General features: G+C 38.8%; 1 pseudogene; it reads right to left on the bottom strand.

The window, feature by feature from the left end:
* Positions 1–41,472: 41,472 nt before the first annotated feature.
* LOC136327697 (U2 spliceosomal RNA) lies at positions 41,473–41,565 on the bottom strand (annotated as a pseudogene).
* Between the last annotated feature and the right edge of the window lie 102,614 nt (positions 41,566–144,179).

Below are 144,179 nucleotides of genomic sequence, written 5' to 3'. Positions count from 1 at the left end.
GAAAGCTTGAGTGTAGGTTGATAATCCAAACTGAGTCAAGCAGGAGAAGAACAAAAATACCAGTAGTGGCTGTGGAGTCCTAACCAAACTCCTCTTATGGTATGACTTTGGCTGCAGTTCTAGCAACCTGCCTTCTATTTGTAGTTTGGTTCTCCAAGCTTTCCATCTGTCCGTGAGCCAGATAACATCTCCCTACAAATTCTGTACTGCTTAAGCTACCCAAAGTCAAATTTTGCTGTTTGCAATAAAGAATCAATTAGTTGATTAGTCACATACATTCATTCTCATACAAACACAAACATGCACTCACACATACATATACACATACACTCAGAAAAGGTTAGCACAGTTATGGAGTAAATGTAAAGACAGACCAAAAGTAAATAAATGGCTTAACTGGCTTTTCAACAAATCTTTACTGTTGTTCAGTAATTGGAGTGGCTAAATCTGAGAGGTATTGTTTAAAAAGGAACTGTGGAAATAGAAAATTATCAGCCCTCAATTTTATATTCAGCAATCAGTGCAAACCATTTGCACTGAAACTATTGACTGCAAGTCAAAATTATAGTTAGTAAGTTATCTTTAGAAGACAAGAAAATGGATAACACAAGTACCTTTGAGAATGTACAGCACAAGTCTGTAAATATCCTGATAAAGGCACATATAAACATTACCTCTATCTTGGCATTATGAGATTGAATTAATAGGCAGTTGGGGTTTGTTTGTTTTTTTTGCCAAGAATGACCAGAGCCTCTTCTGTGACATTCTGTTTTTTAAGTACATGTTTTATTGTTATTTCCTATAGAATATAATCCTTAACCTTGAGGCTACAATTACTGCAAAAATGTTTTATATATATATTTGTTATTGGATATTGTATTTACTCTCTATGTTGTTAGAGGAAATTATATTTGTTTGAATGTTTGTTGTAGCAAATTGAATTTAGTCATCTAAGTTGTAATGTGCACATCAATTCTGGGATGATTTTCTCATTATAAATGCTTGTGCTAACTGTGTGTTCCACGCTCATATAAATGTCTTCAAGTTACTCCCTAGTCAAAGAATATTATGACCCTGTCTCAGCTTTATTCTTGCATTTCAGTTAAAAAAAACACTGGTAATTCTAAAAGACTTATTTACAAAGTCAGTGAAAAACTTCTTTCAGCCACAGAAGAAAATAGAAGTCATTGTCCTCTAAGTATAAACAGTGAAAAGTTAAACTTATACATATAATTAAAGAAATCTGTAACTGGATACCAATATTTCTGAAAACTTATATGTATCTATTGTTATTCTAGAGAAAAGAACAAAATCCAGTTTTGGAAGCATATGGTTTTTGAACTGGTACTCTGTTGGACTTTTAAGTTATCAAATGTAAAGTCAAACTCCTATTCCAAATGCATGATGACTGGAATCCTATAAAAGGTTGTCTTCTTTGTGAAGAGAGTTGTTACCTCTATAAAGTACAGTAGTACCTTGAGGTACAAACAGACCAACATACGAATGTTTTAAGAAATGAGCTGTGACTTAGTCCGTACTTTTGTTCGAGATCTGAGCGAAATTCCGAGATACGAGTCGTGATTTGGGAAGCTGCCGCTAATTGGCACATTGGCGCACGGGTCCAGTGTCAGCAGTTTGATATACGAGTTAACTGACTTACGAGCTCAGTTAAAGAATAAATTAAATTTGTATCCTACGGTACCACTGTATTGTATTGCCTTATAGCAACTGCCTACTGGCTATACAGTCAGCTTTTTTTTCCCTTTGAAACTGTTACTTGCTCACCAAGTCTACTTCCTTTCCTTCCTGGGCATATACTTAGACTAAGTCTGTCAGATTCCTTTGCACGTAGGTGTGGCCATGTGACTGAATTCTAGCCAATGGTACTACTGCATGAAGAATGCCTATATTTGAACCTCTATTCCATTTCTTTCCTCTAGCTCAGTGCAGATAAGCATATTATCTTTGGAAGTCATATATGATGAAGATGTCAGAGTCTCTAGGTAGAAGAGACTGGGTCCCTAAATTACTGCTCACAGAAGAACTCAACTGTAAAAATTGACTTTGAATTTAATGTCAGGGGTAAATAAATGTCCACCACAGTTAAGTCATTACACATTCCTGGTTCAGCCTGTAAGGTTGGCTGGGTTTTGCAATGCAGTGTATGGTAGAGACTGAAGAGAGTCATGGATTGAAGTAACCATGAAGGAGCATGGATTAGGGATTGTAGGTACAGTTGTATGTAGCATCCAGTGAAAAGTGTTTTTCTTCTGCTTTGTAATTCTGTATTGTTAAATATTATCAACTGGTCTTAGATATATTTTAGAGAAATAAAAGAAGGATCAGTTTACACTGTGTCTGCATTTGGGATCGATGGCAGAAGGAACCTTCAAGAAATGATAGTCATCTAGAGTAAGTGGTTGTGAGAGAGAAAAAAGGTGTTTGTAAAAAATGGTAGAATTCTCTGGCAAATGCTTATAAACACAAAGGGAAGAAAACACAATAAACGCTGCAGCCACATGACGTGGTTCTTTATAACTTATGTAAGTAAAAGGAGAGTGTCCCCTGAAGGCTGGAGAAATTAGAATCTCAGTTATAGAGCTGTACACATGGGGGGAAATAATACTTCAGAGTATGCCCTACCATGCTTATGTAGCCTGACTCGCCTTAGCTTCAGAGCCCCGCCCACCTGGCAAACAGGGAAAGGAGCCTCTCTGCAGTAGAGACAGAGACGCCACTTTCTAAGCTTCCAAATTCAAAAAGCATGGAGAGGGTGTGAATTAGAAGTGATTTGTTCAGTGATACCAGTAGGAAAATTTTTCTTTTTCCCTAGAGGAGCTAAAGGATCCTTTAGCTGTGAGGTAGAAATGCATAGTGCATAAGAGGAGAGGAAGAAGTTGTACAGGAATGTGTCTGCCCAGCACCCCTTTTCTGTATAAATAGGAGGACTTGAGGAGAATAGTAGAGTGTTGTTGCAGGGGGATTCAATAGGCAGTGTCAAGGAAGCCCTGAAAATTTTCAGGCATTCTCTCCTAAAACTCTGGGAGACCTCAGCAATGTAGCAGCATAGGAGTGCTGGGGTGGAGGAGGAGAGGGATCCCTTCTTTAAAGCTCTTCAAACCCCCTCCCCAAAATGACAAGGTGACAGAGGCAGTGTCAGTCTGATCAGAACTATGTAGCCAGAGAGCACACTAGGCAAGAGGTTTTGTCCAAAAAAAAGAGTCCTTGTTCTCAACAACCATCTTTTTTGTTCCCTTAAAACCCATGAGATGTCACCATGAGGTTATACTGAGTCTCCTATTTAAGTATTTTTAATCAGAATTCTTTTCTTGTGGACATCTTAGAACATCTACTCTAGTAACAGCTTACCCTTAACATCTTAAAATGCTGAGACACCTATAACTGATTGGAAACCTGAAGGGGAGAGGAGCAATGTAAGCATGCAGTTTTTCTTAATTCCAAATTTATTGATCCCAAGAATCCATATTTCCCCAGAACTCCAATCAACCTCTTGTGGAAATCTAGAGCTCCAAGGCATATAGCTTTGAAAATATTGATAAGTACCAAACTCCCAAGGGAAAGAATAAATCTAAAAACTTGACTGCAGCATTTCCCAAAGAATTTGAATTCCTAGTATTTGACTCATGCACAGTATTCCTCTGCAAAAGCCTTCCATGCTTAAATAGGTTGGGGGAAACTGCCCTTGTTAGATGCTATTTGGCTTTTTGTCCACCTAAATACCCATAGATTAATATCTTTTTATCTCATTGCTTTGTGTTTGCAATGTAATAGCATGTTTCTGCTGGCTGTAGGCAGTTTCATGTATGAGCTATCCCTGTAGCTTCATATCCTTAATAACACTTTGAACACAGAAGGGAATGTTTGTTGAATAAAGAACAAAGGATAATATGGCAGCTACAGCTGAGTACAGAATATAGACCTGGGCAAAAGAGAGGTTCTTACCCCTACTTCTCCCCTAATGATAGGCCCATTGTAGTCAACAGAGATGTACCCTCGTTGACTATGCCCAAACCTTTTTAAAACCACAATATGGTCTGCCACTCCCTCTGGGGTTTCCATTCTGCATATACTTGGGGAAAAAGAGTAAAACCCTTTGACTGAGATTAAATGGTGTCCAGAGGCTAAAACCTAACTTCTGGGATGTTGTCCAAGGCTGGCCTAGCACACAGCATTTTTGCCTTGAGGACTGGCAGCTCTATCTCCTCTGTGGAGATAATTGATCCCTAGCTCAGTGAGCAGATGTTACCAGAAGGATAATATTATGCGTAGTGAAGGAGTGCCCCAGGCCTTTGATAGCTTCCACGGTGGTTTCAACAGGAAGCTAAATAAGCTGGCACTGACGGGCAACCATCACCTGTTCGCCTGCATCATCTTTAGGCTAAGCAAGCTACCTTACTTAATGAGATAAACTTCTAAAAGTAAAACTCCCTCCATGTCATTTTGTCATTCCACTGTTCAACCATGGCTGCAAAAGAAGTAAAGAACAGTTCTCTTGGTTGTGATTACTTTGCTCAGGAGCAAAAATTATCCCAACATACCTGATGTCTGGCATTTCTAGCTATAAAGTTGTGATGAAAAGGAAAGGAAAGGATTGCCCTGGCTGTATAGCTCAGTTGGTTAAAGCATTGTCCCCATGCACTGAGGTTGCTGGTTCAGTCCCCAGTCAAGGCACATACAGAGGCAGATTGTTATTTTTCATTCTCTCTCTCTTCCCCCTCCTCTCTCTCTAAAAGCAATGATATTTTTTTAATTTCATAAGTAGACCACAATTTCAAAAAAAAATAAAAGAAAGGAAAGAATTGAGCAAGTCTTTCATAAATGCATTCATTTGTTCATTCAGCGAAGTTACTTTGTCTTAAGAATTGCTAAGTTGACTCCCTAACATAAACCTGGCTGGCTCACACACCTTGGACATGTACAATGGTGCTTCAGTTTCACCTCTGGTAGTTACATAGGTTTCTTCCAACCACACTCTTTGCTCTTCCTGTTCCTTGGCTTTCTAGTTTCTTATTCCCATATTTACTCTATCCCTAAGTTTTTATTTTCTTTCAAATTAATTGGGCTGCATGTCCGTAGGCTTCTTCAGACCAACAGAACAGAATCAAAAGAAGATATATATAAATAAAACTTACTGCAAGGAATTAACTCCTGACTGTAGGGAATGACAAGCCTGAAATCCGACAAGGAGGCCAGAAACTCAGGCAGATTTGATGTTGTAGTCTTGATGTCAAAATTGGTAGGGCAGGACAGGAGGTTGGAAAACCAGGCTGGAGCAGATGAGGTTGGGATGGAAGTTGTAGGGGCAGCCCAGCAAGTTGGGACACAGACTGGTTTCTATGGCACTATCTTGAAGCAAAGTTACTTCTTCAGGAAATCGGTTTTTGCTCTTAAGGCTTTCGAGTGACCAGGGAAGTCCCACAGACACACTCAAGGGCAATCACCTTTACTTAAAGTCAATTCATAATAGATGTTAATCACAACTCTACAGCATGTTCACCACATTTTGACTAGTGTTTGACCACACACCTGAGTACCATAGCCTTATCAAGTTTGACACATAAAATTTAACCATCACAGTTTGATATCCTAGATTTTACCTTTTCGCCCTTGGTGGTGAGGTGAGATGTAACTTTCAGTTCCTGCATTCTGGTGCCACATCTTTGAGTTACCGTGTATATCATGTATGAGAGTGGGGAGGTATGAGAGATGGAAATGTATGTAAAAGATATTCAAACCCAACCCTCAAGGAACTTCTGATGTAAAGACGCATTACTTAGAATAACTTTAATTATAAGCCTAAGTCTCTACAATGAAAAGGCACAGGCATACCTCATTTCATTGTGCTCTGCTTCATTGAGCATCGCAGGTGTTGCATTTTTACAAATTGGCGTCCAGACTCTCCACCAGCGAAAAGACTAGGACTCACTTTATCACGGTGGTCTGGAACCGGCTCGGCACACCTCCGAGGTGTGCCTGTACGTGCAAAACGTTTCAGTGGCAAAGTGAGAGAAGGGATTTGTTCCGTCTATGGAGTGGGGACGAAAGGTAGAGAAATGGCCTAAAAGCATTGTGGGCAGGGGAAATGGAATAAAGGCATGAGTGGAGTGCTATGGAGGTCCATTTGCTCATTCATCTGGAGAGGAGGAAGAACAGGTCAAACGGTCAGAGAGAAAGTGAGAAAAGACCAGAACAGACTGAGAAGGACTTTAGATGCCATAGTTAGTGGGTGTCACATTACCCTATAGACAATAAGAAGGCGAAAATATCACACAAAATAAGGACAGATTCTGAAGGCTCCCAGATATAAGGTTTGAGAAAATGTGGGGTGGGGAAAGAGGCAGCCTCGCCAGGGGGCTGCCCCGTCCAGTTTTCTGGCTTGAACTTCATCACTGAATTGTTGATCAGACATTAGTATCTGCTGGCACCTTCTCACAGGAGCCCTGTTCTCCTTCACCTGGAGGCCAGAGGCGGCTCACCCAATTTGTAGCTTGTCATCTGCTGGGATTTGCAGCTTCACCTGATCCACAGCCTCATTAACTTTATGTGCAAATGCCTTGGGATTTGTATGGCTGGGTAACCTCTCTGACTGCCCAGGAGCTGAGCTTGAGTTTGCGACTTGCCCCTGACTGGCCCACCCCCTATGATAGCTTAGGTTATTAAGTCAATTTGTCAAAATAAAGGTGACTTTTCTCTTTATAATTAAAAAAAATTTTGAGTTAAGTGATGGGGGAGGGGATGAAGAGGAGGGCTTCATTCGCTATCAAACCTGGTGCTGATCTAGCTTAGAAATTAAATGTGATTTTTCTTAGAAACATGAGGTTATATAATGCAAGCAAAAATTAAAAACTGTTTCCTTAGATGTAGTAATGCCTGGAGGCTAGAATCAAAGCTAATATCCAGTGAGGTTTCATGTTGTCTGTCTCAGGTGTCAGCGCAGAGCATGTCTGATCCTGTGAGCTTCAGAAAATGGACCTTGGAGGCCAAAGTATGAGTAGAGCAGTATAACTGGGGAAGGAGGGGCCACTCTTGTCTAGCCTGTTCTTTTGTTCTGGTTGTCCAGAGTACGGACCAGGCTCCTTGTTCAGAAGCTTCTAAACTGTGTATGGAAGAGTTTGAGTCAATCAGGTGCTTTAAGACCTTAATGTCATTTCTCCACTTTTTTCAAAAAACCTGAGTGGAGGGATTATTATTCTGTTCCCACCCAACACAGAATCAATCAACCAATCAATCTTAACTTTTTCAGTCTCTCTCTCTCTCTCTCTCTCTCTCTCTTTCTCTCTCTCCTCTCCCTTGTTTTGGGCAAAGAAAATCATTTAAAAACATAAATATGAATACTTCCAAATGTATAATAACTCTGTGTGGTCACCACAATGTTCATAGCACAGAATTCAACTAGAGATTCTGTATCTTCACATCTTTAAATGGGGTCCAAAGGGTGTGTGAAAAGAATCAAGACTCCCTCTACAGCAAATTTCACTTACTTCCATGTAATTTCCCCACCCTTCCAAGGAAATGATTTTAGAGAAGGAGGAGCAATTGATCTAATTTCCTACCAAACAATAACACGGGGCCCTCCCTCCCCTCCCACCTTCACTTCTTCTGATAGCAGATCTCTGCTAAGTTTCTGCCCTCCTTCTTTTTTGTGGGATAGTCTTACAGGTGACTTTCTGAAGGTAGAGTTGCCCACAGGATGTAGTTAACATTTAAAAAGTACCAATTTGCCTGACCAGGCGGTGGCGCAGTGGATAGAGCGTCGGATTGGGATGTGGAGAACCCAGGTTCGAGATCCCGAGGTCGCCAGCTTGAGCATGAACTCTCTGGTTTGAGCAAAGCTGACCAGCTTGGACCCAAGTTCACTGGCTCGAGCAAGGTGTTACTCAGTCTGCTGAAGGCCCACAGTCAAGGCACATATGAGAAAGCAATCAATGAACAACTAAGGTGTCACAACAAAAAACTGATGATTGATGCTTCTCATCTCTCTCTGTTTCTGTCTGTCCCTATCTATCCCTCTCTTTGACTCTCTCTCTATCTCTGTAAAAAAATAGAAATAATAATAATAATAAGTACCAATTTAACTCAGTGTTTCCAAAAACTTCAGCTGACCCTTCTTGTTCCATTTTGTGCTCAAAGGTGAGAAAAAACTTAGATTTTAGCACACTGTAGAACAAATCAACCTCCCAATGCATGCTTGAAAAATGGAATCAAATTTACATTCAAGATTGCTCTGAGGATAAAGCATCAGAAATGCTGGTGAGCCCCATACTTTAATAGTGTGTGCGCTGTTCAGCAGTCAGATCTTAATTAGTCTGGTGCAGGGCTCAGTGCTTGGATTAGCCACAGCACACGTTTAATTCCCTGTTACCAAAATGCTTCTGGGACTTTGCCCTGAATGGGGATCAGTTGGGAAAGGAAAAGTAATTTTAGTAATTAGCCCATGCAGAACATAATCAAAAAGGTTAATTTTTTACTCCCAAAAGCGCACAATGCAGACAGAAGTGATTTTTAGGGTCCTCACCCTTTTCTCTCCTTGCATTAGTGTAAATAATTGAAAGTTTCCTACAAAAATTACAATTATTATTTAGTTGAGGAAAATGCTAGAAGTGATGATTGCTAGGTGGTAAAGATTGGAGGCAATTTTTATTTTTTCAGTTTTGTTTATATGTATTTTCTATTTTTTAAATAAAAAAGTTCTCTTTATATGACAAAGTTTCCACCTTCCCCCTACCTACATAATCAGTGTTTAATTGTGTTAGAATAAATTTCATGGTGCTCATAAAAATTCCAGAATAAATTAACTAAAATTAAATATACCATTGTGTGATCTTGGTTAAGTTATTTAGCTTCTCTGATTCTCAATTTTCTCATCTCTGAAGTGGAAATAAAATCATTAACTTAAATCTTGGCATGAGAAATAAATAGGACATACCACAACACATAGTTCATGCTCTTAAAATGTTTTCATTTCCTTAAAAAACAAACAAACTGAGTTTCAGTGATTGTGAAGAGCACATACTTCCTCAGAGAAAAATTCATGCTTGTCAGCCATGAAATTGACAATAAAGATCCTCATATGCTATATTTAAACTGCAGCATTGCACAGTCTCTCTCTGAGGTGTTCTTAATAAAAGTAGTGTCCCAATATATAGTGTATGAGACCCAAGGTTATTGTTAGAGATTCCGATTCTTTACAAAATAAAGAACATGTTTTCAAAGTAATTTCAAAAAAAGAAAAAGAAAAAACATCTTGTCACATATTCATTCTGCTTATCCTATTCTTGCTTTCTCTTTTTAAACCAATTTAATGAGGTATGGTTGAAATACAAAAAGTTGTACATATTTAATGTATACAATTTGAGGTTAAGATAAATATATATCCATGAAACCATCACCACAGTCTATGACATAAACAGATCCATCACTGCCAAAAGTTCCCTTCCATCCTTTTTATGTTTTCTGAAGGGAATGGAAAGTAGTTCTACAAGGGTTGTAGATTTGGAGTACTATAGAGAAGAGCAATTGACCTGTAAGGGGACTAATAATAAAATAGAGACAGTGAGAAAATATCCCAAATTGAAGAAGTTGATTTATGTATTGAAAGAGTGCTGAAGGCATTCAACAAAAGAAAGTCAGAAAATTTCATCAGAAAATAGCAGCTTCCAACAATAATGGTGGTAATGAAGATCAACATCCATCCTGACCATTTGTTGAATGATCACCATGTGCCATGCACTAAGTCAAGCATTCTACATGTAATATTTTATAAGAGCCCAAGGAAGTATCTACTATCATGTCCTGCTGAAGATTAAAATATTTAAGTTTTCAAAGGTTAAATGGTGTCTGTAAGATCGTACAATATATAAATGTCAGTGTCAGATCTGTTTGATTCAGGAACCTGAGCATATACCATTAGGTCTTAGCGTAGAACTGCATTGACCTTGCATACCTCATAAATATTACTGGCCCTGGCCAGTTGGCTCAATGATAGAGTGTCAGCCAGGTGTGTGGATGTCCTGGATTCAATTCCCAGTCAGGGCACACAGGAGAAGCACTCATCTACTTCTCACCCCTCTCCTTTTCCCTCTTCCTCTTCCTCTCTCTCTCTCTCTCTCTCTCTCTCTCCTTCCTGCAGCCATGGTTCAATTGGAGTGAGTTGGCACGGGCACTGAGGATTGCTTCATGGACTCTGCCTCAGGTGCTAAGAAGAGTTTGGTTGCTGAGCAATGAAGGAACGTCTCAGATGGAAAGAGCATCACCCCTTAGTTGGCTTGCCAGGTGGATCCCGGTCAGGGTGCATGCAGGAGTCTGTCTCTCTGCCTCCCCTCCTCTCACTGAACAAACAAACAAACACCTATTCCTTGCTTTGAATATAAGAATGAGTCCACAGAAAAGGCAGAATGGGTTCCATAATGAAGGGGGGAGATAATGCTTTTTATATACTTTGTCATGCAACAGATTTCTAATAACAATGCATGATCAGGATATATATTTTCTGGAGGAAGTTAAAAAGACCATGAAAGTCTCTTACAGGAAGAAATTATGGTAGATGTGACTGGGGTTGGGGAGCAATCTGGTTGGTATAGATTTAAGGAATTTTGTGGGGGAGCTATAATTAGACAATGTGTTTATGTTTAGTTTGTTTATTAGAAGTGGCTTGAAAATAGTATTACTTTTCCAGGACAAAATATCACAGAATGGATGAATTAATCAACAAAAAATTATTTTCTCACAATTCTGAAGGCTGGAAGTCCATGATTGAGGTGTCAGCAGGATTGCATTTATCTGAGGGCTGTAATGGAATTATCAGTTCTAGGCCTTTCCTCTTGGCTTATGGATGACCACCTCCTCCTTGCTTTGTCCCACACATCTCTTTTTGCCCCTGGTGTCTCTTCTTCTATTTATAAAACACCAGTCATATTGAATTAGAACCCACTCTAAAGGTCTCATTTTAACTTAATCATCTTTTAAAAGACTCTATCTCCAAATACCATTACATTCTTAAGTATCAGTGTTTGAAACTTCAACGTATGAATTTTGAAAGTACAGTTCAGCCCATACATTATCTGATCAATACTTAGGGAAGGGGAACTAGGTCTGTGTGTTCCAGTTGTGCAATACAGCAGCGGTGGGGTATGACTATCCTGTGGGGGTGCCTTCAACTGTGGCCCTGTCAGATCTCATCTGTATTTTGAAAATCTACATTGAGTAGATGCCCTCTGTCAAGTGAAACTCCTTCTGACACTTGGGGCGCATTGTAGGACCCAGCTGTCCAGCAGAAAATAGTGTAGTACTAGATGCAACATAGGGGCTTAGGGCAAAAAATTATAATGCCATCACTTCTCCTTCCCCTTCTTCAAGTTAGCATAGACCTGGTTCATTAAAGGATTGTTTGTGATCAAGAAGTGGAGTGATGTGGCTAGAGAGAATCTCAATCTAACAGAGAAACAGACTGACACTGTTCCAGAGTTGAATAGGCTGGCAATAAATCCTGACTGACAATGCCCCCTATTTTTATTCACACAATGATTTGCTATGTGGTTTGGATTCTGTATCTCCCTTTTCTGATTCTCTCATTCCCTGAGCTGCTTTGAGGTAGGTCTTATGAAGAAATAGCACATCAAAGGAGGTGGAGATCTAAGCAGTGCTAGAAGCAGGTGTCTCAAGTGGGTGACAGTTTACCACCCCTCCACCTTTCCAATATCTGTATTAGAGAGATTAGGGCTAAAGAACCTTCAATAGGATGAGACAGGGACTCATATATTGGCTTTATATTTTAAATTCAGACTTCTACATGCTTGTGTAGAGTACTAGGCAAGGATAGGAAGGACATATGAGAAGACCATTTTTGCCAGAGTCTCCTAAAAAGCCAGATAGAGACTTCATCCAGAGAAAACTGGGGGTTACTGAGGCCAACTCGGTAACTGTGCAGGGACATAAGGCCAGGAGTCATACCAGGTATAATAGAACTCTTTTCAGCCCAGTAGCATCACTTAGAAGGTGTTTGTATTTTGGGGCAAGGACTAGCCTATGTGTGTGTAATCTCAGTAACTCAGTAAACTCAAACACTACATGAGCGAGCAACTCTCACAACTCATAGGCTGCAACTTTCCTCTTCTATTCTTGGATGACCCCCAACAGCCCCCACAACGTGTAAGATTATGTCCAGTGACTGAGGTGATTGGCCAGAATCTGCATGCAGGAATGCCACCTGACCCTGGCAAGGACACACACATTGGTGGCTGCAACACATCTCCAAGTGTCCACCTCGAGCATGTGGCTGGTCTAAAGTCTCTGTGGACGCTTCATGTGGGCATATCACTATGTTCAGGCTTCAAGTTAGCAACATTAAGGTATAATATTTAGGTGATATGATCTTTCACCATTAACTGGTAAGGCCTAAACATATTGGGATCATAATTCTTTTAAATGAAAAGATTTCCCCTTTCTAAGTTGTTTTTTATTTCCCAGTATTTATTTACTTACTTACTTAGTATTTACTTATTTGCTGCTTGGACTTAAGCCTAGTAGGTTCACAATAAGTATGATGGCCAATAGTATAAAGAAAGCCGGAGCCTAGGAACCGGGGGCTTTTGGCAGGACTCCTAGCAACCTAGCAAATGGAAAGAGGAAAAGTATGATTTAACACTTCAGAACACACCACGAGTGTTAGTTCTTGTTAGGGTTGTGCCAAGTGCCCACCTCTTCATCATGCCTTTCCAACCACCATAGCAGCCCAAGACTCAGGACTCTAATAGTTATTAATCCTCAGGATGTTTCCAGCCAAACCTATTATCTTCTACAGTGAAGTTTCTATGTCCTGGTCAGTGGTGAAATCAGGATTTGAACCCAGGAGGAGTGATATTGAAATTAACATGCTTAATCCTTACCCTGGGCTGACCATCCAGCCTTGCTGGCTTCCTGACACCCCCACTTTTCTAAGTCCGCCTTATTCTCTCCTATTTTGGGTTTTCCTTGAGCCTGCAGGATGAATGGGAACTGGACTCCACCTCCTGGAACTCAGCCAGTACAGAGGAGAATATATTAAGTGGCAAACAAATGGTACAGACAAGTTCCTCAGAGAGAGCAAGAAATGTGTTTTTTTAAGGCCACGGTTTTGTTTAGTTTTGTTTTGTTTCCTACAGGAATTCAAAAATGAGTTCTCAGCTCCTCAGGTCTACAGGAGATTTCTTTCATTCTTGAACTTTCCAAGGCTTCTGATGTATAAAGTGTGTTCTCTGAAGATTGTCACAGAACAAGAAACTTGCCTAACTAAACATAATGGAAGCACCAGACCTCTGCTGACATTATTGGGGAGCATCGGCTTGCCTGCTGTGAGGTGTGAACAGTCATCCAGAAAATAAAAATAAAATAATATAAAGGAGCTGGTGACAGATTCCAGAGGGGAGAGCAAACGGTCTTCAACAGCAGTGCTCAGAATGCTTCCTGCCTGGGTGTGCTGGTGCTCCGGCTGCACATTCCAGGGCCAAGCAGAGAAGAAGGGGGTATCTGTGCTGTGTGCCGATGAAGTGGGATTAGATCCTAGCCCTAGTTCTTTCACTAATTACTGTAATGTGGTAGCTTTGAGCAAGACCTTGACCTTTTTTAAGATGCAATTCCCTCATTTCTCAAATTGATATGGTAATATCTGCTATGAAGATCAAAAGATGTAAAAGCATTCTAATTCATTCATGTATTTCAGAAACACGTGTTGAGCTCCAAATACCAGCCAGTCTCTGTGGTCGGCAGGAGGCCCAGCCTCTGGACCAGTGCAAGTCATTGAACCTTGCTCCCTTACTTTTCCTATGTCTAAGATGAACCCAGTAATGCTTACTTCCTGACATTCAGCATGCAAGTACCCTAATTTTAAGGAAGAAAACTGAAAAAAAAAAAAGAAAAATCCTTGTAAGGATATATTAAATTACTAATGTTTTTCTGTATTAGTATATAGTTGAAGTCACTAATACATCCATATCAGTATACATTACAGCCTTGTTGTATATAATACCAACACTTTGCCCAAAGTCGTGCAGGTGGTAGGTAGTAGAATTAGGCTCGAAATTAGGTGGTCTAATGAAAACATCTGAATTCTTAATCACTGTACAGGTAAAACAAAACAAAACAAACAAATAAAAAACCTATTTTTTATTTTTATTTTTATTTTTTTTAAAGATTTTATTTAATTTATTATAGAGAGGGAAAAGAGAGAGAGAGAGAGAGAGAGAGAGAGAGAGAGAGAGAGAGAGAGAGACAGAGAGAGAGAGAAGGGGGGAGGAACAGGAAGCATCAACTCCCATATGTGCCTTGACCAGGCAAACCCAGGGTTTTGAACCGGCAACCTCAGTGTTTCTAGGTTGACACTTTATCCACTGCGCCACCACAGGTCAGGCCTATTTTTATATTTTGTATTTTTCTTAAGTGAGAAGTGGGAGGCAGAGAGACTCCCGCATGTGCCCAACCAGGATCCATCCTGCGAGCCCACCAGAGGGCGATGCTCTGCCCATCTGGGGCCGTTGCTCTGTTGCAACCAGAGCCATTCTAGCGCCTGAGGTGGAGGCCATGGAGGCATCCTCAGCACCTGGGCCAACATTGCCCCTATGGAGCCTTGGCTGTAGGAGGGGAAGAGAGAGAAAGGAAGGAGAGGGGGAAGGGTGGAGAAGCAGATGGGTGCATCTCTTGTGTGCCCTGACCGGGAATTGAACCCAGGACATCCACATGCTGGGCCAGCGCTCTACCATTGAGCCAAACTGCCAGAGCTTAAAATCTCTTCTTGAGTGTTCTTCCCCTTATGGCCTGGTATATCTTAATAGGTTCCTGGGACAGAAATTGCCAGCCTTCTCAGCTAAGTCATCTATGTGGAACTTGGGCTACTGCGGAAGAAGGACAAGGATCTGCCTTGAGTTCCAGCCCAGGGAAGGGGAGGAGAGGGGAGGGGAAGGGCAGCATGCACAGGGCAGCAGTGAGAACAGGATGGGGTATAAGGGCGGCAGCAGCATAGTTTCCATCTGGAGTCAGCTCCTAAAATTCAGGGAGTGATGTCATGCTTAAATGAACTATTTGATAGTGTAGCTGAGCTCTCAAGAGCAAAGAGGTCTCTAAAATAGGTTCTTAATAAAAGGTTATTCAAAGATTTGAAGATCAAGGTGGTTTAATTCTTTTTTTTTTTAAATAAATTTTTATTAATGGTAATGGGATGACATTAATAAATCAGGGTACATATATTCAAAGAAAACATGTCTAGGTTATTTTGTCATTAAATTATGTTGCATACCCCTCACCCAAAATCAGATTGTCCTCCGCCACCCTCTATCTAGTTCTCTGTGCCCCTCCCCCTCCCCCTAACTCTCTCCCTCCCTCCCTCCCATGTCCTCCCTCCCCCCACCCCGGTAACCACCACACTCTTGTCCATGTCTCTTAGTCTCATTTTTATGTTCCACCAATGTATGGAATCATATAGTTCTTGTTTTTTTCTGATTTACTTATTTCACTCCGTATAATGTTATCAAGTTCCCACCATTTTGCTGTAAATGATCTGATGTCATCATTTCTTATGGCTGAGTAGTATTCCATAGTGTATATGTGCCACATCTTCTTTATCCAGTCTTCTATTGAAGGGCTTTTTGGTTGTTTCCATGTCTTGGCCACTGTGAACAGTGCTGCAATGAACATGGGGCTACATGTGTCTTCACGTATCAATGTTTCTGAGGTTTTGGGGTATATACCCAGTAGAGGGATTGCTGGGTCATAAGGTAGTTCTATTTGCAGTTTTTTGAGGAACCACCATACTTTCCTCCATAATGGTTGTACTACTTTACAGTCCCACCAACAGTGAATGAGGGTTCCTTTTTCTCCACAGCCTCTCCAACATTTGCTATTACCCGTCTTGTTGATAATAGCTAATCTAACAGGGGTGAGGTGGTATCTCATTGTAGTTTTGATTTGCATTTCTCTAATAACTAATGAAGCTGAGCATCTTTTCATATATCTGTTGGCCATTTGTATCTCTTCCTGGGAGAAGTGTCTGTTCATGTCCTCTTCCCATTTTTTTATTGGATTGTTTGTTTGTTTGTTGTTGAGTTTTATGAGTTCTTTGTAAATTTTGGATATAAGGCCCTTATCTGAGCTGTTGTTTGAAAATATCATTTCCCATTTAGTTGGCTGTCTGTTTATTTTTATATCAGTTTCTCTTGCTGAGCAAAAACTTTTTATTCTGATGTAGTCCCATTCATTTATCTTTGCCTTCACTTCTCTTGCCATTGGAGTCAAGTTCATAAAATGTTCTTTAAAACCCAGGTCCATGAGTTTAGTACCTATGTCTTCTTCTATGTGCTTTATTGTTTCAGGTCTTATATTTAGGTCTTTGATCCATTTTGAATTAATTTTAGTAGACGGGGACAGGCTGTAGTCGAGTTTCATTCTTTTGCATGTGGCTTTCAAAGTTTTCCCAACACCATTTGTTGAAGAGGCTTTCTTTTCTCCATTGTGTGTTGTTGGCCCCTTTATCAAAGATTATTTGACCATATATATGTGGTTTTATTTCTGGGCTTTCTATTCTGTTCCATTGGTCTGAGTGTCTATTTTTCTGCCAATACCATGCTGTTTTGATTATCGTGGCCCTATAATATAGTTTAAAGTCAGGTATTGTAATGCCCCCAGCTTCATTCTTTTTCCTTAGGATTGTTTTGGCTATTCGGGGTTTTTTATAGTTCCATATAAATCTGATGATTTTTTGTTCCATTTCTTTAAAAAATCTCATAGGAATTTTGATGGGAATTGCATTAAATTTGTATATTGCTTTGGGTAATATGGCCATTTTGATTATATTTATTCTTCCTATCCAAGAACAAGAAATATTTTTCCATCTCATTGTATCTTTTTTGATTTCCCTTAACAATGCTTTGTAATTTTCATTATAAAGGTCGTTTACATTCTTTGTTATGTTTATTCCTAGGTATTTTATTTTTTTTGTTGCAATCGTGAAGGGGATTATTTTTTTGAGTTCGTTTTCTAATATTTCATTGTTGGCATATATAAAGGCTATGGACTTTTGTATGTTAATTTTGTACCCTGCGACCTTACTGTATTGGTTTATTGTTTCTAATAATCTTTTTGTGGAGTCCTTCGGGTTTTCGATGTATAGGATCATATCATCAGCAAAAAGTGATACTTTTACTTCTTCTTTTCCGATATGGATGCCTTTTATTTCTTTGTCTTGTCTGATTGCTCTGGCCAGAACTTCTAGCATTACGTTAAATAAGAGTGGAGAGAGTGGACAACCCTGTCTTGTTCCTGATTTAAGGTAGAAAGTCCTCAGTTTTATGCCGTTTAATAGGATGTTGGCTGATGGTTTATCATATATGGCCTTTATCATGTTGAGATATTTTCCTTCTATACCCATTTTGTTGAGAGTCTTAAACATAAAATTGTGTTGTATTTTATCAAAAGCCTTTTCTGCATCTATTGATAAGATCATGTGGTTTTTGTTCTTTGTTTTGTTGATATGGTGTATTACGTTAACCGTTTTGCGTATGTTGAACCATCCTTGAGATTCTGGGATGAATCCCACTTGATCATGATGTATTATTTTTTTTAATATGTTGCTGTATTCGGTTTGCCAGTATTTTGTTTAGTATTTTAGCATCTGTATTCATTAGAGGTATTGGTCTGTAGTTTTCTTTCTTTGTGCCATCCTTGCCAGGTTTTGGTATGAGGGTTATGTTGGCCTCATAAAATGTGTTTGGAAGTATTGCTTCTTCTTCAATTTTTTGGAAGACTTTGAGTAGAATAGGAACCAAATCTTCTTTGAATGTTTGATAGAATTCACTAGTATAACCGTCTGGGCCTGGACTTTTATTTTTGGGGAGGTTTTTAATAGTTTTTTCTATTTCCTCCCTGCTGATTGGTCTGTTTAGGCTTTCTGCTTCTTCATGACTCAGTCTAGGAAGGTTGTATTGTTCTAGGAATTTATCCATTTCTTCTAGATTGTTGTATTTGGTGGCATATAATTTTTCATAGTATTCTACAATAATTCTTTGTATATCTATGATGTCTGTGGTGATCTCTCCTCTTTCATTTTGGATTTTATTTATTTGAGTCCTATGCCTTTTTTCCTTGGTGAGTCTTGCCAAGGGTTTTTCAATTTTGTTGATCTTTTCAAAGAACCAGCTCCTTGTTTTATTGATTTTTACTATAGTTTTTCTGTTCTCTATTTCATTTATTTCTGCTCTGATTTTTATTATCTCCTTTCTTCGGCTGGTTTTGGGTTGTCTTTGTTCTTCTTTTTCTAGTTCCTTAAGGTGGGAAGTTAAGTGGTTTACTTCGGCTCTCTCTTGTTTGTTCATATAGGCCTGAAGTGATATGAACTTTCCTCTTATTACTGCTTTTGCTGCATCCCAGAGATTCTGATATGTCGTATTTTCATTTTCATTTGTCTGTATATATCTTTTGATCTCTGCGCTTATTTCTTCTTTGACCCATTCATTTTTTAGAAGTATGTTGTTTAGTTTCCACATTTTTGTGGGTTTTTCCCCCTCTTTTTTGCAGTTGAATTCTAGTTTCAAGGCTTTATGATCAGAAAATATGCTTGGTACAATTTCAATTTTTCTAAATTTGCTGATATTGTCTTTGTGGCCCAATATATGGTCAATTCTTGAGAATGTTCCATGTACACTAGAGAAAAATGTATACTCTGTCGCTTTGGGATGAAGTGTCCTGTAGATGTCTATCATATCCAGGTGTTCTAGTATTTCGTTTAAGGCCACTATATCTTTATTGATTCTCTGTTTGGATGACCGATCTAGAGCCGTCAGCGGTGTATTGAGGTCTCCAAGTATGATTGTATTTTTGTTAGTTTTTGTTTTAAGGTCAATAAGTAGCTGTCGTATATATTTTGGTGCTCCTTGGTTTGGTGCATATATATTAAGGATTGTTATGTCTTCTTGATTCAACTTCCCCTTAATCATTATGAAATGACCATTTTTGTCTCTGAGTACTTTTTCTGTCTTGTAGTCAGCATTATTAGATATGAGTATTGCTACACCTGCTTTTTTTTGGGTGTTGTTTGCTTGGAGTATTGTTTTCCAGCCTTTCACTTTGAATTTATTTTTATCCTTGTTGCTTAGATGTGTTTCTTGTAGGCAGCATATAGTTGGATTTTCTTTTTTAATCCATTCTGCTACTCTGTGTCTTTTTATTGGTAACTTTAATCCATTTACATTTAGTGTAGTTATTGACACTTGTGGGTTCCCTACTGCCATTTTATAAATTGCTTTCTGTTAGTTTTGTATCTTGTTTGATTCTTCTCTTTTGTTTTTCTATCATTTGTTTTTGTTTGTGTTCCATACTTCTTTCCTCTGTTGCTACCTTTTTTATGTCAAGTATTTTTGTGGTGGTTTTTTCAAGGGTGGTTACCATTAAGTAATGAAAAGGGTACCTACCATATTCATTGTAGTACCCTATCTTATGAGTATTTCTGCACTTCATCGTCCTTTGCTACTGTTAATCTCCATCCTCTCCCCCCTTTTTTTCCTTTGTTGTCACAGTTTAAGTTTGGTTTTATTGTGTTCTTGGTGGAGCTGTTACTTGTGGTATTGTTTTCTTTTGTTCTTTGAATCTGGTTGGAAAACCCCCTTTAGTATTTCCTGGAGTGGGGGCTTTCTGCTGATAAATTCTCTCATCTTTTCTGTATTTGTGAATGTTTTTATATCTCCTTCATACTTGAAGGATAGCTTTGATGGGTATAGTATTCTTGGCTGAAAGTTCCTCTCTTTCAGGGCTTTAAATATTGGGGTCCACTCTCTTCTAGCTTGTAGAGTTTCTGCTGAGAAATCTGATGATAATCTAATAGGCCTTCCTTTATATGTTGTACTCTTCTTTTCCCTGGCTGCCTTGAGAATTTTTTCTTTGTCGTTGGTTTGTGCCATCTTTATTATGATGTGCCTTGTAGTGGGTTTGTTGCGGTTAAGAAAACTCGGTGTTCTGTTTGCTTCTTGAATTTGAGGCTTTAGTTCTTTCCACAGGCTTGGGAAGTTCTCGTCTATTATTTGTTTGAGTATATTCTCCATTTCATTTTCTTTCTCTTCTCCCTCTGATATACCTATTATTCTTATGTTATTCTTTCTGATGGAGTCAGACAATTCCTGTAGGGCTTTCTCGTTTTTTATTATTTTTAAGTCTCTTTCTTCTTCTCTCTGTTGTGCCTCAAGTTGTTTGTCTTCTATTTCACTAATCCTATCTTCAATCTGGGCTGTTCTGTTAGCTAAGCTTGTTACCTTGTTTTTAAGCTCGTGAATTGAGTTTTTCATTTCTGTTTGATTTGTTTTTATAGTTTCAATTTCCTTGGTAATATATTCTTTGTGTTCATTGAGTTGTTTTCTGATCTCCCTAAATTGCCTTTCTGTGTTTTCTTGTATATCTCTGAGTATTTTTAAGATTTCTATTTTAAATTCTCTGTCATTTAGCTCCAAGGCTTCCAATATGTTAAGTCTTTTCTCCATAGATTTTTCCACATCTATTTGTGTTACCTCTCTTTCTTTTGTATCCATAATATTCGATTTCCTCTTTCTTATTGGCATCTGAGGGTGGTCTTGTTGATAGCACTAATTAGAATTAATAAAAAGTAAAAAGAAAAAAAAAAAGGTAAAACACCCCACAAAAAAAAAACAGTAATAATTTATTATTTCCCCCTTTTTTCTTTCTTCTCTTTCCCTCCTCTCCCCTCCTCAGGGAAATATCGTGATGACCTGTGAATTATATTATGCTAAGTGTAACAAAAACTGCCTATAATGGAGGGCCTGATTTGGGGTGAAGAGTTCAAGGGGCAAAAAAAGGGAGTAGGGACCTACTAAATGCAAAAAAAAAAAAAAAAAAAAAAAAAGGAAGAAAATCTTAGACAAGCATAAGATGATTTGCTTGTAAGTGATGGTTGACTAAGAGATATAATGAGAGGGATAAGAGGGAACCAGAAAAAAGGAGGAAAAAAAAAGAATACTAAAGAAGAAAAAAATAAAAATAATAAGTAAAAATCTGTTGTATTAAGTGGAGCGAATACTAAATACAATGGAGACCTTGGGTTGGGAGGAATGCTAGTGAGTTAAAAAGCAACGTAAAAAGTACCCAAAATGCCACAAAAATAAACAAACAAACAAGAAAAAAACAAAAACAAAAGCAAAAAAGAAAAATAAAGCCAAAAAAAAACCTTGAGTCCCAAATTAACTAATTTGTTCGTGATTGAGGATTAAATGGGAGGAAAGTAAAACGTGAAAAGAAAAAACGAGTAGAAAGGAAAAAATAAGAAAAAGAGAAAAACGAAGGAAGAAAAAAAAAGGAAGAGAAAAAAACAAAATAAAGCAAAACAAAAAAAAAAAACCAAAAGAGGAGAGAGTGAGAGTTAAGTGTTTTGGAGTATAACCTTAAAGGAGGGTGAGGATGAAGAAGAGAAATAAAATGTAACACTCATGGGTAGTGTAGTTCAAGAAAAGGGAAGCATAAGATGGGCAGAGAATAGAAGGACCGAGGTGGAGGAAATAGAAATAATAATAATAAAGGCAATAAGATAGAAGAAACAACAACAACAAAAAATTAATGGAACAAGTTGTAAAGTCTGTGGATTTTTCTTGATTTTGAGAGGTTAACTTCTTCCTTTTTCTTTTCTCTCCCTCTTCCTGGTCGGTGACTCTGTACCCCAGGCTCTGCCCCTGTGTCACACTTAGGTAGGGATTTGCAGTTGATGGGATTCTATGGCAATGTCATATAATTGGCTTTAGTCTTGCTGGTAGTCAAGGCTTGTTGGCATTTGCAGGGTCCAACGATGAGAGAGTTTGCTTTCCTGGAGTCTCTCTCCTAGTCCCCCCTTCCTGAATTAGCAGCCTGGTGATCCAGCTATAAGGCTGCAACTGCTTCTGCCTGGGAAATAAGAGGCTCAAAGAGCTGGGAAATCCCCACTCTATCCCCACTCAGCGCAAGGCTTTGGGAAAGGCTCTGGCAGTCAGAGCCTCCAGTGTAATCAGGCAGGGGTGGGAGTCAATTGTTGTCAAGGTGACTGTTTAGCGCCTAGCATTCAGTTGGACCACTCAACCCAGGCTTTCCACACTTTGTAGCCTGTTTTGGCTGGAAAGAAGAGGCACTAGTTTCTGCTTGCGACTAGTGTAGTATAGATCTTATTATCTGCCAAGTCCCTCTTGTTAGCGTTTATCCCTGAATATGGAGGCTCTATCAATCAGAAGTTGCCCACACCCCTTTAGCGAGAGGCACTAAAAAATATCACGCCTCTTGTCTTGGATCGCTGAACTGAGAGAGATCTTATCAACTAGAACCCGTGGGTGCACAGATTTCATGGGTTAAGCTAATTTCAGTGATTGGGGCCGCAGCTGTGCTCCCGAAGGTATTTCAGGCTGCCTGAGTGCCCCTCCCCCAACGCTTGATTGTTAGCTTGAATGGCTGGGTGAGGTGCCCCGCCCACAGAGAGAATCTCCCAAGTAGGGAAGACCGCCTTGGCACCTCTCCCGCTCGCCCCGCTGCTGGCAGCTGGGGCGCACCGGGCGCAGGATAATGGGGCACCCTGGGTGTGCGGGCCAGTAGGGTGCTCTGGGTGCGTGGATTGCTCAGGGCACGCGCGCGAATGGGGTGCTCCGGGCACCGGTGGCTGGGGTCTCTCACTCGCAGTGCGCGGGCCGCTGGGAATGTTAGCAGTGCTCGCTCTGCAACCGGACCGGGCGCACGCCAGCGGCTCGCCGCTCCCGAGTGTGGGCGGTACTCGCTCTGCAACCGGACTGGGAATGTGCCGGCAGCCGCTCCCGAGTGTGGGCCGACTCACCGCAGGCACACTCCCTCCGGGGCTCCCGAGTGTGGGCGGTACTCGCTCTGCAACAAGACCGGGCGTGTGCCAGCAGCTGCTCACCGCTCCCAAGCGTGGGCTGACTCACCAGCGGCGCACTCCCTCCACGGCTTGAATGAACATCCCTGCGGTAGCTTCCTCTACACCCTCGTTTCTCAGATTCAAGTGATAACAGTCTTTTCGCTTTCAGTTTGTGTGGAACTCCGGAATGCTCCGAGGATAAATTTTTCTGTTTCTAGTTGATAAATTTGTTGTGATTTTGGGGAGATCTGTCGGACGCACTGCTCACGGCGCCATTTTCGTGACGTCACTAAGGTGGTTTAATTCTTAAAGGTGGTTACTTCTCAGAGAAAGGGACCTTTTTTCTCCTGGGGAGACAGATGAAAACAGACATAGGCCAAGTGATTAAGTTTCAGAACAAGTTAAAAGGCAAAAGGTCAATAGATAGCAGAAATGAGAACTAAGATTAAAATTTACTATTATATACCATGGATAAGAGAGTTCCTAATTCAGGGAGGGATATACCTAGGGCAGACAGCACATGAGTCAGAGAGGAAGTGGAGGACTCTTCAGACGTCCCCTTCATTGGACCCTGCTTTTTACTGGCCAGGAGGCGGGCAGGCAGGAGGATGGGCTGCTACTCTCTCCCTCTTTAGCTCAGTCCTTGGCATCTGTTTCGTCTCTACACAAGTGCAGTGTTTCAGATGCAGGAGTCCAAAAGTTAAGTTTATAGTTGTGAGTATGTGAAACAACACAGTTTATTCTTGCACCATTATTTATAAAGTATTATTATTTTTCATACAAAGGACAATAAATCAACTTTTGCCCACCCTGTATGTGTGAGAATGCAGAAAGAGAGTAAACGCAGAGTATTCACTGAGCATCTCAGCGGCTCTAAACAACTGTCATGGAAACTTCCCCTGAACTGGCCAGGCATCCAGCTCCCCTCACCAACTTCTGAGTCACTTATATTTGAAATGGATTGTATTTTACAGTAGTAATAGTTAGCACAGTTAGCATTTGATAGTAGGAGGCTTATACAATTAATTTACCGTCTAAAACCATGATGCTCTTGACAGTGAACAGGTATGCTACAATAGGCATAAACCAAGACAGTCCTGGACAAATAACAAGCCATCGTGTTATTCTATTTATTAAGCATTTACTTTATGCCAGGCACTGAGTTAAATGTTTTGTAGGCTTTATCTCATTTATTCTTGCCAACAGTCCTCTAAGAGAAGTGTTATTAAGAGCCTCATTTTATCAGCAAAAAACCCTGAGATTTGCAAACTTGCCCAACTCTGTCATTCAAACCCAGGTGGCAGTGCTGAGCAAAGGCGGACTGGGAGAGGCCCCCGCCTGGGGCTGCCGGGGCCCCGGGAATCCCCTGAGCTGCCACAGCTTTCTATCAGGCTGTGTGTCACCCTTTCAAACTTAAGTTGACGCCTCCTTTTCCCCCTAGGAAGCCACTTCCCCACCCCTACCACCTAAACCAAATTCAAAAGAAGCCGTAAGTGAAACCTGAGGGACCAAAATTGATATTCCACAAAGCCAAGCAGCCACCTGATTAGGTACCTCTCTTATTCCCCCACAGCCATGGAAAATGAAAGTTTCTCTCCTTTCTCCTGGGACCTGAGAAAGAACGTTTCAGGAATGGTTACACTGCAGCCCAAGGGATGGCAAACATAAAATAGGAGATGGGTAGGTCAGAGGGGAGTCATGTTCTCCCTTGTAAAATTGAAATGTGAACTAGTCCTTAGGAAGGCTCTTAACCTGTGGAAGAGATAGCCTCGTTGTGGTGGCTTCAGAAGGCAGAAAGGAGAATGTGCTGTTAAATGGGAAGAAGGGAGAAAACACCAGAATTCCTTTTCTTCATTCAAACACTGAGGATGAGCGCATGGCTGTGCTCTTCGGCAGCTTTGTGCTCATGGCACGCTAATCTAATTTCCTGAAATTCAATTTTCTCCTCCATATAAATGGAAAGAACATCTACTTTGCAATTTAGTAGATATTATTATCTTCCATAATAGGGTTCAAGGACATGATCTAGATAGAGTACCTGGCTCAATAGACTGTAGCTACAAGTATTTCTCATACTAAGAGAGAAAAAGGCTGCCACCCCATGTTTTAGGGTGAGCAGCTGTCTGTGGCCTCTCAGAACCCAGACATCACAAAGACCAAGTCACTCTGTAAGATTCCCCTGCTCTATGGCAATGACACATGTGAAGCAGAAAGCTCTGCCTGGGCCTACGTTAACCACAGAGCCCAAAGCAGACCTCTGCACATGTGCAAAGCACAAGGCACCCAAGAAAAGGAGACAGAAAACCTGGCAACTCACCAAGAGTTACGAGGCTGCACTTGGGCAAGTATCTTAGAATCAGGTGGATGTAATTTTAAATCCAACCAAGTTTTGCTATGTGTCAGCTATATCTTCCTGAACAATCTTCTCAAACCTTACTTTTCTCATCAGTAAAATGGGATGAACAACGAATAGGAAAATTGTGAAGATGAAAAAGAATGTGTATAATGCTCCTGTAGTTAATTCAGACAATTCTTCAGAAGCACCTTTCATTTCACTCTGGTATACAAGGAGAAAAAAGATTCCTATCAGGATAACTGAAATATTCCCTATAGTAGCAACATATTAAATGATTAGCAAGTGAACTTGAATGGAAGGAACCTCTGAGCTAAAGCCAGCCCTGCAACATATTAAATGAAAAGAGAATAGCTATACAATCATTAGATATCTATAAATAAGCAAAATGTTTTGTTAAAAGTCATAAGTCTTAACTGCTGGTCACTGACAGTCAACCACACTGGTAAAGAGTTACCCTTAAAGTATATAAAATCGTTTAAACATTTTATTGGTTTTTTTTTCCTCCCCCACAACATTGCGAATTAAATTATGCAAAGACTTTCTGCCTCAGATGATGTTACAAACTTTATCTTGCCCTGCTTAGCACAGCACCTGATGTATAGAAACAGGCACTTCAGAGCAGCTATTCCTATGGCGATTAACTGTGTGAGTGGAGACCCACAGTCAAGCACTTAAGCCTCCAAAATAAAACACACTCTTTAAAATATGCAGCAGTAGAGACAAACTCCAGCATAGATAGTGCAAAATAGGGGACACAAAGAGAAAATAAAACAGGATGTGGCTTAAAGTAAAAGCTAAATAAATGTTCTAGCAGCAGAATTCAATAATGAAATCTACGAGATTCAGCCAATATTTAAGTAGGACTGTTCCCTGCGTAGATACCAACTTATGGTGAAGAGTAGAGGGAAGTGGCTTTGGTTTTTGTTTTTCCTTAACATTGAAATAAGAAACCCTATGTAAGTAATCAGTGTTGCTTACAACATCAGAATGTGTAAAAAGACAACAAGCCACCATGTCTTTGACCCTTTACCAACAGGATGGCCAAGAATTAGGTTCTGAACAAACAAGCATTTTGTAGGAAAAAAATATTTTCCAAAAGCCTTTACTTTTATGAAAACTCTTGATTCCCTCCTCCCCCACCCCCACTGCTAAATGCAATATAATTATACCATTCTCCTTGTAGATCCTATCATAGCTCATTTTACTTGGAAAATCTTCAGGAAATGTGGTCAAAGCACCAGATGGATTTTTCTGCCTCATCCCTTCCAGAATGACGAATAGCAATAGCTAAGGTATATTAAATCCACCACATTATTGAACCTGAACTTGAAATGGACAGAATGTTTCAGCCATGTGTACTGTGGATTCCACTGCAAGTTCTTTCATTCATATTTGTGAGTATTAATGAATATACATTAAAAACTTTATTAACTAAATATGTATTTCATAATTTATTATTTTTCCTTTATATGCTTACTGGGGTTGAATTTCACTACTCCAAACCAAGCAGGACCTCACTGGTTGTCAGTTTACTTTAAGTTATGGCTCAGCTTTCAAGTTAAACTGTCTTGTTCTGCACTGTCATCCCAGCACATAGCACAGTGCCTGATGGTGGGTAGGCATTAAATTAATAATTGACAAATGAATGTGCTGAGTAATAGCTAGCCACTTTGAACATGGAAACCAGAGTGTGCGATACATCCCCAAGGCTTCAACTTATCCAGTTCCAGTTCTTACATCATGGCATTTGCTTCAGGCATACAGGAATGGCCTACCCTAAGGTTAAAATACACACCCCTAGAGCCTTCTCTGAAGTGATGGAATGCACCAATGATCAGTCTTTTTGGCTAAGCCTGACTCATTCTCAGGATCCTTCTTAACGCAGGGCCTCGGATACCCACTTACCAAACAGTTGGCACATGAGATAAAGCCAATGTGCTACTGTGATTTAAGGAACATGACATTCTAACACTGTCTAACAAAAGAACTAGAAATCTTTCCAACAGACTTGAAATTTCCGTATCTGTCCCCTGCCACTCTGCATTCCTGTGTACATGAACAAGTACACTTTCATACACGTGTGCATGCATGTGCACACGCGCACACACACACACACACACACACACACAGAATATGTGGCCAGATATCCTGCATGCCTCCCTCCTAAAGTGTACTGGGAGACCAGAGACATGAACCCTGTGGGAAGTCAGCAGCTGCATTTGATAGCTTGGCCCAACTTTGCCAGCTCACGGTGGGCAATTATGTTCTCATTTCCACCCTCAGACTGCAAAAGGAGAAATGTCAGCTAGTCTGGGATCCCTTCTACAGCTGTTACAGATGTTTATGGAAGAATTTGATATACCACATCTTTCCCAGAAGTCAAAAGAAAGAAAGAAAGAAAAGAAAAACTTGTGAATGGGATATTGAAAGCTCTAAATTTGTGGCGGCGAGAGAACAGATTTCTTTGTTAACTGACCCAGAACATTAAATTGATTATATAATTTAACATTACTGCTCTATTTGATAGCTACCCATTAATACTGCACCCTCCTACATTACTGTCAATTGCAAGCTCTAGAAATGGAAGAACATATTTATTTTGCCTGAAATTTGCAATTTTCTGCCACATGAACTATTAGTAATTTGTAATTTCTTTCTCCAAGGGGAGCCTATTACCCTAGGAGAAATGATGATCACCCTTATTTGAAATGGCCAGTCTTTGGCCTTCTTCTCATCTTTTCTCATTCCCTGCTGCAAGTGGATATGGGATTCAAGGAGCTCAAAAATGAACTTATATTTTGAGGTGTGATTTCTAGCTTTGGGTAAAATTGTGCCTTACCCAGACTCTCGGTCCTTGGTCTTAGAAAGACAGGAGGCAAGAGAAGAGGAATTCACAGCAGAGCCACCATCCGCTGTTAAAGACAATGAACTGCAAAGAAGGGACAGATTCACCAAAGATGCTTTGTTAAAAATGTAGATTTCCAGACCCCAATCCAGACCAAGTGAGTCAGAATACCTAACCCAGTGAGATAGTATCTTCAAGGACTCTGTCCACACAGCACATAATCATCTAGAGAAAGTTCATCCTTAGGAAGGCTTGGACATTACTCGTATTTTGAGTTCAATTTAGAAGGCTCTGTGAGAAACTAAGGCATTCCAGGATGCAGAATCACACCCTATCTCAGATCTTTGAATGAAAAACTGTAGTAGTGGTGAGATAATATTAAGAAGGATTCTGCTAAGAATGACACATACCACACAGTTGGCTTACCTGAAAATTCTCTTTTTCCCTGTTAAGGGCTGTGGGACACTGGATGAACAACGGGGATAAGAAGCACGGAGTTATGCATGGACCTAAGAACTAAAAGTAGCTCTATGATAACTATCAAGCTTAGATCTTGGGGATACACTCAAATGACTTAACTGTCGTCACAGGGTCATCAGTATAGGGAAAGCTAGTCTCCACTCTCCCAGTGATGAGGGCTTTTTTGGTGAGAGCAAACATCCTCTATCTTCTATCTTCTGCCACGTGAGCCCAATCAGTTTGTCACAACGATATTGTTTCAATTGTCGCTTTTCATCTCCACAAGCACAATTTCAGCTCTGATTCTCATTAAGTCTTGAATTCTCTTTATATTTCTAACTTGCTGAATAAAATAGCCTTTGCTCTCTCTGCCTCTGGTTCAACCCCCTCTGGTCCACACTGCAGCCAGAGTGATATCTTGTACACAATTCTTATCATGTGCAGCATAAACACCTTGGCTGACTCTCCTGTTATTGAAAGGAAAAAGCCTAAACTCCCTAGACCTTCATCAAGTTCCAAAATACCTTTTCAGACTTATCGCTTAAGATCCTTCTGCGCACCCTATGTTCCTCTGTATCCAGTTTTCAGTCCTTCTAAAAATGCTGCTCCCTTTCATAGGTTCACAGTTCTTTCTTGCATGTCCTTCTCACCCCTGTATGTACTCTGAAATATATTTACTCTTTAAGGTTCAGCTTAACAATCACTTAATGTTACATTTCTCTGATTTTCTTGTGGAGAATTATTTTCTGCTTCCTGCTATTATAATGTAACATCTGTTTTTCCACCTACTTCAATACATCTGATAGCAGATTTAGTTGGCTTTCTATCTGCTATACTGTGAGCTCCTACAGGTTAAGGATGAGCTTACTCATCCATATATAAGTAAAAGTGTCCAGCACAGTACCTTTCCATACAAGAGCTCAATACCTGTTGATTTGTAAAAAATGAATAATTTAGCTTGACCTGTGGTGGTGCAGTGGATAGTGTTGACCTGTGATTCTGAGGTCAACAATTTGAACCCCTAGGTCAAGGTGCATATGAGAAGCAACACTACTTCAAGTTTATGCTTCCTGCTCCTTCCCCACTCTTCTCTCTTCTCTCTAAAAAAAAATCTTAAAAATAATTATAAAAAAATAAATGAATGATTCATGTTCAGAGCAGGCAGCTACTTTCTACCACCTGCATAATTAAGTTGTAATTTTCTGGCCCTGGCCGTTCGCTCAGTGGATAGAGTGTCAGCCCAGCATATGAACACCCCAGGTTTGATTCCTGGTCAGGGCACACAGGTGAAGTGACCCCCTCCCCTTCTTTTTCTCTTCCCCTCCCACAGGTTCCATTGGTTTGAGCATGGCCCCCAATGCTAAGGATAGCTTGGTTGGTCTGAGCACATCAGCCTCAGGTTCTAAAAATAGCTCAGTACTCAAGCATCTGCCCCAGATGGTGTTGCTGGGTATATTCCCATCAGGGCATATGCCAGGACTCTGCCTCATGATCTCCCCTCCTCTCACCTAAAGAAAAAAAAGAGAGAGTAATTTTCACTTCTGCAGAAAGCCTGTAATATAGAGAAGGAAAAGCAAGCTCCAAATGGAATGCAGTGAAACTTTTTGAAAGACACCTGCCCTTCAAGGTCTTTCTTCATTTCTTCCCACATGGCCTATTACACAAAGACGTTCTTTCAGCTTCTAGATGTCTTTAATATTCTTATCTCAGTTGCATATAGCTTTTTGGAGGTGATTTTATTGAATGTTTTTGAGGCAGTTGCTGGTCCATTAGCACCTGCTTGCATTCAGCTGTGCCAGAAAAGTACCGAGAAATTTAAGTTTCTCAGTGAAGAAAAGTTGCAGCTTCAGAGATAACTGAGACACTTCTAGGTCTACCTAGGATGCGGTGACACCATGACAAAAGTGACACAGTTGCTGTGCCTCGGTGAAAGCCTGAGCCAAGGACATTCCTCCTGCAGCCACCAAATCCCCATGGCGGAGTCCATAGCAGGTTCTAGATCCTGGAGATCAACCAGGATTTCACTTTCAAAGCTGAAGTAAAAGAGCAAAAAGTTGAAAGATCCTGGAGCAACATTAGTGCAATAAAGAAATGTCTCTAGTCCTGACCTAAAGAAGGTGGGCAACATTAAGATCAAAACTTGCTGCTTGAAGGGACCCAGGACTGACTTTGGGCAGAAACTGGGAAAGCTCAAAAACTTTGCATAAAAAAAAAAAATTGACAGTTCCTAGATAGCAATCCATAAAGAAAGAAAAGAGAAAAAATGGAAAAGGAACAAAAGAAAGGGAGTTAGAAGGAAGTAGAAGACCAAGTTCTCAGTCATGTGAAAAAGTTCTTATGGAAACTGATGGACATTCAAAATTTCTCATCTCAGGCTGAAAAGAAAATAATTAGAGTTAACAGGTACAGATAAGAGAGACAAAGAGAAGGCAAGGACCTGGAAAAATCTTGTCTCAAAGGCCAAGAACCTTGAATCTTAATCATAAGAAAACCCTTCCTTAATATAAAAAAAAAAAAAAAAAAAAAAAAAGATGGGCCTGATACATCACGCTGGTTTTCTTGAAGCACTCAACAGTATGATGATTTGTCCCTCGCCATATCGCGGTTCACTTTTCGTGGTCTCACTGTCTCGAGAATTTTTAAATTGTATATATCTAATTTTGTATCACAGATTTTTTGCTATATTGTGGGATTTTGTGATATATAACTATTTTTATATATTTATTATTTTAATTACTTTTGTAGTGAAATAAGCAAAATAAGTGTGGGAAAGGTTAATAACAGTGTGGGAAAGATTTATAAGAGTGTGGGGAGGGTTTATAAAGCCTTAAAATACATATAAATAAAATAAATATAAGGTCGCTACTTCACGGATTTTCGCCTATCACGGGGTTCTGGAACCTGACCCCTGAGATAGATGAGGAAACACTGTACCTTACAACAAAGGAAAAGAAGAAAACATGAGATAGCTACAAGTTTATATTTAAGATTTTCTTTGTCCTTAAAATATTGCTCATATTTATCATTTTGTACTACAGTATTTCTCTTGTATAAAAGTAAGTCCACACCTCAAAGAAACAGATAGCTAGAAAAAACTGTGATTGGGTGCCATTGCTGTCAATCATCTCAACTGGCAAATGGAGTTGCTCTCCTTGTTCCCAAGAAGCTCTGATCTTATACTGCAGATGGCTTTGGCACTGAAATCTTTTTATCTGATTCTCCTAATACAAAGGAGATAAGCCTCTATTGTTTGAATGTTGGAAACAAAAGAATCTCACTAGCAGAGGCCTGACTATTCAGGATGGGAAATACCTTTTTACTTGATATTCTCTTGAGTCAAAAATAAAAGAAACTTTGTCAGAAAAACCCTTTGATTGAGTCTATCTCAGAGATCTAAAACATTTTGTTCACAGTTATAAGAATAGAGCCAACTAATTAATTTTGAGCCCGGCAAGAAGAGAGTCTCCCTTGACATTTTGTCATAAATGCTCTTCAAGAGGCCACAGGGCACTGCCCTAGGGACTCACCAAACATTTGTGGAGAGCTTTGCATTCTTCACATCCTGAGACTAAATCAAGCAAGTCTAGAAATGTCTAGGAGAAAAGGCCCCAGCTGATATAAAGAAGGTTAAGGGGGCATGAAGAAGAGGCAATCATGGCAAAATAAGAGAAAATGGGGCAAATTGCAATCATTAGCTAGCAACACAGACAATTTAATGTCATTTAAGAATGTGATAAATAAAGAAGAGTTTCAGAGATAGAAGATAATAAGATTTGGGAAGGGATTTGAAGGTCAAGAATAAGATTTTGACATGTAGCCCTTGTTTCTCCAGACCTGTCTGGCCTTTGGAACATTTGAGTAATTGTGTACAAAACTCCTTCCCAGTTTGGCTGTTTGTAAAGCAGAATCCTATGTCCTCTCACTGTCCTGTCAGCCTGCGACTCCTGAGGCCCCCAAGAAGGTTGTATTTGGTCTTCCTCAAAACTGAAGTCTATCCTTCTCTCTTCTAATCCAGTTTGCATAGATGCTATGGATTTTGCAGCAAATGTAACTTTTTAGGTCCCCATTCATACCTGGGCACTGGAAGTAAGAACCCTGGGAGGAGGGTGCACCGACTATAAAATGCCTCAGCAGACAGCGGAGCTGGTGCCTCTGGCCTACTGATTTTGCTCTTCTGTCTTTGCTGTGACCTGAGAAGCCACCCTTTGGTGACGTATTCTGAAAACCTTGACCATGTCACATTTTTTGGTCTGAAGCTGGACCCCTGGACTTAAGATGGTTAGTGTTCACATAAACTATGCCTCTACACTGGCACAGTGTATGTGTATGCACAGGTGCATGGGTACGCACAGGTGTACTGAACGTACAGGGGCATGTGTACCTACACACCTCACGACTAACACAAAAGTTTCATAGTTCATGCAAGGCGACTGCTCTGGATCCTTTCTGCCCATGCTTTCCACATATTGTTATATTCAAGCACTTAGCCGTTTATTTCCCTTCATCTCTTAGTTCTAGACATCTTCCTTCCTTCTCCTGAATCTGATGATGGCTTTGTCTTCTGGGGTACAGTCCTCAAACGAGTATCCTGTCTGTAGTTCAAATAAGTTTGTAAATATGACCTATATGTTTGCTCACTTTCAGTTTGCATTGGATGTGGGAGATAGGCTATAAGCTGGCAAAGTCATTATAGCCTAAGGCTTAGTTTTAAGACTTTTAATACTAAGATCTTTTCAAAACTGAGCTTTTTCCCACACCCCTGACTGTTGCATGATGTGGGGTGGTGCACTCTTATGAGGAATCCCATTTATGTCTCAGATAAGTGAGTTTGTATCAGAGACTTCCTTACTTGTCTATTGGCTTAAAGGTTTTGATTTGTACACTATAAAATGGGGCAGAGAAGCCCATGCTGGAGGAGAGCAGAGAAAGGCCACATGGAGGAGAGGAGAAGCAGCCAAGATGGTGGAGTGCTGAAGGAAAAGCCAGTTTGTGTAGAGTTTGTGCAGAGAGAAGAAAATGAGGAACAGAGGTGAATAAGGCTGGCGAGGTACAAACCTTTGATTCTAGGAACCTCGGATGAGTTACTGGCTTTGGGAGCCCTGAATGGAAAGGTAAGTGTTTTCCCACTGTGTGTATTTCTTGCCTGCTGGGAGCGAGCTAGGATTAAAGGTAATGGCCCACCAGTTCTTGGCTCCGTTGTTTCATTACCGTCTGTACGAATCAAATGCGAACCTGCATTGGCCAGGCGGCTGTGATGGTGGCACCGGCTACTGGCCTTACACTGTCCAAACCTCAGACTGAACCATGTGGCAGCATTGTAGCCAGGGCTCCAAGTCAGACAGGGAGGGCCCTGGGAGGGGGTTAGGTCATTGCACAGACTTGATAATATTTTGTATTTGGAAGGGTGGTATTACCCCTGTAAATAAAAAAGAACACTGTCTAAAATCATTCACACAATTGAATCAACACAGGGGGAAATAAAAAAAGACAAGTTCCAATATATTGCCAACTATAGATTGCACTGATTCTAGTATCAGTTACTTGTGACCAAACTCAAAAGATGTCTGTAATCTTTGTAAAAGTGACATTTGGAACCTTTTGAATTTCTCTTTCCAAATAGAAAAATGCCATTTCAAAACTACTTCAGAAACGACCAATAAAATAAGTTCATACCCCCAGACTACTAAGATACAGTGACAGTAACATTCTGGGACAAGAATTCTGTGCATGAAGATGACAGAGAAAGTGAGGAGTGGGGGGGGGGGGGTGATACAGTTTGAGCAGACCCCTGAAGGAATATTGACAACTCAAAATTCAAAAACATTGTAAAATGGCAGGATTCCTCTACCTCACCAACTCACCCATCTCGAGAGTGATGTTGTCATCCTGGGGAGAGTTTCACACCCAGTCAGAATCCCAGCTCTGCTACTGACCATCTAGCTAACTGTATGACCCGCAACAAGTTCCTTAGCCCCATCTACCCAATGTCCTCACCTGAAAAATGCAGGCTACCTCTTAGGATTGGGATAAGGATTAGGTAAATTAATATATGTAAATGATATTGTCCTCACCTGCAAAATGGCAAGAATAATAATAAAGGCTATGTAACAGGGTTTAATGATCAGGTGTGTTGATGTATGTAAAATGCTCAGGTAGGTGCCACTTCAGTGTTGGTGAGGAAGGTCAAACTAATGAAGCCGGGGTGAAGGGTGGGGCAGGAACAGAGCCCCTGCAGGGCTGGCTGGACAGGGAAACAGGAAGTGCCCCCAAGACCTGCAGATGTCACTTTCTTCTTTCTCATTCTCTAACCCCTTCCTTGCCAATCCCAACTACTCCACCACCACAGCAGTCCCTGAAAAAGCCTGGGACAGGTTTAAGGACTTGCAGCTTTCACTTAGAAACTCTAGGAAATGTGTCTTGTCTTGCCAAACACCTCCCTGCTATCCCATTCTGGGCAGGCAGGGACCGTTTCTCCCCACACAAAACTGGGGGGCCTAGCCTGTCAGGACTCGGGGGGGGCACTGATAATTCCTCACTGGGGAGCAAACCAGAACACCTAGGGAATCGTCCCCTAGGCTTTGAGATAGAAAGACAAAGAACTTTAGCCATTAGAAAGGGAAAGCGTCAGACAGATGAGGGCCTGCGGCTTCCCTGCTTCAGTCAGACAAGCAGATCTCTACCTGGGCTTTGGGGAATTCATGCTCTGCCTTTTCTGTGCCCTGAGAAAAGTTCCTCTGCATATTGGAGGCATGCATTTCCTTACAAAAAAAAAAAAAGACATAACAGTAGCATCTACTACCGAGCGCAGATATAAAGCTTAGATGAGATCACATGAGAAAAATCCCCACTTCCACATCTGGCTTTAGTTCTGTCTCTTCTCCATCTCCAAAATCTGTCACTGCCCCCGCCCCCTAACCTCCCAGCCACCTTCATTGTCCAGCTCTGTCTTGGTCAACCACTTCTGATTCAGTTTGCAAACTCACCAACTCTTTTCAGGCCCAGGGTAGTGGCCCAGATTGAAGTGGACTTTGGCTCTTGAGAGTCAGTTCCCTGCAAAGTCATCCATGGAGACGTGATCGAGTCCTGGCGAGATAAAGGCCTGAGACTTGAACTGCCTGCGTCCTTATACCACCCCCGACAGTGTTGTAGTAAAATTGTCACTCCAGACCTCCTGCTGCAGGGTTTGCAGCAGCCATTTGCATGGTGAAGTGGGCCCATTTCTTTCTTCCTGTATTAAATATCCACAGGCAATAATCTTCATTATGGGTCAATGGCTTGGAAAATGTTATTATTAAATCAAAGCTATTTGCAATAAGGGGAAAAATTCATCTGCAACTATAAACTCTGTTGCTTATTGCTGGGCATTAAGAAAACAAATGGTGGCCAAGTCCCCTCAAGCCCAGCAATCTAAGCTTCTCCCCTTGACAGTGCCTCCTGAGCCATGTGGGAGAAGGGAGTGGACCCCAGAGGAAAATCCCCGATGGGGATGGTTTCTGGTGCGTGATCGGACTCGGCGACAGTGGGACTGGTCTGTGAGCATGATGGCCTGGCTGTGACTCAGAACACACTGTTGCCCACCCAGTTTGTTTTCTATAAAGGTATTTGGAAGGTTTAATGTGCATAGGGTTGCCATTTCCTGTTCTAACAGACACTTGAGCATGGGCTCCGGAGTCACACACATCTGGATGGTGATTCCAGCTGTACCACTTACTGGACTAAATTTGGTCAAGTGACTCGAAGCCTCCATTTTTACCTCTCAAGACTGTGATGAGGTTATGAAATTGTTGGGTGTAAGTTCAGTAGCCACGGCCATCATCACAGCCGCCTGGACCATGCAGGTTCGCATTTAATTCAGACATGGTAATGAATCAACAGTGCCAATCACTGGTGGGCCATCCTTTATTCCTGCTCACTACCACCGGGCAAGAAAATACACAGCATGAAATCACTTCCCATTCCATTCAGGGCTCCCAAAGCCACTGACTTTCTTTGAATTTTGCTAGAGTCAAAGGCCTCACCAGCCTCACTCAGTCCCCTCTGGAATGCTGATGGCAGGAACTGAATGAGAGAGCCCCCAGACTGCTTTATTTTATAGTGTAGAAAATTAAAGCCTTTAAGCCAATATACAAATAAGGAAGTCTCTGATACAAAGCCACTTATCTGAGGCATAAATGGGATTCCTCATGAGAGTGCACCACCCCCCATCATGCAACAGTATTAGAAGGAAGTTGAAAAGATCTTAGTATTAAAAGGGTGGGAGCCCTGGCCAGGTGGCTCAGCGGTAGAGTGTCGGCCTAGCGTGCGGAGGACCCGGGTTCGATTCCCGGCCAGGGCACACAGGAGAAGCGCCCATTTGCTTCTCCACCCCTCCACCGCGCTTTCCTCTCTGTCTCTCTCTTCCCCTCCCGCAGCCAAGGCTCCATTGGAGCAAAGATGGCCCGGGCGCTGGGGATGGCTCTGTGGCCTCTGCCTCAGGCGCTAGAGTGGCTCTGGTCGCAACATGGCGACGCCCAGGATGGGCAGAGCATCGCCCCATGGTGGGTGTGCCAGGTGGATCCCGGTTGGGTGCATGCGGGAGTCTGTCTGACTGTCTCTACCTGTTTCCAGCTTCAGAAAAATGAAAAAAAAAAAAAAAAAAAAAAAAAAAAAAAAAAAAAAAAAGGGTGGGAAAGGCTTAGTCTTAAAACTAAGCTTTAGGCCAGTGGTTCTCAAAGTGTGCACCAGGGCACAGCAGTGTGTCCTAGAAGATTTCCAGGTGCACCTATGGTATTCCAGAGAAATATGTGCCTGTTAGGGACCAAAAAACCAACAGGGTTTTTGGAGTTTAGATTTTTGGGGGACAGAGGTGTGGGGAATTGGCTGTAAACTGACGGTCTGCCCAACCCCCCACCTCACTTGCCTGATTAGGTTGCAAAAGGCTGTTAAGCTGTGGTGCTGGATTGTTTACACTACCCCCCATGTTCCCCTGAAAGGCTGGAGGCAAGTTTCTTCTATCCTTTGTTTGGTGTAAAGTTAAGATGATACGCATGGTGGGGGTTTTCTGCACTCAATACAATTAAGAGTAAAAAGAGAGGAATTCTTCAATGTATTGATGAGGAAATGAGAGTTTGCCTTTCAAATATATGGCCAAACATTGAAGAAATAGCTAAGACACATCAGGCTCATGTTTCTCATAAACACAAGAATGAAAAAACTTAATATATTCACGCTGGGACCTGATGAATTTACTAAATCTTACTAAGAATGAATTTATATATATAAAAAGATTACTTTTTGTCATTTTTAAAATTTAAACCCCTGCTTTTTACGAATTCTAAAAAGCATAACTCAAAACAGTAACATAAAAATGTTTTTGAATGTCAGAATAAATTTAATTTTGTCATATTTATTTTGTTTAATTACCATAAAAGCACACTTGGACTTTATATTTTTTCTTTAATATTTGACTTAATTATTATAACATATTTGTCAGAATTTGTATATAGTGTGCCTACAATTATTTGTAGGATTTTAAATGCACCCCAATTTCAAAAAGTTTGAGAACCACTGCCTTAGGCTATAAGAAATTTGCCAGCTTACAGCCCATCTCCCACATCTAATGCAAACTATAAGCGAGCAAACATGTACATCATATTTACAAATTTATTTAACCAACATTGGGTCAGACATATTTTATCAGAGTTGAAGCTTGGATAGGTCTTGAATCTCAGAGTCCATGCCTTATCGGGCTGGGCCCCAGGGTTCTGTGTGCTCCTGGGTTTTGTGTCATGGTGGAGGCTGATGAGGGTCATGTGAGACACACTTCTCTCTCTCTCTGTTGCCCAGTGGCCCAGGCTCTGCAGCTGAGACTGATCGCTGCTGAGTTCTGAGGCTCCAACCCTGGCTGCTAATTAGAATCTGGGAACTTAACAGGAATATCATGGAGCTTCCTTGAACCAAGTAATTCAGTGTTTCTGAAATGGAGCCCAAGCGTTTATATATTGTTTAAAACTCTTCTTACTAATCCTTTGGCAATCTTTCAGAGGGTTTATTACCTCAACCCATGGTCCATGGTCTGATAAAGCCTATATATATTTCTATAAAAGTATAACCAAGTAATTGATGTGATGCCCTTTCAATGTGGAAGTGTTTTAAAACACTAAAATTATTTTCATTTAACTAGGTTTCCTCTAGAAAAGAGGGTGGGAAAGACTAGTCATCTCACTTCCATGACAAAAGGGAACTAAGGTATTAGAGTGATCTGGGATTCGTGGACTCTGGGGTGGGCAAGAGGCAGGGTCAAATGGCAAAGTATGATACCTGAGACATTTCTGCATGCAACCAACAATTACTCTCTGCTCAGACATGCTAAACCATGTGCCGGCTGCTGGAGGTTCAATGGTGAACGTGACAAGTTTTTCCTCACTAAAGGAATGTAGCATCTAGTTGGTAGAGAGACAAAACACATAAAATTAAATACATCACTCTTCTCTGATCTGAACTGATCCAAGAGATTATACCTGGGAGAACAGGGTGGGTAGTTCAATTAAGGCATGATCCAAAAAGGCTGACAAAGGAACAGAATCTAGGCTCAGGCCAGTAAGCTAAAGCATGGAGGACAGAAAGCATGAGGAGAGCAGGAATTGTGCCAGATCCCGTTTCAAAAGCCTGCCTCAGGGCGGGACTTGTGGAGGTGACAGCTCCCCTCTGCTGTGCTACAGCACAGGCCCGTGTGCCTCACAGTGAGCAATGGGCAGTGACAGAGAGCAGCAGCTGATGCGTAGGGTTGTGGGCCAGCTCTTCCACCTAGACCTCCGTGTCTGGGTGATCTGTCTGTTGTCAGCCTCTGGGATGTTTTCTGTCTTTCCCATCTCTCTTGGGTGTCCTAAGGAAATGGAGCCATGCAGTGCTGCCTCTTCATCCTTGCTCCTTGAAGCGAGCCAGCTGCTACGCTCCTGCAGGCCTTGGCAGCATGTCTCCACAAGTAGCCACTGTGTTTCCTGTCTCTGTTCTCTTCTAGTTCCCACTCTCCCCCAGATTTGGCTCTGTTTGCCCAGTTTTCACTGTTCCCTGTCCTTCAGGATAGGGAAAAAGTCTAGTTAGATTAAGATCTTTCAAGGCCATGAACACTAAAAAGAGTATGACACTCCATCCACAAGTAATTCAAAATAAAACAAATGTCTTAACTTTTCCCACAAAGACAAAGTGGATACTTTTTTCCCCCTTTAAATATCAAATTCTTTCCGAAAGTCTTTTTCTTGTTATTCCTACAGTACTGTGCCTGGACTTACTTTTTGTGAATCTAGTAGTAAATAATTCTTGTCTCAGTCTTCGAAACCTACACACAGGAATCAATGGGGTAAAAGATATATATATATATATATATATATATATATATATATATATATATATATATATATATATATATATATATATTTGAGTTCAGTAGACAAAGAGAGAAGGAATTGTGTATAACATGGGCCAATTAATCTATCAAAACTCATGGGTGGCTGATGTAGTCACTAGTCTCATGCTTTACCCCTAATTAAATCCCTGATCCAGGGAAAGCTAGAGGGTCAAATGAATTTTCAGGATCTCATTCTCTGATTAGGATGCAGACCAGAGCATACATATCACCTAACTATATTGGGGGGGGGTCCACCCCATTCATACCCTTAGGAATAAGATTGTTATACCTCATTAGGATATTCTACAATATACATTACCTTTTTTTTTTTTTTGTTACTGCTCACAAAAGTTAGGAAATAGTTCAAGATGAATATGAAGCAATAAAATATCCCTATTTTTTGTAAGTAGAATTAGGGGATATTTCAAAATAAATATGAAGTGATAAAATATCCTCTAATTTTTGTGAGCAGTGTATTTAATTACATACTTTGGTGTTTGAAGGATCCAATAACTAGTAATTAGCCCTGAGTCCAAATTAAATGATAAGTAAGACATAAAATAATAGATGAAGATCAAAATATCAGTTTGTACTATTGATAAGGTGATTGGAGATCATGGCTGGAAATCTGTGAACAAAGAGCTTCTTTTTCCCATTTTCTGCCTCTCAATTAAGTCCTAGGGACAGTTTATCCAGAGGAAAATTTGATTCCATAAAACATTACAAGGGCCCTGGCTGGGTAACTCAGTTGGTTAAAGTGTTAATGCGAAGGCTGTATTTCAGTCCCCAGTCAGGACACGTACAAGAATCAACCAATGAATGCATGAAAAAGTGGAACAACAAATCTCTCTCTCCCTCTCTCTCTCTCTCTTCCTTCCTCCCTAAAATCAACAAATAAAAATTAAAAACATTATAAGGATCAATATCTCATATTGGTCCAGGATGTTTAGCAGCCTTAGCTTCTTCCTGGCAACATTATTTAGGGAATATAACTTATCTCTTAATAAATATTGCTTTCCTTTTTCTCATTTGTTTGGTATATAGCTTCTTGTGTGTGTTCAGATGGAAATGATATCTGAATAAAATATATATAATGTATATATTGGAGATTTATATTTGTGTTTATATTTATGTTTATAGGTAGTTGGCTTTCCCAGACCAGTGACCTGCTGGAGTGTGGAAGAACCAAGACAGCTTTGCAAGGAGAGCAAATTTTTTACAACACAAAGCTCTCAACTTCATAATTATCACAAACATAGTCTGATTCCTTCAAATATAATTTTTCTGTGATACTTCAGTGAGTTCTGCCTTCTTTAAAAGAATAGGTCATATGCTTCTCTTTAAAAGAATAGGTCAAGGAGCACGGGCTTCTGCCTCACCTCACTCTTTCCAAACTTCACATCCAGTGGAGACCGAAGAATGTAGCTTTGGCCCCTCAGCACACACTGCCCACCAGCAGGAAATAATATTTTGGAGGAAGTTTCTGAAACCTATTTTGGTGTGTGTGTGTTTTTTTTTCTTACTGACATTTCTCCGCAAATTGCTTCTTCTTACCCTTAGGGTCTTCAGTGCAAAATCAGCTATTTTTGATATTAAACTGATAAGAACAGATACTACACTTGATTTTAGCCAAAAGGCCGAGAAGCAATAAAGTCAGCAAATTTTGGCTACCTTTGAGTCTATCTCTTAATTTTACCAAAAGTAGATTTTTCAGTTAGTATTTTCTATTCTTTTTGCTGCGATTGGCTGGTTTCCAATAGAAGAAAGGGCAAATGCTAAGTCTGTTTAGCCATTCTTTGCTCTTACCATGAACAAATAGCCAAGGATCACACATTTGAGGGAAGTACCTAATACTAAGGACAGAGATGAAACCAAAGAGAGAAATAGAAGTAGCCTTGAGGAAACAGAGATAAAGAGTAGTAAAAAAACTAAAAATATCTATACAGGTAAGAGTGAATGCCACATATGAAATAATACCAGCATCCTATAGGTAGAAATAACCAGAGAACTATAAAAAGATCTTGATACCTAAAAATCAGTGTCACAGATTTAAAAATTCAAATACAACACGTTTACTGTAAAAATATTTCATCTTTACTACCAAATAAAATATTTTTATTTAAAATATGGGAAAAATTCAACACAAAAGCTTAAGTATAAAGTTGAGGAAATTTCCCCAAAGAAGAATAAAGCAAGAAGAAAAAAAAGGAGAAAGACAAGAAAGAATTTAGGGAATCAATTCAGATGATCCAATGGCTAACTCACAGAAGAGAAGCAGGAAGGGAGGAAATGATCACAAAATGAAACAAGGGCAGTGTTACAGAATTAAAGGATATGAACTTCAGATTCTGCGGTTTAGAGGAATCAAACAGCTACTTCAAGGTACCCTGTTCCAAGATTTCAGAACCAGTGATAAAGATACTAGCTTAAGTCTGTGTGAAGAAAACCCCCCCACCATTTTCACAGAATGGATTACAATTTCAAGATGGCATTTTCTCAAGTGCAACATTGGATACTGGAGGATAACAGAACAGTGCCTTCAGAATTCTAAAGGGGAATATTTTTCTATTTAAAAGACTCCGCCCACACAAATTACTCTCAACTCCGAAGACAGAATAAAGATATTTTCAAGCAAAATGTTTTTATTTTTATTTTTAGATGCACCTGCCATGCACCTTTCTGTAGGAAACTGCCGGAGATGCATCCTATCAACAGGGGTCTAAACTAAGAAAGAGGAAGACACGGGGTCACCTGTAAGGGGAGAGAGGCCAGGAACTGCTCAAAGTGAGAGTGAAGGGAAGCTGCCTAATGACAGCCATGGGCCAACAGGAGACGCAGGGCATGGGCAGGATGTGGACCTGGTAGTGGTTTTTGCCTTGTTTGACCCATGGAGGAGTCATTGTACACCCTGGGAGAGACTTTGCCAATGATTTAGTGATAGAAAGAAAGGCAGTATCCCAGCCAATCCCCTTGCCAAAGGAGCGATTAATTCCAGAGAAAACACAGCTTTTAGAAGAAACAAAATCTAATCATAATACATATGGCTGTGTGTAAAATAAATCTACATAATGAAAATAATGTAAACTCTGAAATTTGATTTAAAGAAAAATAATCTTTTTGAAACCATTACTCCTCATCCTTCCTTCCCTAGCCCCATTCCTGCCTGTTTCTTCCCATATCTGTTATCTACCGATAGAGTCTATCTTTGTTGGTTTTTATCTTTTTCATTAGAACTTAGGTCGTATGAGAACAAGGACTTGCTCTGTTTTGGCCACTGTTGTATCCCTACATTGCCAAGAACAATACTGAGTACATAGTGTAATCTCAGTAATTTCTCCTAAATAAATTAATATAAATTTAGGAGGAATGGAAATGTGTGTATGTGTGTGTGTGTGCACATATGCAGGAGGTATTGGAAATTTAAATCTTTATTTGTATCACCCTCAACAGATAATATCTAAAATAAAACAATAAAAAATAAAGTAGTAGACCCTGGCTGGGCAGTTAGGTTGGTTAGAGCAGTAGTCCCCAACCTTTTTTGGGCCACGGACCGGTTTAATGTCAGAAATTATTTTCACGGACCGGCCTTTAGGGTGGGACGGATAAATGTATCACTTGACCAAGACAAGCATCAATAGTGAGTCTTAGACAGATGTAACAGAGGGAATCTGATCATTTTTAAAAAATAAAACATCATTCAGACTTAAATATAAATAAAACAGAAATAATGTAAGTTATTTATTCTTTCTCTGTGGATCTGTACCAAATGGCCCACAGACCGGTACTGGTCTGTGGCCCCGGAGTTGTGGACCACTGGGTTAGAGCATCATCCAGGTATAACCAGGTTGTATGTTCAATTCCCAGTCAGAGCACATACAAGAACCAACCAATGAATGCATAAATAAGTGGAACAACAAATCAAATGTTCCCCTTTCTCTAAAAATCAGTTGATAAATAAAATCATAAGATTAATCTTAAAAAAAGAGAGAGCAGGAAACCATGCCAGACAGCACAGCAGGAGAGCTGTAACAGTTACAAGTGGCTCCTCTGGGGAGCAGAAGTGAGAGAACTGGGACAAAGGCTGCTACATTTTGTTACAAGACGTGCAAATGTATTTGACATCAAAACCTAGCACAAGTATTACTTGGATAAAAACATAAATTTAAACAAAACAACTAGGAGAGATCTAACACTCTCATCTCATATATATCATTGTATAAGACCTATATTTCTTTTAAAAGGGAAGAGCCTAATAGGGAATTTTAGGTTTGCTTTGGTAGAGCAAAATTAATACCTAAGTACATCAGGTCAAATTTCTGACCCGCCAAGAGCAGCCACTTCTTGTGTAATTTTTTTCTAAAGAAATATAAACATCTGTTTACATTCAATAACTGTAAATTGCTTCTTCATGCCTAGTTAGGTTCCTTTGAAAATCAAGTTAGAGAACAATGGCAAGACAGGACTGTGTATACCTCTGACTCTCAACACCTCCAGGGTTCTGAGGTATGAACCATAACAAGTCATTTAGCTTCCTTGAGCCCTCTCAGTTCCTTTATTTATAAAATGGGGATGACAACATGCACCTCATTGGATTACCTTGTTTATCAAGTCAGATGTTGGTGTGAAATCCCAGTATAAGACAGATATTTGACATCTGCTAGTTTTCTTTCCTTCTTTCCTAATTCCAAGGACTGGTTGCGATCATGGCTGAATTACACTAATCAAAATAAAACAAAACTGTTCCCCATGCCAGTGACAGGAGTTAAGCTTCTCTAAGTTTACAAACAAGTTGAGGAGAGTTTGTACATCTTTCCATGTTATTGGATATATTCAGGGGGATGCATGGTCCATATAAGTCAGTGTCTGGGAAGGAACAGTTTATCCACAGGATTGTTATTTATCATGAAGGCTATCATGGGAGAAAGAGGACACTCCTGCCAGGCATCACTCATCTGTACATTCCCCAAAGCACATATAACTTCACCTAACTACTCAGTTAGTGCCCCTGAACTTGGTTTGTGCACTGAGACTGGTCAATATGAACCAGTATAGCTATCCTCTGGTATTCTTGTCCTGGTATCATTTGGGACAGGGGTAGGTTCAATTCAACTATAAATGTCAGAAGATATGTTTTCATCTCAAATAGTGAATTAACCAGCTTGTTTGCCAAAGAGATTATAGAGATTCTTTCTCTGGCCAAACCCTGCATAATGAATTCTCTAATGGATCCGCTAGCTTCTCTACTAAAGGTTAATTTCTTCCTCCATTACAAAACCTTGTGAATGGATCCCCAGGGTACTTCTTGGTAAAGAAAGAGAAGGTCTTGTTAAGTATTAATGATCACAGTGGCAGGTTTACAATAGCACCTCCTCCCTGGGAAGGAAAAGATCACTTCATTGACATTTATCAAAAGAGCTTCCACTGGGGACCAAAGCACAGCTGTCATTACTCTTCACTATGGGCACAGTGGAAACAGCAGATTCTCTTCCATCTGCTATTTGCCACAATTTCCTAATCCAGAAACAATGAAGCTATAAAGACACAACAGGAATGAAGAGGGGAGAAAACCAGAATTTTAATTTAAAAATGAATTATTCTAATTCTACTTCTATAATTTAAGTATTTGCTGATATGATTTGTGATACTACTCTTTATTTCCCATATCTTTGCATGAAAGAGCTCCTTTGAAATCCAGGAGAGTTAAATGGTCCACCTCATATCAATTTGGCATTTCCCCATCAGGCAAATAGACAATCGAGTTTCTTCTACATGGAGCACTAGACAAGAGGCATTTATAAGAATGAGACCGAATAAAGTGAGGACAGTTTGAGACACTAAACCACCCCTGTTGGAAAATAAGAATACAAAATTTTGAAAAAGAATTTGTAAAAACTTTTTTTTGGTGAGCGCTGTCAATGGCAAGGAGTTTGTCTCCTTAAATGATGTAGACAGCATTCTTTTTGACCCTTTAAAAGATTATCCTCTAGATTCATAAAAAGAAAAGTATCATTAGCTCCCCTGGGTCCCAGCCTCTGCACATACTCCCTGCTCTCCTCACCCAGGCTGCAACTAAAGGAGAGTCAGGAGATGGGACTGTCTTGGGGAAGGCTTTCCCTTACCTCGCCTGGTGACAGCCAGACTTCTCATAGTTGTCCCCACACCTTCTCCCAGGTTCCCCCACAGTCACCCCCCAGCATAGTAAGGCACTTCTTATCACAGTGGGTTCTAAGCTGCCCTCTCATCTCCTTGCCCTCTGTAGGGAAGGCCTGACTCAGGCGAATACCTGAGGGCCTAGTAGGGCACCAGAATCACTTTAACTCGTTTGCAGTCCAAGCTCAGCTGCTTTGTCAGCTACTCTCTAGTTGAATTACTTGGGGTACCTCATAGTTTGAGCATCATTTTTATAATCTGAGCTGTTGAAAGATTAATTAGGTTTGCACATATAAAATGTTTAGCCTAGTGTCTGGCACAAAATAAGCATCAAATTAAAATAAAGTATTAACTACTTCTATGTATGATGTGTTTCATGAAATTTTCCTAGTTCATTTAGGTATGGTTTCACTCTCACGGTAGACAAACAAATGCCTACCAATTCCTTAAAAACTGAGTATGCCCTTTTGAAATTTTAGAAAACATAACAAAGTGCTTCTCTCTCTCTCTCTCTCTCTCTCTCTCTCTCTCTCTCTTCCTGTGTACATATGTGTGTGGTGCATTTGGAGTATGACGTGCACTATAATTCCTGGTTAATCTATAATCCTATGATTAACTTTCAATATTTCAAATGTTCTCTTTGTGAAAAAACATTTTGGGGACGAATATTTTCACAGATCTCCATAGAGAAAACATTTGTAATAGTTATAAATTAAAGGAGTCTTAGAAGTAATCAAAGCTGAGACACTAAAGAATCATATATTAGACATTTAGAAAGCAGCATTGTGAGCAAGTGCTTGCATATCGTGAGCAGTGAGTGCTAGGGGGATTCTGTTTTATCCAAAATAAGTTCTTTTCCCTGCACTCTATATTACTTTTTAAAAAATTTTTTAAATTATTATTATTAAATTTAATGCAGTGACATTGATAAATCAGGGTACATATGTTGAGAGAAAACATCTCTAGATTATTTTGACATTTGATTGTGCTGTATACGCCTCCCCCAAAGTCAAATTGTCTTCTGTCATCTTCTATCTGGTTTTCTTTGTGCCTCTCCCCTCCCCCACCCCCTCTCTCCTTCCTCGCCTCATCCCCCCTTCCCCCTCCCCCCAACCCCGTTGTTATCACATTTTTGTTCATGTCTCTGAGTCTCATTTTTATGTCCCATTTATGTATGGATTCATATAGTTCGTAGTTTTTTCTGATTTACTTATTTCACTCCGTATAATGTTATCAAGGTCCATCCATGTTATTGTAAATGATTCAATGTCATCATTTCTTATGGCTGAGTAGTATTCCATAGTATATATGTACCAAAGCTTTTTAATCCACTTGTCCTCTCACGGACACTTGGGCTGTTTCCAGATCTTCGCTATTGTGAACAATGCTGCCACAAACATGAGGGTGCATTTCTCCTTTTGGAGCCGTTCTATGGTGTTCTTGGGGTATATTCCTAAAAGTGGGATAGCTGGGTCAAAAGGCAGTTCGATTTTCAGTTTTTTGAGGAATCTCCACACTGTTTTCCACAGTGGCTGCACCAGTCTGCATTCCCACCAGCAGTGCAGGAGGGTTCCCTTTTCTCCACCTCCTCGCCAGCACTTATTCTGTGTTGTTTTGTTGATGAGCGCCATTCTGACTGGTGTGAGGTGATATCTCATTGTGGTTTTAATTTGCATTTCTCTAATGATTAGTGATGTTGAGCATTTTTTCATATGCCTATTGGTCATCTGTATGTCCTCTTTGGAGAAGTGTCTATTCATCTCTTTTGCCCATTTTTGGATTGGATTGTTTGTCTTCCTGGTGTTGAGATTTACAAGTTCTTTATAAATTTTGGTTATTAACCCCTTATCAGACGTATTGTCAAATATGTTCTCCCATTGTGTAGTTTGTCTTTTTATTCTGTTCTTATTGTCTTTAGCTGTGCAAAAGCTTTTTAGTTTGATATAGTCCCATTTGTTTATCCTGTCTTTTATTTCACTTCCTCGTGGAGATAAATCAGCAAATATATTGCTCCGAGAGATGTCGGAGAACTTACTGCCTATGTTTTCTTCTAAGATGCTTATGTTTTCAAGGCCTACATTTAAGTCTTTTATCCATTTAGAGTTTATTTTTGTGAGTGGTGTAAGCTGGTGATCTAGTTTCATTTTTTTGCAGGTAGCTGTCCAATTTTCCCAACACCATTTGTTAAAGAGGCTGTCTTTACTCCATTGCATTTCCTTACCTCCCTTGTCAAATATCAGTTGTCCATAGAGCTGTGGGTTTATTTCTGGGTTCTCTGTTCCATTGATCTATATGCCTGTTCTTATCCCAGTACCAGGCTGTTTTGAGTACAATGGCCTGGTAGTATAACTTGATATCAGGAAGTGTGATACCTCCCACTTTTTTCTTCTTTTTTAAAATTGCTGAGGCTATTCGTGTTCTTTTTTGGTGCCATATAAATTTTTGGAGTATGTGATCTATATCTTTGAAGTATGTCATTGGTATTTTAATTGATATTGCATTGAATTTATAGATTTCTTTCGGTAATATAGACATTTTAATGATGTTTATTCTTCCTAACCATGAGCACGGTATATGCTTCCACTTGTTTGTATCTTCCTTAATTGCTTTTATCAATGCTTTGTAATTTTCTGAGTACAAGTCTTTAGTCTCCTTGGTTAAGTTTACTCCTAGGTTCTTTAGTTTTTTGGTTGTAATAGTGAAGGGAATTGTTTCCTTAATTTCTCTTTCTGACTGTTCATTGTTGGTGTATAAAAATGCCTCTGATTTCTGAGTATTGATTTTATATCCTGCCACTTTGCTGAATTCATTTCTCAGGTCCAGTAGTTTTTTGACTGAGACTTTAGGGTTTTCTATATACAATATCATATCATCTGCAAATAATGATAGTTTTACTTCTTCTTTTCCAACTTGAATGCCTTTTATTTCTTCTTGTCTGATTGCTCTGGCTAGGACTTCCAGGACTATGTTAAATAAGAGTGGTGAAAGAGGGCACCCCTGACTTGTTCCTGATCTTAAGGGTATTGCTTTTAATTTTTGCCTATTGAGTATGATGTTGGCTGTGGGTTTTTCATAGATGGCTTTTATCATGTTGAGGTATGTCCCTGTATTCCCACTTTGCTGAGAGTTTTGATCATAAATGGGTGCTGGATTTTCTCAAAAGCTTTTTCTGCATCTATTGAAATTATCATATGGTTTTTCTCCTTCTTTTTGTTTATGTAATGAATCACATTGATTGATTTATGAATGTTGTACCAGCCTTGCCTCCCTAGAATAAATCCCACTTGATCATGGTGTATGATTTTTTCCATATATTGTTGGATCCAGTTTGCTAACATTTTGTTGAGAATTTTAGCATCTATATTCATCAGAGATATTGGCCTATAATTTTCTTTCTTTGTGTTGTCTTTGCCTGGTTTTCGAATCAGAATTATGCTCACCTCATAAAAGGAGCTTGGAAGTCTTCCTTCCTCTTGAATTTTTTGAAATAGTTTGAGAAGGATAGGAGTTAGTTCTTCTTTGAATATTTGGTAGAATTCCGTTGTGAAGGCCATCAGGCCCTGGACTTTTCTTTGTTGGGAGTTTTTGATAACTGTTTCGATCTCATTTGGTGTAATCGGTCTGTTTAGGTTTTCTGATTCTTCCAGATTGATTTTTGGAAGATTGTATGTTTCAAGGAATTTTTCCATTTCATCTAGGTTGTCTAGTTTTTTGGCATACAGTTCTTCATAGTATTTTCTTACAATATTTTGTATTTCTGTTGTGTCAGTTGTTATTTCTCCACTCTCATTTCTAATTTTATTTATTTGAGTCCTCTCTCTCTTTTTCTTGGTGATTCTAGTTAAAGGTTCATCAATCTTGTTCACCTTTTCAAAGAACCAGCTCCTAGTTTCATTGATCCTCTGTATTGTTTCTTTAGCTCCTATGTCATTCATTTCTGCTCTGATCTTTATTATTTCCTTCCTTCTACTACATTTGGGCTTTACTTGCTGTTCTTTTTCTAGTTCTTTTAGATGCAGGGTTAAGTTGTTTATTTGAGCTTTTTCTAGCTTCTTAAAGTGTGTCTGTAGTGCTATAAACTTCCCTCTCAGTACTGCTTTTGCTGTGTCCCATAAATTTTGAGTTGTTGTATGCTCATTGACATTCGTTTCTAGGAATTTTTTTATTTCTTCTTTGATTTCATTCTTAATCCATTCGTTATTTAACACCCTGCTATTTAGTTTCCACGTGTTTGTGAATTTTTTATCTTTTCTGTTGTGGTTCATTTCTAGTTTCATGCCGTTGTGATTGGAGAAAGTGTTTGATATGATTTCAATCTTCTTAAATTTGTTGAGACCACTTTTGTGCCCTAACATGTAGTCTATCCTAGAGAATGTACCATGACCACTTGAAAAGAATGTACATTCTGCTGCTTTAGGGTAAAAGGTTCTGAAGATATCTATTAAATTGAGTTGATCTAGTGTTTCCAATAAGTCTGCTGTTTCTTTGTTAATTTTCTTTCTTGAGGATCTATCTAGTGATGTTAGTGGGGTATTGAAATCTCCTACTATTATAGTATTGCTGTTGATCTTGCCCTTTAAATCCATTAAAGTCTGCTTTATATATTTAGGTGCTCCTATATTAGGTGCATAGCTATTTATAATAGTTATATCTTCCTGTTGGATTACTCCCTTTATCATTATGTAGTGACTTTCTTTATCTCTTACTATATCCTTTGTTTTAAAGTCCACTTTGTCTGATATAAGTATTGCTACCCCAGCTTTTTTTTCATTTCCATTTGCATGAAATGTTTTTTTTCCATCCTTATACCTTCAGTCTATGTACATCTTTTGTTTTAAGGTGTGTCTGTTGTAGACAGCATATGTATGGGTCCTGTTTTCTTATCCACGCAGCTACCCTATGTCTTTTGATTGGATCATTTAATCCATTTACATTTAAGGTTATTATTGATATGTAGTTGTTTATTGCCATTTTATTCTTTAAAGGTGTATTCCTTTTGTGCTATATTCTTTTCCCACATTGATCTGTTTATAACAGGCCCTTTAATAATTCTTGTAGCATTGGTTTGGTTATAATGAATTCCTTGAGTTTTTTTTTTTTTTTGTCTAGGAAGCTTTTTATTTTTCCTCCTATTTTAAACAATAGCCAAACTGGATAAAGTAGTCTTGGTTGTAGGTTCTTGTTCTGCATTAATTTGAATATTTCTTGCCATTCCCTTCTGGCCTCAAGTGTTTCTGTTGAGAAGTCGGATGTCATCCTTATGGGGGCTCCTTTGTAGGTGATAGCTTTTTTTTTCTCTTGCAGCTTTTAATATTTTCTCTTTATCGCTTAGCTTTGGTATTTTAATTATGATGTGTCTTGGTGTAGGTTTCTTTGAGTTTTTCTTTAATGGAGTCCTCTGTGCTTCTTGAACTTGTGAGAGTTTCTCCTGCATTAATTTAGGGAAGTTTTCAGCTATGATATGATTGAACAAAATCTCTATCCCTTGTTCTTTTTCTTCTTCTTCAGGAACCCCTATGATGTGGATGTTATTTCTCTTCATGTTGTCACAGAGCTCTCTAAGAGTTTCCTCAGACTTTTTGAGTCTTTTTTCTTTTTTCTTCTTTGCTTTCATGCCTTCATTCCAGTTGTCCTCCAACTTGCTGATTTGATCCTCAGCTCTATCTATCCTGTTTTTAATTCCTTCCATTGTGGTCTTTATTTCTGATATTGTATTTGTCATCTCCATCTGATTCTTTTTTATACTTGCTATTTTTTTATTTAGGTGTTCATAATGACCATCCATTGTTGTTCTAAGATCCCTGAGCATCCTTACAATCATTATTTTGAATTCCACATCTGGAAGTTTGATTATTTCCATATCACTCAGTTCATCTCCTGAAGGTGTCTCTTGTGGTTTCATTTGGATTGCACTTTTTTGTCTTCTCATTATGTCTATGTTTGGGTGTTTTGCTTATAGAGCTGGTTGAGTCTAGGCTTGGTGTTGTCTGCCTCCAGTTTTCAGTTGTGTTATTTCTAGGTCTTCTTGGGTTGGTATCAGCTATTATTTGTAATCCACTTTTGGATTTGGGCAGCTTTGAAGTCTTGATTTGTTTGCTTTCTTAACAAGTGATAGTCTTGTTTACTGATCTCAGCAGGAGGCTTCCTTGAAACTGTATCCAGGAATGCGATGGGTGTAACCTAAGACTCTGAAGGCCTCTTCTACCAACTAATCTCTCTGGGGGCAGGGTGTTTTCTCAGTTTCAGTAGGGGGAGGTGTATTTCAGATCTCCATAGAGACCTGAGTTACTGACCCTCCTCCCCACTTCTTGTTTTCAACTGTGTCTTGTTGTGCTTATTGGAGCTGGAGAGATGTCTGGAGATCTCTGATCTGGAAGCAATTCAGTACTGTTTTGTGGGGAAGGATCAGTCCGTCCCCCAGCTATGGCCGCCTCCAGCACGAATGAGTCAGGTTTTTTTTTAGGTCATCTCTTGCATTCCTTAGCCCCTCACAGTCTGTCCCTCTCTCTTTCCTTTCTACTTGGGAGATAAGCTGGTCTTTTCAACACACCTTGCTCCCTGTTCATCAGGCAAGTGGCTGTGAGCAATATTTTCTGCTCTTTTCCTTGAAGTGAGATCCCCTCTGGGCTCTCAGCCTCACACCCCCCCCCCTTCATTCCTGTAAGCAGGAGAGATTCAGGTGCTCCTTACCAGGTTTGTTGTGGCTTCTTCTTTGCTCCTTGGTTTTTGAGAGCTGTTCTTGTAGTCCAGAGTTGGTTTTTCACGCTGATTTTTCCTAAATTGATTTTTATTCCAGTTTGGTGGTGAGAGCTGGGCATCTGTGCATCAGCATACTCCGCTGCCATCTTCAGGAGACCCTGCACTCTATATTTTTTTCATCATCTTGCCTATTGCCTTGAATAAGCAAGTAGACTAAGAATATAAAAGCAGTTCTATTTCTTAAAATTTTATCCTAAGATTATTGGTATCCCAGTGCCTATATTATACTTGCATTTATTAGGTTTGCATTTATTCATACAATCATTTAAAAAGTAATTTGATTTAGTGAGTATAGCTATGGTGGGGGGAGAGGTAGATAAAGGAAGAAAGAATAGCTATGCATTGACATTAGCTACTACTCTCTAGATATCATATTGTATACTTTCCCTTAACTGTAGTAGCAGTCTATCTGCATTAAGAATGCTCATGATTTCCAGAACTCCAAGAACATTACCCCTGTTGTATATAGGCTTTTTTACATTTACTCAGGTTTTTGCACTTCCTAGTCTCAGTTTCCTCTAAGTTGTCTACCAGTTGGACTATACCTTCCATCTTCTCATCTCTGCTCTTCAGCATTGTTCTCATTCTTAAAGCACAACTCAAATGTCAACTTCTCCTTGATCACTTTCTTGGCTACCCCCACTTTGACTTTCACCAAATATTAGATTTGAGCCATTCCTTAAACTTATTCTGTTTTATCTTGTTTGTTTTTATATGTAATCTTCCTTTGACTTTAAAGCAAGGTGGCTAGAGATAAGTGAGTGTGGGAGGAGGACTGCTGAAAGATACAGTTTGAGAGAACCAAAAGCCACATCATCTAGGGCTTATCCCTGAGGGTAAAACTTTTGTAGTTCTTCCAAGCATGTGAGAATTTTGAGTAATGATAATGCTATTAAATTTCTGGAGGACCTCTTTCACTCTTATGTGGAAAATAGACTGTAGAGATACAAGTATGAGAGAAGAAAGGTAAGTTAAAAGGTTATTACACTAATAAATTTGAACAGTGATGGTGCCTTTGACTTAGAGGTAGCAGTGAGTTGATGGGAAACAGTTGAATTCTAGATACCTATTGATATCTATCAATAAATATTGCTGGTAGAATCAACAAGTGTTGTTAATAAATTAGATATAGGATATGCAAAAAAGTGAGGAATCAAAAATGACTCCAGGCCCTGGCTGGTTGGCTCAGTGGTAAAGCATTGGCCAGACAGGTAGATGTCCTGGGTTTGATTCCCAGTCAGAGCACACAGGAGAAGCTCCCATCTGCTTCTCTACCCCTCCCCTTTTTGCTTCTTTCTCTCTCTCTCTCTCTCTCTCTCTCTCTCTCTCTCTCTCCTGCAGCCATGGCTCAATTTGAGCAAGTTGGCCCTGGGCACTGAGGATGGCTCTATGGCTTTCACCTCAGGTGCTAAGAAGAGCTTGGTTGCTGATCAACAGAGCAACACCCCAGCTGGGCAGAGCATCACCCCCTAGTGGGCTTGGCAAGTTTATCCTGGTCAGGGCACAGGCAGAAGTCTGTCTCTGCCTCCCCTCCTCTCACCTCTCACTGAATTAAAAAAAAATTACTCCGAAATTTTGGCCTAAGCAGTTGATTGAATTTTCTAAGATGTAGAAAGAGGAAGTATTGAAGGTAGAAATCAAGAGATCTCTTTTGGTCATATACATTTGAATAACTGTTAGACTTCTAAAAGGGATGTTGTAAAATTGTACTTATGAATCTAATATATAGAGGAGAAAATACTGAAGTTACAAATTTTGCAGTCTTCTGAATGTAGATGGCATTTAAATATACAGTGGGCGGGGAGACAAGATGGCGCTGGAGTAGGCGGACGTACCAGCATCTACCTCCCAGGACCAAGGTGGATTAAATATACAGTGGGCAATGTAGGTTTACAGGGTAATACAGATAAATAATACAATAGTTAATAAAAATCCAAGAATAAACTCTTTGTTTTGTATAAATACATCATATAGACCTAGAAAAGACAGTAGGTCCACAGGGAAGACAAGAAGCCCTAAGGATTCCAATGGTTAGACATTAGGGTTTTGAAAAGAAAGTGACCAATGAGGTAGGAGAAAACAGAAAAGTATGATGAAATGTAAGCCAAATTAACGTGTTGTTCAAGGAGGAGATGGTGATCTGTTGAATGCTTCTGGTAGTTCAACTATATATAGGACTGGAAATTGGCCATCAATTTCATTTAACTATGAGAAGTCATTCATGAACTTGATATAAACAATTTGTGTAGAATGACGGAGGCTAAAACACCATTGGCATGAGTTAAAGAGACAATGGTTGAAATAGAGAATGACTATATCTGGAAGTTTTACTACAAGATGTATCAGAATGGGAAAAGTAGGTAGGTGGCAGTAATTGAAGGGAATTTGAGACAAGACAGAAAGATATTTGACTGTTTTCAAGATTAAACAAATAATGGCATGTTTATATTTTGTTGAAAATAATCTGGTAGACAAAGTTCCTAATGTTCTTTTGGAGTGATGCTCTTGAGAAGGTGAGAGAAGATGGATATAGAAGAAAAGAAGTATTGGCCTTAGATAAAAACATGTAGAGTTTCTTCCTTGTTTGAATTAATTAACTGATTGATCTAATTATTTTAACTAAATTATTTTAACTTTTCTTAAAAGACTGTTTTAAGAAAAGACCATTATGGCCCTGGCCAGTTGGCTCAGTTGTAGAGCCTTGGCCTGAAATATGGATGTCCCAGTTTTGATTCCTGGTCAAGGCACACAGGAGAAGTGCCCATCTGCTTCTCTACCTCTCCCCTTCTCACATCTCTCTCTTCCCCTCCTGCAGCCATGGCTCAATTGGAGCACGTTGTCCTTGTGCACTGAGGATGGCTCCATGGCCTCTGCCTCAGGCACTAAGAAGAGCTAGGCTGCTGAGCAATGAAACAATGGCTTGCCAGGTGGATCCCTGTCAGGTGCATGCAGGAGTCTGTCTCCACCTCCCCTCCTCTCACTGAAAGAAAAAAAAAAGGAAAAGAAAAGACCATTATATATACATCAGATTATATTTATAGTGGTCATTAATTATGTTTTCCTACTTTTGAGCATCTTTTGAAACTTTAAACTTTCTTGAGAACTTTTTTGCTTGTTTGTTTTTTAGTCTGCCTCCTTTTGGTAAAAACTAGACTACTCATTTCCTAGCTTGCCTTTCAGCTAGGGTGCAGTAAAAGGATCTACCATCTTCAATCAGGCACACACTCACAAGACTTAAAGTGAGAAGTGATCAGTATAATGGGCAGAATCCATTACCTGATAAATATGGCATCAGCTTGACTACCTGGATTAAAAGGCTGCATGTCCCATGTAGAATTTTGGCACTGGAGAGACAGACAATGTTAGTTGCAAGAAAGTTGAGTTCCTGGCAGAGTTAAAAAACTGGAGCATCTAGAAATTGATGGAAGCAGGTTTTTTATCAGACTAATTCTGTGAAGTAATTTAAAATGTGTTTTTTTTTCCCCAGGAGTTTAGGATTGAACTCGATTTTCCAGCCTCCTGGGAGTCTGAGGCAGCTCCTCATATTTTTGACGTGTCCCTTTTCTCCTTAGTTTGCCAGACTGGGTTTCTGTTGCTTGAGATTAAGAAGCCTGCCTAATACAGTATTTAAGGAAACTAACAAAGTGATAACTTGCTAAACTAATCTCCCCAGGTTACTTTTGGTTGTGGGGTTGTTTTGTTGTTTCAACAGATATACTTTAAGAATAAGAAAGTAAATAAACTACAATATTGAGAAATGAATTTTCAACATTGGCAAAAAAAATCTGTTAATTCTTAGAGCATTAGAGGACAGTAGCCATAATATATCTATGCTACCTCTAGTGATAACTATGAAATTGTAACTGGTGAAGAGAAAACCATGATAAATAATCTAACCATGATAAGAGGATTGATGGAGATATTAGGATAGAATATTTAAAATGATACTTGTCCAGATTATCTTGGACTTAAATCCACAAGAGCGTGCGTATGTAGATGTACACCATCTGCACATGTGTAGAGTCTAAAAACAAAGATAACTGTAAACAACTACCCCATACCCTAACTGTAACCATAGCAACTGAGACTATTCGTTTTCTGTCTCAAATAATGAGTGCAAGTCTGTCTCACTAACAATTCAGAAGAGGACATTGACAAATGATCACTATATTCACCCAGCCATTTTAAATAGGAAGGCATTTGGCTGAATTCTAATTTGACCAATGAATATTTAACTGATAATGCTGCCAGATAAAATATTGGCCAAAAGAGAAAGAAGAGAAATGAAGCTGAAGTTGCTATCATGCAAAAATACTTTAATGAGGGCATGAAAGGGATGTTGTGAATTCTGGGCTGAAAATCTGTTCTGTATTGGGAGACAGAGGAGCAGCTGGCCCCAAATTAGGAACTTTAAAGATTCTGTGACCTCTAAGTCAGGAAGGGTGTTTTTTTTCTCCTCCTTTGTTTAATGCTTTGTATTTTCAGAAGAGTAAGAAAAAGAAATGCCTTAAAAATGTTTTAACTTCAAAGCCATGGAAACAAAGTGAAGTGTTGGATTACAAATTGGAATATGCGAAGAATCTGCCCAGGTCCTACAAATGTCAGGCCTCTTCACAGACAGTTTTCGCATCATAACATCCCAGACAAACTTGTTGATTTATTTGGAACCTCCACTGGTCCCAGGAATGTTCCGTACGAAGGCACAAGGAAATCCAAACTCAGGTTAGATTCCCAAGCAGATTGTATAATAGTAATTTAATTAGTATTTATTGAGTATTCTTTAAATATACTGGCTCCTTTAATTTTCAGAAGAATTCTCTGAAACAGGTACCATTTTCAGTGACATTTTGTAGCTAATGAAACCCTAAGTTCAGATATGTTCAATAACACACCCAAGGTTGTGCTGACAGTAAGTAAAGGAGGAACTGAGAGTTGACAGACCTTGTGATCTCTCTCTAAAAATCTGGTGCTGAGCCTGTTACACTCTATTGCATTCTCTTCCTCTAATCTTTTCTGCCTTACCCTATCTTCTCCTGTCTTCTTGTTTTCATAAAGCATGAAGGTATATAAATCAGGAGATAAAAATAAAGTGAATAAAGTATATAGTCCTGCCTGACATATAGTAACCATTCAATACGTTTTATGGATAGTACTTATTCATAAGTATACACATTTATTATTTGGAATATTGGACTTGATTGCTCAGCCCATTTTCTTTGTGTAGTAAAATTATTGAGTGGTCAAGTTATAACCAGGTTATTTGGAAAACGTTAAGTAGGAGCAATATCATATAGGAGAAAATCATAACGTCTAGAATCATCAAGCCAAGAGAAAGCAGGGCACTCAACCAGGGCCCTGCTGCTACTGAATACAATAGACACAATGTCTGGGACTGGGCCTTCTCAAGGTTTTACTAAAATCAGGTTAAATTCTGAAGAGAAGGCAAAAAAGTTGGTTCTAAAAATACACACAGACACACACACACAGACACACACACACAGACCCTCCAAAATCAAAATGCTTCCATGTTTATTTCCATGCATACAAAATGAAACATTATGTCAACTTTACTCATTATTAAGTTTTATGGTTGAAAGCAATTTGTAAGCATTCTAGACAATGTATGATGAGTTCCAAGAAATTATAGTCTATGATTAATTAAAAAAGTGACCAGGAGCCACATATTTTTAAAAACAAATTAGTAAATTTCTTTTCCAAAATCTTTACCCTGAAAGTATTTTTAATGAGAATGTGGTGCATTTAAATGTTTCATATAGTGCAGGGTATGACCCATGAAGTCTGCCAATAGCCCTGCGTCTACCTTTCATATAGGGAGATTCCAGCTGCTGAGTAGAGAAGAATACTGGAATCAGCTCTTTGGAATCCCTTCTTCTTGGATAGTTAAGGAGACATGTCTGACCATATAAGTTTCTTGAAGAAAAGTTAATTTTCTTCCAAGAATGGGTGGATAACCACTGATGCTCACATGCCTCATTTTTCCCTCAAAGGGTTCACCTCTTCCTATTCATCCAGGATGCACTTAAGACTGGTTAGTTGACAAATAGATTGGTGATTTTTCCCCTCCAGAAAATATTATTAATTGGTTCACAGAATGCTGCTCCCACACATCTTGGCATTCACCTCAGTATTAACAGAGGCTATATTAGCATAACAATAACAAGTCACATTAAACACCAGGGAAGAAATTGTTGGTTTAGTGTAAGAGGCAGAGATTTCTAAATGAGGGGTGTATATAGTCAGAAATGCTAGAAGACAGGCCTCAGGAGACAGCAAAGGAGACCAGGAGTTAACGTTAAAACCATTAATGGTATCTGTCCAATTAAAATAAAGAAGAAAGTAAGTGAAAACAATAGGATTCTCATAGTGGGTTGAAATAGTAGGTAGCTTTGATTTGCATTTCTTGAATAGCTAGTGAAGATGAGCATCTTTTCATATATCTGTTGGCCATTTGTATGTCCTCTTGGGAGAAGTGTCTGTTCAGGTCCTCTCCCCATTTGTTAATTTGTTTGCTTGTTTGTTGCTGAGGTTTGTGAGTTCTTTATATATTTTAGATATTAACCCCTTATTGGAGCTGTTGTTTGCACATATCATCTCCCATTTAGTTGACTGCCTATTTGTTTTGTTGTCAGTTTCTTGCACTGTGCAGAAGCTGTTTAGTTTGATACAGTCCCATTCATTTATTTTTTCCTTTACTTCCTTGCCTTTGAAGTCAAATTTATAAATTGTTCTCTACGGCCAAGGTCCATGAGCTTAGTACCTATGTTTTCTTCTATGTAATTTATTGCTTCAGATCTTATATTTAGGTCTTTGATCCATTTTGAATTAATTTTTGGACGGGGAGACAAACTGTAGTCAAGTTTCATTCTTTGCATATGGCTTTCCAATTTTCCCAGCACCATTTATTGAAGAGGCTTTCTTTTCTCCATTGTGTGTTTTTGGCTTCTTTATTGAAGATTATTTGTTCATATGTATGTGGTTTTATTTCTGGGCTCTTAATTCTGTTAGGGATCAATGCAATCTATTAAATTTAATTTTCTAAATAAAATTAAAAAGAAAAGTAATAGGTAGTTTTTTCTGATACCTTTGAGTATAACTCCTATGCCGGAATGAGGCACAGGTACAACCATGGAATGTGTGGAAAGTTGCCCACCGCCTTTGATACAGAGGCCTTGTGAACTTAGCATGGATTTTGGCATCTGAAGGATTTGGCTTAGAATCTAGAATGATGTCTCTGTAAAATGGGGATAACATTTATTTGCAGAGTGCTGGTGGAATAATGGATGTTGGTTTAAGCGTTGACAAAGTGTCTGGGGCACATGAAGTACTTACTAACTGATAGGTAGATTTAAATCAGGAGATAAAAATATGTCAAATATAAACATTCTCACCAATGATGGGAGTATCTACTGCGGCCTTTTTCCTATTCTTCAAATCAAGAGTGCTTTCTTCTTTTTATTGCTGAGAGAGAGAGAGAGAGAGAGAGAGAGAGAGAAAGAAATTTTGCTTGAGTAGTCTATTGTTTAACTTAAGCAATTCAGCCCACACTAAGCTCCTACTATGTGTGAGGCACTATTTCAATTCTCCCCAGCATCCAGTGAGGACCAGTCTTGAATTAGATCAGATATGAGCCCCGTAATTGATTTAGTGAGATAGTGGGATATTACTAAACGCACAGCTACAGGTTTGAGAATTACTGATTCAGAAAGCTGTGAAGTTGGTAGCATTAAGAGTCAGCCACCCAGGCTTTAAGAGCAGCTGCTCTGATACCTACCTTCTCCTGCATGTGGCTAAATGTACATATTTGTTGTGCTACCAAAGCCTCTTTACCAGAACCTTCCTTCCTGCCCGAATACAAATTACCTACCCATCTTTCAGTACTTGGTCCTTCTTTGAACACTTATTGCATTTATATTCTCAATATAGTTTAGGGAGTCATTGTATAACATTCATTATTTTCTTTTTGATTAATATATAGCTGCTGCATCACCCCAAATGGATTGTCAGCCCCTGAGGGGGGCAGTCATACCTTACACATCTTATATTTTGCATCTACATCCTTAGTAACCAAAATAATATTGAGAAAAATGAATAATGAGAACAAATAAAATAGGTCTTGATTGATGGGTTAGGTATGACTCACCTATTTCTTGTTTTCACAGTTGAACTTTTAGGTTTCTTTGAGGGATTACTTGCCTAATATCTATCTTCCAACTGGACTATAAGCTCCATGAAGGCAGGGACCAGTTATGCATTTGGTGATTGTAGTGAATTAAATAGTGTTTCCCTCCAATTCTTTCCCACCCAGAACCTCATACTATGACCTTATTTGGGAAACAGGTTCATTGCAGATATCCTTAAGGTAAGGAGTGAGATGAGATTATAGCTCATTAGGGTGAGTCTGAAATCCAAGGGAAGTGGCTTTACAAGAGACAGAAGACAACACACAGACATAGAGAAAAGAAGGTGATGTGAACACAGAGGCAGAGATTGGACTGATACATCTATAAGCCAAGGAACCCCAAGGATGACCCGCAAACCACCAGAAGCCAGGGGAGAAGCCTGGAGCAGATTCCCCAGCAAAGACTTCACCGGAACCCACCCTGCTGACACCTCAATTTCAGACTTCTGACCTGAGCTGTGAGAGAATTAATTTCTTTTGTTTTAAGCCATGCAGTTTGTGGTAATTTGTTATATTAGCCCCAGGAACCAAATATAACATTATTTCCATATTCCAAAGCAAAGTGCCAGGCCCATAGCAAGGGCGATTATTTGTAGAAGGAAGGTAGGTGGGTTAGGTGGGTCACTTCTTCCCTTTCCTCTGCATCTGTTCCTAATGTAGCATTTCTCTAAGTGTAATTCTTGGACTAACTCTTTCAGAATCACCTGGTGCTTATGAAAAATGCAGGTTCCCAGGACCACCACCACACCAGTGGTGTCAAATTCTATGAGGGGTGGGAGGATGTTTCTCTAATATACTCCTATGCCAGGTCTTGCACTCATGAAAAATTTTTTGAACTGATGTTCTTTTTTTATTATAATTCTCAAGGCTCTTTGAACGTTATCAAAGACATTTCTCTAGCCCTTATGGACAATGTACCTGATGGGAGGAACCTTGGCTCCTTGCAGGAGGCATGAGGCTGACCTCCTCATTAACGCAGCTGGGAATTTCTGGAGCAGGACGCTCCAGCTGTCACTTCCGTTTTTCCTCGAGGATCCACCTGGTTGCTTGAAATGACCCCCAGTCCTGTCTGGAGGTGAGGTCCTCATTTTGGTAGCAGTTTCCTTAAGAAAAGAATCAAGGTCAGAATGAGACAGATGTAGAATCCTTCCATTCTTAGGACTATTTTCCCCAAACGATAGGTATCCTCAGAGCATTACATGCAAACTTTTGCAGATTTCTAACTTCCAACTCTAGCCACACTTTATCTCTTAAAAGAACTTGTCTCTCAAAAGAGAGGTGACAGCTTTATTACAAAAAGACTGTTTCATGTTCCATATTCATCACCCATTTATGACTTTCTCATCCAATTTGCCGAGTCCTCAAATCAAAACACATACCAGGCTGCAAGCTCAAATTGGCATCTGCAGATCAAGCTGTGTGCTCTCCATTGCGTGCCTCCCTCCAGCAGCCCGGCGACCTGCTGTTGCCATTCGCGTGGGTGTGAGCCGCACTCTGGGCACTGTGGCAGGATCAGCTTTCTCTTCCAGGCGTCTTTCCCCAGGATTTTTAATCCTGTTACTCAGGATGCCTCCTTCCTGCACACCTGAAAGAACAACCCAAAGTCAAAACAGAAATTGGGGAGGCTAGTTCAGCTCTTTGATCTAAGTCTGGGAGGATTTGTGGGCTTGTCAGAAGGGATTTGTTGCAAAACCCAAGTGAATCATGGAATGGGAGTAAGTCAAAGAGGCAGAGGAGGATGAAAGGGAAGTGTTTTGGAATATGTAGAGGCACTTTGAGCTAGATGGGGTGTCCTGACTTCAAATAATCACCTGTGTGCAACATTGAACCTCTGGCTTTAAATAATTAACTACAAAGTAAACTCTGTTTTATAACACAACAAGCAAGAGACTCCAGAGTTTAAAGAGAATTTGAACTAACGTTTCTACCACCAGAACATTAAAGTTTATCCAACGCCTACTAATTTTTTTCTCCTGCAAATCAAATACCACCCACCCTAGTCACACTGCCTTAAACGCTCAAGGTTACCTTCGCTCTCCCTTATCTCCTCCCAGTCCCTCGTCTGTCACAAATCACCATCAATTTTTTCTATGAAACGTGGGTCCCATATGTCCCTTTCCTGAGGCTGGCCCAAATGGTCTGGCTCAGCCACATGGCTCTGCTATCTCTTTGACCTTTTGTAACATTTATTGCCTGTACCATTCTTTTGAAAATCGAATCATCTTCTGTTTGTCACTCATCCAGGCTTAGGAACTGGGCAATATCAGACTCATTGCTTTGTTCTTCCTCCTCTTCACTCATATTATCAAGTCCTTTTTACCCTCTTCATTACCCTCATCACTACTGACAAAAGAAAAGAGAAATCTAAGATGTTCTAAATTAAATTACAATGGCCGTAGAGTGAGAGAAAGAGACAGGAATAATTAGCCAGTTAACAGCTGTGGGTCAACTAGCAAAAATCTGCTCATAATCCTGAATGAATGTCAGAGCTTTGAATCAACCTCCAGGAGTCTATTAGCCAACCGCTAGACACTACTGTGTCCTGCATATACATGCATTTTCAGGACTTGCTTGTAACCAATCAAAAGTAGTGTTTCTTCCTATTTACTGGGCACCTACCACAGGAAGGCTGCCATTTCACCTTTTCTTACCCTCTTATCTACAGCCAATGTAAATTCTTTCAGATCAACTTATATCTTTCTTCCCTCAAACATGATGTATCAAAGTGCTCATCAACTTTAGAATGGCAGACATGCTTGTCCTTATCACATAGATCTGCTGATGTGGTTTAGATTTTATGCCCCAGGACCTTGTCCTTTTCTGGCTAGCAGCATATGACTCACTAAATCTTTCCTCTTAAAAAGGCATTCAGCTGTGGAACTTAAGGTTTTTGTTTTCCACCAGGCTCAGAGACTTCACATGTGAGTTTCTGCTATTGCTGTCTTGATATTGCCTTTGGAAACTGGGGAAAGTCCTGTCATGAGTTTAATTCTTTATTCTTTTCTTTTAAAAAAAATGTATAATATTTTTAAATAGTTTTGCCTGCTGAGAATAAAAGTAGCTACTATTTATTGAGCACCAAATAGTTCTAGACACTTGTCTAACACAGCATAGAAACCAATTCAGCAGATCTGATGTTGAGACATAAACCTGTATTTTTAGCAAGCACTCCAGGGTAATCACTCATCTAAAGAGTCTGCTATATACTATAGGCAACTCCAAAATGCATGTGTTTATTTACTTTATATGAGTTGGTGGGGGTTTCCTTTTTTTGCATTTTTTATGTTGTTCTGGCTCAGGTGTGTTCTAATAAAAAATATTTGTGTTTAAAACTTTTGGCTTTATACTTGTAATGCTGGTGGTTGAGGCCAGGCAGGTTCGCACTGAATTCAGGCAGATGGTAGACAAACTGTGGAGCTGGAAAGAGTTGGGCCTTACCCATTCACTGGAGACTTGAAGAGACAGGCAAGCAGATAAACAAAGGAAAACTTGCTTTTTGCAGTGGAGGGCAAGGGATCAGGAAAACCACCCCTCACAGTGGTGGCTGAGGGACTCAGGGAGCCATACCTCACAGTGGCTGGAGAGCAATCTGGGAGAATTGCCGCTGAGGGAAAGCACACATAGATTTTCATAGAGACACACAGGTGGCTTTCTGCTCATGCACTAATTATGCAAAGTGATTGCAGCGGGGAAACCAGTGAGCAAGCCTAACATAGCTGTTTTCCCCACATTCCACCTCATTGGGGCGGCTCACCTCACAATCTACATGACAGGTATCTTCCATGATGGTCCCTGTGTGAGGAGTGAGGTACATTACATAAACAGAAACAGTACAGGTTATAGCAACAGAATTACAAAAGCACAAACTATGGGTGAAACGAGAGAGTTGTCAGCAGCACCAAGATAGGCAAATCTTTCCCTTCTGGCAGAACACAGGCCAGAGTTTTGTCCTCAGACAGCATAATAGCAGATATCAGAGGTCGCCCCGGTAGGGTGTACCAAACCTTAATAGCCTGTGCACAAGCATCTGCTGGTACTATGTGTAACAAAATGGGAGAACTCATTATAGGCTATAGGGAAATTACAAAGGTGCCCTTCATAATGTTGTCTCCCTGAGAAATCAAGGGATAATACACTTCTATTTTAGGTGGCCAGGTGTTTGTTGCCCAGAGAGTTAACTGGAGGCCCACCCTTAGCACCCTACCTCATCAAGGGCCACCCATCATAAGTGGGGGCCTGTACGGTTCAGAGTCAAGTCCGTTGAAGCCACTGTCTTTTTTTTTTTTTTTGTATTTTTCTGAATTTGGAAACGGGGAGGCAGTCAGACAGACTCCCGCATGTGCCCGACCGGGATCCACGCAGCATGCCCACCAGGGGGCGATGCTCTGCCCATCTGGGGCATCGCTCTGTTGCAACCAGAGCCATTCTAGCACCTGAAGCAGAGGCCATGGAGCCATCCCCAGCGCCCGGGCCAACTTTTGCTCCAATGGAGCCTTGGCTGTGGGAGGGGAAGAGAGAGACAGAGAGGAAAGAGAGGGGGAAGGGTGGAAAAGCAGACGGGCGCTTCTCCTGCGTGCCCTGGCCAGGAATCGAACTCCTGCACGCCAGGCCGATGTTCTACCACTGAGCCAACCGGCCAGGGCTCGAAGCCACTGTCTTTTTAGGAGGGCTGTTGGGGCAGGCAGGAGCATGTTGCCCTGCTGTCCAAAGCCCAGCTTGAGTAAAGTGTCCTTGGTGCATATATGCAACTGGATGGGAGCAGCTTCCCAGTGCAGGAGAGGCTCCACCAGAGCTGCCTCCTTTTCTTCCCTGTTGAGGTCTCTCATTCAAAATCTGGAGTACTATCCACAAGCAGTATGTATGTAAATCCGGTAAGGGAGCCGGTGCCCCCCTCCTGTCGCAGTCCCTGCTTTAATGATACCAGCGGCCTATGGGTGGTAGGGAACATGGTACTTCCAGTCCACCCTCGGGTCTTGAGCCCATTACCTCACCATAGAACCAGTGAAGCGGGTACTGTTGTCATTTTCAAGGATCCGTGGCTCCTGTACACAGCACTCAGGTGGTCTAGAGCCTGTATGACTGCCCTCTGGCCTGGATTACGGTGGGATAAGCAGCAAGCAGACTGGTGGCAGTATCTACACAGGTGACTGCACACTGGTACCTATCCAGCTTTGGTAAGGGTCCAATGATGTCTATCTTCCACTCTGTCAGTGGAACACAACTTCTCTGGATCTGTCCAGGTGACGCCAATTGTCTCTGAAGGTGCTCCTTAGAACACACTGTACATTGATCTCAAGCTGCAAATACCTCTGCATAGGACAAAGGCAAGTTCCACACCTTAATTGTAGCCCACCTAGTTTTCTATGCATGGAGCAGATGCTAGTGGAGCCACTGAGTCATATCACCTGTGAACGTGGTCTCCAACCATCATACTCTTCCCAGGGTGTCTGCCTCATCATTCTCAGGATGGGCTAGAGGGGCAAGCCCTGTGACATAATATATTGTCACCCACTTCTGGTGTCCTATTTCCCATAAGTCCTGTCACATGGCCTGAATCCACAGTGGATGGTACATTACCATCCACTGGTTAATGTGCCAAGTAGCAATCCAAAGTAGCAGTCCATGATAGACAGTCCAGCTGTTGGTGAAAATCACCAGAAGTGAAGGTTTATTATGGGCAACTAGCCATACAGCTAATTTGGCTTGGCCATACAGCTAATCCAGTTTTGCCCATTGGATGCTTTGGCCTGTACTTGTGTCCATCCAAATAGTTTTAGTGGCCAGATAGAAGGCTATGGCTGTCCACTTGGCAGGTTGGCCCTGCTTGAATCATCAGTATGCCAGGCATCCTCAGGATGAGTGTCTGCCCCTCCTGGTAGGGACTGCCTTCAGGTTCTGCCTCCTGAACCCCAGCTGCACATGACTCTAAGGTCACATAGGTGACTGGACCCAAGACTTCCTGCAGTTCTGCCCTCAATGGGCCAGTGCTAAGAGCACAGTGTTGTTGCAAGTATGCCCCCCACTTGGCCAGGGTGGAGGTTTGGGCCTTACCACCATAGGGTTTGGTTGCCTAGTCTCTCACTCATCCTGCAATAGGGTATGTGGTCGTGACCATAACTGGAGTTGTGGTCATAATACTCTCAGTGCCTATGAGGGCAGCATCCACTGTTACCAACTGTTTTTCCACTAATGAGTGATGGACTTCAGCACCTTTCCATAGTTAGGACCAAAACCTAAAAAGTTGCCGTAAGCACTCTGTCCATTGCCACAAGCTCCATCCAAACCTCTCAGAGGTTACATGGACATCAAGCTCAATGGGCCTGGCAGGATCAAACATTCAAGGCCTGTTCTGCCTTGGCAGCTCTCTTAGCTGCTGCAAACACACCTTGTGCCTGCTCAGTCCAATCCAAGCGAAACTCCTCTCAAATAAGGTTGTATAAGGGGCACCCACAGCAACTGAGCCAAATGGGTATGAATGCTTGCCATTATCCTAACAGACCTAGGAATTCCCATAACTGCTTTACCATAGTGGGCATGGGGAATGTCTGGATCTTACCTATAACTGTGTCAGGGATAACTTTTGTCTTACCTGACCAGACAACCCCCAAGAACTTAACAGATAACCCAGGTTCTTGCAATTTATACTCATTGACCACCCAGCCACACAGTTTCACATGGGATAGAAGGATGGGGACTGCTTGCTCCAATTCTGAAAGAGAGTCACTGCATAATGGCATCGATATAATAGCACATATGAACTGTCTCTGGCTGTTTCCATTTAGCCAGGTCAGCAGCCAAGCAGCCCATGACACAAGGTGGGGCTATGCAAATAGCCCTGTGGTAACACTGTAAAGGTTCATTGCCACCCTTCCCAAGTGAAGGCAAATTAGTCTCGACTCTCTGCAGCTTTATCAATAGAGAAAAAGGCATTGGCCAGATCTGCCACAAAGTGGTATGTCCTCAACTCATGGTTTAGACAATCCATCAGGTTAGCTACTGAGGGAACAGTAGCATGCAAAGGAAAACAACTTTATTAAGTTCTCTGTAATCTACTGTCATTCGCTAGGTTCCCTCTGGTTTATGCATATGCAACATTGGGGAAAGGGCCTTCCCCTATTCAAACCTTTTCTAGTTTGAGGATCATCCCTGTGATTTCTTCAAAACCAGCTGGAAGGCAGTACGGCTTTGTGCTAGTCACACTCTGGGGAATGGGTAATTGCAAGGGGGATGTGCTGCATGTCCCCGCACCACTGCCTTCACAGCCCAGACTCACATGCGGAACTCCCTGGCTGTGGATTTTAACCCCAGTCCTTGTAGGACATCTACCCCCAAAATAGATTCATAAATAGGAGATATATTTACCTTGTACGGCTTAGGGGGCAGTCTTTCTATCTCCAATGTAATTGTTACTGGTTTCACTAAAACAGTTTGGCCCCCATAACCATCAGTGGGGTCCCAGTGAACCCCTCTCGGTTTTCATAGTGAACATTTTGCCCCTGTATCCACCAAGGCCAAAACCCATTGTGCATGAGAAGGGAACCAGTGGATTGCCAGTTCCACAGGGGGCCTCTGGTTCCTGCCTATCCCTGTTAGATGAGTCCCTTGGCTTTCCCCTATTCAAACTGGAACAACCAGTCTTGGGGATTCTCCTCTCCCTCAGCTGTTTCCATCATATAAGCTTGTAACTGTGCCACTTGCACACCAACAGTTTTATTAGTAGCTGCTGGTGCTGTTCATCTCAGTGACTGGAACCTCTGTTCTGGTTTAAGATGCCGCCAAAGCTCCAAAAGCTTTATTAGACTTGCCATCTAATTTTTTCCTATCTGCCTCAGCTGCAATCAATTCTACCCACATCTGTGTTTGGGTAATTTTTACAGACCTGTTTCCCTTGTTAGTCAAGAAGGAGCCCTCATACCTTTATGATTTCATGCTGCCTCCACTTCACCCAAATCTGCTACCATCTGTATAATCACGTTGATGGGCTGCCCTACATAGGGGCCCAAGATAGCCACTAGTGACCCAAAAAGGATTGATGGGGCACTAAAGAAAATAAGGTCCCTCATCCCTGACATAAGCACTTCCTTATCTGGCGCACAGGACCTCAGGTTGAAAGCAGCATTATTCATTCCTAGTTTCTGGAGGGCTTGGGGCAGCTCCGTATACGTCTACCATCGACTCACTGCCCCCGGCAAGTCTCCAGGATTCTGCCAGACTGTAAAACTGATAGCCATTCATCCAGCATGAATGCCGCTCTGTCTTCAGTGCCCACTTCAGCTCCTGTGTCTGCTGGCTCTTGGCATAAAATGAAAGCTTGAGCTCTTGAACCTGCAGTTGTTTCTCTAACAACTATCTCTGTCAACATTCAGCTTCCAGTGCAAATCGCAGTTTGCAAACCCAGAATTCTTCTCCAGAGACTGTTTTAGTTCCAGGTGCTGTTGGTGCTCAGCCTATATCTCACACTGCAGCTCTTGAACCCAGCCGGGCTCCTTCTCCAGTGCTCATTCCAGTTCACACCATTGCTGGTTCTCATCTGCACCCTGCACTGCAGTTCTCAAATTGGCAACTCTTTCGCCAGTGACTGTTCCAGCTCATGCTGTTGTTGGCACTCATTCTGCAGCTCATTCTGGAGCTTTGACCTCAGGCAGTCTCTCTCACAAAGCCCTCAGTTTCTTTGCATAGGGCTGTAAAAAACACCCAGTCCATGGCCCCCAAAAGCACAGCCATGGGGAACCATATGCTGGAGAACAGTGACCACTCCTCTAACCCACCCTCCAAGGGCATCAGCAGCTCCATACCAATCTGATACGAACGCTGCCTACTATGCCAGATGTAATGCCAGTGGCCAAGGCCAGGCAGGTCCACATTGGATTCAGGAAGACAGTAAAGAAACCGTGAAGGTGGAAATCATTGAGCCATACCCATTTATTGGAGGCTCACAAAGACAGGGAAGTGAATAAAAAAGGAAAACCTGCTTTTTGTAGTGGAGGGCAAAGGATCAGGAAAACTGCCCTTCATGGTGGCGGCTGAAGGAATCAGGGAACCTCACCTCACAGTGGCAGGAGAGCGATCTGGGAGAATCGTCCCCGAGGGAAAACACCCATACCTTTTCATAGAGACACACACGTGCTGTGTGCTCATGCACTAATCGTGCAAAGTGCTTGCAGCCAGGAAACCAGTGAGCAAGCCTAACACTGCTGTTTTCCCCACAATACCCCAGCATTGTTTTTTTCAATATTTCTTCTTCCCTTTATTAAAGGATGGGGGTTGACTCTACTGGTCATGCTGCAGATAAGCAAGGGGGTACATTATAGCCTAAAGAACAAGATGGAAAGATATATATAATCATACTGCTTTCAGACTGGAAAAGCTTTTAGAGATCACATGGACTCAGAATTTTAGAGTTGGAAAGGATATTATTCATCAAAATTTCTCATTTTAGAAAAATCAGACAAAAATAATATATGATATGGATATGATGGGCAGCCAAGTGAGGGGCCGTATAAGTATTAAGCTGCCAATAGGTACTCAGAGAACAAGAAGGGTAGTTTGCCTGGCAAGAATTGATCTTATGTGTAAAAATGGGACTTCCTTTGTCCAATGAAATGAGAACTAAATAACTTATGTCACTTTTGGTTAGAAGCTTTAAGTACCATGTGTGATTCTCATGTCCTCTTTACCTCGGTCAACAATCATGGAAATGTGTGGCCAAATGGAGCCTTTATCAATCTGTGTGCCTGAAAGACTAGGATGAACAGATGACACTTAGTAGTTTATTTAAGACACTGGAGTTAGGAGGTTGTTGCCATAACAAAACTCTGGCCTATCCTGACCAATATACTATCTTCTGCTGTTTTTTTTTTTAAGCTGGGCCATTCACTGATAGTGATGATGATAATGATGATAATGATGATGATGATGATAATAACTAATATTTATCAAGAGTTTACCATGGACCCAGCACTGTGTTAACTGCCTTATATATTTTATGCCATTTGACATTTGTAACATAATGAGACTTATGCTATTATGAGCCTTATTTCATAGGTAGGAAAACTAAGGTACCGAATGCTTAAATTAAAAGCCCAAGATCACATCAGATTTAATTAAGGTTTAGAGCAGGCTCAAATAAGGCATTCTGATTCCAGAACTTACCTTCGTAACCATTAAACTGCTTCAGCTAGTCTATCAAAAATGCTAGTTCTCCAAAGTGTATTCTACTAAACACGAGATTTTAGGAATATTAACTGACATTGTGTAATAAATGAATTTAAATCTTATTTTCAATATGTTTATGAAACATTGAGTTAAGCAAAATAAAGCTGACTGTTAAAGCCTCACAATTTCTTTATGTCTTTGGGATCTACTTGGTCCTTTAAAATTCTTTAAAAATCTCTGTTTGAGCCTGACTAGGCAGTGGCGCAGTGGATAGAGCGTTGGACTGGGATGCCGAGGACCCAGGTTCAAGACCCTGAGGTCACCAGCTTGAGCATGGGCTCATCTGCTTTGAGCAAAAGCTCACCAGCTTGGACCCAAGGTCGCTGGCTTGAGCAAGGGGTTACTCGGTCTGCTGAAGGCCCGAGGTCAAGACACATATGAGAAGGCGGACAATGAACAACTAAGATGTTGCAACGAAAAACTAATGATTGATGCTTCTCATCTCTCCGTTCCTGTATGTCTGTCCCTGTCTATCCTTCTCTCTGACTCTCTTTCTCTCTGTTAAAAAAAAAATCTCTGCTTGAACTTGAACTTGTTTTTGTTCTAATTTTTCTGGCCCTATGTTTCTTGTTCCACATCTACACACCTGTTTATAGCCCTATAAATAGTAGTAATTCTTTTCGTTTTCCTGCTGTTGATTTGAACCTCAACATTCCTATATGATTTTCTATTTTGCTGGTTCCTTAGACTGGGGCATCTCTTGTTTTGGATGTGAATTATTTTTTCTTTTTTCTTTCTTCTTTCTTTCTTTCTTTCTTTCTTTCTTTCTTTCTTTCTTTCTTTCTTTCTTTCTTTCTTCTTTCTTCTTTCTCTCTTTCGAGAGACAGACAGACAGGAAGGTAGAGAGATGAGAAGCATCAACTTGTAGTTGCATCACTTTAGTTGTTCATTAATTCCTTCTCATATGTTTGTTGACCAGGTGACTCAAGCTGAACCAATGACCCCTTGCTCAAGCCAGTGACCTTGGGCTTCAAGCCAGTGACCTTTGTGTCCAAGCCAGCAATGATGGGATTATGTCAGTGAAACCATGCTCAAACCAGCCACCTCAGGGTTTTGAACCTGGAACCTTAGCCTCCCGGATCAATGCTCTATCCACTGTGCCACCGCTGGTCTGACAAGGAATGAGAATTCTTGTGGAGACTCTTCTGGCTCACAATTTCTAGATACTTGTGTTTATTACTCAGCCTCACCTGCTGGTATATAGACAGATACCTAATTCAATAAGCATATTTCCTGATCTTTTTTTATATGTAGCCAGAAGCATCTGTTTGGTCATACTTTCCATTGAAGTCATTCAAACTTTCCAAGTTTTTATCACTTTCTTCCACATATTCCATTTGAAACTCTCTAAAGCATGTCCAAATAGTCTTCAATGAAATATAGTTTTCACTACTTTCATGAAGCATAGGTTATTTAAAAATATGATAGTAGCAGTTGTAATTTTGGAAATGGATTTTAAAGAGTCTGGGGCCATTCAATATTTTTCCAGTAACAAAGACTAAAGTTGTTTTTAGTCTTTAGAAAGCCAGTATTCATTCATATAGTGCTATGTCAAGGGGCTTTGGCATAGTTCAAGAGGAAGATATAATTGTTAAAGGACTTGGATATAGGATTCAGAGAACTAGAAGGAATCTGACTTTCAAAAAACCTTTAGCAAGGTTTGGAATCTGTATGATAGTTCTAGTTTTTATATCATTTTTAGGATTTGATAAATAATATCAACATTTTCTCAATAAAACTACCCTTACCTTTATCCATGACAAATGTTGCTCCTCTCTGACCCATGAGGTCCATCTACTTGTCCCTTTGTTAAGACAGCCTGATAAAGAAGGTAGGGATAAGTGTAAATTGTGTTATAAATAAATTTAAATATCATGAACACATTGTTGGCCAGACTATACCTTTCTGTACTGAAGGAGACTAAAAATCTTGTGCTCTTTCCAATCTGTGTCTGGAAATAACATGTTTCCAGCCATATTTAGGGATATGAAACACCCAAGTCAATGTTTGAGGGCTATCTTATTCTTGAGGCAATGTTTTTAAAAGTAATTAGGCAAAACCATGTAAGTAGTAATATATTTTTACAGTTTCAACCCGAATGTTCAACTAATCTGAAATACTAAAAACAAACCTGTTCTCTTCTCTCCCATTGAAGTCTTGTTCCATGCAAATATCACCAAAAAAGAATATATCTGGGTTAAATGTAAACATCACCATACTTTTCTAGTGTTGCAATTTGAAATAGCCACTTTTCTGCCATTGAAAATCACTGATTATTCAAAGCTAGTTATAGAGAGCAAAATATCTATGTGATTGCATGGTTTCAATTACCATTATCATAATGCTATGCACAAAGGCTGATTACCTTCCATTTTGCATTTCTTGTTAAAACTGGGTTAATAAGGGACTTCACAAGAATGTTCTCCTCTTCACATGAAATTTTCCATAGAATTGTAATGCAGTAATTAAAATGGTTTTACTGTTGAAGAAAGAATTAGCCCATTTTAGAATTTTGTGGTGGTTGACAATATCTCATCATTAATGTATTTATTGTTTAAAATACTTGCTTTATAAGAAGCAAATTTTGTTTTCTTTTATATGTCTATATGTTTTAGTAAGACTTGAGTTCAACAATTGAGAGCTACATTTATTTTAAGATTGCTTGACCTAAAGCTATCATTTTCTATATATCTGATCAATGGTAATATTAGAAATTTTTATTGTTCCCTAGCTTTGTAGGGAACACAATTTATTTAGGGTAGATTTTTTGGGAATTAATGACTTCCTTATTAAAAACATTTTATTGTTTTATTTTTTATAGGCATTCTATAGGTAGGAGAATGGAATGAGGAATAAGTAACATAGTTGGTATAAGTAATATGTTTTTTGATAGATAGACAAGTAGTAGGAGGTGGGGTGGGTAGAGGAATTGGCAGTGGAATTAGAAGTAGTTTGTTTTTTATTCTAACCTTGAATTAATTAACCTCCTTTAGTCATTCCACACTCTCCCTCTCTGTAAAGTGAGTGATTAAGGCTGGTTATAATGAAAGTCCCCAGCCCTGTTACACTCTCAAGATGCCCAGAATGGAAAAACAAAGAAACTGAAAAAGAAAAGTGGACATTTTTATGTTTAATTAGTCTCTCATAATATATAAGCATAATCATTACACATTATTGACTTGAAGTATGTACTTAAATTACTTGCTACTGGGAAGTGATGTGAGGTAATTGAGAGTAAAAGGAAAAGGAAGTCTGTATTTCTTTTGAAAATATTCCCTATTATATTTGACTTGTGAAACTGGTGTTACAATTGGAAGCAAATAAAGTCTTTGGGCAATTAAGAAAGTTTGGAGGTTATAACTGTATGAATATAATTTGTTGTCTTAGTTCTAACAACTGTACAAATACCATAGATTGGGTGGTTAAAATATCATACAATTACTATCATTTTTTTATTAAGTGAGAGGCAAGGAGACAGACAGACTCACATGTGTGCCCCAACTGGGATCCCTTTGGCAAGCCCCCTGCAGGGTGATGCTCTGCCCATTTGGGACCACTGTCCCATTGCTTGGCAATTGAGCTATTTTATTGCCTGAGGTGAGGCCATGGGGCCACCCTCAGAGCCTGGGGCCAACTTGCTCTAACCATTTGAGCCATGGATACTGGAGAGGGAGAGTGAGAAAGAAGGGGGGAAGGGTGGAGAAGCAGATGGTCACTTCTTCTGTGTGCCCTGACTGGGAATTGAACCTTGGATTTCCACAGCAGAGCTCTGATGCTCTGCTGCCTGGCCATCTGGCCAGGGCCAACAGACAATTATTTCTCACAGTTTTGGAGGCTCTGATTTTAAGATAAGGTGTCAACAGATTTGGTGTCTTGGGAGCGCCTTCTTCCTGGTTTGCAGATGACTGCCTTTTTGCTGTGTCCACCCATGGCAGAGAGAGAGCAAGGGCTCCAGTCTCCTCCTCTTCTTATAAGGTCATTAATCTCATCATGGGGGCTCCATTTCATAACCTCACCTAAAGCTATTTACTCACCACCTACAGATACCATCACATTGGGGGGTATGGTTTCAACATATAAATTGGGGGAGAGAGGAGATACAAACATTTAGTTCATAGCATTTTTAAAATTCTGCTTCTCTGTTACCCATGGAATGATTATCTATGTGTACCTGCAGCTATGCATTGATCTTATTAGAGAGTTCTTACATGTTTATTTATTTTGTTTTGTGTGTGGTACATTCAACATCAACTATTTAGTCTCAAACTAATAAACTATAGTCCTAATGAATAATTTGACTTGGTCTGACCTGTGGTGGTGCAGTGGATTAAGCGTCGATCTGAAATGCTGAGGTTTGCCAGTTCAAAACCTTGGGCTTGCCTGGTCAAGGCACAGATGGGAGTTGATGCTTCCTGCTCCTCCCCACTTCTCTCTAAAATGAATACATAAAATCTTTTTTAAAAAAGTAGAAGAATTTGACTGTTGGGATTTGGTGCAGAAATTTTATTTACTATAAAATCCAAGAATTTTCTGTGCATACTCAAATAATACAGATTACACTTTATATCCTTATTTTGCTTTTCTGGAAACAGAGACATCTTGACCTTTTATGATATTCTACACCATGCTAGGAACAAGGGGAAATAATGTATTTTTGAAATAATAATGAATGAAGAAAGTATTTTATCTATAAAGGCAGGTAGAAGTCATTCAGAATTAAATATTTATTTATTGTGTCAATAGACTTAAAATGTGTATGCCTATTCACTCAATCAATCTACTTACATGACTCGATCCTAAGGATGTAATCTGAAACACCAATTAAACTTTACATTTAAATGTTCCTGGTAACATTATTTATAATAGTAAAACACTGAAATGGTATAAATATATAACCCCAGGTAAGTGGATATGTTAGGAATTTCAGATATTTGATGTAATAGTATTCACAGTCATAAAAATATAAATCATGATATTAAAAATAGAAAAAAATTACACAATAGAATTGTGTGAAAACAGTAGAATTGCAAAGCTGTACAACGAGCGTCAAAACCATTGTGTCATGCAAACCTGGCAGAGAAGCCATGGAAGGACATGCACCTTAATGTTGACAGTGGTCATGTCTGGGAGGTGGGATGACAGACGATTAGGTGCTGAAACTACTGGGTTTTTTTTTTCCTAATTTTCTGCCTTCCCCACATTTTCTATAACAACATTCATTTCAATTCAGTTGAAAAATATAAACATTACATTTTGACTTTTCTTTGAATCTCTTCAGTTTTCAGGTAGCAAAGGAAACCAATATTAAGCTCAAGCCCCTTGCACAGGCTGCGTCCCAGCATCCGAATCCTTACTAACACCCTCCTTAGGCAGTTTAGCCCAAAGGCTGGCTTTGCCTGTGCTCGCCCCACCCCAGGCTTTCTGCTCAGCACTGCCTGCCTCCCCTTCATCTGGGAGCCAGAGAGGAGCAGAATCACATCAGAACTCTTTCTTCCTGAGCCTGTGCCCTCCTCCCCAGAGTCCTGGAGTGCCTTTCTCCCCTCCTTTCTTGATTTCCTTTCTGAATCTTCCCTGCATTCTCATTCCAAGGCCAGATGGCTAATTTTCTGAAGCTTTCACATTTCTCTCTGCTGACTTCTAACTGTTTAAAACCCATCACCCATACCTCCCTAGTAACCAGGTTTCTGCCACAGCAGGCTGCCTGGTGGGATTTGGCTAGTGTGGAGAGGGTGGGGAAGGAGACACTGTCCAAAGGGAAACTGGCCAATATGCTAGTCGGCTTTATTTCATTCATTTGGAACCCTTGGAAAGCACAGAGAGTGCTTAATGAGAATCCATTAAAGCAAAAGCTGGGTTGTTTAAAGAGCCATCAATTGTGTTAAGCCTGGTTCAGCCATTTGGAACTTGAAAAGAAGATTTTCCATTTTTGCTTCAGACATAGATATTGCTCATGTCAAAATAACCTATAGATAAGAGAGTTCACAGAGATTTATTTCACATACACTGAGGTAGGATTGTAGCTGGTAATTTGCTTTGACTACTGGTGGACAGGGAAAATGCTGAAAGAAACATGAAATCCTTCAAAACAGATGAGAACAAAAACTGTGCATCATGTCTTTGGTTTGGTTTCAGAATATAAAAAAAATATACTGAACCTGCCTCTGGTCAAGTCACTATCCAAGGGATGGTGAATGACAAATACGGATAAACACAGAGTCTAGGTCCTTAAGAAGATTATAATACAACATGTGGCAAGTAAAATAATCCATTAAAATCATATGATAATGTATATAGCAAATATTTTCCACAAAGTTTGGCATAGACCGGTGGCTCAACAAATTCCTTTTCCCCTTTCCACTATGTGTTCCAAACTGAACATTACTGAAGATGCAATTAGCTTCAGTTAACTAGTTCTAGTAATAAGGGAAGTTCATTATCTCTTTTTTCTTTTTTTTTAAAAGTGAGATGAGGGGAGACAGTGAGACAGACTTCCACATGCACCCTGACTGGGATCCACCTGGCAACCCCTATCTGGGGCCAATGTTTAGCCAATGGAGCTATTTTTAGTGCCTGAGGCTGATAGTCCTTGGACCAAATGAGCTATCCTCTGTGCCCAGGACCAACGCTCAAATCAATTGAGCCACTGACTGAAGAAGGGGAAAAGGAAGAGGAGAGAAAGAGGAAGAGAATGGGCTGGGTGGACAATCTATTTACTGAGTAAACTGGCCAGGGCCTCACTATTTCTTATAACAAGAAGTCTGAAGGAAAAAAAGTTCTCTTTGTGGTATATCTGTCAGTGCTCAGACAGGATAATATAACTTACTGTAGATTTTTCAGAGAGTAACTTTAATAGAAGAGTATTAAAAGGTCAAGAGAAGCAAAGGCGTGACCTCCTGAGTGTTCTTGCTGGTAAGGCCACTGGAGCGCCCCTGTGTGGCCATTCTGACATTGCTGCTGCTAAGTCAAGGCTGGGATACTGCTGGGGCCCCACCACCTACAGATGCCTGCTGTTGCTGGTGTCCAAGACAACAGTGACCTTCCATCTCCCACTGCTCCTAATATTAGATCCAGAAACAGTAAGGATGACTTCTGTCTTCTTTCTTCCTTTCATCCAGTCTGTGCAAGTACCTGGCCATTGACAGAAACTACCAGAAACCAGCTGGCAAGGAAGTGTGGAAAATGCTGTTCTGAGGGTCTGGCCCCTAGCTATAAAGAGGAGAACGCACAGAGATTAGAATGGTCCTAAAATAAGAACAGAAAGCATCTGGTGGAGTTGGATAATTCAGCAGTTTAATAACATCAGAAAGGACAAATGTCCTTTTGTCTTTCTTCTCTGCCATCCTCAGTGACTTCAAGCATTTCCCTTACGTTGAATTTCTTCTGCAGTTAAACACAACTGACTGTTGAAGTCAACATTCAAAGGCAGAAAGGAAAATGTCCCTTGCTTGTAATCTTTATATTTTTTGTTTTTCAATTATAGTTCACATTCAATATTATTTTGTATTAGGTTTAGGTGGACAACATAGTGGTTAGACAACCATATATACGATACTTTAGAATTTCCTCTGATATTTCAGTACCCACCTGGCACCATATATAGTTACTGCAATATTATTGCCTATCTTGCCTGTGCTGTACATCTCTGTGACTATTTTGTGACTAGCAATTTGTTCTTCTTGATCCTGTCACCTTTTCCACCCAGCTCCCCAACTCCCTCCCCTCTAGCAATCATCATTTTGTTAGTTCATTTATTTTGCTATTTAGATTCCACATATATACTGCTCACAAAAATTAGGGGGTTTTTCAAAATGAATATGAAGCTATAAAATATCCCGTAATTTTTGTGAGCAGTGTAAGTAAAATCATATGGTATTTGTCTTTGTCTCTACACTTAGCATAATACCCTCTCGGTCTATCAATGTTGTTTCAAATGGTAAAATCCTTTTTATGGCTGAGTATATTCCATTGTATATATACATATATGTACACACATACAAACACACAGATATATATTTACCACTACTTTTTTTATCTATTCATAACGTATTAATGGGCACTTAGGTTGCTTCCATATCTTTGCTATTGTAAATGATGCTGTAATGAACATAGAGATGCATATATTTTCTTAAATTAGTGTTTTGATTTTTTTAGATATATGCCCAGGAGTGGAATTGCTAGGTTGTAAGGTAGTTCCATTTATAATTTTTTGAGGAACCTTCATCTGTTTTTTATAGGGGCTGCACCAATCTGCATTCTAGTAGTCCTTTTAAAGAATAAGGTAAACTTCTAGTCACCTTGCTCTCCCATATTATTATAGATTATGTAACATAAACTTTCTCATACAAATTATAAGCAAATGTTAAAAAATAAATTCTATTGTTATCTAATAATTATATAACATCATATTATCTCATGGCAAAAAGATTAATTTATTAAATATAAATTTAAAAAATATACTATAAAATTTTTATAATCCTGTTTTTCATTTCTTCAGTTTTTATTAAGCATTTGTATTATGTCACCATATACTCAAAAAGTAGAGGTAACACGGCTTCCCACAATCTCTGAGAGGCTCTGTGGGAAGGCTAGGCCAGCCCAGGAAGACAGTAGAAAAACAGGACAACTGGGGATACCCTCAGCTACTTTGGCCCATAGAAACAGAATAAATGTAACCAGTAGCATAGATTTAACCAGTAAAAACAGAATAAATCTATCAATAGAGAATCAACCATGCAAAAGAGTCTCTGGAAATTATGAAATGCCTTGAATGATTTGGTTGCTCACCCCGAATTCTGGCGTCATTTTGGCTAAAAGAATAAGAAGGAATCACAGAGTGAGCTCTGTCATGCCAATAATGAACACAATGGAAACTGACTTCCTTCCATTCCAGCTGTAGCAACAGGAGTAGGTTTTACTGCCAACAAAAAGCTTCATCACTATTTAGAGTTGAAATAGTGGTCAAATCAAAGGGCAGGGGGCTGGCATCTAGTGCAGACATTCCAGGTCCTGTTGCCAATCTTATGCCCAAAGCTTTGCTCCCTGTGTCACGAACACCTCCTCTGAGATTGTGTATCTCCTTCCAGCCCTTCAATTAATGAACAATCCATCAACACTCAGTAATATTAACAACTATCATCTGTACATTGGTTTGTAAATTGTTTTTCCTTTTACATGATCTTATTTAATCACTACAGCCGTTCAATGAGCTGGCTTTTTACCTGAGCAGAAATCAAACTCAGACGTAATGTGGGTAACACATGTAAGTTGTGAAATGAGAGTTGAACCTATTAAAAATACATTGGATGGAGTTGGGTAAGATACAGTTCTGGCCTTGGGGGAATTTATTTTGCAGTTGAGAAAATGAGAAACGCAGATAAAGAACATCCAGCAGGTTTTTAGATGAGCTAAGTGAGCGATGTAAATGAAAAGTGCTCTGCAGGTGGCAGAAAGTCCACCATTTATTGGAGTGGTCAAGGCAATATTCATTTGTTTCTTTTTCAAAGTGGAGGTGAGTTAAATAATGTCTTAGATGCCTTTCAGTGCTGACATAATACGTTATGATATTTTATCAGCTTCTGATGACAACATACGATCTTCCTGCATGTTCTGCGCCCAAAGGTAGAATAAAAGGTACAGGCTCAACTTACAATTTAGTTGTCAGTATAAATACCGTGATCTAAGATAAACCTTAACTCTCCCAGGCAGTAAATTCAGATATTCTTTTTGGTGATCACTATGTAGAATTAAGAAAAGTCAGCAATGTAACAACTCAAAGGGGACACCAAGAGCCAGGTAATTTTTAGACTGTTTTTTTGTTTGTAACTGGGAGGCTCTTCTTCCTCATGCTTGCCACATGCTATGGGTAGTATTTCTATTCATAGAAGCAAACCACTTGATCAATTAAATGAGCCAGTCAGAGGATGTTTTCCACCTTCACCAATACCAGCTTATACTTTTATCACCAAAGTTATGAGGTTTTATTCTGTGGAACAAGCCTACACATGACCTCTTACTACTGGTATCATCTCCTCGATCCTTGGTTTTAGTTTTGAAATTATATGTATAAAATCGAGTATTGGACTGATTATTCAAGCTTGTTGTGGTTACTAATAATTGGGTTACAAACAGACATGGGTCCCTTACCATAGAAAATTTGACAGGACTATCTTCAAATGCCTTTGGAACATTGAAGAACTGAAATTTCAGTATATGACTGAACTTAAATCTATTGTAAGTATCCAGCTCTTTGGGGGAAAGCACTAACTCACTTCTGGAAGCATTACTGCTGAAATGTGGCCTTCTGAATGCCTTCTATGTGTATTGTATAACCAGACCTCATCTACTACAATATATCCTGTTCTGAAGCCATTTATCTGCAATTCTCAGAGTGCTTAGCACACATAAGGTTTTAAGAATAAGACTTTACCAGCACTATGACTGGAGTAAGTAGATAAGTTGTGGGAATAAACTGAATAAAAAAGCTTGCTGTGTATAAAATAATCTTTAGAAATAAGCTACATGAGCCTGAAAAAAATGCTCTAATTATTATTGGAGGCACTAGGTCCTCTAAATTCTCTTAAATTGTGTCTTTAAAAAATAACAACAAAAATCACTATTTGTTAAAAACAATTTAAAGTAAGATACTTTCTGCTTTATCAGAGCTTTGATTTCAGGATTGGTGACAATGTATGAAGGCACTTTAAACTTTATTTAAACATAGATTTGGGGTTTGAAAATAGCAAACTCAGGAATGATGAAACAAAAAGTGGTCATTACAGCAATATTGTTTTTCTTTGTGTATTTTTAAAGTCAAATAAGAGAAGGAAAACTTTAAATTAAATCTTAATTTGAGCTAAATTAATCCCCAAGGTATTCCTTTCAAGCGCCTTGGGTGATTTAGCTGACTCTGGGCTTTTCCTAGTACTCAGATATGTTAACTTGGAGCCTGTTTAATCCTTGGTGCCCTGAGGTTAAAACCAACAGATGGCCTATAACTAATTTCAAAGTTTTCTGTACCAACAAAGTGAAACAAAAGAATTGCAGAACAGTTGCATAAACTGAAAGCTTACACTATTGACGTTGCTTGTATACATTTTAGTATTGCTTGTTATTTAAATTTAATTCCAGGGTGGGAGGAAGGTGCTGGCAGAGACTGGTAAAATGACTGCATCCTACAAAGGGCCAGGCCAGGGAAGTTTGTGACTTCTTTCCCTTCAGTGGTCTGTCTCCCAGTGTTACAGAGTAGAGTAGATAAAGGGCAAAGAATAGGAGGAAAAGGAGGCAAAGAGGCCCAGGACTGGCAGAAGGTTCCAACTGTCATCATGGAATTTTTTTTCTGCTTTAGCTAACACTCAATGCCCTGCTTATGTAGAGAAACTATGGCTTTCAGAAAATCAGTAGGTCCTTAAGTTCCAAGTTCATGGTGATAATCAGTGACTGAGAATCAGTCATGCCCTCCTCACGTACATACAACAGTGTTATCTGGGTTCAGGCTGGCAGGTGGCAAGAAATCTGGAGAGTACTGGAAATGTTTTCAGACAATCCGAAACTGTTATTTATCTCTCTTTATTTATGTTAACTATAACCCCAAAACAACCAAGAGGCCGACAGAATTTCTGATGCATCCTGGAGTTCTTCAAGGTCTTTTACTCTCCTCATTTTGAAGGGAGAGCCAAATAAGTGGCGTTGCTGATAAATTAGACATGGGGATAAGGGAATAAGAACCAAAGATGGTTCAAAGAATTTGGGTCTGAGCAAGGGAAAAAACTTTCCTCATGACTGGATCTTTACATTTTTAGATAGAAAAGGTGTTCCTCTTTAAATCTCCTCCTTTTTTTATTTTATTTTTTTGGGGGGAGGGCTGAATTCAATTTTGCCAAGACAATAAATGACAGTAAAATGTGGTTACAATAAAATAATAATCACTAAACAGCTGATTTTGGCATTAAAAAATATTGTTGTGAAGAGTTTTCTTATATTTGCAGAATATCAAATAAAATATAAATGTTATCTTTTGTAATAAAAGATGACAGGGAAGGAAATTTAAGACAAACTGCCAATAAATATGGTGTGTAAAATTTAAGATTTAGTAATATTATAATTTCACTTACATTGGTGGTGAATGGTCCAATTAGCTCATTTTGCTCACCATTTTAAGAGTAACCACTTTTCTCCAGTGAACTGGAAGTGAAGGAAAGTCTGAAATTTCACTCTCAAGTCCTTTCTTTCTCATATTTCCTAACCCATCTCTTTAACAACATTCCTTTTCCCATTTGTTTCCATTTTCTTTGCTTGGAACATCTATTACCCTAAATTCCTAAATTTCCACCACATCCTAGACACTGGCTTTAATTAAGGGTTAGTGGTTCATCACACAAACTTGTTTTCATTCAGAACATGATATATTTTAGTTGTTGTTCTTAAAATCTCATCTGAACTCTTACTTCTTCAGAAAAGCCTTTCCTAATCTGCTGGACTAGGTCAAAGCCACACTATTTTTTTTTTAATTTTTTTTTTTTAATTCATTTTAGAGAGGAGAGACAGAGATAGAGAGAGAGAGGAGAGAGAGAGACAGGGGGGAGGAGCTGGAAGCATCAACTCCCATATGTGCTTTGACCAGGCAAGCCCAGTGTTTCAAACCGGCAACCTCAGCATTTCCAGGTCGACGCTTTATCCACTGCGCCACCACAGGTCAGGCTGAGCCCCACTATTTTATAATGTATCTTTCATTCATATCACTTTTCACAGTGGTAACATTTTATTTACTTTTATGGTCTTCTTTTCAATGGCAGATTCTGGACAAGCCCTAAACTCAATGTATGGGGAGAGTGAATGCCCAGTTTAGTTTTCCACTGGACCCAGTGCCTTGGCATACATAAGGCAATTCAGTTGTTTTTTTTTCATTACTTCAATCTTAAGTTTTATTGCAAATAATAAAGCTTTCATTTTTAAGCTTCCATATGTATCTTTCTTCTTTGCAGCATAACTTCTTTCTGTATTTAAATTTTTCCCAATACACAATGAAAATTATATGAGCTTTATAAAAAAGTTTTGACCACAAAAAAATGTATAATATAAAACATAATCCCTTCCACAATAACTCTCCCTCCTTCCCTCCCCCAGAAATAACTCCCTTCGGCTGTTGATGCTTCATCCACCAGATGTTTTTCCATATATATGAACATAAATTATTTTGAAATAAAATTATATTTGAGAAATTATTGTCATTTTATTTTTCACTAAATCAATCTTAGATACCTGTACTAATATTTGTATACTTAATTCTTTTTAAAAGCCTACATGGTATTATTACATTATATGTATCATAATTTATAAAACCAACCTCTTACTTAATGTATATATTGGTTGTGTCTAATTTCCCCTGACAGTTTGGCTTCCTTTTTTAAAAAAAAATTAATTTATTGTATTTACATAGATTTTAGTGTCCCCTCCAAATGTATCTGTCCCTCCCCTATGTTCCCAACAACATCCCCTTTACCCCTCCTCGCAATGCCCTTCCCCTTTCCCTCCAGGATTAGCTTTTCTACTCTCTATAACCTTATGTTATGTGTGGATAATTTCACCAATCTCTTTCCTTTTTCTGATCCCTTCCTACCATCTCCTTTCCCTCTGTCTGCTTTCTCTCTGGACCCATTGATCTCTGTCTCTATTTCGTTTCTCAGTTCATATTGTTCACTGGATTCCTCAAATGAGTGAGGTCATATGATATTTTTCTTTCTCTGCCTGGCTTATTTCACTTAACATAATAGTTTCCATGTCCATCCATGTTGTTGCAAAAGGTAAGATGTCCTTTTTCATGGCCCCATAGTATTCTCTTGTATATATGTACCACTGCTTTTTAATCTACTTGTCCACTGATGGACACTTGGGCTGTTTCCAGATCTTCACTATTATAAAAAACAATGCTATAAACATGGGGGTGCTTTTCTTTTCTTTTCTTTTTTCATTTCTTCTTTTGAATCATTGATGTAATGTTCTTGGGATATATTCCTAAAGTGGGATGGCTGGGTCAAAAGGCAGTTCCATTTTAATTTTTTAAGGAATCTTCACACTGTTTTCTACAGTGGCTGCACCATTCTGCATTCCCACCAGCAGTGCAGGAGGGCTCCCTTTTCTCCACATCCTCGCTAGCACTTACTATGTGTTGTTTTGTTGATGAGCGCCATTTAGACTGGTGTGAGGTGATATCTGATTGTGGTTTTAATTTACATTTCTCTAATAATTAGTGATATTGAGCACTTTTTCATCTGCCTATTGGCCATCTGTATGTCCTCTTTGAAGAAGTGTCTATTTATTTCTTTTGGCCATTTTTGATTGGATTATCTTCCTGGTGTTAAGTTTTGCAAATTCTTTATAAATTTTGATTATTAATCCCTTATCAGATGTATTGTTGAATATGTTCTCCCATTGTGTGGTTTGTCTTTTTATTTTGTTCATATTGTCTTTAGCTGTGCAAAAGCTTTTTAGTTTGATATAGTCCCATTTGTTTATCCTGTCCTTTATTTCCACTGCCCGTGGAGATAAATCAGCAAATATATTGCTGCGAGTGATGTCACAGAGCTTATCGCCTATATTTTCTTCTAAGATGCTTATGGTTTCATGACTTACATTTAAGTCTTTTATCCATTTTGAGTTTATTTTTGTGAATGGTGTAAGTTGGTGGTCTAGTTTCATTTTTTTGCAGGTAGATGTCCAATTTTTCCAACATCATTCCCTAAAGAGACTGTCTTTACTCCATTGTATGCTCTTACATTTTTCGTCAAATATCAATTGTCCATAAAGGTGCGGGTTTATTTCTGGGTTCTCTGTTCTGTTCCATTGATCTATATGCCTGTTTTTATGCCAGTACCACACTGTTTTGAGTACAATGGCCTTGTAGTATAATTTGTCATGAAGTGCGATACCAGCCACTTTATTCTTCTTTTTCAAGATTGCTGAGGCTATTTGTGTTCTTTTTTGGTTCCATATATTTTTGGAATATAGTTCTATATCTTTAAAGTATGTTATTGATATTTTAATAGAAATTGCATTGAATTTATAAATTGCTTTGGGTAATAGAGACATTTTAATGATGTTTATTCTTCCTAATCATGAACATGGTATATGCATCCACTTGTTTGTAACTTCATTGACTTCTTTTATCAATGTTTTATAATTTTCCGAATACAAATCTTTAATCTCCTTGGTTAAATTTACTCCTAGGTACTTTATTTTTTTGGTTGCAATAGTGAAGGGGATTCTTTTTTAATTTCTCTTTCAGACAGATCATTGTTGGTGTATAAAAATGCCTCTGATTTCTGAGTATTAATTTTATATCCCGCCACCTTGCTGAATTTAGTTATCAGGTCCAGTAGTTTTTTACTGCGACTTTAGGGTTTTCTATGTACAGTATCATATTATCAGCAAATAATGATAGTTTTACTTCTTCTTTTCCAATTTGGATGCCTTTTATTTCTTCTTCCTGTCTGATTACTGTAGCTAGGACTTCCAGAACTATGTTGAATAAGAATGGTGAAAGGGGGCACCCCCTGCCTTGTTCCTGATCTTAAGGGGATTGCTTTTAACTTTTGTCCATTGAATATGATGTTGGCTGTAGGTCTGTCATAGATGGCCTTTATTATGTTGAGGTATGTTCCCTGTATTCCCACCTTGCTGAGAGTTTTGATCATAAATGGATGCTGGATGTTATCAAGTGCTTTTTCTGCATCTATGATCTTATCATGTGGTTTTTCTTCTTCCTTTTGTTTATGTGATGAATCACATTGATTGATTTGTGAATATTGTACCAGCCTTGCCTCCCCAGAATAAATCTCACTTGATCATGATGTATGATTTTTTTCATGTATTGCTGGATTTAGTTTGTTAATATTTTGTTAAGAATTTTAGCTCTAAATTTATCAAGGATATTGGCCTTTAGTTTTATTTCTTTGTATTGTCTTTGCCTGGTTTTGGAATCAGAATTATGTTCGTCCTTTTGGAGCTTGGAAGTCTCCTCTCCTCTTGAATTTTTTGAAATAGCTTGAGAAGTATAGGAGTTATTTCTCCTTTGAATGTTTGGTAGAATTTGCCTGTGAAGCCATCTGGCCCAGGGCTTTTGTTTGTTGGGAGTTTTTTGATAACTGTTTCAATCTCATTTGTTGTAATTGGTCTATTTAGATTTTCTGATTTTTCCAGATTGATTTTTGAGAGACTATATTGTTCAAGGAATTTGTCCATTTCACCTAAGTTGTCTAATATTTTAGCATACAGTTCTTCATAGTATTTGCTTACAATCCTTTGTATTTCTGCTGTGTCAGTTGTTACTTCTCCACTCTCATTTTTAATTTTATTTGAGTCCTTTCATTTTTCTTGGTGAGTCTGATTAAAGGTCCATTTTCTTATTTACCTTTTCAAAGAACCAGCTCTTGGTTTCATTGATCCTCTGTACTGTTTCTTTAGCCTCTATGTCATTTATTTTCACTCTGATCTTTATTATTTCCTTCCTTCTACTACCTCTGGGCTTTATTTGCTGTTTGTTTTCTAGCTCTTTTAGTTGCAGGATTAAGTTGTTTATTTGAGCTTTTTCAAGCTTCTTAGGGAATGCCTGTAGTGCTATGAACTTCCCTCTCAGGATTGCTTTTGCGTGTCTCATAAATTTTGAGTTGTTGTATGCTCACTTTCATTTGTTTCAAATAAATTTTTTATTTCTTCCTTGATCTCATTGTTGACCCATTTGTTATTTAATATCATGCTGTTTAGTTTCCAAGTTTTGTTTTTCAGTTTTTCTACTGTAGTTGACTTCTAGTTTATGCCATTGTGGTCAGAGAAGATGCTTGATATAATTTCAATTTTCTTAAACTTGTTGAGGCTCATTTTATGCCCTAATATGTGATCTATCCTAGAGAATGTACTATGAACACTGAAAAAAATGTATATTCTGCAGCTTTAGGGTGAAAAGTTCTGAAGATATCTATTAAATCCAGTTGATCTAGTGTGCCATTTATGGCTATATGTTTGTTAATTTTCTTTCTTGAGAATCTATCCATTGATGTTAGTGGGTATTGAAATCCCCTACTAATATAGTATTGCTATTGATCTTGCCCTTTATGTCCATCAAAGTCTGCTCTATATATTTAGGTTCTCCTGTATTATGTGCATAGATATTTATAATGGTTATCTCTTCCTGTTAGATTGCTTTCTTTATCATTATGTAGTGATCTTCTTTATCCCTTACTATAGTCTTTGTTTTAAAGTCTATTTTGTCAGATATAAGTATTGCTACCCCAGCTATTTTTTCATTTCCATTCGCATAAAATATTCTTTCAATCCTTCTATTTTCAGTCTATGTGTATCTTTTGTTTTGACGTGGATCTCCTATAGACAGCATATGTACAGGTCCTGTTTTCTTATCCATGCAGCTACCCTATGTCTTTTGATTGGAGCATTTAATCCATTTACATTTATGGTTATTATTGATATGTAGTTGCTTATTGCCATTTTTTTCTTTAAATCTACATTTCTGTTTTACTAGATTTTTTTCCCACTTAGTTCTGTCTACAGCAGGCCCCTTAACATTTCTTGCAGCATTGATTTGGTTGTGATGAATTCTTTGAGGTTTTTTTTTGTTTTTGTTTTGGTCTGAGAAGCTCTGTATTTCTCCTTCAATTTTAAACAATATCCTTGCTGGATAAAGAAGTCTTGGTTGTAGGTTCTTGTTCTATATTACTTTGAATATTTTCTACCATTTCATTCTGGCCTCAAGTGTTTTTGTTGAAATGTTGGATGTCATCCTTATGGGGGCTCCTTTGTAGGTGATTGACTGTTTTTCTCTTGCAACTTTTAGTATTCTTTCTTTATCTTTTAGCTTTGGTATTTTTATTATGATGTATTTTGGTGTAGGTCTTTTTAGGTTCTTTGTTAATGGGGTTCTTTCTGCTTCTTGAACCTGTGTCACTCTTTCCAGCTTTAATTTAGGAAAACTTTCAGCTATAATTTCTTCAATCCAGCTCTCTATCCCTTGTTCTTTCTCTTTGCCTTCAGGAACCTCTATTATGCAAATATTGTTTCTCTTCATGTTGTCTCAGAGCTCTCTTAGAGTTTCCTCAGCCTTTTTGATCCTCTTTTCTTTTTGCTGTTCTGCTTTCATGCTTTCACTTTTCTTGTCCTCTAAGTCACTGATTCTATCCTCTGCTTCATCCAGCCTTCTTTTAATTCCTTCTAGGTAGTCTTCATTTCTGATATTGTGTTTGTCATTTCTGTCTGGTTCTTATTTATGATTTGCGTATCCTTTATGATGCTTACAATTTCTTTATTTAGGTGTTCATTAAGTTCACCCATTGTAGCTTTGAGATCCTTAAGCATCCTAACAATCATTATTTTATACTCTGCATCCGGTAATTTGATTACTTCCATTTCATCCAGATAATTTTCTGTAGATTTTTCTTGCTGATTTATATGGCTTACGTTCCTCTGACTTCCCATTGTTTCTGTTTGTGTTTTGCAGGCTTTTTTGAGTTGTGGTTTCCTTAACTAGTAGAGCTGAATTTCTGTTTTCTATATCTTAACTGGGTCAGGTGTGAGGAGCCCTTCCTTAAGATGTCACTCTAATAAGAGTTGTTAGGTCCTGAACTGATGCTCTCCTTACCTGGCCTCTGGATGTGCCCTCCCAGGACCTTCTTGGCTGGAGCCTGGCACAGACCAGTGGGTGTCGTTGCCTATGACTTCCCTTTATCTATCTTTTTGGAGCAACAGGCAATGTGGATTCTGTGGCTGTCTCTGCTGAGCCTAGGTGCCATTGTTAATATCAACTTAGGCTGGCTTTTATCTACTTTTGGCCTGGAGAATGTTCATTTAAATTTTCAGATTCTCCTGAGATCCATTTTCTGCCATCTCTTATTGGTGGCTACTTGTTGGGCTCAGTACTATAAATCAGGGGTTAGGTAAGGATGTGGCTTGCCCCTTAGTCTTAGGTGTCATTCTATCCAACATTTTATTTTATTTTAATTTTTCTTTCTTTTCAGCCCTCAGAAGGGTATGGTCACAGGAGTCCAGTGGGTGTGGGCTTTGTGTTCTGGAGGTGCAGTCTGTTCACAGGGCCATCATCACCGCTGCTGCCCCCTCTGGCTTTCATGTATTGGTGTTGCTGGCGCTAGCCTGTCACTGCTGTCTCTGTGACTTCCGCCTTGCCTCTGTGGGTGGAACTATATTCACGCATCCTGGATGCTAGCCTTGGCTGGCCCCTGGCCTCTGCCCTACCCCTGTGGGTGGGACTGCTTTTATGCACCCTGTCCTCAAGCTTGGGCCGGGTCTCTGTTCTCTGCCCTGCCCCCGCAGGCAGGACTGTGTTCACATGTCGGAGATGCAAGCCTTGGCCAGCCCCCAGCCTCTGCCCTGGCCCTGAGGGCAGGACTGCATTCACACACTTGGGTTGCAGCCAGGGCTGGCTCCTGGCTTCTACCCCTGTGGATGGGACCAGTTCCTGTGTTCTGCTGTGGCCCACCCTCCCTCAAGCAATCAGCAGTGTGGGTTTGGTGTTGTAGCTCAGATCTCAGCACTCAATACTGTATCCCTGATGGGCTTCCTGCTTCTAAGTGTCTCTGCTCTGACTGTAGCAGAAGAGCTTCTGTTTGGCTGGTAACCTGCTTCTTTTTGCTGGTATTGCTGGTTCCAAAAAAATATTCACTTTAGATTTGGGGAGTTACTCAGCCCAAGGTTTAGGGTGGCTATCCCTCAAAGTGTTTCTCCCTGTGCCTCCTAGATTACACTCTCTTCCTGCTGCTCCAGTCCTCTCCTCTCTCCTCATTCCCTGAAGCCCTGGGTGAGTGGTTGTGAAAGAGGTTTTCTGCACGATCCCTTTAAGACAAATCTTGGGTCTGAGAAATCTGTCTTTTTCTTGAAAACAGTATCCTGACTTGTTTCGCAGCTAAATACCGTCCCTATGCCTCTTCTAGGCTCCAGGTCTGCAGTCTGGGGCTTCAGGCCTGGGGCTCAGGACCCTCTCCTCTCCAGTAAAATCCTATCACCATGCGAGTCCCTCCAGGCTGCCGCTCCCTCCCGGGAGCTGGGCAGCCCTCTCTGCGTTTCCACTTTTCCTACCAGTCTCAGTGTGGTTTCTTTGGTGATCTTTGGTTATAGATTCCTCTTGGTTTATCCCAAAGTTGGTTTTTCAAGATGATTGTTCTTAAAATTAAGTTGTAATCCACTTTGGTTCTGGGAGGTGGAAGTTGGAATGTCCCCCTACTCCATCACCATCTTGCTGCCCTCCGCAACACAGTTTTTTCTTTTGCTCAGGCCCAAATTCTTTGAACCATCTTTGGTACTTTTTATTTTCTTATACTACGTGTCTAATTTATCAGAAAAGCCAGTTATTTGGCTCTCCCTTCAAAATCTGTTTATCCAGAATGCAATCCAATGCCTATGTCTATTGCTAACCTTCTAGTCTAACCTACTCTCATTTCTGGCTGGATTACTGCAATGGCTTCCTAACCCGTGCTCCTTTTTGTACCCTCCTCTCATTATAATGATATTTATTTTCACACAGCAGAGTATTTTTTTGAAACACAAATCAAGTCATATTATTTCTCTCTCAAACCTTCCATTGTTTTCTATCTCATTCATGGTAAAAGTTCCTACAAAGACCTACACGGATCTTTAACAGGAACTTTGTTCTGTTATATTCTCTGCTACATCTACAGTGCACAGAAAAGTCAAAGAAATAAAGTAGGTGCTTGATAAATACGTGATGATTGAATTTGTGTGCTCACAAAACAGAGGCTATGTCATTTTAAAATTTTGTCTCTGCTTTTGAACTAGAGGCCTCATATTTTCATTGTGTACCATGCTCCAGAAATTATGCACTTAGCCCTGACCATACTGCTTCCCTTCTGGTACTCTTGTTGGTCTGGACCCTCTCACTGCAACACCACTTTCCCTCTTGGTTTGGCTAATCTTTTCTCACCCTTCAAGATAGGTAGGTGAGTATCTTTTTTCAGTAGAGAGTCCCTCTGACCTCAGAGTACCCTATACAACCCTTCACCACAGTGCTTATTAAGTAAATAAAATTTAAAAGTGCTTGCTAATTTTTAAAGCAAATAGTCCCTACAGAATGGGTTCCAGTAGATAAAATTATCTTGTTAATTCTACTAAGAATGTTCAATACATAGTGTGACATTATGAACTCTTGTTCCAATCCTGCTTCTGAAAAACATGCACGGTAATATTTGTATTGTGAAGTCAATTTTGACTTGTTAGAAAAATCATGACTATAATTAATATAAGCTCAAAAAAAATCAGTCAAGGGCATATTATGTCATGAAGCTCACTATTGTGGTTGACTGAATTTAGAATTAGAAAGAAAAAAATCCCACTTTGTAATTTAGTCTATTTTTATTCACTAGAATAAATGTTCAGTTTGGTGGTGATTTTTGTGACTTTATTAGGTCGTGTAAATCATAATCTAAGCCCTGGCTGGGTAGCTCAGTTGGTTAGAGTTGCATCCTGATATACTAAGGTTGTAGGTTTGATCCCTGGTCAGGGCACATACAAGAATCAACCAATAAATGCATAAATAAGTGGAACAAAAAAATTAATATTTCTTGCTCCCCCCCCCATTCTTCTCTCCCTCTTTAAAAAAATCAATCAATCAATAAAAATAGAATAAAAAAGAGAAATTCTAATCCTTGAAAATTTTTGGTGAAGAGTTTTCATTTGTTAAGGCATTTTGACAAACAGCAAATCACTAAACCTACAACAATTCTACAATAAATCATACATCAATTTCATTACTGTTTGCCTCCTTAACCTGCTTGTAGTATAAAAATCTAGCCTCGAATACCTTACAATCTTAAAGGGAATATAGAATAAGAGAAATTTGGTTATAGCATAACTCTGAAAGCAAGTATAGAGTTTCTTTTTTTTCAATATACTAACATGAGCAAGTAAAGTGAACATAATAAAATTAAAATAATAGTGATGGAATTTCATATAAATTAATTAAAAAATGACCAATATAAAGTGAATTTCCACCTGTCTTTGATTCTAAGATGACTTCCTGAGATAATTAGGATGCTAAAGCAGAAAGAGGAAAATGGTTGATATTAGAAGTTAGGCCTCTGAGTTGTTCATCTTTCTTTAAACCTATACATTTCAGTACTCCCAAGGCTATCTAACAGTGTTTCAGAAAATTCAGGTTTGTTCGCATGGTAGGAGAGGCTTCATCATTTTATCAACCATGTCTTACTTATTCAACAAATACTTATTTAGAACCTATTTTGTGCCCAATACTGTTCTAATAAAGTGAGATGTGTTCAAAAGATCAGGTCAAAATGAATACATGCAAAACTTTTTTTGCAAGTCATCTTAATAATTGATTTCTATATGAATGACTCGTTGCATTCACAGCCAATCTGATCACCATTAAGATGGCTAAAACATAAACAAACAAAACCTCAAAACAATGGAGTAGCTTCTCCTTATTAAATAACTTTTGCCAGGTGGGTAGACATGGGAAATGTGTTGAAATAGATGAATACATTTAGGTGCTACCATTCACCCTCACTGAATCCAATTCAAGAAAATAAATCCAATCCCCTTCCTGCTTTTAATTTTTTTTTTAATTGAAACAGTTGTGGCAAAAAATTCAAAGGAAGGGGAACAAGTCACTTGAAAACTAAAAACAAAAATACCAAACCAAACAAACAGCACACAAACAAAAAGTAGAAGAAGCCCTTAAGTAACTTTTCAACTATTAGAAAAAGAGGTTCTATGAACCCGTCAATAACTAGGATTCATAGAAATGTACAACATACATATTCAACACTCAGATAAGCACATTAGGTCCTCAGGCATCCTTTAAAGACCCATATGTTTGGTGCAATTGCACTGAACAAAGATAAATTTCCAAGGCCTGAAAATGTTTCTTTTCTTTTATTCCAGGGAGGAGGCTGCTCAAGCAATAAGAACCTTTTCAGAAACCCCTTCCAACCAAGAACGACTGGGAGCCCACAATGCTCACTCATAGCAAGTGCCACACACATGAATGGGAGCTATTACACTGTAGAAGACCGACTAAAATAATAAAAATTACTTATCCTTCAAGAGGATTAAACAGATCCTCAAAGCAGAGAGCTTGGAAGATCTGAAATTCTGTATGTTGATAGGCACACATCTAAGCAATTACAGTTAACCAAAATGCAAACTATCAAAAACACATGGCTGAGCAGCCAAAGAATGTTGCTGTCAGCTATGATGCCGCAGCAGGAACGTTATATATGCCACCCTATCTTGACTCCATTTATTTAAAGGCCTTCACCAAGCACTGAATAATTCCCAGGAGAATGTTAGTTGTTTTCTCCTGGAAGAATAAAAAATCATGATGCATGAATATATATTAGACTTAAATTTTTAAGATTCCTCATTCCTCAACACATATATCTCATCAAGAATTTGAATTTTTCTTCAAAATTTATAGCTAAGCAAGTCATATTTGATGCAATGTTCTCCTTACCAACTTTTCAACTATGTGAATTACAATGAGATGGATAATAGAGGGAACCTTAAAAGGAAAAGTCACTCAATTCAGAAACTTGAAGGAGGGAGTCTAAAAAAATGGAGAAGGGCAGTTCCAATTCATTTTCTTGATCTGTGGGTTCACAACTGTATCCAGGGTAAGTGTAACTGAACCTAAAAAAGAAGATTCAAATTGAAATGACTGCACAGTGCTGGTGGTTTTTGTTGTCTGTGTGGCTGTGATGTCTTCCTTGAGAACGTTTGTTGGTTGAAGGAGGAAGGTGACACAGGAGCTGGGGCACACAGAGTAATGGAAAAGCAGGGGCCCAATAGAGGACAGGGTGGCATTGTTACTCTTAGTCCTCATGGACTGTTCAGCTTTCCTTTCATATAAGCATTTGCTCCAAGGAGAGCAGAGTTTTAGCAAAAGCTGAAGAAGCTGTGGTCACAATATGAGAGCTACATCAGCACCAATGACATAGCTATAGAAGAGGGATTGCTCTGTTTTCTGTACCAAACAGAACAAAATACCATCCTTGGTTCCAAAGATGGGTGGCTTCCTGTGACTTCTCCTCAAAGTCCCAGGAAGATATGAGCATTCCATTTTGTAGTGACTGAAGTTTTGGGAGTCTTATACTGATTCTCTAGGCCCCAACTAGCTGAAATGTGATGTCTGTGACTTAATGAAAAGGCCAGATTCTAGCCAATGCACATTTGTTCCTCTCATGGCCACGACCTCACCAGAAGTTTCCTGGCTCCCAGCCACAGGACACAGTTCGCTGTGAGTCAAGCATGAGTGTTTAACAGGTTGGCAGAAGCGCAAGCTTATGCTGTGCTTTCTGGCCTCAGAAATTCTTCCCAGTACATATTTAAGTTCTTTTGATTTATTCCCCTACGGTCCATGTGGTTAACCATGGTTTTATTTTTCTTAATAGCAGTAAAGAGAGACTCATCATGACCCTGCAGGCTCATCACACTTTCACACAGACCTGTGATTTATTAGGAACATCCTCTGTAGGGATGAATGGCTCTGCTATTTGGTAACAGGATATGGAGCTTTTGCACACTGTGAGCTGTGTACTCAGTACCACATGACAGTAGGTAAGTTGCTTAGGGAAGTAAGAATCTTTTCCTGACTCACTGAACCGGCTAGGTAGGTACTAGGCTGGGTTGAAGAAGGACCAAGTCTTTTTTATATACCCTCAGTGCCTGTCTATAGGGCCTAAAAGAAAGGGCATAGACATTTGAGCCAGGTACTCTTGTTCTTGACTTCAGGTCTCTGACTGCACTTCCATTTCTCACCAGGGTCAATTTGGTCTTCCAGGAAACATTGGCAATGTCTGGAGGCGTTTGTGATTGTCATGACTGGGAGGTGATTCTAGAAAGAGGCCAACCTACAATGCACAGGAAAACACGTTTCCCCTTATGCCCCTGCCACAAAGACTATCCAGCTGAGAGTACTAGCCGTGCTGAGGGTAAGAATACTTACCCTACTGGTTGATGCTAAGCAAGTCTCTTAACCTCATCTAAAATGAGAGATATCTATTGATCTTAGAGGGTTGTGATAAAGATGAAAATTAAATATATAATGAATATAAAATAGTTGTATTAGATACAGAAGCAAAATAATTCCCCTCCTCTTCCCTATGATATCCCAGTTCCTATAAACTATTTATATTTGCCATCATTTTCTGTTCCCCAATACAAGTCTGTTTCTACTTAGCTTAGGCTAAATTATGCTGAGTTATTCTCAATTATAGTCAGTTAACAAACAACTTGAAAATCTCAGGGTCTATACTAAGAAACTGTCTGTGAGGACTGGCTCAGTTCTTCAATCAGGCCCAAGCTGGAGGAGCAGATTCTTTCTGGGACATTGTGATGTTCAATGAAAAAAGAAAGGAAGAAAAACCACTCTCTAGCTTTTAAAGCTTCTACACACATGTGCTCTATACATCACTGTTTTTACATGCTTCCTACTCACCTCGTGGGTGACAGATGGACTCCTGTCCTAGGGTTATGAGGATGGCTGAACATTCAACACTTGACACTGAGCAGATGAAATCAATGGCAATTTACTAGTCACATATAACCACAGCCCAGGGGTGGAAGACACTGTTAATGATACAGAGTCACATGGGCTTGTGCTCAGAAACAGAGTAGACAAGCAGGGACTATGGGTCATAGGCATTGTAGTGTCAAGATGATAAGGTTTTCCATTATTCCCACAGGATAATGTGATTGGCTTGTTTGAATAATACTAGAGTTGAAATTCCATAATTAATGAGTTAAGTAATTTCATAATTAGCTAGTTTGAATAATTCCTGGCAAGGAGCTGGAACACTCTACAAAGAAATGTTCCTGGTCTCATTGACTGGAAAGGTTGTATGATCAGTGGACCTTATGTTAGGAAGCAGAGTGGGAAGGGGAGCTTTGAATTAGACCATTCAAAACCCTACTAATTTTACCAGATGTCAAAATAGCACATAATACTGAGCCTTAATTTTAAGCCTTAAACCACAATCTGCCTGTGCTTCCATTTTCTTGGCCAACATAAGTTTCATGGAAAATTGAATTATGTGATAGAAAATAACAAAAAGATTATTTATCATTTTAAGCCAGTAGATTCCATACTTTCCTCCTTGCTCATGGACACTGTGTCCAAAGGGTCTTACCTAGACATTGTTATCTATAACCACAATGATGGAATCGACAAAATCAGATCAAACATGCTTGAAGCGGGATATGGGTCTGGGTATACCACTGTCTCCCCATCCACTGATATAGCCCAACTGCCCCACGTTTCACAAATGAAAACACTGAGCCCCAGAGGAGCAGTGATGTAACCAGTTGCACAGTAAAGACCATATCTTTTGGTGGAAACACATATTTCTATATGTGAAAATAACAAATTCCATGGTGAGAAAAATGTAGAGAGAAAAAAAATAAGAGGCCAGTGTCTCTTAAAATTATATGTATATAAAAGAGGAGGGGGCTCAAGGGTGGAAGGGGAGGTAGTAGGAGAGGGAAGGTCAGAGTTATGAAGATGAAAGGAAAGAAAGAAAAAGAGGTAAAGGAGCTTCATCTGACTTGTGACTCCAAATGCATGCTTAACATCATGACACAAAGTCTGATAGGCATATCAGTTTTATAACAGTTTAAGACTGAGCTCCTGATTCTCCAACCTCCATCTCTTTAGTCTTCCTGGCCTCAGTAGGTTGTACCATCTACCCATTTTCTCAAGCCAAATAACATAGATGTTAGTCACTGACTCTTCTCTTTCCCAAAGCCAGTCCATTAGCCAGGCCAACTGGTCCACCTTCAAACTATATCTGGAATCTGAGTCCTTCTCACCAGGTCTCACTCTTCTACCCTCTCCTGGAGCACTGCATGACCTCTTGTCTGGTATAATGCTTAGGGCAATAAGTCAGTCAGAGAAAGACATACCATATTGTTTCACTTATATGTAGAATCTAAAGAACAAAATAAGTGAACAAACAAAACTGAAACATATTCATAGATACAGAGAATAGACTGATAGTTGCCAGAGGAGAGAACGGTTGGAGGAAGGGATTAGGAAGTACAAATTGGTAGTTGTGGATAGTCATAGGGAATATAGTCAATCAGATTGTAATAATTATGTATGGTGCCAGATGGGTACTGGAAATATTGGGGGAACACTTTGTAAAGTATATAACTGTCTAACACTATGCTGTACACCTGAAACTAAAATAAAATAATATTGAATATAAACTGTAATTGAAAAATAAAATTTCAAAATAGAAAGGCCTTCCTTAAAACTTATCATTTATCCTATTATGTTTTATGTCCTTATCTTGCCTTATTACTTTTATTGCACTGATTGCTACATAAAATTACATCATTTTTAAAATTTGTTCAGTGTTTTTTATTAGAATGTCAGTCCCTCGGCCCTGGCCGGTTGGCTCAGCGGTAGAGCGTCGGCCTAGCGTGCGGAGGACCCGGGTTCGATTCCCGGCCAGGGCACACAGGAGAAGCGCCCATTTGCTTCTCCACCCCTCCGCCGCGCTTTCCTCTCTGTCTCTCTCTTCCCCTCCCGCAGCCAAGGCTCCATTGGAGCAAAGATGGCGCGGGCGCTGGGGATGGCTCTGTGGCCTCTACCTCAGGCGCTAGAGTGGCTCTGGTCGCAACATGGCGACGCCCAGGATGGGCAGAGCATCGCCCCCTGCTGGGCAGAGCGTGCCGGGTGGATCCCGGTCGGGCGCATGCGGGAGTCTGTCTGACTGTCTCTCCCTGTTTCCAGCTTCAGAAAAATGAAAAAAAAAAAAGAATGTCAGTCCCTCAACTATAAATATTGCTGTAGAAACATAAAGTAATCCAACATTGAGCAACTTGCCATGGGGAAGAGAAGAATTTCAAGATTTTAATGATGGTTAAATATGCCACTATAACCATATAAAAAGTATATGTTTGAAATGTTAGAAAATAACAGTAGCATTGTGGATTATTAAAGGGGCAGAAATAAATTCACTAAGCTAGGAAATTTACTATTTACTATACTTTACTTCCTACACAGGCATGTAAAGTAAACAAATTCCTCAACATTCTTGGACCAGTAGCTAAAGAAGTAACTTCTTTGGTCCTCAGACTTAACTACAAACTGACTTTTGAGGCTGATTTTTTTTTTCTTTTCCAAGTGAGAGGAGGGGAGATAGAGAGACAGACTCTTGCATGTACCCCAACTGAAATAAACTTGGCAACCCCCTCATCTGGGGCCAATGCTCTGCCCATTTGGGGTCATGCTTGAAAATGAGCTATTTTTAGTGCCTAAGGCAGAGGCTCCACGAAGCCATTCTCAGCACCTGGGGCCGATGAGCTTGAATCAATCAAACCATGGCTGTGGCGATGAGGGAGGGAGAGAGAGAGAAGGGAGAGAAAGGAGAGAAGGGGGAAGTAAAGAAGCAGATGATCACTTCTCCTGTGTGCCCTGATTGGAAATTGAACCCAAGACATTCACATGCCAGACCAACACTCTACCACTGAGCCAACCAGCCAGGGCCTCAATGAGACTGATTTTTACACTTGAAGATTCACCAGCTTCATTCTCGGAGATTCTGATTCTTAAAGTCTGAGGTGGAACTTAGGAAACTAATTGTGTCATAAGAGCTCTTTGAGGTTGGCCCTGGCTGGTTGGCTCAACAGTAGAGCTTTGGCCAGCCATGTGGAAGTCCCAGTTCGATTCCTGGCCAGGGCACACAGGAGAAATGCCCACCTGCTCCTTCGCCCTTCTTCTCTATCTCTCTTTCCCCCTCCCGCAGTCATGGCTTGAATGGTTTGAGCAAAGTTGGCCCTGGGTGCTCTGGATGGCTCCATGGCCTTACCTCAGGTGCTAGAATGGCTTGATTGCCAAGCAATGAAGCAATGGTTCCAGATGGGCAGAGCATCGCCCTATAGGGGGCTTCCAAGGTGGATCCCAGTGGAGACACATGTGGGCATCTGTCTCTGTCTCCCTGTCTCTCATTTAATAATAATAAAAACAAAAATGCTCCCCAAGGCATTCTGATGGTCAGCCTGTCACAGACACCCCTGGGCAAATAACTGACCCATATTGTACGTTTTTACTAAATCAACCAGGTATTTGCATAAACTGGCCAAATGGGTTGCTTTGGATTTGACTTTGGGCATTGTTGATCTGGGACTTTATTTTTTTTTCCTATGGTAACACAATGAACCTTGAATTCAGGGGTAGAGCAATCCCTAGCTTATGTCAGATCCATGAAGGCAATGTGAAATCCTTGGTTATCTCTCTTGTGAATGTTTCTTTTCCCAGAATAATTTTATAAGAAAAAAACAAAGCAACAAGCTTCACATGATCAAGACTGTAGCAATAGTGAAATTGTGAAGTGTGGGAAACTAGGCACTGACACACACCTTCCTCACCCATCACAGACCTGACTTCGTAAGGTGCGGTGTGCCCTTGTTCAGTACCTACTAACTTTGGAACACCAGCTTACTTGATTATATTCTGAGATGGGTCAGCAATGACTGCTATGATTAAACACATCTAATGGATTTAAACATCCCATGGGGAAATGAAATAAGACAAAATTCTCATGCCAGTCTTCCTTTTCTACCTGGAATTTATTCTCTATTGGGAGGGATCAGCAATGGGAAATAAAATTCTTTAGCTTATAGCATGCTGGATTCTGTTGTCCCGGACTCTTTTATGCCCAGTGGCATTTGCTGATTATGTATATAGGGAACAAGTAATTTTGAACATGCAATACATCTGGGATGTAAACCTAATGGTTATGTGAACAGCCGATTTCAGGGTCAGGGAAACTAACTCAGTACATTTCCACTCTTTAAAACATAAGTCGTCTGGACCATGGATTGGCACAGAAGTACAGGCATTTGAGTTTTATGAGGCTGGATGAAAACTTCATGTTACTATAAATGGAAAGAAATAAAGGTTTTTCTTAAGTTACCTAGACATTTTATTTGAAACCAGATTATTCCCAGTTCAAAAGTTGTATTATAATTCAAGATCCTGGCCGTGAATCTAGGTGTAATGAGTGGGTGGGTGAGAGGGGAGTTTAACTGCACTAAGTTCTCCTTGGCAATGCATTCATGTCCCTAAGCCATCAGCAATAGCTGACCAGCTGAAGAAGTTTGTATAGTTAATCTGAAATGCAAATGCCACCACCAGGCAGTTTGTTTTTCTGTGAATTCATTTTAGTTGGGAAGAAACACTGCTAGAAGCTGGAAGCTCTCCTGCTTCCAGTGTAATGTATGCAAATACTTCAACACTCATTCCTCAGTTCAGAAGGCAGCCAATGAAAACCACGCCTGTGATTCCTCACTGTAGTCATAGGTGTGGGACAAGGGGACTGTTTTTCCCACTTAGCCCTACATTCCTCTTTGATATTCCATCACTCACCTCAACAGGATTCTCTGAGACAAAACTAAGCTTCCCAAAGAAAATTCAACTGGCTCCATCTCACTCACTGTTGCTTTTGCTAGGTCAGGAGGCTTATTTGCGTGCTGCTGCATAATTAATAAGAGGTACAGTGGAACAACTGACAGAAACTATGAATAAATACATGAAATGACAAACACATCCCTTCATGGAATAAACACAAATGAACAGTCAGTAGGAGAACATTAGAAGTGACAGAACAATCTCAGCTAAAATAAAGCCCTTCAGCTATTATATCAATTATGGGGAGCCAAGATATAAGAAACGGGACATAACAAGCAGACAAATAACTATAATACAAGTGGCAAATGTCATAGAAAGATAGTGATAAGGTACAGGACTCATTCAGCAATATTAAAGTCCCTGTCCCACCTTGGAGACTTCCTAAAGAGGTAACATTTAAGATGAACTTTTAAGGTGTAGCTAAGACTTGGCTCTATAGATTTGAGGGTTGAGAAAAGCTCTTCAACCTAAGGGGACAGCGTGATAAAAAACAAAATGAAGGGCCTGACCAGGCGGTGGCGCAGTGGGTAGAGCATCGAACTGGGATGTGGAAGGACCCAGGTTCGAGACCCTGAGGTCTCCAGCTTGAGCTCGGGCTCATCTGGTTTGAGCAAAGCTCACCAGCTTGGACCCAAGGTCGCTGGTTCAAGCAGTGGGTTGCTCGGTCTGCTGAAGGCCCACGGTCAAGGCACATATGAGAAAACAATCAATGAACAACTAAGGTGTCGCAACGAAAAAAACCTAATAATTGATGCTTCTCATCTCTCTGTTCCTGCCTGTCTGTCTATATCTCTCTCTCTCTCTGACTCTCTCTCTGTCTCTGTAAAATAAATAAATAAACAAAAAAAAATAAAAAAAACAAAACAAAATGAAGGAAGTGGCGAGAATATAAAGAATTAAATAGAAAGAACAGTAAATGATAATATCTCCACTGTTTTGTTTTTGGCCTTAGAGAATAGGTGGTGTTGCCCTGGGGAGGCTGAGGTTGGAACCTGGGGCCACAAGAATGAGCCTGTAGTCTGACAGCATGGGGACCAGCCGGGGTTGGGGCAGCCAGCAGGATAGATCTGTGGGAGCCAGCCAGGCGACAAGGACCACAGGGGCTGGCATGGAATTGGGGCGGACCAAGAGCCTGGATCCTAGAGAGCAGTTGGGAATCTAGGTCCAGAGGGTGCTGACCTCGCACTGGGGGAGGCCGGGAGCCTGGGTTCACAGGAGCCCCGGGGACAGTGGGAGCTGGCCTGGTCTGGTGCAGGTCTGATGCTGGGTCTGTGGTGAAGTAGGATGCTCACTTCATTCCCTTCCCTCATGGAAAGGGTGCATTTTCTCTTGCTGGCTGTCTGGCTTGGGGACAGGGTGATGGGGATAATGTGGAAAATGGCTTTCTGAACCTCTTCACTGTCTTTTCTTATTTTTATCCTCTTCCCAGGTGCTGAAATCTTTAGCCCCCCATGAAGGTCTTAATTTTAGAAACAGTTGTTCAAATTGATGTTTCCAGGAGCAAATGAGTGCTAGAAATTCCTACATCACTACATCATTATCTTGCTCAAACGTTTTTAATTTTGATGGAGTCTAATTCATCTTTTTTTGTTTGTTTCTCTTGTGCTTTTGGTGTTCTATCTAAGAAGGCTTGGACTAATTCAAGTTCATGAAGGCTTACTCAATGTTTTCCTTTAAGAGTTTAACAGTTTTAGGTCTTGCATAGTACTATGATCCACTGAAGTTATTTTTGTATATGGAGGGTTCAATTGCATTCTTTTACATGTGGATATCCAGTTGTTTAAGCACCATTTGTTGGAAAGACTTTTTTTTTGTTGTTGTTCATTGAATAATCTTGGCAGCATCTTTGAAATTAATTGATCACAAATAATTTTATATTTAGACTCTCAATTCTATTCCAATGATCTATTTGTGTATTCTTATGTTGATGTCACTATTACCATAGCTTTGTAAAAAAATTTAAAATTGAGAGGTGTGAGACCTCTTACTCTGATTTCTTTTTCTTTTTTAAAAGATAGCTTGGCTATCTTGGTCCCTTGCATTTCCATATCAATTTAGAATCAGCTTGTTAAATCCTTACAAAACATCCAGTTGAAATCTTGACAGGAAATGCACTGAAGCTGTAGATGAAATCAAAGACTATTATTATCTCAACAATATTAAACCTTTTAATCCATGAACACAAGATCTCTTTCCATTTATTTCATGTTTTATTCTATTCAAAAATATTTTGTAGTTTTCAGAGTTCAGGTTTTATGCTTTTTATGTTACATTTATATATAAGTATTTTTAATGCTGTTGTAATGAAAATATTTTTCATAATTTGACTTTCAAAGTTTTTTTTTCTATAATATAGAAATACAAATAAATTTTGTATGTTGCTCTTATATTTTGCAACCTTGATGGACTTTTTTATTATTTGTAATAGTATTTTAGCTTACTCCTCACCATTTTTTATATATAAAACCATATTATCTGTGAATAGTGATAAATTTACATCTTCATTTCCATTCTGGATGCCTTTTAGATCTATTTCATGTCCTATTTCCCTGAATAGAACTTGCAGTACAATATTTAACAAGGAGTGGAAAGTATCTTATTCTTGATCTTAGAAGGAAAACACATTCTGACTTTCACCATTAAATGTGATGTTAGTTGTGGGTTTTTTATACTTGTCTTTTATTAGGTTGAGAAAGCTCTAGCATTTACTATTTTTTATAAAAAATACTTTAAAAATAAATACACAAATGAACAAATGCTTGATGAATTGAAGTGAATTCTATGGCTTCATTCTCAGAGCAGATCTGAGTATGATATCACCCTTGACCTCAAAATAAGGAATCAATTGAATTCAGAGTCTTTTGAGAAAGTAAGTTGAAACTTTAAGGCTTCATTTCACCCAATATTTTTTATGTTTTCTTCTAACCATCCTGTTACTTCTTTTATTCTTTTGTTACCCTGATCTTCATTATGGCTGTAATAATTTTTAATGATGTAACCCTATCTCTAATGATGACTGTAATGCTAATGCCTAGCAGTTTCCTTTATATCATTCATTATCCAGCCTGATCCGCTCCAGGTGAAGAACCAGGGCAATTTCTTTAGAAAGAAGTAGTAGCCATTAATGAGGTCTAGCCATTACAGGAAATGATGAAAACTTGATCAAATGGAAACCCCAAGGAGACGATCTCCCAGTGATTTCTTACAGTTTCTACTAACAATGAGAGTGCAATTAATAGAAATATTATACTGATGAATAACATTGAAATATCAGACAGCTCATTTTAAATGAATCTAATTGATAAAACTACTTCTACTTTCATAAAGAGTGGGAGCTTGGAGAACTGCTAAATCAACAACATTTCTCAAGATCTATTGGGTAATCTCTCTCTATATATGTATATATATACATATATATACTATATATAATCTCTCTCTCTCTCTCTCTCTCTCTATATATATATATATATATATATACACACTTGTAGCTCATAACTTCTTCCATATTTTTACTCATGTAGCTGGCCTACTACTCAATAAAGAGAAGCCACCGCTTTTGTACATCAAATTCTATTTTAAATAGTACGACATAAATATTTTGCAAAGTTCATTGGGATGCATCAAAAGAGAAGACCCAAATAAAACATTTTGGCAGTGAGATTTTGAGGAGGAGGGCAGGAGATAACTATCTTTATAGTATTATTAATTTTGCTCTTTTAAAACTAAATAAAGGATTATTTTTGAGAGAGATCTACTAAATCTTAAAATATGTACTTTTCTTTTCTTAATTATTAACTAAGTGTAGAGTAAGACTGTGATCAATTTTTAGGGAATTACATTTTAGGTTTGACTCAATGAAACAGGAAATAGGATTATTAGAATGAGCATTTTAGCAGATAACAAATTTCACCTTCTTAAATTTGCATTAGTCAAGAATAGTAATAGCAACTATTCAGGGCATATTTCTAAGCAAGAGTCATGTAACTTTCCAATATTAGATGACATTACAAATTAATTTTGAAAAATGGGAAATTTTCTTCCTGAATAGCAACACAAATCTCTTTCTTTAGTAGCTGTCTAGAAAATCTCAGACAATTTCATAATTAGCTAAGAAAAAGTAACTATGAAGTTTTTTATACATAAATCTGCAAGATTCGAGATGGTAGCAATCTTAATTCACAGTGATACATGTACACAATTGTTATAATGTTATTATATATGTAGGCCCAATCAGAAAAATGTAAAAGCCTGCATTCAAGGTGGATTAGATGTATTTTTAAATGTAAGACAGAGGTTGCTAAGGAAGTGATCCTTTGATAGCGTTCTAAGGGCCTATGAAATTGGATAATAAAACCAATATATTGTTATTTCATTAATTATAACTGAAACTAGGTATTTCCTTCAGTTACAAATAGAAGACAATAACCCACAGAAGTATTATAAAAAATTGTGACAATGCTGAATAGAACAGTAGGTATTTTTATTTTTCTATATTTTTAAAGATATATTTTATTTTTTTAAAATTTTATTCAGTTTTTCTAGAGAGAGAAGAGAGACAGAGACAGAGAGAGAGAGAGAGAGAGAGAGCAAGATAGAAGGGAGGAGGAGCAGAAAGCATCAAGTCTCATATGTGCCTTGACCAGGCAAGCCCAGGGTTTCAAACCGGTGACCTCAGCATTCCCAGGTCAATGCTTTGTTCACTGAGCCACCACAGGTCACTGAACAGTCGATACTTTTAAACCAGTTTTTTTATTTGCAGATACCTGGAAATATTTTTATTTACTATTTTGAAATTATAGTAGCCATTAGACTTGTTAATAGATATGTTATCTTTTGTTAAAAAATAAGCACATGTACCAGAAATTTAGTTTTAAAAACACATTTTGATTGCAATATGATATTTGTAATTACATGTATTTTTTATTAATTTAAAATTTTTTATTTGGAAGTGTTGGTGTTACCAGACTGTGAAAGTGTCCATAGACCATGCATTAGACCTCCTGATGTAGAGGCGATAGGAGAGAGCTGTTCATGTGTGCCCCTTGCTTGGACAAGTGGAATCCGCCACACAGTCTACCTTAGAACATTTAGCATGCATCTATCTGATCTTATTTGCTTTGCATCTCTCCTCTGATGCTTCCAGGTGATGGCAGACAGCTAATTGAAGACCAGTTTCAATATCTTCGCTCTATTTTAACAGAGAAGATGCTATCATATTTGAAAGAAACAGAAAATTTATGACAAGTTAAACAGAAAAAAAAATGAGTATTTCATGGGAAGCCCAGATGTAGAGCAGCTTCAGAGGGAAGCTATTAATGCTTTGGTTCTGCTCCTCCAACACCTTGGATTCTGCCCGTTTTCTTGTGTGTGCTTCAACTTCAGGCTGATAGCAAGAGGATTCCAGATGTTCCGGTTGTCATGTGTAGATACTACAATGTCCCAGGAGGGCCTAAAGGGAGTGTGTCTCTCTATGCTCACTACTTGGAAGCAAGGAAATATTTTTGAGACCCTCTCATGATAGTTTCCTTCATGTCTCATTAGCCAAGATGATTTCATTTCCCTATTTCTAAGCCCATCATTGACTCTGATCCTCATGAATGGTGGCTTTTGAAGGTGAATGGATACAGTAGACTCAGCCTCTAAGACTTGATAGGTACCCATGTCACTCAATCTCTTCTTACTAAAAGCACAACCATCACAATTTTAATTTCAATAAATATACCAACAGTGCACTTATATAATAAGGATGACAAGTAATAATAAATTAAGCAGACACATACAGTGCATTGCAAATCTAAACTACTTATCCAATTTTCTTTTTTTATATTACAGTTATTTATCTTTGGCAAGTACTTTCGTTATTAGCATCTCTAGCTTCTAGATGAGAATTATAATATGATCCTATTGGTGGCCTCAGAGAGATGCTCTAAAGTTGAATGGCACATTGTGAAAGCACGCTGAATTCCTCTGAAAACAATGTCAGGCCTCTCTCATTGTTCTCACTGACAGACAAATCTTGGTTACAAAGTTGCTTCCCAATTTAGGCAGATCAGATGTGAGACCCATCATGCAGAGTTGGGTTAGAATGCCCAGGTTTTCAACACCATGAAATGTCTCCAATGTTCTCACCATGTCCAAAAATTCTGCGAAATGCGGGAATTTTCATATATTTGAATTACAACAAATATGTCAAAACTATTATGGGTAAAAAGAAGTATTCAGATTTAACAGACTAAACTAAGACGGATAATTCCAAGTTACTTGAAATTTTTAATTTTAGAATGAGGACCAGAACTTTTGTGAAGTCCTGACTCATTACACTTTCCATGAACCTTAACAGGATTGGTGTGGCCTTGTTCAGAATTTATCTAAGACTAGTCTGTCTCTCTCCTGCCAAAATGTGAACCCTTCCAGGGCAAGCTTCACATTTATTCACCTCTATCTAGCTTTTAACAGAGTGCCCAGCACATTTTAAGTGCCCAACTAATGTTTAATGTCATCGAAAGGGATTACTGAAACAACAAACTGAAGTGGCTTGATTTTCCCAGGAATGACCTCAGTGCCTTCCCAACCAACTCCCTACCCTATTCTATCCTACAAGAGACCTCAAGTCAAAATGTTTTGGTGACATGTCTTAGTGGTCTGCCATAAGCACTTGTATGGACTTTTGGGGGAAAAGCCCAGAAAAACAAAATTTCTAATGTTTCAGCTCAAAATGCATCATCAAATCCATCAGGCTATTAATATGCAGCTAGCATGATCGCCAAGCTTCAGTATTAAATATCATTATGATTATTATTCATTCTAAGGTCATCAGTATCAATCTCTTAATAAATCAAGTCAAATTTAATATCTATCATAGAATGTGATTAATAGTAAGGAGACACTATCAACTAATAAAGGCTCCAAATTTGGATTTGACAGAATCTGAGATGAAAAAAATCCAATGAGAGGAAAATTATTTGAAAGATATTTTTAACCTGATGGGAAAAAAGGAAACTAAATTTATACCATCTATTATGATATTTCAAACTCAAACGTTCTAGTTCCTTTTGAAAGAAGGGAACTAAAATTGCAACTGTGTCTTTACAGAGTAAAATTATGAGATTCTCTAATCCTTCCATGTCAATAAGTCTCCACTCAAGCTTGAGTAGAAGGCAGGACATCAAGGCATCCCCAAACTATGGCCTGCGGGCCGCATGTGGCCACCTGAAACCATTTATACAGTTCCCACTGCACTTCCGGAAAGGGGCACCTCTTTCACTGGTGGTGAGAGGAGCACTGTATGTGGCGGCCCCCCAACGGTCTGAGGGACAGTGAACTGGCCCCCTGTGTAAAAAGTTTGGGGACCCCTGCAGGAGGTATTGTGGCTTTAGGAAGGTGAAGGTAAAGGGCTTTGATAGGAGTAGTCAGGAACTCGTGAAGCAATATTGGCTCTTTTCTGTAAGAGGTGTCCGTAGTCTGCAGGAAGATCATGGTAGCTGCTCTGAGGGGTAAGGACTGAGCCCATGCAATACACAGACATTTGATGCTCTTTAATTTTTTAAAATTTTATTTTAGGGAGGGGAGAAAGAGAGAGAGAGAGAGAGAGAGAGAGAGAGAGAGAGAGGGAGAGAGAGAAGGAGAAAGAATGGGGTGGGCGAGCAGGAAACATCAACTCCCCTGTGTGCCTTGATCAGACAAACCCAGGGTTTCAAACCAGTAACCTTAGCATTCCAGGTTGACAATATATCCATTCCACCACCACAAGTCAGGCTGATGCTCTTTAGCATGTACCTTTCTATGCTTTCTCTATTATATCCTCTGTGTGACAGCCCAATAGTCCTGATAAAATAACTAGATCCCCAAACCTGTCCTCTTTGGCTGTGTCCATTTTAAATCCATTAGATAGCTCTACTTTGTTCAGAGGACTACTTTAAGTAGGCAAAACAAATTCAAGAAATAATGTACAGAAGTGGGCAGTTGCTCATAATAAAGAATACAATATTTAATAAATAATGACACAAGAATAAACTGTTTTATGTAATCACACCTGTAAACCTACGTTTGCCCACCCTTGTAGTATTTTACCAATCTCAAAAGCTATATTTACGTTGAGCCATAGGTCTCAGCACCTTTTCCACTCAGTAGTATGGTTAATGATGACCTGTCTAGAAAGCTAGAGGCAGAGCTGTATTTAAGAAGAAAAGGAATCTTTACACCAATGAACAGCAAAGTACATTGCTCAACATGGTCCACTGGAAATAAAATGTAAATATTTTAATTTATATTTGTACTTATGTTGTCCTTTTAAATATATTTGATAATACATAATTTATTTGCATGATAGGGTGTATTTAGTATTTATAAATAAAGCAACATATGTTGGGGTTGCATGCACTGTGCTTTTATTTATTTTTCCTGATTAGAATATGCATTGTTCCTTTCAGATCTTGCCATCTCGATGGCTACCCACGTTATCTCAGGCAACAGAAGACTTTCCCGTACTGATCCAAATGCACTGGAGACCCTGTGCCTGGCTGCTGCTTCTCCTTTTCAGTAAATGTTTAAGGCATGAGGCATCTGGTCATAAGAAACACTTTCTTGCCTGACCTGTGGTGGTGCAGTGGATAAAGTGTCGACCTGGAAATGCTGAGGTTGCCGGTTCGAAACCCTGGGCTTGCCTGGTCAAGGCACATATGGGAGTTGATGCTTCCAGCTCCTCCCCCCCCTCTCTCTGTGTCTCTTTCTCCCTCTCTCTCTCCTCTCTAAAATGAATAATAAAAAAAAGAAACACTTTCTTTATTGCACAGAAAGAACACATGGCTGATTGAGCTAGAATACATCCATCCTCCATGAATTATCAGTCCAGCAATACTCATCTGGATGGACATTTCGCCAAGTTACAGTCAGAGCAATGATGAAGTGGTTATGTCTTATAGATGCAGTGTCTATGAGTGTTTGGTGCATTTCCTCTTTATAATAATTAGTACTTTTTTCTATTTGGTTAAAACCATCAGTTTGAAATAATGATCTTCTTTCCCTGGTAAAGAATTACTATCCTGTCTCAGTCTGCCTGGGGAATAAGGTTAAAGCCATTCAAAACAGAACTTTAATATTATAAAAACACAAATATAAAAATTTTTTAGATCAATCCCAGATTTGAATTGAAAAAGTACAGCACGGAAATGAATGAAATCCAATTTCTAAAGGGTAGAAATGCATTCAAAGCAAGAGGAAAGCTCACTGACTGCTCAAAATAGAACATACTGGAATGTTGCAAAGTTCTCAAATTCCAGTCCTTGCGCTGCCAGTGTTTTGTAAAACACTTTAAAATAAAATATATTAGTAGATACTTGAACTCCCTTTTTTCCTCAGTAGCTTTTGATTGCTGAGAGGGCTAGGAGAACTGAAAAGAGGGGAAAGAACTGACCTGGTTCATAGATAATTGTCCAACTGAACACTGAGACAAGAGCACGAGCATCTCTAACCCAGCTCAAAAGCCACATATGAATTAGGCTTATAAAAGGAGGGAAAAAACCAATAGAAACCTCTTCTCCTTTGCACTCCTTTAAGTGACAGAGAATGGAGTAAATGTTGTCAGGCAAGAAGAAAGGGATCAACTTGCTGTTATCATTTTCCCTTTTATTTAAAGATGATTTTCTTGGGGCTCTGGCCACATAGCTCAGTTGCTTAGAGCAGTGTTTTCCAACTACCGGAATGAAATTTCTGGCAGATCAGCATCTGTCTGTGGACCAGCAGTTTAAAATCACTGGCTTAGAAAATTGTCCTGATATGCAAAAGTTGTGGGTTTGATCCCTGGTCAGGGCACATGAAAGAATCAACCATTGAATGCATAAGTAAGTAAAACAGCAATCAAACTCTCTCCCTCTCTTTCTCCCTCTCTCTAAAATCAATAAATAAAAATTAAAAAAATAAAGATGATATTTTGGGAGATCACTCTGTATATGCTGCTTTTATGTTCTTAGCATCCAGGGGAATTCAGTTTGGGTTCCTCCCTATGCCCCACTTTAAGAAATTATATAAATGTAGAAGATCGATAGATACTATTAAAATTGGTATGACCTAGTCCACAGGTTTAAAATTCAAATATGATCATAGCACAGTTATTTGTTTGGGTTTTTTAAAAAGATTTTATTCATTTTAGAGAGAAGAGAGACAGAGGAGAGCAAGAGAGAAAGAGAGAGAGAGAGAAGGGGGGGAGGAGCAGGAAGCATCAACTCCCATATGTGCCTTGATCAGGCAAGCCCAGGACCTCGAACCAGCAACCTCAGCATTACAGGTCAACGCTCTATCCACTGCGCCACCATAGGTCAGGCTAACAGCACACAATTACTACTATTATTTTTTGATGATTTAAAGTAAAGGTTGATAAATTTGTACTATACACATTTTAATTTTTAAAATTCACCCATACATATTATCCAAAGAAAATTGTGAAAATACCAGCTTTGATAGTGTGGGCAGGATGTTGGTAATTATTTTAGCTGGTGATGGGGGAATCTTATACTCTTTTTTTCTATTTCTGTATACATTTTAATATTTTATAATATGTTTTACAAAAGGTAAATCTTCAGGGGCAGTCGTTCTACTCAATGAGCTGTGTTCCAGAGGTGGAACCAGCCAGTCCCTCAACGGGGGCTGTTTCCTGCCTGCTCTCAGAGTGAGAGCATCTTCCAATGTGAAGACTAAGTCTAGGATTCCCTGAGATGTGTGTTTGATACAACATGGATGCCAAGTGAGAGCCAATGTTTTCATCTGATGCTCAAATGAAGACATTCCAGTTTGTTTTAGTGCTAGACATAATGTTTCTACATGTCTAATTGCTGGAAGAAAATGGACATTTATTGCATTTATCTAAATGAGACAGGGTTTCAAAGGTAGGTTTCTCCAAAGAGGTTTTCAAGGGAATTTCACCTGTATGTTTCCCTTATGATTTGACTTGGGACACTACATCCTTTTTTAAGCATCATTCCTCTCACTCCTATGCCAATTATCTATGACATGCTTGGAATCAATGCTTTCAAAAGCCAAAGAGACCCGGAATCTTAATCTCTAATATTAGTCTGGCTTGATAATGCCCCACAACGGTATTGTTGAAAATATCCACAGTTATTGTTTGCAGGGTCCTGAGGGCTTTCCAATCTCTTCTTCTTTAGTGAAAATTCAAATCTCTTCCTCCCAAGAAATGCCCTCACTCTAATTGACCAGTTTTAATCACTGACGATATTGTTGAGCCATGGTTACTGATGGCTGGATATAAAGGAGAGGAAGAAAAGGGTGGGAGGGCATAGATCTGGGCTTTATAATTTTCAGAGTCTGAAAACAATCTCCTATTTCTTTCCTGGAACAAGGCCCTAGGCCTGAGATAACTAACTAGTCTCCAGGGTTTATTTGAATTAAAAGTAAACAAAATTATCCTTTAATCTCTGCAGTGAACTCAGCCATTTCAAACCCAAATTGACTGCAACTGTTAAAAGGAGACAAATGAAAGAAGAGAATCAGAGAAGCAAAGACTGAGGGTCATCTAATGTAGGTCCCTAAGGGTGCAGCCTGAAGATGTCTGAGGCTTCTGTGAGGTAGAGAGGCTTGTCCTTAAAATCCATGACTAAAATATTAAGATCTATGCATAAATGGTTCATTCTAATACAATTCAAGATATCATTTCATATTGCACCAAAAAGAGGCTAAGCAGTGATGGAGGGACGGACTTGGGTGGGAAGCAGAGGTTGACACATCCTTTGCAGCCTGTTTGTTTTATTTCCATGGGTATCCTTTTCCTTCATAAGTCATTTCAACCATTGAGCTATCTTCGGCTGATATGTATTATAACTCCCTTTACAACCAATTTTTATATATATGAAATTGGGTGCCTGTGTGTTTCTGTCTAGACAAAACTATTTTCAAGTCTCAAAACCTCTCTTACTAGGTGTCATCCTATCCCATATCACTTTATTTCACAACCCATCAGAGTCTATCCTCCATCCTCACCTCAATTCTCTTAATATTTTTTTTGAAATATATATTTGAAAACTGAGCAGTATTCTATTAGTAAACTTCTATTACAGGAAAAAAAATTGACTAAGAGAAACCTAGATAGGCCTAAAGAAAATAATGCTATGGGAATAAAAGAAACATGGGTTTTATTTCTCTGGAATAAAAAACAGTAACGACAACAGAAAGCTAGGCAGTTAGATTAATTTATTAATAGTTGAGCATTAAATCAAGTCAATAAAACAAATCATTAGTGAAGCAATTTGTTGAGTGATTGGTGAGGTGATGTTATCAAAAAAATTTCAGGGCACATATACACTATGGAATACTACTCAGCCATAAGAAATGATGACATCGGAACATTTACAGCAAAATGGTGGGATCTTGATAACATGATACGAAGCGAAATAAGTAAATCAGAAAAAACCAGGAACTGTATTATTCCATACGTAGGTGGGACATAATACTGAAACTAAGAGACATTGACAAGAGTGTGGTGGTTACGGGGGGGAGGGGGGAATGGGAGAGGGATAGGGGGTGGGGAGGGGCACAAAGACAACAAGATAGAAGGTGACAGAGGACAATCTGACTTTGGGTGGTGGGTATGCAACATAATTGAACGACAAGATAACCTGGACTTGTTATCTTTGAATATATGTATCCTGATTTATTGATGTCACCCCATTAAAAAAATAAAATTATAAAAAAAAAAAAAATTATTGACACAATAAAAAAAAAAAAAAAAAAAGATAAATGAATGGGACTACATCAGAATTAAAAGTTTTTGCTCAGCAAGAGAAACTGATATCAAAATAAACAGACAGCCAACTAAATGGGAAATGATATTTTCAAACAACAGCTCAGATAAGGGCCTAATATCCAAAATTTACAAAGAACTCATAAAACTCAACAACAAACAAACAAACAATCCAATAAAAAAATCGGAAGAGGACATGAACAGACACTTCTCCCAGGAAGAAATACAAATGGCCAACAGATATATGAAAAGATGCTCAGCTTCATTAGTTATTAGAGAAATGCAAATCAAAACTACAATGAGATACCCCCTCACCCCTGTTAGATTAGCTATTATCAACAAGACGGGTAATAGCAAATGTTGGAGAGGCTGCGGAGAAAAGGGAACTCTCATCCATTGTTGGTGGGACTGTAAAGTAGTACAACCATTATGGAGGAAAGTATGGTGGTTCCTCAAAAAACTGAAAATAGAACTACCTTATGACCCAGCAATCCCTCTACTGGATATATACCCCAAAACCTCAGAAACATTGATACGTAAAGACACATGTAGCCCCATGTTCATTGCAGCACTGTTCACAGTGGCCAAGACATGGAAACAACCAAAAAGCCCTTCAATAGAAGACTGGATAAAGAAGATGTGGCACATATACACTATGGAATACTACTCAGCCATAAGAAATGATGCCATCAGATCATTTACAGCAAAATGGTGGGATCTTGATAACATTATACGGAGTGAAATAAGTAAATCAGAAAAAAAACAAGAACTACATGATTCCATACATTGGTGGAATATAAAAACGAGACTAAGAGACATGGACAAGAGTGTGGTGGTTACCAGGGGTGGGGGGAGGGAAAACATAGGAGGGAGGGAGGGAGGGAGAGAGTTAGGGGGAGGGGGAGGGGCACAGAGAACTAGATAGAGGGTGGCGGAGGACAATCTAACTTTGGGTGAGGGGTATGCAACATAATTTAATGACAAAATAACCTAGACATGTTTTCTTTGAATATATGTACCCTGATTTATTAATGTCATCCCATTACCATTAATAAAAATTTATTAAAAAAAAAAATTTCAGGCCCTGGCTGGTTGGCTCAGTGGTAGAGCGTTGACCTGGCGTGCAGGAGTCCCGGGTTCTATTCCCGGCCAGGGCACAGAGGATAAGCGCCCATCTGCTTCTCCACCCTTCCCCTCTCCTTCCTCTCTGTCTCTCTCTTCCCCTCCCGCAGCCAAGGCTCCATTGGAGCAAAAAGTTGGCCCGGGCGCTGAGGATGGCTCTGTGGCTTCTGCCTCAGGCGCTAGAATGGCTCTGGTTGCAACAGAGCAACACCCCAGATGGGCAGAGCATCGCCCCCTGGTGGGCATGCCGCGTGGATCCTGGTCAGGCGCATGTGGGAGTCTGTCTGACTGCCTCCCCATTTCCAGCTTCAGAAAAATACAAAAAAAAAAATTCAAGCAGAAGGTTTTGTGAACATCAAATATTTCACCTTTCGCTTTCCTGCTTTTCCTTTCTATCTTGTTGGTTCTCATGTGTTTTTGTGGGAGTTTGAAAATTGTGAAATAATGTAAGCTCATCATAAAATAAATAAGCAAAACAAAAATATATAAAGTCATAAATGAAATCTCCACCTTACTCAAGCACATTCCTTAGAATTATAGTAATATTTTGGTGCATATCCCACAATAGTTTGTACATATTTTTCTTTAATCTACTTTTTGACTTAGCAACACATTTTGATTATCTTTTTAAATCTTTATGTAATGAACTACCTCATTCTATTTAACTGCACAAATGTTAAAATTTTTAATGTATCCTAACATATTTAACCAAACTCCTGATCGGTGGACACTTTTCTACTCTTTTCTGATTGTGTTCTATTGAATCATTTATTTCATGGGTTTCTGTGTCAGAGGAAAAATAGAAATGTCCCTGCAAAGGCTGTGTCTTTGGGTCCCCGAGAAATAGGAATCTCTCACTGACACATGCAACCACTTAGAAAAGCACAAATTCTCACTGGGCAATGTAATTTTAGGCAAGATATATTTTTGTGGGCTAACTAGCATTTCTGTGTGCTTACTAATTTTTGGAAACACCTGAAAATTCTGTTAACTATACTATATATTATCTTTAGCTCTCAAAATGTTGTTGTTTGTGATTTGGCACCTGTCCAGCCTCAGTTCTCACTACTTCCCACATGCTCACCAAGCTGTGATCATTCAAACTACAGTCTGTTAGGCTCCAAGACCATACTTCACCCCACCTACCTCTGTAGAAGGTGAATTCTGTGCCATGAACTCCCCCTCCCCCCAGTCTCTCTAGTGAACTAGTTCATGTTCAGAGGCTTTGAATGTTGTTTTCTCTGTAAACCTTTTCCTCTTCCTCTGCCCATACCACCTCAGGAAACTTGGCTGTTCTCTCCTTTCCACTTCCAATGCACCATGTACACTTCTCAGACAACATATTTTCTATCTCATTGTAATAAGGTGTTTAAGCTGACTTCTTTGCAGGATAGAATTCTTGAAAGGAGGAAATTCTTCATGAGAGTTTTACCCAGTGTTAGGTGATTTGGCTCAAAAAAGCAAAGACCTAGATATCAGCTTCTCATCTTGCACGGTCTCTCCATGAAAGAAACTGACAGGGTACTACTAAAGTCTAGAAGTGCATTTGGACATTTTTATATGATTGTTATTTCATAAGTTGCTTTTTCCTGCTCAAGCTGCCATCACACTGAGAATTATGTCATCCGTCTTTTACAGTACACATTTCCCACTGCTAAGTAATGCTCAACAATGTACTGTAGCATCCAGTACAATAGCAAGTTCCATATGGCTCCTCACACATTTACTTTTACATTCACTGGCAATTTAGAATGGCATTGTTCATTATATTTCAGATGTCAGCCTGCCTGGAGCCTATCCAAGGATGTATACTTAGACTGTCAGAAAGTGAAAGGCTGACATTGGGCATGACTCATTACTGTGCAATAGATGTGAGGGAGCATTTCAGGGGTAAAATCAGCTTTAATCAGTGTCAGTAGATGGCGTGTGATTTTTCCCAGCACTGATAATGATGCATCAATTCAGCAATGACAGCCGCTGGACACCAGCCATGTGTCCTTTATGCTTATCAACACTAGGCTCCAAACTCTGGTCCTTGATCTGTTTTGCTTCTGCTTTTGTAGGGTCACAGTAGTAACAACAAAAATAAAATATAAGTTTCATTTCTAAAGAAATTAGGTATGTATCCTAATGACAGTGATTAGCATATCTGCAATTGTACACTGGCCTCTGCTTTCACAAGGAAGGCTCTCTGCTTACCTGAAGATTGCATGGAAAAAGTAAGATTTTCCTATTTCTTCAGATATTCCTAATGGTAACACATTAGGTACTTTCTAATAGCTTATCTTATTTAAGTTTTGGACAAACCTTGTGGGGTAGATTGATACCATCATCTCTGTCTGGAGGCTGAGACATATGATGTTCACTAAAGTTAGTAGTTACCGGTACATGGTGTGTCCTACTGAGATTCAGTGAGCATCAGGAGGATTCAACAAAGATGTTCTGCCTCCATGTCGTACCAAAGCAGTATTCATGACAGAAGAACTCTGAGTGGAATCATTCAAGAATCTAAACCTCAAGGAGTTCTATATAAGAGCAGCAATCATCACAGTAAAGAAACAGAAAGGATACCACTTTCTCCGAGGTTTTCATTTTCAAATATTGGTCCTATACTTCTGACATCTTAAAATGAGCCCAAGAAATGGAAGTGATCTCTAAAAATTGCCACAGAAGCACCTTGAAAAAGTATCAAGAACTACACATTTTTCTATTTTGTTGTTACCATCAAAATACTGTCTGTTCAAATCCTATCACATTAGTTATATTGGTAAATGCCCAGAAGAAAAGGACTATAGATATATCTCTTTACAATACAGCTTTGCAAATAAATAAGCACTTCTAATGGTGCTATAGAATGTGAACAAAGCTCCTTTCTCCTCAAGGGATAAAACCTCTGAGGATGCCAGTAGGTAGACAAAACCTGAAGAATTATGATGATATGCTACCATATCTTTGTCCCTGGGATACCTAGTATGAAATTGTTTTTCTTCCCTTCCCTATAATTTTCTTTTCTTTTTTTCTTGCTATGCCTTAATAACTCTGAGAAATGGGAAATTTGAAATCTATGGCTGTTGCAATTTACTGGGCTTTTTAAAAACAGCTTCACAAGATTCCCAAAGGTCTTCAACTGTGTGGCTGATGGATTTCGGTATCTCTCAGACTGGGATAGCTCCTTGCTTTCTAGAATCATTTTTGAAATGCAATAAATAATTCCTGAGAACTTTGGCAAATTTAATTCTCACTAGGAGACACCATAGGTAAAAACTTTCTCACTAAGTGACAAAGGCATGACACATTTTTTGCTTGCTTGCTTGCTTGTTTAAATTGCAATTAGGTGTCAAGCAGGTCACAACAATGTTGTACATGCAGTGTGTACCTTCAGCAAAACATTTGACAAAGTGTGTATCCTTGATATCTTTAGAACAATATGGAATATTACCAACTAGTTTTTTTTTTTATTTTTTATTTTTCTGAAGTTGGAAACGGGGAGGCAGTCAGACAGACTCCCGCATGCACCCGACCAGGATCCACCCGGCACGCCCACCAGGGGGCGATGCTCTGCCCATCCGAAGGATCGCTCTGTTGCGACCAGAGCCACTCTAGCGCCTGGGGCAGAGGCCAAGGAGCCATCCCCAGCGCCTGGGCCATCTTTTGCTCCAATGGAACCTCAGCTGCAGGAGGGGAAGAGAGAGACAGAGAGGAAGAAGAGGGGGAGGGGTGGAGAAGCAGATGGGCGCTTCTCCTATGTGCCCTGGCCGGGAATCGAACCCATGACTCCTGCACACCAGGCCAACGCTCTACCACTGAACCAACCGGCCAGGGCCCCAACTTGGTTTTAATATCGTAGTGTAAGTATAGTTTCTTAAATACCTTTACCAAATATTTTGATGATAATGTTGGAAGAAAGTTTAATGTATGTTGTACATCCAGTGGTGGGATTCAAATAATATAACAACTGGTTCTCTTCCCTAATGACCATTTTATGTATAAAAACCCAATATACCAAAAGGTAGTATATTATTTCATGCATTTAATACTTAAATAAGAACAATAAAGGAGCTACACAAAACTAGATTATGTTTTAAGAAAGTTTTAAAATATTAATGAAAAATGTTAAATATTACCTGACAAGAACAATAAAACTGTTATTAAGATATTTCCATATTGTGTTTTGATTGGCGTCCTCACTTGCAATTTTTTTTTTCACCTATGGACGGAATGAACTTTACTATGGATGCTTAGAATATGGCATTGCACAGATGAATGTTAAAAAAGAATAAGGGATGTAAATTTGTGATTTCCACATTGGGTGCCTGCCCAGACGCACACCTTAGAGCAGGGGTCTCAAACTCGCAGCCCCATGCAGCCCGCCGAACAATTTTGTGCGGCCCGCAGACTAATCCACGAAGTTCAAAATATTTTGGATAAAATTAAGTAAGCCTAGGGGCCTACTTGTATTTTTCATTTCTCTAGCATCCTAGCTAGATATTAGCTTAGTTAACAGCAGTTGTGATGCGAACTACAGTTTCTGGTCGTTTTGTGACACTGAGTAAACTGCATGTACGATTGTGCTTGTTGTACTGATTTTTTTTTTTGTTTTCAACTGCAGTGAGAAAAGTGTTGCGTAACAGTTGCCTTTTGTAGACCTAGTGCGGCCCGCTGAAGGCTGTGATCTTGCTCTATGGCCCACATGCTGAGTTGAGTTTGAGACCCCTGCCTTAGAGAGAGCCCTGATTACAAGTACCATTTTAACCACTGGTTTGCCAAACTCAACAAGAAATTAGGTATTGGGTCTGCTGAACTGGTGCAAACCTACTGAATCTCACTACTGTGTATATCTAGGGCAACATTAGAATGACCTTGTTTTTATTATTTTTTTCTTAAACCCATTTTTTCCTAGCAAAATCAAATGCTTTCAGGATGATTAGATTTTCAGGAAGTAATTTTCATGGGCTTCATAATTAATAACAAATTATTTTCAAGTAATACTTTTAATTGTGCATTGGTGAAAATTGACTAATTAATGGTAATAGATTAATAATCATAAGAGAGGATTTCTTTTCAGGTAATGAAATTGCTGCATGCTGGGTAGATCACTGATATACTCCCCTGTTGAAGTTTTTAAATATTTAAAGTATTTAAATTGGTTGTTAGAGAACATGTTTAAAATACACAAAAATAACTAGATTCCCTGTGTAGCTTGTGGCACCCTTGATAAAGCTTGTGTTCAAAGTAACACACCAAACTTTGTGCATTTCCTTCCAGTGAATAACTGACCAGTGAGAGAGTCCAGCACAGTCACATGACTAATGTTATCCAATGGGATGTGAGCAGAAGTAATACCCTTCAGTTTCAGTACAAAAGGGTTAAGAAGTGAATGTTTTTTTCTCCATGACTTTTCCCCTTCCAGAAGTCTGATAAGCATGAGCATTAAGACTTTGGAAGCTACATTATTATGATGAGGTTTGATGAGTCCTGGGTTCCTGAATCGTTGTAATTTAGAACTGTTACCAGACTATTATGTGAGTGATGGAGGAACTTCTGTTTGGTAGAGACAAAAAATTTTTGTTTTTCTTTTATAGTTTATTTTTGTCAGAGCTGGTGTTACTATAAATAATATAGGTCAGAGCTCTGTGAAAATTAATGCTTTATCCATGAGGGGCTGTCAATCTAATAGCACCTTGAGTTCGAAACTTAGTGGTTTGTATGTGACAAATTCTGGTCAGGGGCATTTCTTTTCTAGAAAATTAATGGCCCAGTGTCTAGAAAGTAAAGATTCTCAGGACAAAGTTCTCCTAGTATTTTGTTTATATTTATATTATTTATATTTATTTATATTCATTTATATTTATATTCATTCTGCATAAATGTTAGAAGAATAAAATCATTTCATGTTTGTTGTTGTGCTAAAACCTTTTACATCAATTTAGCAGTCTGGAACCTAGAAATGTAAGTTCTAGAAATATAAGTGTTTGAATGTCAATTTGTTCCACATGAACTGTGGCCATACCATGGCATGCGAGAGCCAGCATAGGCATAAATTAAATACTTCCTCAGTTACCTGGATGATGATATAGAGTGCGTGCTTTCCAAATCTGTAATAGAGACCACGATAAAAGGGCAATCTAAAAGCACAGATGAGAGGCTGTTATGTGCTTTCAGCCTTCCAACCTATTGCCTGTGTCATTTATTTGGCCTGATATTCCCTCATCCTTTCTTTTTCATCTAGTTGACTTATACACATCTTTCAAAATTCATCTTTACTATCCCCTCCTACAGGAAGCCTTCTGTCCTCCCACCAATAACTGGTTTTGATGCTATTTCCTTGAATGTGCTTAGTGCTTTGCACTCACATACAAATAGCCCCATAAGACATAGGTTTTATTTTTGTCTATTAGTCTGTAATTTTTCTTGTGGCAAATATTTTACCCTATTTAATCTGCATCTTCAACTCGAGCACAGATCCTAGCATCTCATTTCATTTATATCCTGTCTTACTCTAAGACTAACTGGAGCTGAATTAATAAAAGACCAAATCAGTACATTTGAAAAAATCAATAATAATAAATGATAAGCTCAAATAACCAAGATAAAATAAAAGGTATCAAGGTGAAATTTCAAGCTTTAAAAACAAAACAAAACACAAAGTAGAAACAAAAACAAACAAAAAACACCCTCTATTGAAAATAGAGATTAGAGGATTCATGAGCTTCACAAAAATTAATGTTGAAAGGATCTTGAGTTTTAGAAAGCCAGCAACACAGAAGGAAGCAAGGAAGAGATGTGGCATAAATAGGGTTCTGGTCAGTGAAGAGAATCATGCCATATGGGCTTACGGTGATGGCACATCTGTGGTATTCTTTACAAAGACAGGTGCCATTATTCAGGAGTAACCAGAGGATGTTTACAAGATAGATAAAAGTGAAATGGTTAGCAAGGGGAGGTGGATAAGGGGAGAGGAGTAAAGATGTACAAATATATGATGACAGAAAATGATTTGACTTTGAGTGATGGGCATACATCACAATCAACAGTTCAAATGCTACAAAGATATTCAGCTAAAAACTATGTACTCATATTAATCAATGTCACTCCATTAAATTTAATTTGTTTAAAAAAAAGACAATAACCAGGACAGATCTAGGATTTCTTATAGAAAGACCTTTCAATTATCTGAGGGTTCTCATGTATAAAAAGGAGTTAAACTACTCTGTTGAGTGCCAGATATGTAAGCTGAGACAAATAGACAGAAGTTGCAGAAGATAGATTGTGCAGTTTTGGGGGGAAATTTTTCTAATAATTAAGGCTTTTCAAAAATATCAAGGGCTACCTTGGCAAGTTGTGGGATTTGAGCAAAGGTTGACCTACTATTAGAGTCATGATAGAAGACATTTCTGCATTAAGAAGAAGGTAAACAAATACAATGCATTCTCTTTTACAACCTGAATATTCTAGATGGGCTACAAAGAATCAGACCGGTCATATCTTATTCCAGTATATGCATACAACTTTTTTTTCCTGCTTCTCTTTACATCTTTTCCCTCCTTCCTTTCTACTTCATTAGCCTTACTCTTCCTTCCACATTTCCTTTAGTCTTCCTTCTCATAACTACTAACTAACAGCTCGTATAGGTCAGGCAATGTACATAAGCACTGTGAGTTCAACAGTAAACAAGTTAGGAAAGGTTGCTGCTCTTACAGAGTTTACAGTTTACTGAGAGGTATAAAAACAGAAAACAATATACATGATAAAAGCTATGATAGGGACTTGGAGGGTTCTCCGGTGGCACTTAGGAGTGGTTAACGGACTCAGGCATAGAATGTTCAACAGAGGTGGCACTGAATTTGTAGGCCTCTTGGAGGCAAGCCCAGCCCTGCTGATGACACTGACATGTAGACCTAGTGTAAGCAACATTCACCTGGTTCTTTGTGCTGATTTTTTTTTCCAAGATGCTCTAAGCATTTCCCAAATTCATTACTTTGATCATCAAATATCTCCATGAGAGGGATATTCTTTTACCTCTACCTGATAATTCTCAGTGCAGGTGTTCCGTGCTGAGCAAGTAGATTTTGAGAGGATCGAGGGGGGACAGAGAGAAGGAGGAAAAAGAGAGTAAAAGAGAAAGAGAGAGAATCACCTATGCATGTATCCCAGGAGAACGTGCCTCTTGTAAAGAGATAGGTTTTAATTTCAGGACTGGGTATAAGCTAACCTTGAATATGTAATGGCTAACTTGATTGCCTGCTGAGCCACAGTCAATCCCGATTTGAAACTCATTACTGTAAATTGCTTTGAGATACCTTGAGCATGAAAAATGTAATAAAAAAACAAAATCCATTTTGCAAAGAAGGTGGCAAAACTGAGAGTTCTCTTTATAGAAATGAGGAACCAAACAGAATATAAGAGATCCTAACTCTTTCCATGGGGAGCAAGGCATCTTTGAAAGAAAAGGAAAAACAAGATTAAAATAATATACTTCCCTAGAAATGTGTTTACCTCAGTACACTGACCTTTATTATTTGTTATCTATTAGATGTTTCTAACCAGAAACCAGTGGTGAAACATGCTAATTGCATCCTATTTGTGTTGACAGTCATGACTTCTAAGAGAAAGATTTTTGGTATGATGGAGAAAGCAGCAGGCAAGAATTCAAGGTACTGGATTCTAGCTTTGTCTCTGATACCAGTGAGTGGAGAGATGTTGAGCAAGTCAGTCTCACTGATGTGATGTTCCCTCACATGAATAAAATGCAAATAATCTGTTTACAGATTTCACATGTCCTTTATCTCATACTTTTGGAGCTCTGTGGACTTTCTTTACAACACTTACCAGAATTGTAGTTGTAGTACTTCTGTGTGATTCTTTGACAAGACCACCCCCTCCCCAATTGATGTTCCATTGAGAGCAGGAATCACATCTAATTTTATTTACTGTTTCATCTCTACCTGCTGGCATAAGCTCTGGCACACTGTAGGTACTCAATGAATACTTCTTCAATTAACAAATAGATGAACAACATTTAAAGAGGATTCTATTATTTTTAAGTCTTATAAATGGTATTGCTTCAAGAAGACTTACTGGATAGCCTAATTCACAACACTTATTTGAATTTCCAGGGCAACTTATCTATGTTTGTTTTAAAGAGTTTATAGCATTTTGTCTCCTATCATAATTATTTTGTTTTCTGAAAGATGCTCTGAATGACTCCACATTGACTTATATACAATAAGAACTCAGTAAACATTATTGACTGTGAGATAGTGTCTGTGGCTTATTTATCCTTATATCTCAAAGCAATAGATGTTTATTAGTGTTTCTTAAATTAAAGCTGGTGACATTTCAATGGTTTATCAAAGATATTTACATTTTAAGTAACAGAAAGCTCACCTCAATTAGGATTAATCAATAAAGCCATAATTTATGATTCCTATAACTGCAAAGCCCAGGGTTAGTTAGGCTTCAGAAGAGATAATGCTATCACTTAAGTTTCAACTTTCTATTGCCTTTCTGTCTTCCATTATTTCTGCCCTTTCCTAAGAGTGGTTGCTTCTCAGAGAGTTGCAAGCAGTTTCCTAGAACTATATTTCCTTTCTTCCTTTTCTTTTCTTTTCTTTTCTTTTCTTTTCTTTTCTTTTCTTTTCTTTTCTTTTCTTTCCTTTTCTTTTCTTTTCTTTTTTCTTTTCTTTTCTTTTCTTTTCTCTTTTCTTTTCTTTTTTTTCTTTCTTTCTTTCTTTTTCTTTCTTTCTTTCTTTCTTTCTTTCTTTCTTTCTTTCTTTCTTTTTTTTTGATAGAGACAGACAGAAAGTCAGAGAGAGGGACAAATAGGGACAGATATAGTAAGGCAGAGAGATGAGAAGCATCAATTCTTCATTGCAGCTCCTTAGTTGTTCAGCGATTGCTTTCTCATATATGCTTTGGTCCAGGGGGCTATAGCAGAGCGAGTGACCCATTGCTTAAGCCAGCAACCTTGGGCTTCAAGCCAGTGACCTTTGGGCTCAAGCCAGCAACCATGGGGTTATGTCTACATCCCATGCTCAAGCCAGTGACCCCTTGCTCAAGTTAGGGAGTTGTGCTCAAGCCAGATGAGTCCATGCTCAAGCAGCGACCTCGAAGTTTTGAACCTGGGTCCTTCAAGTCCCAGTCCAATGCTCTATCCACTGTGCCACCACATGGTCAGGCTATATTTATTTTCTTTAATAGTGCTTACTATGGGCCACATACTGTTTTTAGTGATTAATAAATATTAGCTCATGTAATCCTCAAAAACAATTCTGTAGGTAGAATTAACATTCCCATTTTACATATGAGAACACTGAGATACAGAGAGATAAATAACTTGCTAAACAAGGTCATACAAGTGGAATAGCCATGATTTAAACCTAGAAAAATATGTCTCCAAAGTGTCTTCTCTAAACTACTATACTTTCTTATTCAGTACAAAAACAAACAAATAAGAAAACCCAACAACAAAACAACAAAATACAGTGTGTCCGAAAAGTCATGGTCCACTTTTGACCAGTCACAGGAAAGCAACAAAACACGATAGAAATGTGAAATCTGCACCAAATAAAAGGAAAACTCTTCCAGTTTCATACCTATGCAGTGCAGTTCGATGTGGGCTCACGCATAGATTTTTTAGGGCTCCTTAGGTAGCTATCCCGTATAGCCTCTACAGACTCATCACTGACTGATGGCCTACCAGAACAGGGTTTCTCCACCAAACTGCCCGTTTCCTTCAACTGCTTATCCCACTGAGTAATGTTATTCCTATGTGGTGGTGCTTCGTTGTAAACGCGCCGATATTCACGTTGTACTTTGGTTACGGACTCGAATTTAGCGAGCCACAGAACACACTGAACTTTCCTCTGTACCGTCCACATCTCGACTGGCATGGCCATGGGCTGCTCCGCTGTATACATGATGTTACGTCATCATCTGTGCATGCACACATGCTGCCACATCATCCTACAGAAACTGGAAGGGTTTTCCTTTTATTTGGTGCAGATTTCACATTTCTATCATCTTGTTGCTTTGCTGTGACCGGTCAAAAGTGCACCATGACTTTACGGACACATTGTACTTTTCTCTTATGTGATCCTAGGGAATAAAGTAGAAACTCTTTTTCCTGAAGACCCAAGTAATTATCTCTTTGCAGTTCATTGGCCTGATTGGGTTAATTTCTGATTCTATTTATACCTGTAGGGATATGATGATTGGCTTAAATCTATTAGTACCAAAATCTGGAGCTGAGAGGTCTGAAAATCTTATGGCCTAAATCAGGGGTAGTCAACCTTTTTATACCTACCGCCCACTTTTCTATCTCTGTTAGTAGTAAAATTTTCTAACCACTGGTTCCACAGTAATGGTGATTTATAAAGTAGGGAAGTAATTTAACTTTATAAAATTTATAAAGCAGAGTTACAGCAAGTTAAAACATATAATAATAATTACTTACCAAGTACTTTATGTCAGATTTTCGCTAAGTTTGGCAGAGTAAATCTTTATAAAACAACTTACTATAATTAAATCTATCTTTTTATTTATACTTTGGTTGGTCTGCTACCACACACCATGAAAGCTGGAATACCCACTAGTGGGTGGTAGGAACCAGGTTGACTACCACTGGCTTAAATGGACTGGGTAGATATCCAAGCAAAATCATTGATCCTGTTACCATGGGTATAAGTGAAGATATGTTGGGTGAACAATAACAACAACAACAAAAATTCAAATGTTTACTGTGACTGTCAAGTCTCAAAACAATATTTTAAGAAGAGTTATATATCAAACCTTTTGTGTCTTCAAGGAGTAAATAAAATCCTCAATAAAAACATTGAAAAAATAGGAATTTTGGTTTGTGCATAATAGGTGTTGAACAATTTTGTAACCTGGATCAAAGGAAATCTATCTTGGTAGTCAAATATAATTGATTACACTGGTTAGATAGACCAAGAGATTTATCTGATTAAACTTTAGAATTGGAATTGTTCTAAAACTGTTCTATAATTGAACTTGTAGAAATAGGCCTCTGGGTTAAGAAAACTCAACAGGTCTGTTTACTGAGCTTTGGTCTGCAATAATGTAATGAGTAAACATGCAAATAAAACTATCTGGTACCTAGCTATAGGTTGAGAAAACTGAAGAGAAGCAGATCATTGAGCAACTAAATCAAAATAAATTAGCACTTAAAAAATGATCTCCTAGTTTATAAATTTATATCTTCCAATTGGCCTTTCCCATAAAATTCAGAATGTACCCAAACTTCCAACATGCTTAACTGAAAAGATTAGGGATCTGGATTAGAAAATAGCTGACCTGAGCTGAAAACCAGATGCTTGCAACTCAGCTGAAATATCTGGGGTAAATAAATTATGGAAAAAAACAACTCTTTAGAAACTCTGGTGTCAGTGAGCTAATGGGCAGCTTCAGACAAAGACTGAAGAAGAAAAGTGTTGTTATTTGAGGATGGTAATAGAAGTAATTATCTGTGTGCCAAGGGAAAAAAAATAGCACTAAAAGGCCATGATGAGTCCATAGAATCAGTGAACAAAAGAAATTTTCTAGAACTATTTGACCTAATTACAACTAAGAATTTGTCGGCTGTTTTTGTAAATGCTTTAAGAATGTAACACTTGCCACAAAATGAGCTATATCATTAATAGGTCTTGCAATGTAAAACCTAAAACCAAAAAGAGCCTAGAGACTCTGGACAATGAGCAAAGGAATGAAGCACTCTGAAAAATGAGCAAATCAGCCAGATAAAGACACATTAAAGAGAGTAAAAATAAGGAGAGAATCTGAGGAAATTAGTGCAATTTCTGTTCAAAAATAAAATAAAATAAATACAGAGCCAAAGATGAGTTATTAAAATGTCATTCTAACTCTAATTCAGATTAGATTATTGGTTTTATCATTTTATTATCTCTGATTATTTTTAGCATCTAAGAAAATACAAAAAAAATGGAATTAAAACTATTGCTGAAGAGTATCAATAGGAGATATTATTTCTAACCACAGGATTATTTTAAATTAATCAGCAAACTTAAAAACACCTAGATATTTAGAAGTATTCAACTACACTTAAGACATGACTTGTGGTAGAGACAATCATTTCAATGTTCTCTGGTTAACGTATGTTTCTGGCAAGTTCTGTATCCTGGAAACTCCAAACCATCTGTTTTTTCTGATACTGTTTTTGGGTTGCTGATTGTTGCCTGTGAAAATCATATTGCCATGTAAGCTGCTTCTCTTACAAATTTGTAATTTCAAAACTCATCATTTTTTAGTGATGCTTAAGAATTACAGAAAATATATTGCTATGAGAAATGTTTGAAATTTTACTGCCTATGTTTTCTTTTACTGCCTATGATTTTTGTGGTTTAGAGTTTAACATTTAAGCCTTTAATCCATTTTTAGTTTATTCTTGTGTATGGTGTAAGAAGGTGGTTCAATTTCATTATTTTGCATATATATATTATATTTGTTCAAACTAAAACTGTACTCTTAAAAATTACTTACATATTTCTCTTTTGCTTTCTTTTATAATCATTTTTATTGCTCCAAATTTTACTAGCCTTCTTAAAGACTGTTCTATTGAGTATTTTTTACATTCTTCCCCTTCCCTCATGATTACTTTCTCCTTCCCAGCTACAAACTGCTCTAGTACTGTCTCATCTATCTCTTATCTCTATCCATATCTGTATCTGTTTTTTTGTCTTCCCTCCTATCTCAGAAGGGAAGAGGAAATAATGACAATATTTTCTGCCCTCAACTTATATCCCTCAGTTATGCTTTGGGATATATTCTCTTCTAACTCCATCAAACTGATGAACTATCCTGTATATATTGATATTTTCTCTTCCTCTCTTACCTTCTTCTTTTCTTTCATGCTTAAATCTCTTCTCTAAGAGTTATCTTCCATGATAAAAAGCCATCATCACCCTCTTTCTCCTCTCTTTACAGCCAGACTTTGAAGCAGGGTTTCTCAATCTTGACACTATTGACATTTTGGGTCAAATAATGGCTGAGGGAGCTTTCCTGTGCATTATAAAATATTCAGCTTTCCTAGCCACCACCTGCTAGATGCCGGTAGCAGTTCCCTAGTTGTGACAACAAGCAAGGTCTCCAGACATTACCAAATGTACCCTGAAGAGCAAAATCATCCCTGATTGACAACCACTGTTTTAAAGTTACCATCTCAATTTGTTTACATCCCAACTGTTATTCAGCTCAGTAAAATATAACTTCTGCTCCAACAACTCTATGCAAACTGCTCAATGACAGAACATCAATATCTTAATGACTGAGGTCATTAGGAAGCCACACTTATCTCCTCCCAGGACCAATCTGAAATTAAAACTAAATTATGTAATAATCATTCTTAATAATAAAGTGAAGAATAGCTGGAAAGAATTTTTATAACCAACGATTTACAGAGGAAACCACACTGAGGCAGGTAGGAAGGGGGCAGATGTAGAAAGGGTGGCCCCACTCCCAGGCTCTGGTTTTTATTACTTACTTTCTTTTACTCACTTGGGCTTTGTTTATTGTTCTTTTTCTATTTCCTTTAAGTGAAAAGTTAGGTTGTTTATTTGAGATCAGAGTAGAAACAAACAAAAGAGAATCTTAAAAAATGAACAATACAAAAGATCAATGAAACCAAGATCTGGTTTTTTGAAAAGATAAACAAGATTGATGAATGTTTAACCAGTCTTTTCAAGACAAAAAGAGACAGGAGCTAAATAAATAAAATCAGAAATAAAAGAGGAGAAGTAACAATTGATCTCAAAGAAACACAAAGGATTGTAAAAAAATATTTTGAATAACTATATGCCAAAAAATTGGATGATCTGGATAAAATGGGTAAATTCCTAGAAACATACAATCTTCCAAAACTGAATCAGGAAGAATCAGAGAACCTGAATAAACAGATTACAACTAGTAAATCTGAAGTACTACTAAAAATAATTGGAAAAAACAAAAATCCTGGAATAATCAGCTTCACAGGAAAATTTTACTAAATACATCTGTGAAGCCATTTGGTTAATTTTTTTTAAATAAAAGAATGAACACTTATACTTCCCAAACTATTTCAAAAAATTCAAGAGGATGGAAGACTCCCAAGTTTATTTGATGAAGGCAGCATTATACTAATTCCAAAACCAGATGAAGATATTACAAAGAAAGAAATTATAGGCCAATATCCTTGAAGAAAATGGATGCTAAAATTGTCAACAAAATAATAAAAAACCATATCCAACAATATATTAAAAAGATTATATACCATAATCGAGTGGAATTTATTCTGGGGATGCAAGACTGGTACAATATCTACAAATCAATAAACATGATACATCACATAAAATGAATGATGAAAACCACATGATCATACCAATAGATGCAGAAAAAAAAACACTTGATAAAATCCAGCACCTTTTTATGATAAAAATTCTCAGCAAAGTAGGAATAGAAGAAACATAACTCAAGACAATAAAGGCATATATAACAAACCCATAGCCAACATCATAGTGGATGGGCAAATTTACAAGTGTTTCCCTTAAGATTGCAAATAAGACAGGGATGTCTGCTTTTACCACCCTTACTCAACATAATACTGGAAGTTCTAGCCACAGCAATCAAACAAAAAGAATAAATAAAAGTCATCCAAATTGGAAAGGAAGGAGTAAAACTGTCATTATCTGCAGATGATGTGATACTGCATATAGAGAACCCTAAAGATTCCACCAAAAAAATAATAGCTCTGATGAATGAGTTCAGGAAAGTAATGGGATACAAAATAAATATCCAGAAATCAGTTGCATTTTTAAACAGCAATAATGAACTTTTAGAAAGAAAAACTAAAAAAACAATTTCATTTACAATTGTTTCAAAAAGAATAAAATACCTTGGGATAAATTTAATCAAGGACGTAAAAGACCTGCACTTGGAAAGTTATGAAACACTGAAGAAAGAAATTGAAGAAGATACATATAAGTAAAAGCACAAACTGTGTTTATGAATAGGAAGAGTTAACATCACTAAAATGTCCATACTACACAAAGCAATCTATAGTTTTAATGCAATTCCTATCAAGATACCAATGGTGTATTTTACAGAACTAGAACAATATTCCAAAAATTTATATGGAACCATAAAAGACCCTGAACAGCCACAGCAATCTTGAGAAAGAAGATCAAAGTCAGAGGAATCATGCTACCTGATATCAAACTATACTTCAAGTCTATAGTAATCAAAACAGCATGGTACTGACACACAAATCAATGAAACAGAATAGAAAGTCCAGAAATCAACCCATACCTATATGGTCAATTAATATTTGACAAAGTAGGCAAAAACATATAATGGGATAAAGATAGTCTATTCAACAAATAGTGTGAGGAATATTGAACAGATGTGTGCAAAAAGTGAAACTAGACCACATTATTACACCATATACAAGAAAAAAAGTCAAAATGAATTAAAGACTTAAATGCTAGACTCTAAACAATAATCATAGAAGAAAACAGGCAGTATAATTTCAGAAATTTCTCACAGCAATATTTTTTTCTGATGTACCACCTTGGGTAAGAGAACTATAAGAAAACAAACATTTTGGACTATGACAAACTAAAATGTTTTGCACAGCAAAGGAAACAATCAACAAAATAAAAAGACAACCTACTGAATGGGGGAAGATATTTGTCAATGATACAAGTGATAAGGGGTTAATATCTAAAATATATATGAACTCATTCATTCACCACTAAAAAAAGTCCAGTTAAAAACTAGACAGAGGACACTTTCCAAAGAAGACATATAGATGGCCAATAGATTCATCGCAAGATGCACAATGTCAGTAATTATCAATGAAATGCAAATTAAAACCACAATGAGACATCATCTCACAAAACTGTCAGAATGGCTATCATCAATAAATCAACAAACACCTAGTGCTGTCAAGGATGTGGATAAAAGGGAACCATCATATACTATTAATGGGAATGCAGATCGAAGCAACCACTGTGAAAGCATTACAGTGGTTCCTCAAAAAATTAAAAAATAGCATTGCCTTATGACCCAGTGATTCCACTTCTGGGAATTTAGCCAAAGAAACCAGAAACACTAATTTGAAAGAATATTTGCAGCCCCTGTATTTATTGCAGTGTTATTTATAATAGCTAAGATTTGGGAGCAGCCCAACTGCCCTTCAGTAGATGAGTGGATAAAAAAGCTGTGGTATATTGACAAAATGGAGTACTACTAAGCTATAAATAAGAAGTAAATCTTACCCTTGTAACAGCATGAATGGACCTGAAGAGCATTATTTAACTTAATATAAAATAAAATAAGCCAGTCAGAGAAAAACAAATACCATATAATTTAACTCATGTATGGAATCCAATAAACAAAATAAACTAACAAACAAAAATTCTAGGCCCTGGTCAGTTGGCTCAGTGGTAGAGCGTCGGCCTGGCGTGCAGAAGTCCCAGGTTCGATTCCCAGCCAGGGCACACAGGAGAGGCACCCATCTGCTTTTCCACCCCTCCCCCTCTCCTTCCTCTCTGTCTCTCTCTTCCCCTCCCGCAGCACAGGCTCCATTGGAGCAAAAGACGGCCCGGGCGCTGGGGATGGCTCCTTGGCCTCTGCCCCAGGCGCTAGAGTGGCTCTAGTCGCAACAGAGCGACGCCCCTGGATAGGCAGAGCATCGCCCCCTGGTGGGTGTGCCGGGTGGATCTTGGTCGGGCGCATGCGGGAGTTTGTCTGACTGCCTCCCAGTTTCCAGCTTCAGAAAAATACAAAAAAAAAAAAAAATCTAAACAAAATACTAGCAAATCAAATACAACAACACATCAAAAAAATAATACATCACGATCAAGTGGGATTCATTCCAGAAAAAGGATAGTTCAATAAATGTGAATCAATCAATATAATATACCATATCAACAAATCAAAGAACAAAAATCATATGATTTTATCATTAGATGAAGAAAAGGCATTTTATAAGATAAAACATCTCTTTATGTTTAAAACACTCAATAAAATCGGAATAGAAGGAAAGTACCTCAACACATGTAATAAAGGCCATATATGGTAAACCATCAGCCAATATCATACTAAACGGTGAAAAAATGAAGGCTTTTCTTCTAAAATCAGAAACAAGATGAGGCCACCCACTCTCTCCACTCTTATTCAACATAGTTCTGGAAGTTTTAGCCACAGCAATCAGTCAAAAGAAAGAAATAAAAGGCATTAATATCAGGAAAGAAGAAGTAAAGGTATCACTTTTTGCAGATGACATGATCCTGTATATAGAAAATCCAAAAGACTCCACCAAAAAAACTATTAGAAACAATAAACCAATAGAGTAAAGTCACAGGATACAAAATCAATATATGAAAGTCTGTTGCTTTTATATATGCCTATTATAAAACTTCAGAAAATGAACTCATAAAAACAATTCCTTTCACAATTGTAACAACAACAACAACAACAAAATAACATACCTAGGAATAAACTTAACAAAGGATGTGAAAGACCTATATACTGAAAACTACAAAATATTATTGAAATAAATTGAAAAAGATACAATGAAATGGGAAAAGATTCCATGTTCATGGATTAGAAGAATTAACATAGTTAAAATGGCCATATTACTTAAAGCAATATACAAATTTAATGCAATCCTTATCAAAATACCAATTTCACTTTTTAAAGAAATAGAACAAAAAATTAACAGATTTATTTGGAGTCATAAAAAAACCCTGAATAGCCAAAACAATTCTGGGGGAGAAAAGTGAAGCTGGAAGTATCACACTACTTGACTTCAAATTATTAATAATTAAAACAGCATGATAACTGCAGAAAAACAGACATACAGACCAATGGAACAGAATCGAGAGCTCAGAAATAAAACCACATGTATATGAACAAATCATCTTTGACAAAGGAGCAAAAAAACACAATGGAGGAAAAAAAGCCTCTTCAATAAATGGTGCTGGGAAAATTGGAAAGCCACATGCAGAAGAATGAAGCTTGACTACAGTTTATCCCTCTGCACAAAAGTTAATTCAAAATGAATCAAAGACCTAAATATAAGATCTGAAACAATACATTACATAGAAGAAAACATAGGCACTGAGCTCATGGACCTTGGCTATGGAGAATAATTTATGAATTTGACCCCGAAGACAAGGGAAGTAAAGGCAAAAATAAATGGGACTGTATCAAACTAAAAAGCTTCTGCACGGAAAAGAAATTGAAAACAAAACAAATGGGCAGCCAACTTAATGAGAAATGATATTTTCAAATAATAGCTCCAAAAAGGGGTTAATATCCAAAATATATAAAGAACTCATAAACCATAGCAACAAACAAGCAAACAATCCAATTAAAAATGGGGAGAGGACCTGAACCGACACTTCTCCCAAGAGGACATACAAATGGCCAACAGATATATGAAAAGATGCTCATCTTCACTAGCTATTAGAGAAATGCAAATTCAAGCTACAATGAGATATCACCTCATACCTGTTAGATTGGCTATTATCAACAAGACAAGTAAAAACAAGTATTGGAGAGACTGTGGAGAAAAAGAAACCCTCATTCATTGCTGGTGGGAACGTAAAGTAGTACAACCATTATGGAAGAAAGTGTGGTGGTTCCTCCAAAAGCTAAGAATAGAATTACCATATGACTCAGCAATGTCTCTACTGGGTATCTACCCCCAAAGCTATAAAACATTGGTATGTAGAGATCATTCATCCTGTGTTTATTGCAGCATTATTCACAGTGACCAAGACATGGAAATAACCAAAGTGTCCCTCAATAGAGGACTGGCTAAAGGAGATGTGGTACATATATACAATGAAATACTACTCTGCCATAAGAAATGATGACATATTGCCATTTACAACATGGATAGACCTTGAGAACATTACACTGAATAAAATAAGTAAATCAGAAAAAGCTAAGAACTATATAATTTCACACATAGGTGGGATATAAAACTAAGATTCATGGACATAGATAAAAGTGAAGTGGTTACTAGTGGAGAAGATTGGGGGAAGGGTGCAAAGAGGGACAAATATACGGTGATGGAAAATGATTTAACTTTGGGTGATGGGTATACAACATAATCAATACTTCAAATGCTATAGAAATATTGACCTGAACCCTATGTACTCTTATTGATTAAAGTCACCTTGTTAAATTGAATTTTGTAAATAAAAAGAAAATAGAGACAGACCTTTAGAGATCAGGCTGACAGCTGTCAGGTGATGGAGGCTAGGTGGGAAGGTATTGGGCAGATAAAATATATTATGCTCACTTTGTTAAAGATGGTATGGCCCATGTGGAAGCCCCTCACAGGTGATAATATTAGTTGCTATTCTTGTTTGGGTTGGGCGTGATTATGTTAATATATGTTGGGGGAGGGCTTTCGCGCCAAAAGATTTTAAAAGCAAGAAAGATCACATTGTTCCGGGAGAAGAGTGATTACATTCTAGGAGGAGCTCATGCTACAGGAGAGCAGAGTAAGGCCACGTGGAGGAGAGGAGAAGCAGCCAAGATGGCAGCGTGCTGAGGGAGAAGCTAGTTAGTGCAGTTTGTGCAGAGAGAAGGAGATGGGGAACAGAGGTGAATAAGGCTGGTGAGTCAGAAACCGTCGATTCTAGGAAACTCGGAAACTCGGATAAGTCAGTAGCTTTGTGAGCGCTGAATGAGTGGGTTTTGGAGCCCAGTGTGTGTTTTTACTTGCCCACTGGGTGCAAGCTAGGATTAAAGCAAATGGCCCACCAGTTCTTGGCTCCATTGTTTCATTACTGTCTGTCCAGATCCAATGAGAACTTGCACGTGCCAGGTGGCTGTGATGGTGGCCATGGCTACTGGCTTTACAGAAAGGGTAGACTTTTTGAGCAAAAAATATAAAGAAGACAAAAAACTCATGGACAACAGTGTGATGATTGCTGCAGTGGCTGGGGGTGTTATGGGGGATGGAAGGAGGCAAAGGAGAGTATAGTGGGGATAAATTGTGATGGACCGGGACTTGACCTAGGGTCAAGTCCCCAATAAAGTCACCACCCCAATAAATTCAATAAAAAAGAAAACAAATTATATCCTAACGACCACATCCATATGATCTATTTTTAGTCTCATTTATTTTTGACATTTGCCTTTGTCATCAGTTTCTTCTTAATGAAACCTCTTCTTCAATAACTTCTTTGGGTCTCTACTATGCTTGTAAATCCATAATGCTCATCTTTATTTGAAGGCTTAAGTTCACTTCCATGACTATAAATAACTGCATATAAATCAATGACTCTACAAACTTCACTGTATCTCAGGCTGTTTTCCTAAATTCCAGACACGTATTGATAGCTATCAAGGTATTTATTTCTAGTCATATCACAAATGCACTTTAAAACTCAACATGTCCAACTGGACTTTCCATGTACATATGCTAAAATCAAATCTTTTGCTTTTCTGCTTCATGTAACAATGTCTACTAGTCAGCTGCCAGCTAAGCTACTATTCTACAGTCAGTATAAATACCTTAACCATTCCAAATCCCTAAATTTATCTGTCCCCAAATTTCTAGCATTCCAGCTCTGTAAAAATTCTTTTACTCTGTTCTGTTTTTTTCATTCCTATGGACATTGACCTGATTCAAATAATATTTCACTTTTACAAGGACTCGTGCCTTTAAACTTATTCTGATCCATCCAATTTTTGTCAGCATCTTTCTAAAACACATATCTGATTTTGCCATATCTGTTTTTAAAGCTTTAAAAGTTTTTCTTGTCTAGAGCTGTATTTTCCAAATAGTGGTACTTATAACTTTTGATGACACAGAGGATAATTTTAGGTGATGTGTACATTTTAATTAAAAAAATGTTGCATTTATTATAATTTGTATTAGGAAAAAATATAGCTAGCACATTAAATCCATGATTTCATAAATATGTTGCAAGAATGAGGCAAGTAAAAATACCAAATCTATTTAAAATCGCCTTAAGGAATAATATTAAGCAAATAATAGTATATAGTAGTGGCAAAAGTTATACAAGTGGTATATCAGTGCCTGAAGTATAAATCTATTAGATAAAATGGTAATTATGAGCCTACTAGATAAAATCCAAAGTCCTTAGATGGCCATAAAGTTTCATTATCTTCTTCAACTTCTCCCACAATTCTCCGATAGCCACTCTCTATTCAAGCCACATAAGAACTTCTTTTTGTTCCTGAATGTGGTATGTAATTTTATGCCCTTCTGTTTTTGTTCTTGTTGTTTACTGTGTCTAGACTTGCCACACTATGGCAAATCTAGTAAATTGCATTCTTCCACATACATTCCAATATCTTGCTGGGGGATATAAAATTGAGAGGATGTGACCACTAGGCTAGCCTTGAGCTAGATCCAGGCCATCGGAGATGCCTCACTTCCTTCCATTTTTGAAACGTGCACTGCGCCTACTGTTGCCACAGTGGGAGCTGTTGAGACTGTATGGAGAGTATATGTGACTGAACTTCATTCAGGTCTCTATATAACCTTTTAAGATTTCGGTGATCAGTATCAGAGATCTATTCATCTTGTGGCCTCATATGTTGGCACTTATTAAAGTTGGCACCCACCAACCTGGAGTGACCTGCCTCTTCTGTCTCTCCTTGCCCTCTAGGAAGATCCCAAGGTTAGAAACAATACATATTTCTAGTGTGCCTCCTTTTGTGGCAAGTCTAAAGCATTTCTAAGATTCCCTTGTAGCTTAATTTATGGATGTGGGTTAGAACCCACCAATAAGAAGCACATACATGAGATTTCAAAGTCTGAAAGTGACCTCTGTGAGGCTGATCTTCTGTTGCTTCCGCTCCTTCTATAGCAGCAGTCATACAGATGTTGGATTTTCTGATGGCCCAGGGTCTAGCACAAGCTTAGAATGCAGGACAGCAGTAAGGCTTTATGGCAGGTTTAATACAGCAGAAGTGGAAGAGTCCCAGAGACAAGAGACGTGGTGAGGGCTTTCAAATTATCTAGGTTCAGAATCATTCTCTAGATGATAAATGGTGACAAAGGTATTTGCTTTTCTGTCATCCAGTTCCATGGATCGCTCTGGATATTTTTCCTGAAAACTCAGTCTCAAGTCTGACCCTCTAAGTTCTATAAGGTTTCTGTGAGCACCTGCTTCTTTATATTAAATGCTTTTCTGCTTAAACTAGCTAGACTATTTTCTGTTGTCTGACACTCAACACTGACCAAAAGAGGCTTTGTTTCCAAATACTCTTCCCAATTTGATTTTTGTCCCACATTTCTATACTTCCTGTAATTAAGATTTATTAGTTTGAATGTACTATTTGTAAATATTTATATCCTGTGTAAATATAAATATATGAATATATATATATATATGTTCATAACCATATTCAGGAAAAAAATGTGACTGCAGAAGAACTGAAAAATCCTCCCAGTACTGCTCTCCAATGCCTGTGCTTCTCGCATAACATCTTGCCCCAAAACTGCAGTTCATTTTGGGATCTCTGCTGCAACCTTACACCATAGCTCTGTTTGTTTTTAATCCATAATTCATAGAGTTGGTGGGTGGCCTGTTATCTCCCACATATTATTAAAGTGTTTATTATGAACTCATACCATTTCAAAAGAAGAAGTGATATAAGAAATCAGAACCCCAGATGAGATCCCCATCCCCCCACCCTTTAAACAGGAGCCCTGCTTGCCACAGTGATGTTATATTTGAATCCAGACTGAGCAGAGAGTGAATTTCTATCTTTCTTGGCACATTGTGCTGATTATTTCAAAGTCTTCAAAAAGAGATGTTATTATTTATGTCAGGTTTACAGCACAGCTCTACCAGGCACGGCTTGTTTGAGTTCTGCCTCTTCCTTGATGTTTTAATTTGCTGCTAGCGGAGATGTGTCTCTCAGCAGCCTGCAGGTTGAAAGGCTGACCTCAGCCTGAATGTTGCTACTAATCAGACTCCCTGGTTTGCTTCAGCATTTTAATTTATTTCACTTACTTATTTTTATGTTAGTTTATGTTTTCTCCCTGCTTGGAGGTTAACTATGGCAGAGTCTACCTATTTTCATGGCTTAATAAGTAAAAATTCAAACAACTGATGCCTATACATAACCAGATAGACAGTTTTTCCCTCCTCCAGAGTGTCTTTTATTGTTTGGGATCCATTCAGGCATCCTATTACTCCAAGAAAAATAAAATGTAACATTAGTAGATAACATTAATTGAATATTCAGTAAGTTCTAAAGGAATAACATGCAAAAAATCATTTAATTCTTATAAAAGTCCTATGAGTTAGATCCCAATTTCACAATTGAAAAAAACTAAGGCTTAGTAAAGCTAAATAAGGCTTTGAATGTATATAAAGCATTCCCAGGTGTATATCTATGAGGAACAACACTGTTATTTCTCAGACCACATCGCTCTGGGGTAAATTAGTCCATCACAACCTTAGAAAACTCATAAACCTCTTATTTTTTAAAGGGTGAGTTGTTTCCTTTTTTAAAGTTTTATTTAGAAAATTCATTTTAACAGGGTGACATTGACCAATAAGAGTACATAGGTTTCAGGTAAACATTTCTATAGCATTTGAACTGCTGATTGTGTAGTATACCCATCACCCAGAGTCAAACCATTTTCCATCACCTTATATTTGTCCCTCTTTACTCCCTTTCCCCACCCTTACCCCACCTCCCAGTAACTATTTTGCTTTTGTCTATGTCCATGAGTCTCAGTTTTATATCCCACCTATGTGTGAAATTAGACAGTTTATAAACCTCTTATTTTGATTGTATTCTTAGACTTGTAGCCACTTTAGACTTGAGCAAAGCACGAACAATCAGTTCTAGGAGTGTTTTGAGGGTCTCCTGAGCTTGTGCTCCACTGGTAAACCATATGGTCCTTCCATTTCCTTTCTCTGGTTATTTCTGGTGCACCTTCTGCCTCCCATGCTTTATGCTCTTTCTTTCTAGTCTCTGTTCCAGATATGTGGGTCCTGAATCTAGAAATACCCATGTTTCCAGTGCTGGTGCATGTGGTGGAGAGTCTGAGCCCTGGGCAGTGCCAAACTAGAAATAATATCAGAAACAATAGTGTAAAGTATGTCAAATGGATGAAGGAGTTAGTGGCAGTCTACCAGATGAAATCCAAATTGATGAGTGACTGGCAAGGTCAAAGCTATGGAGAAATAAGCTGGAGGAGCCAGTCCCAAATATAGTGGAATCAAAGCTGGATCATTGAAGAACTCTTCTACTTCAAATATCCTTTGAAAGTCCTCATTTCCCCAGTCAGAATGGTCCTAGTCTCAGAGGATGTCTCCAGACAACCATCTTGGAACTTAAAATCCTTAATGTTTCCCTTTTTGGTAGAGAACCTGGTACATAGTAGACATTTGATAAATATTAGTTGGAAGAAAGTGCATACCTTCTGGAATGAAAGTACTTACCTAGTAAAATCAAAGTTTATTAAGTCAGACCAAGAGAATGTGAATTGCCCAGAACAAGCTTACTTGGTTTTCAACCATTTTGAGTTTAGAGCTGCTTCTTTCTTTTGGCATTTCCTTGTTATTGATGGCTGGCTGGAAAAGGTAGTTTGGTTTGGAAGGAGAAGACAGGAACATCTCTGCATATGGAAGCATGTAAATCTTCCCAGACATTAAATAACTCTAATAATGATGGTTTGATGAGTTAGGGCTAAGTGAATCAAAACTTTATTGATTCAGTTTTCTCTGTAATATACAAGGGTTTACAAACTCTGGGAAGAGCTCAATTTGAAAATAATAAGTTTAAAAATAGAAAAGCAAAAAAAGTTTAAACATAGAAAGCAAAACTTGGCCAAACAAACCATGGTACAATCATTTTCTTCCAATCAAGCTAAGGATGTCTATAAAAACAAATGGTCAATATATTTCTTAGTTGGACTAGCTTATTGGCTCTGCTTCCATAAAATGAAGTGATAAAAGTAATAGCTGCCCTGGCCGGTTGGCTCAGCGGTAGAGCGTCGGCCTAGCGTGCGGAGGACCCGGGTTCGATTCCCGGCCAGGGCACACAGAAGAAGCGCCCATTTGCTTCTCCACCCCTCCGCCATGCTTTCCCTCTCTGTCTCTCTCTTCCCTTCCCGCAGCCAAGGCTCCATTGGAGCAAAGATGGCCCGGGCGCTGGGGATGGCTCTGTGGCCTCTGCCCCAGGCGCTAGAGTGGCTCTGGTCACAACATGGCGACGCCCAGGATGGGCAGAGCATCGCCCCCTGGTGGGCAGAGTGTCGCCCCTGGTGGGCGTGCCGGGTGGATCCCGGTCGGGCGCATGCGGGAGTCTGTCTGTCTGTCTCTCCCTGTTTCCAGCTTCAGAAAAATGAAAAAAAAAAACATAATAGCTAATATTTATTCAGGACTTTAGTGTTGGTCAGACACACTTTAAGTGCTTGATACAGATTACCACATTTCATTCTCACAGTAGTCCTATAAAGCAGGTACTATTATTATTAGCATTTTATAAATTAGACTACTGAGGAATAGGGAGATTAAAGAATGCTTCAGCTCTAACAGCTAATAATTAAAAAGCTTAGTATTCAAACCTGGCAGTCTAACGCCATATACCTTTAATAGCTTGAACTAGATATCCCCTGAGGTCTCTTCCAGTCTCGTATTTTTTGAATGTCTACGTAATCTATTTAATGGTGCTGTTAGAGACATTGGAACCATATCTCCATTTGTGGAGGACCAAGAAAGAGAAACAAGACATTTAAATTAATTTAACTTTTTCAATTAATATTTAGAATGCCAAAATGAAGAATCTATGGATTTATGGAACACATGCAATTTTGGAAGATGGGTTTAGAGAATCTAAACTGAAATTGAGCTATATCTTCCAGGTTATCCAAAATCCCAATGGTTAGAGCATGGCTTATTGATATGTTCCCACTGGTCTCTGAATGTAGGTCAAACAAAAGGTTAATGCCAGTTTGGCTTATAATGTCTGGACTAATGCGTTATCCCTATTCAAATGCTTTAACCTCTATAAAGGAGCAACCAGTTACACCAACTTCAAGTTTGAATTTTGTAATCCTGACACATGAGTTATAAATAAACAAAAGTATATTTAATATTTGATTTTCATCTGGAAGTATGGTATTCAGGATTAAGAAAAAAATGTAGTAACCAAAGGATAACAAAAAAAGTATAGAAAAAGTAATGGACTATTTAACTAAATTTTGATAGAGCCATCAAATGGATTCTTTATAAATAAATAATGTTGGTAAACCTATATTTCTCAAAATATGAGAATATTTATGATAAAAATATGAAAAGAGCAGAATAAAATATTTACTATAAATTTTGTCCATAACAATATAAAACAAATAAGCACAAAAAATAACAGGAAGGAAGTAATTAAAATATTAGTTTTGTCAATACATGAGAAACTTATACTTTTATTCCTGTTAAGGGCTTTCATTTTCCACATTTTTATAATGAGCATGTGTTTTTATTATTATAAAATAGGAAGCCAATGTAAAAAATATAAAGATATATTTAAAAGCTCCCTGAAATTCTTAACATAATTTTTACTAACGCATATAACTCACGTGAAAGCTCTAATGGTGACATACATTCAGCAGAAGAAATACATAAATGACAGTATGAAAAAATATGAAGAGAATAAATAGTACATTATGAATCAGATGATGCAGTATCTTGGATTTGCTATTTACTAGCTCTATAACCTTGAAAAGTCATTTAACCTCTTAGCCTCAATTTCTTCATCAGTAGAGATAATATTTTCTCTGTATACCACTGAAAGTTGTTGAGAAGATGGAATATGTACAGAAATGCTCTGGAAATGTTAAAGTACCATACAATAGACACTATCTTATTTAGAGTAATAATTAACTATTTCAACCTCTGTAATACAAGAAATTCTATTTATGTTTTCCTTAACTCTGAGTATTTACTTTTCAAGTTCCCTTGACCAGTACTGGACAGTTTTATCTTTGGGTGCAATAAATGAAGCAGAATTTGCCAAATTTTAATGTGAGTGGTGTAAAATTGGAAAAGGGAGCTCATGTGATGAATGATTGAATGAACATCACTGAATCTTACATCCCCACTGAAATTTCTAATAGAATCACAGAGGGAACCTTATGACTATTGAGAAAAACAGACCTGGAAGATCCTCAGAGGCAGAATGTGCCTAGGTGAGATAAGATGTCAGGAAAAGGGGATCATTAAATTAGAGAACAAATGTCTCTTTCTTTACTCGTACAAACCTGCCTTTATAACCACTTTGAAAACAAATCCCCACAATGCAGTACACTTAGTGCTGTAGTGGCAAATGCAAAGAGCTTTAGGAACATAAAGGAGTATGGGGCTAAACCTGCCTCTAGAAGTTGAAGAAGGCTTCATAAAGTAGGTGATAATGAAGGGAGCTGGATTATGCAAAAAGTTATATGAAGAAATAGGAAAAGCATTACAGAAGAGTGAAGAGGAATGACAGGGAAGCAGGAAGAAACATAGCTTGCTTCTGGGACTGCCTGAGGTTCTCTGTGTCTGGAGCTAATTGGGAAAAAAGTGGGAGATGAGGTCAG

Source organism: Saccopteryx bilineata, chromosome 2, assembly GCF_036850765.1.
Source record: "Saccopteryx bilineata isolate mSacBil1 chromosome 2, mSacBil1_pri_phased_curated, whole genome shotgun sequence".
Classification (NCBI taxonomy): domain Eukaryota; kingdom Metazoa; phylum Chordata; class Mammalia; order Chiroptera; family Emballonuridae; genus Saccopteryx; species Saccopteryx bilineata.
Note: the sequence above shows the minus strand (reverse complement) of the source record. Positions and strands in the feature narration are given on the sequence as shown.